Source organism: Martes martes, assembly GCF_963455335.1.
Source record: "Martes martes genome assembly, chromosome: 4".
In the NCBI taxonomy this organism is placed as follows: Eukaryota; Metazoa; Chordata; class Mammalia; order Carnivora; family Mustelidae; genus Martes; species Martes martes.
Window position 1 is genome coordinate 179,365,118 of NC_137891.1, and position 142,292 is coordinate 179,507,409.

Here is a 142,292-nt window from a genome sequence, read left to right on the forward strand (position 1 = left end):
GAGGTCTCAGACAACTTTCTCTCCTGTACGTATGTATCTGATCTTCTTCTTTCGTTCATACACTTAGATTGTAAGAGACATATGCAAAGCAAATCATGCTTCATTTAACTCCTTTCCATGGACAATGATCACTATGACTACCCGCATTTATTGATTTTGCCATTTCACAGATCACATCCTTTGGTAGCAGATTTTTTTTTTTTTTTTTTTTTTTTGCTTAATACAAGAGGTATTTGTCTCATGATCATAAAATCCCTTTACATGGCATCAAATGGAGGTACCTTCATTTTCCTATCCGTTCCCAAATGCTTTCACATTTTGATCGACCATGACTCTCATTTTTGGCTAGTATGAATCCCGAGTAAGCTTTTGTCTTTGAGTAAGACTACTTTCGTATTTATTTTCCTACAGGTAGAATTCCTGATACTTGGGCGCCTGGGTGGCTCAGTGGGTTAAGCCTCTGCCTTCGGCTCAGGTCATAATCCCAGGGTCCTGGGATCGAGCCCCTCATCCGGCTCTCTGCTCAGCGGGGAGTCTGCTTCCCTCCCCACCCTGCCTGCCTCTCTGCCTACTTGGGATCTCTGTCTGTCAAATAAATAAATAAATAAAATATTTTTTTTGAAATAAAATATTTTTTAAAAAAAAAAGAATTCCTAATACTTGAAACTGCTTTCTAGAGGACTGCGTGATCAAATCGCATCTGTATAAGCACTCACACAATCTGTATGAACAATCCCGTCTGTCTGAAGGATTTCATTGCTCGCCTCACTCACCTTCCTGACGATCTTTTAGGGGGATTTTTTTTCCTGCTGTTCTGATGGTGGTGTTTTGGGTTTATTTAGCTCCTCGTGGGGTTGATACACATTCCAGAATTTTGCCATCCAGTTGCTGATGTTGAGCAATTCTGATCAAGAGAGACGTTAGGGAAGGAATGAGCCAGAGCCCGGAGCCGGAGCCCTGCAGGCAGCCACAGATTTGCTGCTTTGCTTTTTTCCGGTTGGACCATGATTGTGTCTCTCTCCAGCGGAGACTTGGAGGTTGAACCTGGAGCTACATTAAAATAACATTGCTATATAAACTTGAACCTAGCACTGGTATAAAATAACACTGACACCTCACATTCTTCTCAGCCAGGCTTGGGTGACGATCGTCTCCGGAATTTGTTTGCTCAGTGGATTCACACCCAACCAGGAAGCCAAAAGGCGGGGCTGGGCGGCTCTGCGACAGAGGGCTTGGCAGGGCCTGATTGCTTGGTGGCCGACCCTACTGGTGCTCTGCTTTCTGGTGCTCCGGACCTCTGAGGCGTCCCCCTCCCTAAGGAGGGCTGCTCAGGCGTCCTCAGCTGTCACTCGAGGGCCCTGTGGCGTGCCTCTCGGTCCTATCGAGTCCAGAGCCCAGCAGCCACCATGGAGCAGGGTGAGGCAGGCGGTTGTCACATGCCCTCGTCCCCGTATTTTAGCACTTTCCACCTGTTTCTCATTGCTTGGGGCCTCAGAAGACTGCAACGTACTATTTGTACGCCATCTCTCCATTCAGTTTCTTGCACACTCACTGTGTGCCAGGCTCTCTTCCCAGGTCTTAAGGAATCCCAGCCTGGATTGTTCTGGGATGTTCTGATTGCCAGGATGCTATCCCAACACAGAGCTTCCTTAAGTACCTCAGTGCAAAGAATGTCACTGTCCTGCTCTCTGTGTCTCCAGCCACCAACACAGATGACAGGGGACTGAGCTCTGGGCAGACTCCGGGCTAAGCCACTGACACGCAGCACCTCATGGGATCCTTGGGGCAACGCCAGGAGGAAGGGAATTTGCAGGCAAGGAAATTGAGGCTCAAAGAACTTGAATGACTAGAACAAGATCACACACCTGGTAGTAAGAGAAGTCAGGATTTGAATCCAGATCGAAAGGATTGCAAAGCCTTAACCACCAGGCTTTACCGGCCAGTGGTGGGGAGGAACAAAAGCTCCCAGCCTCTCCCGTCTTCCGATCTACGTTTATTCACACACATCTGCTGAACACCCCTCTGTGCCAGGTGTTGGGCCTGGTATTAGGGACCTTGAAGGTAGAAGGGTCCTTGCCTTCAAGGAACACGAATAAAGAAGAGCTCACACACTCTCTCTCTTTCTCAGAATATGTATATTCTGGGACAAGGATTTGAGTGCAAGTCGTTGATCTGGGAGGAGCAGGATACACTGGGATGGAATGCGAAAGCGGACAGGGAAGGCGAGCCAGGGAAGGTGTGTTCGTGAGCTGCTTACCACCTAAGGGTGGTAGAGCTTAAGCCACTGGGGAGTGCTGGGAAGTGTGGAGCTCATGCCCCAAAGCTAGCCCACCCCAGCAGCAGGCAGCTGGGGCACTCATACACACATCCCATCACTTGCTGGGTGAGGGCTGCTCCTGGGGGCTTCAGTGCCCCAGCCTCTGGTCAGCAGGCTCTGATGGGCAGGGTGCTCGTGCTGGTGCTTGGAGGCCAGTTCTCCGTGAATTGAAGAGGGAGGGGATGGCGTGGGTGGGGAGGGCACTGATAGCATCTGTCACAGGAAGGCAGGGGCATTCCAACCCCTTCAAGGAGCAGGAGACAGCTGGGGACACATCCTCCCTGAAAAATGCACATGGAACATGTTGCATATAGTTTGATGGGTTCTTGGACCCCTGGAGCCCCCACGTGGAGACGTGATTTAAGACCTCTACCTCCTGTGTGACTCATCCTTCCTTTTTCCCCCATGCCCACTCACGTGCCCCCAGCAGGAGATAGTCAAGGCTTTCCAGACACAGCTGCCCTCCTCCCACATCACTCAGGGACTCTTCCGGAGGGAGGCGGCTCAGCGATGGCACTGTGGTTCTGGTCACCAGGGTGCAGGCGCCCTCTGCTTCTCTGACCTTTGGGATGTCAGGGCAGCTGGCTCCCTGGCAGGTGCCCCTGGGGGCCCCTCTTCAAGGGACGGCAAATCCTCTGCTAGTTGCCTGCTGGAGGCAGGGATCTGCTCTCTTTCCAGCCAGTGGGAGCTGCGTTTTTGAACTGGACCCACTCACGCAGGCATTCTGAGGCTGCCTTTCCGTCTGCGTGCATTTCTTCAAACTGTGTAACATACCATGCGTATGGAGGAGGGCAAACGCACAATCATTTTAAGGAATAATAAAGTGAACCCTGTGGAAACACCACTTAGGTTAAGAAATAGAAACTCCTCTGTACCTTGGAAGCTACTTGGGGACCCCTCCCTCACTACAGCCCCCTTCCAACCCTGAACTAACAATTAGACGAATTTTTCGGTCATCATCCCTTTGCTTTTCTTTACAGGTTGCACTGTATTGGTTAGTTCTGTCTGGTTGGCCTTGGTGTCAATGGAAGCAAGTGCCACTCCTCTGCGACTTGCTGCCTTCACTCAACATGACCTTGAGTGAATGACCTTGAGTGAAATGGCATCCACGTGGCCGTGTGAGCCCTAAATGGCTCTTCCTCATTGCTTTCCAATGTTCCGTCATATGGATGTCTGACCATTTAGCCATCCCACTGGTGATGGGCATCCTTTCCAGTCTGGGGATAATCCGACCATGGCTGCCATGAATATTTGTGTCTCTCGGGGCGCAGTGCGAGAGTTTCTGCAGGCATATACTCGGGAGTTGAATTTCTGGCAGAGGGCGGCATTTTTAATTCACTGGGTAGTAACCAACGGTTTCTTCCAAGTGGTTGTGCCAGTGTCATTCCCATCAGCAACTTGTGACTGTTTCACATCCTTGCTCATAGCCCCTCCTCTTTTAAAAGATATTGTTTATTCATTTGACAGAGAGAGACACAGCGAGAGAGGGAACACAAGCAGGGGGAGTGGGAGAGGGAGAAGCAGGCTTCCCGCCGAGCAGGGAGCCTGACGCGGGGTTCGATCCCAGGACCCCAGGATCATGACCCGAGCCGAAGGCAGACGCTCAACCGGCGGAGCCCCCCAGGCACCCCTCACAGTTCTTCTTTATAATGTTATTTATTTTGGTCTATCCGGTGAGCATGTGATAGTCTATCATTGCGGTTTGCTTCTGAGTTTCCCCCACTAAGAACGAGGCTGAATACCTTTGCATCTCTTCATTGGAGACCTGTGTTTTCTGTTTTGTGAAGGGCCTATCCGCCGCTTTATCCTTTTTTTTCTGTGGGATTGTTTCTCTTTTTCTTATTTTTGTTGGATGGTAGGACTTCTTCATATATTCTAGAACAAAATGATAAAGGAAAGGAATGATTAACAATATTAAAATGGAGAACTTCTATTTGTGAAAGACAGATTAAGCGAATAAAAAAATAAACCACAAACTGGGAGAAAGTAGATCCATAATGCAGGCAAATGGTGGCAGACCAGTATACGGGGTTTATAAGCAATCGCGGCCATGTGATAATAAGATGTCTGACCCTCTGATCTGGGTAGCTGGACTGTCTGTCCAACTGCACATGAATTACACATCGCCTTCATGACTACAGCTTTTTAACGAGTCTTAATACCTGGGAGAGCTCATTCTCTCATCTTGTCATCTTAATGACTCACTTAGCTATTGTTGGCTCTTTGCACTGTTACATAAATTTTAGAATCAGCCTTTAAGTTCTACACACACAACACACCCTGCAATAGTTTTGACTGGGTTGGCATTAACTTACAGATCTCGGGGAGGAGGAACCTTTTTTTAAAGATTTTATTTATTTATTTGAGAGACAGCGTGAATGCACCAGCAGGAGGAGTGACAGAGGGACAGGGAGAAGCAGGCTCCCTGCTTACCAAGGAGACCGAAGCAGGGCTTGATCCCAGGACCCCGGGATCATGACCTGAGCCGAAGGCAGGTGCTTAACCGACTGAACCACCCAGGCGCCCCAGTGTACCGTCTTTTCAATATGGAGCTTTCCATCCATGAGCATAGCATTTCTCTGCATTCGTTCAGACCTTCTCCCATGTTTATAGTTCGGTCCTGTAGCATATCCCATAGAGGTCTTTGCACATCTTTGGTTAGATCCGGTTTTTTGGGTTTTGTTTTATTTTTTACTTTTTTATTGCTATTATAACTGGCAACTTTAACTTTTTAAATTTTCTATTTGCCATTGGTATACACAAATGCAATTTATCTCTGTGTATTTGTTTTATAGCAACAGTCTGTCTAAACCCTCTTATCAGTTTTTATAGCCTATAGATTCTTTTGGATTTTCGGTGCATATAATCATTCCTTTCCAGTCCTTAAAACTTGCATTTCTTTCTTTCTTTTTTTTTTTTTAAGATATTTATTTATTTATTTATTTGACAGAGATCACGCGTAGGCAGAGAGGCAGGCAGAGAGAGAGAGAGAGAGAGAGAGAGAGGAGGAAGCAGGCTCCCTGCCAAGCAGAGAGCCCGATGTGGGGCTCGATCCCAGGACTCTGGGAGCATGACCTGAGCCAAAGGCAGAGGAGGCTTTAACCCACTGTGCCAACCAGGCACCTTTTTTTTTTTTTTAAACTTTCATTTCTTTCTCTTGCCTTACTGTACTGCATGAACTTTTGGTTCCAGGCTGAACAGAAGTGATGACAATAGTGTTCTTGTCTCGCGCTGATCCTCTGATCCTATGAGAGTAGTTTCAACACTCCCTCATTAAGTGTAATTGTTGATGTGGGTTTCCTGTGGAACAGTGGTTCTCGAAGTCCAGCCGCACTGGGGTTACCCAGAGGGCTCATTAAAACGCAGCCTGCTGCCCCCTCCACGCCCTGACCCCAGAGTTTCAGATTCAGCAGGTCTGGGAGAGGCCTGAGGCCTTCATTTTGGACCAGTTTCCTGGCTGCTGCTGCTCTGGGGACCACGCCGTGAGAAGCGCTGTTCTAGATGTTTATCAGGTTAAAGGAGTTCCTTCTGATGCTTTAATTTTATTTTAAAGTCATGGATGGAAATTTTGTCAACCGTTTTTTCCTGATTTATTGAGATCATTGTATAAATAGTTCCTGATTTATTAATATATTGAATTAATTTTCTTTTTAAAAAAGATTTTATTTATTTTTTTGACAGAGAGATAGAGAGTACCAGTAGGCAGAACAGCAGGCAGAGGGAGAAGGAGAAGCAGGTGCCCCAGGGAGCAGGGATCCTGACACGGGGCTCAATCCCAGGACCCTGGGATCATGACCTGAGCCGAAGGCAGCCGCTTAACCGACTGAGCCACCCAGGCTCCCCTGTTGAATTGATTTTCTAAGGTGAAACTTGGCATTCCTGGGATCCGTTTCATTTGATCCGATAGGGTATCCCTTTTGAATTTTGTTTGCTAATGTTTTGCTTATAATTTTTGTATCTATGAACGCGTGGCTCTGTCTACAGGTGTCCTTTCTCCTGCTGTCCTCGTCAAGTGCGGTATCGCGCTCAGATTAAGCGCGAAAATGCAGACGTTATTATTCTGCCCGGATCGTTGTATTTATGCCGTGCTGCCCTGTCCATCTGTCTCGCTTCACTACTAATCCTCAAGCTTCAAGAAGGTGGGGTCCACACCGGCTCCTTCAGGGTCTGCCACCACGCTGGACACGCAGCCGGGATGATCCTGTCCCTATAAAACAGGGGCGAGGATCAAGCAGCTGCTGTTGGGAGGATGAATAAGGCATGAATCGTGCAGGGGGTGGAGAATGGAAAGCAAAGAAATGAACATTTGCAGGGTGCTCTGGTTCTGCCAGGCACGGCTCTAGTCCTCAGACGATCTGGAAAGATTAGCGTTATGCTGACATCTTACTGATGAGAAATGGAGGTTTGGACTTAGGAGAGCTCTCATCAGGTTCGCTGCTGCAGGGGGTTGAGGGCATTGGCCACTTCACATCCTCTCATAAAGGCCTGCATGAGGGGGGAATCACTTGGCATGCTGCCTTCCTTGAGAAGGAGCTGGCTGGCTCTGCTTCCCTTCTTGCACAGGCTGCTGGGAAGCTCAGATCCTAACTCTGAGCTTAACCATGCACACAAGCTTGGTCTCCGTTGTCATATGTGTGTTTGTCCTTTCCATGGCCTTTATTTCTTAAAATCTTCCTGCTTTGGTGTCTCCATTTTTCTCTATTTTTTAACCATCAGTTTGCTGACTCCTTCCTTATAATAAATGGCCTCAAATCCCTTAAGGAGTAATTCCCGTCAAGGGAATAAAAACCGAAAAGGAAAAGAAGTAACAATCGCAAATGAGCAGTCCAGTACCCTCTTGGGTAGTGTCACTCACATAAAAACTCATTTGTGAATCACGCCCCGCCCAGCCCCGCTCAGGTCCCTGCTTGCCGGAGCCCTGGGAAGTCCCTGGGGCGGCTGTAATTTCTGCGATTGAGATGTTTCAGGTTAAGATAATTAACACTGAGATGCAGTTTCTCAGGAGGCTGAGACACGGACAGACCCAAGGAGAGTTCAAAAGCGAAACTACGGAGTGAACTTTAAAGCTGGTCTTAAACTCTTCAAAGACAGCATTGCTTCAGAGAGCCGGCTTAACGGTGGTTTCTTTTCATCTGCTGGAAATGACCACACACACACACACACACACACACACACACACACATCTGTTGAGCCCTCATACCAACACCACTCATCCTGGATTTTTCAAGTCTGCATTCCTTTCTAGGAACTCCAAGGATGACTCCTACCCTCTGATAGGCCATCAAAAACCATCTCAAATCCTCCCCACCAACATAGCAAGAAAATGCTGAGAAGCAGGAGGCCCTGGTTGCGTGCCCAGGCGGGGGTGGCGCACTTGGAGGAACAGGGAGCCAGCCCCCCAACCCCCGCCCCGACCTCATGAAAACTTGCCCACTGCTTATTCAGCCTCAAGTCATTCGGGCGGTGGCTGCTGGCATATCGCAGCGGGCAAAGGGGAGACACCACAGCCCACCTGCCTCCCCCGGTGGGCAGAGGGTGCTAGGATCTGCCGTGTTCATCAAAGCTTTGCTGTAGCCAGAATTCTTATGTGCCCAGCTTTAATCTTTAAAAAAAAAAAAAAAAGCTTATTATTAGAAAAAGGTTGGTAAAGGGACTCCTTAGGGACAGTGCAGAAAATTCAAGGCTTTAGAGCCAAAACCCAACTGTGTTTTAAGTTCTTCCAAGTTATGGGTCCCCATCACAGAGCTGCTGTTTACTGAGGGCTAGGCACGTTGCCAAGAACTTTAGACAATCTCTTATGTCACCCACACCACCAGCCTGAGGGAGAAGGACTGTCCCCATCTTACCAATGAGGAAAGTCAGGTTCAAAGAGGTTAAGTCACCTGCCCAAGGTCCCAGGAAGCACACCCTGGCAGCCTGCCTCCCCAGCCCCCACTCTTAGCTATACGACCACCACTGCTTCTTATTGCCTGGGGACGTAGTATGTGCTCAGTAAACACCTAACAGGTTCAAGGAAAGTGTCCATCCACGGAGCTCTCACCCCTGAGCGACGAGCAGGGAGAGGTTGGCAGGAACCCCTCGGCCCACTTCTGTGTTGGCACACCAGTTGCTTCAACAACGAGGGAACCAGGAAGGACAGAAAGGGGCACTGCCCCACACACCTTCGTCTGTCACCAGGTCCTCGGTGCGGGGCTTTTATCTGCTTGCACCAAAGAAAGCTTTGACTCACTGATCTCTGTCTGGGAAGCCGCCGACTGTGCTCTCCATCAGTGGGCGAGATCCGGAGCCATAGCACAGCTGGCCCCAGGGGGATGGGAGGAAGGGGCTTGATGCTCACTGCTGGGACCTGGGAGGTCTCTTCGGAGAAAGATTTTTCTCCCCGCCTACTCTCTTCCTCCTCTGGCTCTGAGGAGGCTAGCAAACAGCAAGGAATTCCTTTTTCCTCATCCGTCATGCAGTCATGACTTGGCAGGCAGCTGCCCCAGCAAGGACCGTGTCCCCAGAGTCCCTGGCACTCACATGCAGGCGCTACGTTTCCACGGTGATAGGGGTCCCTGATGTCATTTCTCCTGCCCCTCTCTTCTCTCTTCTGCTTGCTCAAGGCCAGTGTCCAGGGTGACCTTGGAAACCACAGGTACAAGACGGCAGAGCCTCCAGCAGCCTGGGTCCCTGAGTGCCTGTGTGCAGCAGAACTCCCCCCACTCCACCCCAACACACACCTGCACACCTTAGATGGTTGGCATGAGAAGAAATAAACAGGGGCTGTGTCTGAGCCCTTACACATGTTAGATCCCATGCATTGGGACAGCTGGCCTCCCTGAACAAATGCTTCCCCCGCAGACTGGTCCTTTCCCTTTCTTCTCCATGGCATCACCATTCCCCCAGTTAATGAGGCTAGAAACCTTCTAGATATATATTCTAGAGAGACTCATGAATGCGCACCCTGGAAGACGCCTGCAGGAGTGGTGGTAGCACCGTTGTTTATGGCAGCACAGCCCGGGAAGCATCCAACACCCACCGACAGAAAAACGTAAATTCCGTCCACGAAGTGGAATCCTACACAGCCACGGAAAGGAACGCACGCCGGGGACACACAGCCAGAGCCCATCTCGCCAACACGGTGTTGGATGAAAAGAACACGTCACGGAATAATGCCGGGGATATGGTCGTGTGCTATCAACTCGAGAAACAGGCGGCACTAACCGGGAGGCCGTCCAGAGACCCTGCTGTACGAGGTATGATTACAAGGAGGGGAAAGTGATGATAAACCCAAGTTTCAGGTTGGTGAGATGTCCTGGGTGCGGGAGAGGGGTGGGAAGGGTCACCCCACAGGACGGCAGGGGGTTTGGAATGCCCTCTTTTTAGAAAGCGGTGCTGACTACACAGGTTTTCACTTCGTAATCCATGCTTTAAATCCTACAGAGATTTAAAGACTCTGCTATACCTGCGGTCTACTGCGTCGTAGACCAGTAAGCAGGGAAACCTGGAAATCTGCAGTCACTCGTGACCTGCCTCCCTCTGTTCCCCGTGCTGTTCCCCACACTGTTCCCATCAGCAATCTTGTTCTTCTGGTTGCCACACAAATGGTGAACCCAGAGTAGGCTTTGCTCTCTCTAGCTGAGAACGTGCAGCCTTCCGACCTGTGTCTTTGCTCCCCACCACGTTTCTTACCCCAAAACCCATTCCCCATCTAGAACATTCTCTCCAAGAATGTAGACCAAATCACATCACACCCAGCTGAGAGAGCTCCCCCCACCCCACCTCAGAGCCACAGCCAAGCTCATCCCTGTGGCAGAGATGGGGCCCTGCCGTCTATCCCAGCACCCTCCCACGGTAGCTCGCTCCCTCCATTCCCACCTGGAGGCCTTGGGCCGGGTTCTAGAACACACACAGCTAGCTCCCGCTCAAGTGCCTTGTGGAAATCCCTCTGAGTCTGTTGGGATCGTTGCCATTCATTTTTGTTAAACGGCAGTATAATGGTCCAAGGTGTGAACCACACCAGAATTCAAAGACAGCCTCTTGGTAAATGTTCACGCTGGGTCTAGGTGTTGCCATGATGAACAGGAATTAGTCAGAATTTTAGCTCAGAACTAGGAGAACCATGAGAACCATCAGGGAAGCTTTACAGCATCCAGACAGCTGGGCCCAGGGAGCTGGCTGGGTGGGACGGGTGGGGGTGCCCAGACATCTGTATTTTCAATGACTCTCCCAGGGAATCTTGTGTGCACCCTAAAAACCACTGGCCTTGCAAGAAAACGCGCACGTAGCAGCAACTGTCTGGTTGTTGAAAATGCCCCCGCCGCCCGGATGGCGTGGGATCCCAGGGCCCCCCAAACTTGCGGATTCTCGGTGGCAGAGTGGAATGCCAGGTGGCGGGAGGGGCAGAGAGGCTCAGGAAGGTCATACGGCCAGGGTCGCTGACGCTCGACCCTGGCTGCATGTCAGAACCCCCCGGCAGCCCCATGCAACACCCCAATGTCCAGACAGACCCTCAAAGCACGGAGACTTCGCCCTGCTGGTTTCCAGCCTCCCGGGTGACTCTCAGGGGCAGGTGGGGTGAGAGCCACGGCAGTGGCTGCGTGAGAACCCAGGCTCTGGAGGTCACCTATTTGGGCTCAAACCTCGTCTTCCCCACTTAATGGCTCTGGGACCCAGGCAAGTTTCTTTATTTCCCTGTGCCTCGGTTTCCTTGATGATAAAGTGAGGGTAACCACAGTACTGGCCGTTAGCCCGCTGTCAAGGGCAAATGAGAGGAGGCGTGGCAGATGTCTGGTGTGTGCTGGCACGTGGCCCACACTCACCACCATCGGGCTGGGGGAGACGAGGCAGGACGCTGATTTGGTGGGGAACAGTGGCTCCCACTGACAGCCGAGTCGACCGGCTGGAGCCCCAGCTGCCCCAGCCTGACACTCTGCCCTCCAGGGCTGCAGGCAAAGGTGCAGGAGACCACAGAGTTTGCCGAGGGCCTGCCCAGGCCCTGCAGCTACTTATTCCTACTGGGAATGAAGCATGAGTCCGGCAGGCCTGGTGTCGCCCAGAGCTGCGGGTCTGCCTGGGAAAGACGGGCCCTCGCTCCCCGTCTGGGTCGGAGCCTCCTCCTGGGTCGGTCTCAGGCAGCGGAGACCAGCAGGATATCCTCTGAGAGTTGCCTGGACCGCCTTCCCTACCCTTCCTCCCACATCTGACCTCTGTGCCCGAGAGGGTCTCTGCCCCCCGGTAGAAGGCAGGAATGAGGGGCTCGCTACACAGCAGTGGCTGGAGGAGAGCCCGGGGAGGTTGTCCAACAACAGGCAACGTTTACTGAGCACACAGTACGTGCCAGGCCCTGCGCCACGGAGTGTCTCATGGAAGCCAGGCGTAAACTCGGTGAGGAAGGCACGATTTTGACGCCCATTTCGCAGAGGAGAGAAGAGACCCAGAGAGGTTCAGAGCAGAGAAGTACCAGCTCAGCATCCGATCGTCCGTCTCCGAGGCACGTGGCCCTCCCCCTGCACGGTGCTGCTTTCCCCGGGGGCTGTGGTGTGTGGACGCTCTGCTCCATTCTGCCCACCCCTAAGTCAGACCCTGTGGAAGGGCCCTGCTTCACGCACTCCTCACCATTTCCGGTGATCTACGTCTCTTTACTTGCTACCTCCCTAGAGAGAAAACAAGGTTAGAGATTTTGCCGGCAAACAGCAGATGCTCGTTGAATAGATTTTGAATGAATGAAGAATTCATAAGGTTGCTAGAAAAGCTTCCGCCGGGATATAAATAACAGGCCCCACCGAGCTGCCACCTTCAGCCTCCCCCGGACACCCATCCTAACCTTTCCAAGGTCAAGGCTGACCTCCGTCAGAGAAACCGTAGTGTGTTATGCGGGAGCGGGGCTTCCCCCACTAGAACACAGCCCTCATCCTGGTCTTCCTGGGGGTCTCCAGGGGGAGAACCAGCACCCGAGGGCCCTGGGACTCAGGTTTGATGACACAACCCCCAGTACCCTTAAGAGCCACCAGCCTGAACTCATGGGATCCCAGGTCTCAGCCTCGTGTCACCAGGGGTCCAGGACTAAATACCAGCCCTGGAGGGAGGGTCCACCGACGGTATCTTTCTCCTGATGACCCCGTTGATACTCGTCGAGGAGCTGAGCTGGATTTCAGAGGGGACATGTGTGCTCCAACTCGTGGAGACCAGAAAGCCCAGTCGGGGAGCCTGGCTGGCCATCGGAGGCAGAAGAATGCTCCCTCTGCCCCGCAAAGATGTCTGTATCCTAATCCCCAGAGCCTGTGACTATGTTCCCTCACGTGGACCAGGGGAATCAAGGTTGCAGGTGGAATTGAGGTTATGAATCAGCTGACCCGGAGACGGCCACTTAGCCTGGCTTCTCCAGGTGGGCCCAGCGTAATCACAAGGGTCCTTATAAGTGGGAGAGGCAGGCAGAGGAATCAGAGAAACAGCCGGAGAGCCCACATCACTGTCTCTGAAGAGGGAGGAAGAAGAGGTTACTGGCCAAGAAATGCGGGCAGCTTCTAGAAGCTGCAAAGGCAAGAGAACAGATTTTCCCCCAATGCCTTCAGAAGAAACAGCTCTTCTTCTTTTTTTTTTTTTTTTAAAGATTTTATTTATTTATCCGACAGACAGAGATCACAAGTAGGCAGAGAGGCAGGCAGAGAGAGAGGAGAAAGCAGGCTTCCCACGGAGCAGAGAGCCCGATGCGGGGCTCGATCCCAGGACCCTGAGATCATGACCTAAGCCGAAGGCAGAGGCTTAAACCACTGAGCCACCCAGGCGCCCCTCATCCCAGTTCTCTTGATTCCTCTCTTGATTCTTGGCTTCTAGAAAGTCACACCCCCCACTGCAAACCCTTTCAAAGAATAGGATTTAAAAAAAAAAAAAAAAGGATTTTCTCAGCATTGTTATTTGGACAACCTTCCCTTGGAGGTGGGCTTATTCTGGTAACATCTGGCCACATAGGGATACTGGGAGTCCGGTCCAGAGAAACTTTTTTTTTTTTAACTTTTGGCAAAGTTTATTCATTATTTTTTATTAACATATAATGTACTATTTGTTTCAGGGGTATAGGTCTGTGAATCATCAGTCTTACACAATTCACAGTGCTCACCATAGCACATACCCTCCCCAGTGTCCATCACCCAGCCACCCCATCCCTTCCCCACCCCTCCAGCAGCGCTCAGTTTGTTTTGGTCCAGATAATCTAAGTAAATCATGGTGAGGAAGGGACTTGGGGGAGAGGCTGTAGCACCTTCTCTAGCCACTGGGAAGAGACCCAGTCCTGGAGCCAGCCTGAGTGTGTTTCTGTTTTGCACCCTGGTAGGGGGTCAGACGGACACCAAGCAGGGGGCATCATTTCCTGAGGCTCTGAAGCAAAGCCCACCTGGCCTTTTCTGGGGCACCTGTGGCCTCCCATGGGCAGGAAGGAGGATGCTGAGACGCATACACAGTAGGGCCCCATGTTCCATGCACCCCGGCTTCCCCCATTGCCACACTCACGATGCAACCTTCCGGCCACAGCTCAGACCCTCCCCCTGCCATGCTCACTCCACCCTGGAGGCCTGGCCCTTGACGCCCAGGCTTGCATGCATGTGGCTAAATCACTGTAACTATCCGCAGTAGCCCTCACTCTTCCTGTGGTCAACGCGGAACCACCTCCCCATCTTACCAAAACATGGACCTGTCTCCCCCAATTCTTCACAGGCCAGGCAAGCCTATGCCTCAGCTGCAAATACCCTCTCCGTTCTATTACGTTCTAATCCCAAAAAAGGGCCAGAACTAGACCCAAACCATTCGTGTTGCTGTCGCTTTATTAGACAGTGAGGGAAACCCAGCTAGATCCATACAGAACACATGTGGAACTGGCACACATCTGGAGGAGCCCTCCCACCCCTCGCCCCCTCCCCTGGCCCTCAGAGCAGGTCATTCCCAGAGCTGGCCCACTGTGAGCTGTCTCAGTGGATCTGCCCATCTGGGCCCCCTCTCCTGAGGCACAGCAGGGCATGGAATGGTTGACCAGAGGGCAACACAAAGCCTAGTACTGATTCTCCCCTCCTGCAGAGAGCGGTCTGGGGCCAGGGAAGCATCTTATGCGTTATGAAGGACATCTCTCCCCCTTGCACCCATAGCCTTCTTAAAATCCAAGAATTTCCCACATAGTTTCATCTCCAGGAAATTCCTGGAGGTTTTTGGACAAAGCCAGATTTCTGAATGTCAGATGATGGGGCATTTATAAGGCCAAGGGCCAACAGTCATTCCTTCAACACACATCTAGAAAGGACCAACTGTGGGAAAGCTCCTGCTGGGCACTGGGTGGGGTAGAGAGTGCAGCATCTGTTCAGAAACTTGACAGATAGACTGATGATCCAACCTTGATCTACACAGACCCCACCTCCTTCCCTTTGTGGGAAGCTATGGGTAGACTCTCTTCTGGGTGGAGGGATCTGACTTTAAGGCTGTTGCCCTGCAGAGTGAGAGGCAATCGGACCCAAGCAGAATTGTGGGTCCTTCCTCCATTAGGACACACAGGACAAGATGGCAAATCAGACACATGGATATTTCTAGACCCCAAAGTAAATTTGAGCCCAAACAGAGGATTTGGGGATGGGGAGAAAGAAGCTTGGAGGAATCCCCATGGGTCATGTCGATCCTCATGAGAGGCCACAAGAACTGAGGGCTTTCTTCTTGGGAGGCCAACAAGAATCAAGTCTGAGAACCAAATGGGTTGCCAGTGGGGTGTGAACACTTCAAGGGAAAAGGCTTCTGAGAGAGACAGTCGCCCTCAGCGTGCTATCTGGAACACTGGGGTCTCTTGATGCTTATTGTTCAGGGCCACCTGATGTCCTGCCCCAGGGGCAGAGGATAGAGGTGCGGGGGACGGGCTCAGGGCACCATGTTCCACCACTTGAAGGAGAAGGGCTGCCGGCGCACGTTGGTGCCGCAGTGCACCTCCCCGTGCAGCATGTGGTACGGGGTGAAGTCGTCGATGAAGGTGCAGTGGAGGCCCAGCGGCTCCAGCAGGGCACGCACCTTCTCCTCCAGGCAGCAGCGGCCGTTGATGATGGGTCCGAAGGGCTTGGGGATGCCCAGGTGCTTGCCCAGCACCAGCATGTTCACCTGCAAAGGAGCGGGGTCCCAGCTCAGGGGTAGCACTTCGTCATCAGCTCCGCCTAGACACCTGCACCACACCTGGCAGGACCTGGCGTCTGCCTTCCGGGCAGCCCTGAGAAGAGCTCCTTATACTTGCACGCAGTGGGAGAGGCACCTGGGCTGCTGAGACTCTAGCCAGCTGTGCCATCCCACGGGAACAACCACAGAGCTCCCAGGGACAGCTCATTTCTCCAGGGACGTCCCTCCTTATGGGCGGACTATGGTGGCTGCCATGTTTGTGGGGCAGAATCGCAACTTCCTAGGTTGTAGCTGATTGGACCAGGGCAGACATCTGACCCAGGCTGGACCAATCAGATTCTCTCTCTCTCTCTCTCTGCGGTATTTGAAGTTGACAAAGTGGGTGGGTCCAGTGGGTCTTTGCCCGTGTCTGTGACTCTGTGTGGTGATGCTACACTAAACCTCCTGCTCCGGCTAAGGCTGGCTCGGGTGACCCTGTTTCCTGCAAAGGCTGGAGGCACTTACGTAAATGCAGATCCGCCTTTAACATGCAGGAAGGAAGGGGAATGATAAAAGGAGAGGAAACCGAGTTTTGCAAATGGAGAAATGGAGGAGGGCATAAGGTTAGCCAGAAAGGGGAAGGGAAATGGGGGATGAAGCAATGGTGGTGTGGACAGTCTCCCTGTAAGGCTCTGATGGTGGGCGAGTTGAGTTCCTCTGTGGGGTGGAGGTGAAGGGGGTCTGGAGGAGGGGAAAGGGGGGAAGGGGTGGAGAGTTGGGTCATCTATAGTCGTGCTACTCCAAGTGTGGTCCTCGGAGAGCAGCCTCAGCGCCCCCTGCTGAATCAGAACCCATGGGGTGGGGCCCCAGCAGTCCAGGTGTTCCAGAGGCAAAGCCCTCCAGCCTCAACCAAAGGTCATTTCCCCCAAGAAGCCTTCTTGGATCTCCAGGCCTACCTCTCAGGCTGGAATTGCTTTGTCCCACCTCTCAACTGGCATAGGACATTATACAAAAGATATCCTTGAGTGGGACACACCCTAAGGGAGGTGAGGAGAGTTTCCCAGCAGTAGATTAGACTGGAAACTCCCTGAAAGCAGGGAGCAACCTTAATCGTTTCTCTGACAGTGTATCCTAAATATATGGAGGATGGGGGAACAGCTAAGCACTGGGACAGAGGGGACACAGGGGGTGTCTGAGCTCCCAGCTGATACTGAGTGCTATGCACACGTGACCTCATGCGATCATTGCTTCCCTCCACGAATATCAAGTGGGTCCCTGGGTGAAGGGAAGGGCCGTTGCCTGATGGTCCTTGAGCAAGGGGCTTGGCCGGTGAGCCTTCTGTAGTGACCAGGACAGTCAGCCAACTGCTGGCCATCCTGGGACCCCTGACTCTCTCTGCCACCCCCACCAGCCACCACAATCCCACACATGGCAGCGACCAAACATCTTGCCCTTCTGGGGAGCAAAAGCTTGGAGCCTAACTTGATGAAACAGATTTAACTCACGAATGGTGGCCTCACCAAGTCAGGGAAGAAGGCTACCGCCTTTCTCCTTTCAGTCTTGAAGAGCTGGGGGATGTCGATGATGTCCCGCTCTGTCAGGCCCAGCTCCCGCTTCAGTACCTCCCGGTTCCAGTCGATGCAGCTCTAGGGGGGTGGGTAGAGTTGGAGAGACCTTGTCAGCAAATTTTGCGGGGACCCAAGAGGTCCTGTCTGGTTAAGGAGACAGGCTGCCCATATACCCGTGGGCTAAACTCTCCACACAAACCTTACCTCTGTGTCCCTTTGCCAAAATATACCTGTTTTGGGTCCCACTTCTCACAGTCCTATCCCACTAGCTGGGCTAGTTCCAGAGTGTTCCACAGCATTCTCTTTTTGTGAGTGTTCCAGAATGTTCCGTCTCTGGCCCTCTCCCTTCTTCAGATCCTTCAGTCTTATGGTTTAAGACACCATCTACACACAGACAACTCCCACATTTCTACTTCCTAACTGCGTAGAGAGCCCACCCTCTTTCCTGATCTCAGATTTGTACATGCAACCCACCATTGGGCACCTTCAGTGGATGGCTAATTGGCACATCAGACAAAACATGTCCAAAGACACACTCTTCATTTCTACACACGTCACTCCTACCCCCGCCAGTGTCCTTCAGCTCCATAAAGGCAGCCAGCTGCTTGAGCCGAAAGCCTTGCTATCCTATCCCTCCAGTGCCTCCTTCCCCTTACCTCACACCCATCTTCAGCAAGTGCCGTGGGCTCTACCTCTAAAATATACCCCCAGCCTGACCTCTTTCCACCACGTCCACTGCTCCCACCTGGTGGACAGCCATCCCCTACCCAGCCTGAACCAGTCACCCTGCTTCTTCCACTTCCCTGCCCTGTGGCAGCCCTCATTATGTTCCTCGTGGACCTCCAGCTGGGAGGTGGGGTAGACTTGACCAAGAGCCTCGCTGCCTGGCTCCAGCTCTGAAATCCCACGGCCACACCTCCCACCAGCTGTTAATGGCCAATGCTGAGTGCAACAAGGGTAATAAGGCAGACCCATGGCCATCTTTGGCTTGCAGACCCGCCCCCTGCCCCCAGCCCCACCTTGCTGAACCTGTCTGAGACTGCATGGCCCTACAGGATGCTTCCCGCAGCCTTCCTACCCCCTCACCCACAGAAGGTCTGGTCTCCCAGCTCCCTCCCGCTCCCTCCTTCCTCTTCCTAACAGCTTCCCTGATGGGGCATGAGCACCAGACTGGGGGAGTCTGGAGCCCTACCATCTAGCCCCTTCTCTTCTGGGCTTCAGTTTCCCTGGAGTGAAGGAAGGCGTGGGTTCAGGTGCCTTTAACTTTCACTCATCTCAAGCGTTTACACGCGCTGACTCCTTTAATCTTCTCCACTTTATAGACGGAGACACTGAGGCAGAGGGAGGCCAAGCCTCTCCCTCAAGGTCACATACCTAGTGGGTGGTAGGGCTGGGATTTGAACCCAGCTTACCGGGGCCCAGCACCCACAGGCTTAATCCCCTCACCTTAGCTGCAAGGTGTTGCCCCTCCTGATCAAGAACTTTCATTGGCTCCCCATGACAACCTGAGTTTACCCTTGACCTCCTAAGGCTCCACCGTGAAAATGCCTTCCCCTCAGGACAGGTTTCCTTGTCCTTGGTTCCCAGGCACCGTCCCTAACAGGATTCCTGCATGCTTAACTCTGTCTTGGCATTTCCTTCTTAGATGACAGCATGCTGGGTATTCTGTTTGCCCTTCTGGACCTTCGGTATGGCCTTCTCTGCTCTGTGGCTTGGGAGCCTAGTGCTTGGAATTGGGGGCTCCTGTGCCCCCTGGCTTCTGGCTAGATGCTGCCGATGGGGCACTGATAGGAGGCGGGGGGTGGGTAAAAGAATGCTGTTGGGGTATTTGTTCCTGAAGCTCCTTCACTGCCAAGTCACTGTGGGCTGGCCAGGAAAGTCACAGCTCCTGTCTCCAAGCCCTCCTTTCATGGTGACCTCTCCAGGTTCCAGCAGCATGTTCCCTCCCTAATGCCATCAGGTCTAGGGGTAGGGACAGCTCCCCTCTCTCTAACCTGGGGATATTACACAGTTTCCTATTGATTTCCTCAGATTCTGCCTGCACCTTTATAAATATTCCCTGATGATGGGGCACCTGGGTGGCTCAGTTGGTTGGGCAACTGCCTTCAGCTCAGGTCATGATCCTGGAGTCCTGGGATCGAGTTCCGCATCCACCTCCCTGATCAGCAGGGAGTCTGCTTCTCCCTCTAACCTTCTCCCTTCTCATGCTCGCTCTCTTTCTCTCAAATAAATAAAATCTTTAATGGGTCACCCGGGTGGCTCAGTGGATTAAGCCTCTGCCTTTGGCTTGGGTCATGATCTCGGGGTCCTGGGATCGAGCCCCGCATCAGGCTCTCTGCTCGGCGGGGGGCCTGCTTCCCCCGATCTCTCTCTCTCTCTGCCTACTTGTGATCTCTTTCTCTGTGTGTGTGTGTGTGTCAAATAAATAAATAAATATACCCTGATTAAACTATTTCAGTTTTCCAGCTTGAGGTCCCTCGTGTTTCTTGCTGGGGCCTAATGTCACTACCCCTACCCCCTGCTATGAAATATTGATATATTCTCAACACAGCCACAGAGCAATCCTTTCAAAGCATAAATCTGATCAGGGCCCTCCTCTGCCCAAATGCCCTAGTGGCCTCAAATGTCAACGCCCTTGCAATACCCTCCATTGTTTGGTGACCCAGGCTCCCCTCATCTCCCCAGAAACCCCTGGCTCATCCTCAAATATTCCATGCCCCTTCGTTCTACCTCAGGGCTATCATCTGTGCCCTTTCCTCTGCCTGGATGTGTGTCCTCCTCACATGCACACGACTTACCCCTCATTTCTCCTGGATAAGAGGAGGGGTTGGAGCCCCTCTGTCTGGGCCAGTTCCAGCCTGGGCTTTCACGGATCCTGAGCCTCAGACTCTGTCCCCTTTGCTGTCCCCAGCCATGCCCACCTTCTCCTCATAGCCCTGTACCTGCACGAACTTATTGAAGCTGATGAGGTTTGCATTGGAGAGGACCTGGTTGATGGAGACGTTGTTGACCGGCTCATCCCCTGAGAGGGAGAGAGAGATGTTAGAGGAGGAGCAGGAACAATGCCAGAGTTGAGGGTCACTGGCTCTGGGAGGCAGCCAGGCAGAGGTCATGTTCACAGCTACTGGTCTTGTGAGTCAGTAGCTCTCTGGCCTTTCTGGACATGGGGTAGACACCACCCAGCAGAGCTCGGCCTGGCCACTGCACAAGCCTGAGGGTGGGAGGGACGGACAGGTGGCTGAGTGCCACAGAACTTAGAGCTCTATTTGAGTTCGCCAGAAGTAGTGATGCCTTTCACCGGAAACGTCCGCCCCTTCTAGGGCACTGGGTGCTGATCCCTCTTCTTTCTTGCTGGTCGAGGTAGTGGGGCTGGGTCATCCACCTGTCCATCAGCCCTGAGGGACACCACTGGACCCTGTCCCTGCCCTCCACGAGGGGAACTCATGGCCAACAGTCTCCTTGGAGTCTCCCTGATGGGCTGGGCGGGGAAGGGGAGGTTAGTTAGGCTCACAATCCTCACAGCTGCCAGCGAGCTCTTACCAGGGCCCTGGATTCGGTTCTCCACATTCGACACCTCATTTAACTTCCCTGTAACCCCACAAGGTGTGCATTGTCACCTTTCTTTACAGATGGGCACCTTCAGGTCAGGGAAGCAAAAAGACTCACCCAGGAGCTTACAGCTAGGAAACAGGGAGCTTGTGATTCAAACCCCAGCCCAGTGCTCACAAAAGACAGCGAACCTTGACCAAGGGGAAAGACAGGGCCCCCTGGACCCATGCGCTTGTCTGCAGGCTCAGCATCACCCCCCCGCCCCAGCAGGGGTCCACCAGCTGGGGTCCAGTCCCAGCTCCATTGTGTGCTTGCTGAGCCCTTTGGGCCAGTGACTCCCTTGAATTCCCCGTGCTCTTGGGTCTGTAGGAGGAGGGGATAGTAAGTGGGGTCTGGCACACAGTGTGGCCAGTGAGATATGCTGGTCTCCTGGGGCACAGTGGCTTCATGTGGCCTCATGGCCATGAATTCCCACATTCTCCTTCCCAGCTGGATGGCTGGGAAACCCACTCAGCCTGTTCCTGGGTCTTGTTCACTGAGGACGTGGTCCTTCCAGGAAAGGTGATGATGGCCTTCCCTCCACCTGATCCGTAACATCTGGATTTGAGGCTTTTTCAGGTTTGCTCTGGACCCAAAGGCATTTAGCCATGATCCTTATGGGAACAAAGGGACTGGGAAGACTGTGTTTCTTCCACTTTACACCTGGGGTTCCAGAGTGGCCTTGGGAATGGGGTAAGGATCGTAAACGGGGAGAAAGTAACTGCAAAGTTCTACTGAGAGCTTCTGAATTCTCCACAATCTTTTCCCTTGGAGGTTTGGTCCAGGACATTATTTATCTACCATGAGGCCAAGAAAAGCTATAGTCCCCCCAGCCAAAGGTTTTTGCCCTGAGACCGCCAGGGTCCCTGTCGGAGAGGACCAGTCCTCTCCGATTCACACACTTTTGGTGCGGATGGGAATGAGCGATCCCAGCAAGTAGGTGCACTGCCCCCAGCCCCAGCCAGCAATGGCTCTCAGAATCCTTTCCAAGCAAAATGAGAATGTGGGACCCTTCGTTCAAAGAACAGGGAAAAAAAGTTTCAATAAACGTACAAAAATAATCGGGCTCTCTGCTCGGCGGGGAGCCTGCTTCCCCCTCTTTCTCTCTGCCTGCCTCTCTGCCTACTTGTGATCTCTCTCTCTCTCTCAAATAAATAAATTTTTTTAAAAAAGTACAAAAATAAAAGGCCTTTTCTTTCCTTCCTCCAGGGTCTCTCTCCCGCCCTGTCATGTTGGTTTTTTACTTGCTCTTTGATGTCATGCTCACTTGGTCACAGGACACCTGCTTGGTGAGCACAGACCCCCACAGTGCTGGGAGCCCCAGTTGAAACTTGGCGCGTGCGCACAGCCCACCGGCTGCCTGACATCCCAGCCCATGAGCCACAGGACCTAAATCAGGCCAGATGTCTCCCCTTCCCCCAGGCCCACCATCCTGAGCCATGATAAACAGGCAGACTCTGCACAGCGGTGTGCTAGCTCCCTGGCTCAGGTGTGGGCAAGAGGCTCACCCCTTGCAAGGTGCCCACCCCATGACCTGGGGCACTGCCGGTTCAGGACAGGGACAGTTAATGCCAGGACCCACCCCCCTACCCCTGGGGATGCCGAGGGGCCCATGCACCCAGGCCTCCCCAAGCCCAGGCTCTTGCTACAACAACTGCCACAGCGGGGAGGGGGTTGAGAAGGGGAGGCAGCGAGGGGAGGCCCCACCAGCTGGTTGACTGAGGCTTCAGGGATTCGGGGGGTACAGAAGGGATCTCACCCCTGGGAGGCAGCAAGAGGTTTCATTCACGAAGCCCCGATGGCTAAGAACTTCGAGACAGTGATGGCAGAGCACCAAACCTCCTAAGGTGAGGGCGTTGTCTGATGACACTGGTCCCAGGCCCATGTGGCTCGCCATGTCCCTGCTCCTAGCTGCAGGCAGCGGGGGCCAGTGGGGACAAGGCATACAGCAACAATGAGGCTCTTTGGGGGGACCACCCTGCTATATAGACTTGGCCATCTGTCACTCAAGCCATGACGTGTCCTGCTTTAGATAGGGGAGGGGGTGGGAAGCCTGGGATGAGGGACGCAGCATGGGTACCCACCAACAACCCCTTGGAACAGGAGGGCCCTGCCATGGCCCAACTTCTGCTTTTCCTGGAAGAGCTTGAAGCAGGCACTAGGGCTGGCCAGGAGCATCCGGAAGCCCTGTGTGGAGAGGGCAGAACCGCCTGAGTTCCCCGGCCTCAGCCTGGCCCCCTGGAGCTCATCCTCTGACCCAGACACCAGCGACAGGCGAGCTCACCACTGTCCTTACCTTCTCATCGGGGGCAGGGACGAAGCTCAGAAACTCATCCACGTGGCCCACGGCCAACCAGTCCACAAAGAGCTCCACGGGGGGCTGAACCCGCTGCGCATAGAGGAAGTCCCGCACCACCTGGGTGACCCGGCGGCCGCTGGACCTGGGGCCGGAGGGGTCAAAAACATTGCTTAGCTTTAAAATGTCTGTGCAGAAATGGAATGACAAAGTTTGAGTTTCTGCAATATCCAATGCTTTATAACAAAAAAACATGCACTGCATCCTTTAAATTCTTCTCAGGCTGAGCTCTTGAACAGGTGGGGGCTGGACAGCTCAACCCCATCCAGTCGGTGACCCCCAGGTCTTGCCATCCCAGCAAACGCTCAGAGCCACCCTCGGACCTATCCTCACTGGCTCCTAGAGACATTCTCCACCCTATTCCATCCCCTGCGGTCAGGCGGCTCTTCTGGGAGTTTAACTTGTGTCTCTCTTGCTGTGGCCTCACCTTCTGTTCATCAGTGGGGAGACAGGTGGACAAGATCACCCCAAGGAACACATAGCCCCAGCATTTTATGCTCGTGAACTTAGCCCCCATTCTTCTTTGGACTTCCACATAAGTATCTAACGGCACAGCCCAAATTTCCTTTCTTTTTTGTCTTTTTTTAAACAGGATCCACATCCTGTAGGAGCCCAAGGTAGGGCTTGAACTCAGGACCCTGATATTAAGACCTGAGCTGAGATCAAGAGTTGGACGTTTAACTGACTGAGGCACCCAGACACCTTGAACTTCCTCTTTCTGTGGGATCACATGTTGAGGGCAGTGAGTCCCCTCCAAAGCCTCTTGATTCACCTGTTATTTGACTGCGAGTTTGTCCTAACTGCTTTGTTGAATTTGGATGGCTCAATGGCCTGGTCTATTCCACGACAAAAAACCATCACCATATAATTCCTTTTCTTTTGCATCAGTATCTCTGTGTCACATGTTGAACAACAAATAGTCTATTATTCTGTGTGTGTGTGTGTGTGTCTGTGTGTTATGACATCTCATTTTTCATGTCCTATACCTTCCTTCTCCTGTTCTCAGGAAAATATCTGATGATAGTCATTTACATTATAGTATGAACAAGCTCTTGAAATGTAATTGCTCCAGGACTGTTGAGACTTGAAGCTTTTTCTTCTAGAACTATTAATTAATAGACCATTATTAGCAGTATCATTTCTTTTTGGAAACAGAAGACCTAAGTTTAGTCACAACTTTGGATTCTGTGTGACCTGTACCAGGTCACTTTACCCTTTCTGGGCTCACTTGTGAAATGAAAAGGCTGGACTGAATGATCTCTTAGGTCTCCGCTCACCGTGGCCTTCTCAAAATTCACCAAGGTCAATGGACAGTGTCCAGTCATCAGCCCACGGCCTCCCCTACCTCACCTAGAACTAGGAATCTATCACTCCTCATGGGTTCTCTCCCAGGAGTGGAATGATCCCTCACCACCTCCACCCCTGCCACCATCACCACCCTCCACCGAAGGAACACCCCTCCCTGCCCCTCTCTCACCCAGGCAGGTTGCCCCCGATGAGGATCCTCCCCAAGGGGTACTCTTTCCCATTGGCCACCACTGGGGGGCTGACCTCCAGGTTCCCGAAGGAGTCCAGGCCACTCACAGAGCTGTCTAGTGGTTCACGAGTCACATAGCCGAAATCTGGACCCTGGCAGAGGAAACTGAGTCAGGCTAGGGGTGGGGGTCACCAGAAAGAGCTTGAATCAACTTGCTGGGCTCTGAGCTCCTTCAGGATGGGGCAGGGGTGTCTGTCCATTCTTCGGATGGAAATACTGAGTCAAAGACAGGGATCTGACCTATTCAATATTTCACACATGCATAGGGGTTAAAGTTGTGAAACACACAGGCACACTGGGTCTGCTGCCACCTTAGAGCACGTGATCCCCGTGGTCACAGGGAGACTGTGGATGGGGCTGCAGTTGCCTATACTCCCCATTAGACATGGAGCCCAAGGCTATGGCCCCCACCCCTTTCCCTCTGAGCAGACTTCTGCCAAGTGCAGCCCAAGGGCAAGTACTTGGCTTTTCTAGAGCAGCCTGTTCCTGGGGGCCAAGGGGCTAGGGATAGAGCCTCAGTCTTTCAAGTCTGAAAAAGGGGAGAGCTCCCCAGGGCCATCTCTTAGAAGGAACTCAAACAACACTGAGGCCCAGGGGAGAGCTCCTACCACCTCTGTGATCCAGCAGGGGTTGGAAGGGCCTCATGCTCTCTCCAGCATCAAGGGAGTCTCCCCTCTCTCTTCTAGGAGGTCCTGGTCCCCAAAGACCATCTTCACAGTCGTTCTTATTACCAATATCAATCTCAGCTAACAGTGCTGTGTGCTCCCTCTGCTCAGGACAGAGAAGCCTCAGAAACATCTGTGAGGCCAGGGCTGTCACATCATTTTTGCTGATGAAGAAACCGAGGCTCAGAGAGGGGAAGTGACTCACACCAGGCCACACAGCATCTGAGTAACAGAGCCGGGTTGTTCTGCCTCCAAATCCTGTGTTCTGAACAGCGGCACTACCTCACCCCGCCCTCACCTAGGGCTGCCAAATTCAGTAAATAAAAAGTATAGGACGCCCAGTTACATTTGAATTTCGGATAAAGCACGAGTATATTTTTAGTATAACTATGTCCTGTGCAAGGTTGGGAACATACTTATACCAAAAGTTCCTCATCGCTGACCTGAAATTTGAATGTAACGAGGCATCTCCCATATTTTATCTGGTCACTCCTGTCCCTAAAGAACGTGGTCCCCAGTACCGCGCCCTAGACTCTACACCCCGGTGGGGCTTCGGGAAACGTTCCTCGGCCCTCCGAGCCAGGCTGTAGCCTGTGGCCCCCGACCACTCACCAGGATTCTTTTGTAAGGGAAGTCCTGCAGCTCCCCGTTCCTGGGGGAGTCAAAGACCACCGGGAAGGTCTTGTGCGGCGCCTGAACGTAGCCCAGCTCCATCTCGTCCTGCGAACGAGAGACACACCCTGTGGACAACGGAGCCTCATTTGGGACTGAGCGCTTTGGGGAGGACTGTTCTTGTGGGTTCTTGGTTTCAGGCCAGCTTTGCCCTTTGGGCTGAAGAAGACGGGGGTTCTTGACGCCTGCTGGCTGGAGGAGGGGCTGGAGGCTCAGAGACGGTGTGCTCTCACCTATGGTCACACAGCAAGACAGGCAGGGAATAACTAGAACGTGGATGTGACCCTGGGGGTGTCCCCATGCCGGATCAGGGAGAGTGGCCACAGAGAGGGGGTCGGGGTGGCCTGAGTTGGACAAACAAGTCTCTAGACATCAGCCGGCACCTCTGGCCTCTACACCTGGTCAAGGGCAGGGCTGAGGGGACCAAAGGAAGTATAGGTCTGCCTCCTTCTCAGATCTCTCAACATCTAGCCTAGCTTCATCCTGACCTCTCTGGTCCTGGAGGCAAAGATGGCCCAGCACCCCTACTACATTTTCAATTGCAGGGGCAGGGGGAGGGGGGTTGTTGCAATAGTTCACCACACTAGGGCTTCTCAGCCTTAGCATTCATGGCCCCTGGGGCCAGACAATTCTTTGCTGTGGGGCTACCCTGTGCATTCACTGTAGGACACATAGCAGCAGCCCCAAGCTCTACCCACTAGAAGCCAGTAGCATCGTCAGGGTGACAGCCATTTCTCCAGATACTGCTAAACGTCCCTTGGAGGACAAAGTCGCCTTCCGTGGGGAACCATAGGGCCAGGCTGCTGAGGGCAGGGATTGTGTCCCACACCTCCACTATCCCGTTCAGGGCCAGCCCGGTGCCTAGCCCAGATCCTGTGGGTGAATGCAGGTTCAATCCAGTGTCAGTGTGTGCCTGGGTTTCTAGAAAGTTCTAGGGAGAGGGAGGGAGCTCTAGGTCTAGAGTAAAAAAAAGGAGTGCCCTGGGGAGGCCAGTCACAGCCCCCAGGTCCTTCTAGATATCCACAAGCAACCCCACCCCCAGCCCCGCCCCCAGTTAGGATGGGCCAACCTCTCCCTCGACGATGCCAATGCGGTCCTGGCTGGACGCTGCCCGGCGGCCCAGGTACCTGGATCCAGCGGTCATTGCGGTTCTCGTTCTGCGGGCAGATGGTCAGCTTGCAGCCGGCCTTCCTGGCCAGCTCCGCCACCGCGTCCACAAAACACGTGTTGTTCCTCACACTGCAGACGAGCCCAGGCAGCACGGCTCAGGACCGAGCCAGGTGTGGAGACAAGAGGGGCCGCCAGCCTCCGAAGGACACCCACGCCCACCTCCCACACTCACCGGCACACGTACACCTCCAGGGGCGGCAGGGTGCTGGGCGTCATAATCCAGGGTGCCACGCGGAATACCACGGTGTCGGTGAAGATCGGGGACTCGGAGAAATCCTACAGCAGAAGACGGGCAGACGGGGAAGAGCACTGGCTTTGGAGTCCAGAGACCCAGCTGATGCCCCTGGCATCTCCTCATTTCTAGAGGGGCCGCAGCAGGGGCGGGGGAGGTCAAGAGGTCTGGGGTCCTCCGCGCCGGTGGTGCCCATCTCTCTCGGGGATGGAGCCCTCCTCTCTCACCCTCTCTGCCCCGGCCGGCCCTCACCTCGTTGGAGTCGTCCAGCAGGGTGACGTGGAAGGAGATGAGCCCCGTGAACCTGGCATCGGGGAACGAGAGGCCCTCCACAAAGAAGCGTTCCTCGTCCCCGTGGAAGTGGGGCACCTCGTAGGACACCTTGTCCTGGCCCAGCACATGCCTGTAGGCCTCGCACGAGTCTTCAGGACCTGGGAGGGGATGGGAGGGATGGCTGTGACCTCTAGGTAGGCCCACAGAGCACGACGGACGCAGGAGGAGCTGGGCCAACCTCACACGCCAGATAGCAGCCCCCATCTCTGCCCTCCCGTCAGCGAAGGAGAGAAGATGCTTGATCCCCAGTGTGGGCGAGGCCAGTGGAAAGGCCGTTCCTCTCTAAGACGTCTGTTCAGACCTTCTGGAGGACAGCCCGGCAGCATCTCGCAAAAAATAAAAAAATAAAAAAAAAAGTCTACTCCTAATGAGCAATCCCGCTTCTAGGTGTCTTTGCTACAGATACATGTACATGGGTATTCACGCTGTTTAGTCATTGAACAAGTATTTACTGAGAACCTACTGTGCACCTAGGAGGCCAGGTTCCAGGCTCAGGATACAGCCGTGAGCAAGATCCCTGCCCTCGAGGAACCTGTGCTGTGGTCAAATCAGAGCACCGCGAACCGCCGTGTGCTCAGGGCAGCGGGTGAGCCACAGCACGCCCGTGCTCCAGAATACCACGCAGCTGTGCAAAAGACCGAGGCAGAGCTGCGTTGGTTCAGAAAGGAATGTCCACCACACACACATGTGCACACACACGCATGCACGTTTGATGCCTACAGAGAAAAGTCAGGAAGAACACATAGCGAATCATTAACAGTGAACGCATTTTCAAAAGTCAGGTTTAGGGGTAGGGATGAGGAACTCTCATTTTTTACCTTATATACTTCTATCTTGTTTGGTCTTTTAAAATTTTTTGATTTTTTTTTTTGTTAAAGATTTATTTTAGAGAGAGTCCACGTGTGTGAGTGGGGGGAGGGGCAGAGAGCAGAGGGAGAGAGAGAATCGCAAGCAAGCTCCCCACCGAACGCGGAGCTGGACGTGGGGCTTGATCTCAGGACACTGAGGTCACAACTGGAGCCAAAACCAAGAGTCAGACGCCCACCCCACTGCACCACCCAGACACCCCTTTTTTGAGCTTTTTAAAAACGAGCATTTTATTACTTGTATGCATTTGTATCTTTAAAAGGGATTTTATGTCCTTGCTCAGACTGTGGCTCTGTAGAACAATTGTCATTGGTTTTGGGGGGAGATGCATGCTAAATTCTGCAGGAACAATAGCCATCGTGTCTGGGAGTGGCTTTACGATACAGATAAAGCAAGAGAAGCAAACAGCGGTAATTGTTGAATCTGAGTGACTAGTGTCCAGGGGATCATCGCTGTTCTCGCTACTTTTCTGTATGTTTGAAAATTTTGATAAGAATTTCTGAACATGCTTAAATTATATTTTTAAATATGTTTATTTAGGATTTTATTTATTTATTTGAGGGGGAGGGGCATAGGGAGAGGGAGAAGCAGACTCCCCGCTAAGCAGGGTGCCTGACTTGGGGCTTGATCCCAGGACCCTGAGATCATGACCTGAGCTAAGGGCAGGCGCTTAACTGACTGAGCCACCCAGGTGCCCCTGAATATATTTTAATTTATCCAATCAAACGACCCTGGGCCATGGCTGTGTGGGGACGCCAGCCCACCTGTTTCAGAGTTTCCCCACCTGACCATGTTTCCTTGCCCCCGAGGGCAGGCTGGAAGCCAGAGCAGAGCCTGCCCTCTGGTCCAAGGTGGGGAAACTGAGACCCCCCCCACCCAGGGCAGTGGGTACAGGGGGAGGGGATGGGCATGAACTCACCGCAGGCGTGGAAGACCCGTGCCCACTTGGCTTCATAGCTCGAAGTGTGGAGGATGAGTCTGTGGTCATCGAAGAGGGCGGCAGGGCCTTGGGTCCTCAGGACCATGACGGACATGTCTTCCAGGTCTGCAGAGCCAGACAGGGGTGGCAGCTCTGTGGGCCCCTGACACCCCATGTCTTCTCCTCCTGCCCACCACACACCCCCCTCCCCGGGGCAGAGGGCACCAAGCCCTGGGTCTCTGAGCCCCGACTCTGCCCAGCCTGTGAAAATGCTAGAAACCGTCAAGAACAAACCAGGAGGATGTCTGAAGCGTGTGCCACATGAATGCGTCCGACCCTCTCTGGACCTCCGCTCCCTCACCTGCCCGGAGCAACGGCAAGTACAGAGCGGCCCGCCCTGAGCCCGGGGACAGGTGAGAAGCGTGCGGTAGGTAGGCCACCTGGGTGGCGTGCAGCTGAGAGTCTGGTCTCAGTCCAAGCATCACTCTCTGTTGACACCAGGCAGGCTCCTCCCTCCCCGAGCCTCAGTGTTCCCCAGTCTGAAACGAGGGATACATGTGCCCACATTCCGGAGAAGTTGTGCCCGCCCAGGCATAAGGCACCTGTCCCGCTCCCCAGGCCACTATTGTGGTCTTCCTCTCGGGGCTGTTGTGCGCAGTGCGGGACTGACTTAGAACGTGGGGCATCCTGAGATGCAGGCCCGGGGTGCCTGGTGGGGAGGCTAGATTTGGGGTGCAGATAGGAAGCTTTGGATCCGCCACAGACAGGCTGGGAGGGGTTAGCTGCCAGCGTGAGGCAGGTTCTGAGTGACATCAAAGTGTGTCTGGGAGCTGGAACGCTGGCCCCCGGTGCTCCCTCCAGTGCGACCTGCGGGGTAGCTGAGCAGTGACCCGGGGCACCCCCTTACCTTGCAGGCAGCGCACCTGCTGGTCTTGGTTGTCCTGGTCATGACAGTTCAGATTGTCCCTGTCGCAGTTCACCAGCAGGATGGCTCCATACCCGCCGGGCCCCCAGACCCAATCCCGCTGCCAATGGCAAAGCGTAATTGGTGATGGGGCTCGGACCTGTCCTCTGCCCCCGCCCAGCAACCTGCTGGTCAGCCTCCTGACCCCCGTCTCCTCCTCTTTGCCTTCCCTGTGAGGACAGGTCCATGCTCACAGAAGCACTTCCTGCACCAGACACGGCCGTGGCTCCAGACTGCCCACACCAGCAAGTCCAAACTACGCAGAGGTCTTTCATGGCCAAATGCAGTGTGTCTTGGGCCAGTGTCTTATTTCTCAACAGACAACTTCCCGATTACAGATCTGTTCCCGGCTCCAAGCCTTGGCTCCCGCTGGTCCCTCCACCTGGAATCCCCTCCCTCTTGCATCGCTTTAGAGCCTAGCTCAAGTGGACTTCAAAGGAAGTCTTCCTTGTTCCTGAGGCCCACCTTGACCTTCTGCTAAGATCTCCCAATGCGTTGAGTGCCACAACAGTTCAGCCCAAAGTTCTTTACCAGCCTCATATTTGGCAGAGTTCCCCTTTCGCCTAGATCAGAAGGTTGGCATGCCAGGGCCGGGGGCCACCTCTGGCCCGCTGCCTGTTTTTGTAAATCAAGTTTTATTGGAATAGTCACATCCATTGAATTGACTACAGCTCTTTCACACTACAATGGCAGAACTGAAGAGTTGCAACAGAGACACTTTGCAATGCCTAAGATATTTACTATCTCACTTTTACAGAAAAAGTTTGCTGAGTCCTGGGCATGTATATGCTTGATAATTCTTGGTAATGATTTTTCTCCTGGTGAAAGAATTCCCCCAGCCATGCCTACTTCCCATTTGGCTCTCCCAACCTCGGCACCAGCTAGGAGGCAGGGGGATACCTGTAATGGCCTTGCCCCTCCTAACCCAGCCTAGGTCAATGCCAAACTCCATGCCCCTTTCTGGGTCCAGGTTGAGTCACCCTACCTTGTCCACAAAGCTCCTATTCTGCCTGCCCTCACAGTTCAGGTCACAATCCAGAGCGATGTCTGTAAGGGGAGGACAGAGAGTGAGTCACTATGGGGTTCCCAGGAGTCCGGCACAAGTCCAATAATGCATATTTCGCCTCTAACAATGCCTCCTGCAGACAGAGCATTTTCAGCTTTCTTGCTAAGTGCTTTGCAGGTGCTTGTACCCATGCAAACTCCCACCCACCATCCAGGAGCTCCCAATTCCACATCCTTGGCAATGCTAAGTATTAAGCATCTTTCTATTTAGGTTCTGGTCACTGGGACTTTCTCTTCTGTGAATTGTTTGTTCATAGTCTTTGCCTGTTCTGTTAGTGTATGTTTTTTTCCTATTGATTGGAGTTCTCCATAATCTATGTGTACCAAATCAGCTGTATGCATTGTAAATTGCTTCTCACAGTCCATATTCGGACTTTTTTTCCCTTTTTGTTTAAAGTAAGCTCTGTTCCCAAGGTGTGGCTTGAACTCACAACCCTGAGATCAAGATTCATGTGCTCTATGGACTGAGCCATCCAGGCAGCACCATAGTTTGACTTTTTGCTTATCTTCTATTGTGTAAAAGTTTTAAAATTTAGTACAGTCTAATTTACCATTGTCCTATCTTTAAGTTCACTGATCCTCTCTCCAGCTGTGTCAAGTCTACCAAGACAACCCACCAGGAGCCTTTTTAAAAAATCTGTTACCATGGGGCGCCTGGGTGGCTCAGTGGGTTAAAGCTGCTGCCTTCGGCTCAGGTCATGATCCCAGGGTCCTGGGATCAAGCCCCACATCGGGCTCTCTGCTCAGCAGGGAGTCTGCTCCCCACCCCCCGCCCCGCCTGCCTCTCTGCCCACTTGTGATCTCTGTCAAATAAATAAATAAAATCTTTTTTAAAAAACCATGATTTTTAGTTCCAGCATTTCCATTTGACACCTTATAGTTTTCATCTCTCTGTTGAAAGCCCCCATCTGTTCATTCATGTTATCTACCTTTTCCTTTATTATATTAATCAATCTGAGTTACTGTGCATGGAGTTTACATGTCAATTTGTGTTCAACTGGCACAAAAATCTTAAGGTGGAAAAGCAAGGTCCAGGCCTGGAGTATGTCTCCCTTTGCTTCCAAAAGGAGGGAGTGTACCGGTATGCCTGTGTCCACCTGCACAAGCACAGATCTCTAGAAGGATGCTGGGCTTGGGGAACTGGAAGCCTTAGGTTGGGAGAAAGGGAGGCTTACTTTTCCATATATATACTCTTTTATCCCCTTAGAATTTTTAAAATATACCCTTATTTGAATTTTTAAAATAAAATGAGTTGATGTTTGTAAAAAGACCCCTGTTCCTTGTCATTCCCAGCCACTCCCCACACTTGGCCCAGGCCCTTGTATGGGCCCCAGCTTACCAACACAGGTGAGGTAGAGCACTGCATAGGCCAGGGGCAGGGGCTCATGGCTGGAATGGTAGGAAATCTGAACCTGTAGAGAAATGGGCTTAGAGTCAAGCTGGCAGAAGCCAATATCTCCCGCCCCAAAGGACAGGTCTTGGGGGATCTGGCAGGACAGAGAGAGGGTCTCAGGAAGCTCTGTGCACTGAAGTTGAGTTTACCAACCCAGCTCTTCTGTTAGTCTCTGTGCCATTTATTTTTCCATGCCTTGTTTGGCCCATCTGTAAAATGGGACCATTTGTGAGGGATTCCCTGGAGACCTGGGCCCCAGTGCTGCCAATGACTACTGTGTGACTTGGACAAGCCCCTGCTCCCCTTTGGATCTCTGTTTTGCTGCTCATAAACTGAGGAGATCTCTGACTGGGTAGGGTTTGGGGACCCTTTCTTATCTGGGGGATTCAGACAGGTTTGGTCTTGAGCCCAGCACCTCTGGGTTCTTTGACCTTGGCTGAGGTCCCTCACCTTTCTGAGCTGTCTTTTTTCCTCATCTGCAGAACAGCAAGCATACGGGTCCCTGCCACCCACAGAGGATTATAGCGCCGCTTAGAAACAATGCACGTACCAGACTGACCCCATAGGAAGGGCCCCAGACATGCCTGCTACTGTTCATAGAGGGCAGGCAGCATCGTGTGAACTGCTCCAGAGCTCTGGGCTCCGATTCCGGATCCACCACTTGTGACTATCCTGAGAAGAGTCACTTGCCCTCTCCCGGCCTCAATGTCCCCTGCTGTAAAGTAGGGATAATAATAGTCCCTACCGCAGAGGGTTGATTGTAGGCTGTGACCATCAAAGAAGGAAGGTGGGTGACATGCTCGGCGCCGTGCTTGGCTACAGTATGCCCCGATAGCTGTTAAGGCTGGTCTGACAATGACTGATGAGAACACAGCTTCATGCCCACGTGTCAGAGCTCCTTCGATCCCTGCTTTCTGCTTGCACGGTCGCTCCTGATGGAGGCCCTCAGCTTTGTCAGAAGGCTCAGGATCTTACAGAGGCCATTCACCCCTCAGTGCTGGGAGTCCCTAAATCCGGCAATCACTGACCCCCAACTGTCAAGCCTGAGTGATGATGCTGGCCTCAGGCACACAGTTACCTGGATCCAGGGCAAAGATGGGGGAAGGGGAGGGGCAGGACACCCCGACCCTCCGCAGTTCCTTTGGTCTTTGGTATCCACATGGCCCCCAGCTTGGCAGGGCACCCAGGAGGGACCCCTCACCGGCTGGCTGGTCCTCTTGCCCTGCCCCGGGGACTCTGTCCTGAACCTCACCAACTCTGATACTCACTAGATCTGCTGACTTTGGGTAAGTGGTTTTGGTTTCCTTATCTGTAAAATGAGTTCATTTACCTGTCCGCCTGCATCACAGAGCTCCGTGGAGGGGCTCATCTCAGATACGTGGGTGGGAAAAGACAAGGGGATGATGAAGGGAACCTGCCCCCAAGAGTCAGGCAGTTCTGTGCAGAACACAGCTACTCTGAACCTTGGCAGCCCCACCGGTGGAATGGGGATCAGACCCTGCCTCTCGCAGCGGCTGTGAGGGCTGTGTGAGGTCATGGCTGTCCAGGGCGTGGCATATGGTCAGTGGTCCTTAAAAGGTCAGTTTTTTGCAACACCACCCCTGACGTGGAGGGGAAACCTGTCACCCCCGAGTAACAAGCTGCTTCCCATGACCCCTTTAAGGGGGCATCGCCTGGGCCAAGCTCCGGGGCCACCCCATTTCTTCCCTCTTTTAAATGCCCCCTTCCATGAGGCCAGAACACTGTCTACAGCTGGGGCTTTTTAAACTCACCCTTGGTGGCTGAATGAGGAGAGAGGAGAAGAAGGGAAGTTATGTGCCTGAGAAGGGAAGGGGGTCAGGGAGAGGGTGGATTAGGAGGTGAGGCACCTTGTAGAAGGGAGTCTCCCCTCTCACTGGTATCCCCCCATTTCTGCTTTCTCTCCTTCACTCAGGGTGGCAGAGATCTCCTAATCAACCCTCAACCTGTAGATGGGGAAACTGAGGCCTGACACAGAGAAACGGGGACACCTCCCTTCACCGGGGTCTTGGGAAACAAGAAAAGGAGCAAATGCTGACTCATGTTCCACCCTACACCAACACCAGGAGGAAAGGGGCTATGATCATCCCCATTTTACAGATGGGGAAAGCGAGGTCTAGAGGGCTGATGTGACTTGCCAGCAGACACACAGTTTATGTCTGTAAGCTGCAGGGCTGGCTAGTTCCAGGGGTAGGTACTTACCCATCACGCTACCCTGCCATCTGGGTAAGTAGAGGGTGCCGACCCTTGTGGAGCTAGATCACGGCCCCACCCCCTCCACCCCCCTAACCCCGGACCAGGGGACCTGCTCACATGACTGTCATTGAGGTCGTTGCTGGGTGAGTTCATGACCACGATGATCTCCAACCCCGTATCAAAGTGCCACCGCCTTGTGTCCGCGCGCTCCCGGCCCCTCTCCATACTAGGAGAGATGTAGATGTCCACGCCGGGGGTCCCATAGACCTCGAACATCTCTGTGCCCTCAGGTACTGACCTGGGAAGGACAAGAAACCATGGGAAGTGCTAGAGGGATGCCATACCTGTTCAGATGCTTGAGCTTTGGCTCAAACTCTTGATTCCTCCAGGAAGCCCTCCCTGACCACCCCAATCCTCTCAGATCCCCACAGCAAGCTCCTGGGAGTGAAGCCTGGACCCCACGCGAATGCATTCGCAATCTCACATTCCCAGGTTCTGTGTTCATTAACATTTCCCTTGTGAGTTATTTTAACTCCCAACAAAACCACAAGCTCTTTGAAAGTTAGGACCCAATTGAGTACTTTATAATCTCCTGGTGCCAAGCTGGGCACGAGGAGCTCAGGGGACACCAGCCAGCCAATGGACCCCAGTGCAATTCTAAGACCACGGCTTTAAGAGCAGTCTCCCCCTCAAGGTCCCAATGCATCCCTCTTTAGTGGGTGAGATGTCCTCTGGGTGTTCCCTAGGGAAGGGCAGTAAATCTTGTGGAGTGCCCACCATGTGCCAAGTGCCTTGTAGTCCCTAGCTCTTTTTATTCTTACAAGTCTGCAAAGTGAGTGGTACCATTTCCAATGCAAAGGTGAGAAACTGAGGCTCAGAGAGATCAAGTACCAAGCCCAAGATCACACAGCATTGAATGGCACAGCCAGGTTTGCCTTGCATCTCTGACACAGAGCCCCTGCTTCGCTGTGGTGCTGCAGTCTCACCTGGGAAACTGGGCCAGTTTCAGTCACACAACCAGTCATTATTTGTACGGTTAAAAAGTCTATGTCATTTGGCCCTGGGACTGCATGCCCCCCACCCCTCCTCCAGCTAGTCTGGAGTCCTGTTTGAAATCAGTCTGTTCACCCTCTGATTGTCTGTGGGGTACTCGGGGCGCCCACTGTGCCCAGAGGCATTGCCAGACCAAGGCAGATATACCCACTGCTCTCCCCACTGCCCCAGAACCTTCCATCCCACCAGGGAGTTAAAAACAGCCCTGCCCAGGGCAGCCAGATGGGGCTCATGGCCAGGAAGTCAGTGGTCAGTGGAATCCCATGTAGGGACAGGCCACTGTGAGCCAGAGGGACCAGAAGGCTTCCTGGAGGAAGCAGCATACACATGTGCCTGGGGGATAACAGGAGCTGACATTTGTCGAGCTCTGGCTATATGCTAGCCCGGTGCCAGGTTTTTAGGTCTATTACATCACGTAGTCCTTTCAATAAATCTAGGAGACGCGGACTACCATTGTCTCCCATTTTACAGATGGGGAAACTGAGGTTAAGTAAACCGTCCAAGGTCATGGAGCTAGTAAGTGGCAAGGCCCAAGCCTTCTGGTTCCTGAATCCATACTCTCACCCACCACCTCCCCAGGAGTAATCACGATACCTCTAGCCCCTGAGGCCCCCATCCTCTGCACACTCACCAGGGCAGCCTGGCTGAGCCCATCCAACCAGCATTCATTTCATCCTCACTGTGGCCCCGGGAGGAGGGATTATTACTTCCACTTAAACCTGGGGATACAGAGGCTCAGGACGAGCCAGAGACTTCCCCAAATTAGCGCAGCCGGTGATTCGACTCCAAGCCCTTCTCCTTTCCCTGTCCCACTGGGAGGAGAGCAGACCTCCTTCAGTACACCCTCTTCACTCCTCCACCAGTGGGATCCTGATACTTCTCAAAAGTCTTTTTTTAATAAATAAAAAAATAAGCCAAGCCCAAGGTCCACTTCATGAGGCGGGTCCCAGCCCAGTGCGTGGCCCTCCCTGGCGTCCTCATCAGTGGGGCGGGGCCAGCACACCTGCTTCTCCTCCCAAGGAGGGCTGCTAGATTTAGCAAACAAAAATAGAGAACACCCAGTTGGACCCGGATTTCAGGCAAACGGCGAATAGTTGTTTTAGTCTAAGGACGTCTAAAAAAATATTGTTTATCTGAATTTCAAAAATTTAACTAGGCATCCTGGATTTTATCTGGCAACCCTATTCCCAAAGCCTGTAATTTCCAGGGCTGGTGGTACCCTCTGTCCTGTTGTGCCCTGGGTGTGGGAGCCAGCCCCATCATGGGACATACAGAACCTGGACAGAGAAGCATGGGGGCACAGAGACAGAGAAAGACAGAGACAGAGAAAGACAAAGAGATGTAGAAAAAACTGGAGAGATGGAGAGCCAGAAAGACAGAGACACGTGGAGATAGACTGGGTATGAAGGGCCCCCCGCCCCACCCCAGGGGGCACCCTCAGACCCACTCTGGAGTCGCCTCCAGCTCCCCAGGAGGCTTATAAACTTTTCATGAAACTCCCCCCAACCCCAAGCTGCTGCTTGGACCCTGGGTGCCCATGAGCTCGAGGTGAACAACTTGATGATCCTTCTGGTATGGGACCCCACCCAGCTCCCCCGCCCCAGCCCCTGGGTTTGGGGTACCTCCCTGTATGAGGCACCAGGGATCCGATGAAGATCCTGCCAGGCCTGGGGGGAAGATGCTGAGAGCCCAGTGGTGCCAGGACCAGAGTCAAGAGTCGGATTCTAGACTGGGCTGGGTCGCACATAAGCCAGGTGACCCTGAGAAATTACCCAGCCTCCCTACAAAGTGGAATGATGACACCCATTTGGTCAACCTCACGGGCAATTGCAAGGCTCAGATGAGATAATGGGAAAGGCTTGGAAAACCGCCCATCCGAGATGGGGGAAGGGTGATATTCAAGTAAATTAAGAAACGGGAAATGAGGGGCGCCTGGGTGGCTCAGTGGTTTAAAGCCTCTGCCTTCGGCTCAGGTCATGATCCCAGGGTTCTGGGATTGAGCCCCGCATCGGGCTCTCTGCTCCGCGGGGAGCCTGCTTCCCTTCCTCTCTCTCTGCCTGCCTCTCTGCCTGCTTGTGATCTCTGTCTGTCAAATAAATAAATAAAATCTTTAAAAAAAAAAAAAGAAACGGGAAATGAGCAGACACAGGCAGGTTGAGAGGGTGGACTGGGGGTGGGGGCGCTGGGGGCAGCTTCCTGGAGAGAGGCAGGGGAACCAAGGACAAGGAGGAGAAACATCTGAGGGGAAGGCATTTTCACAGTGAAGCCTTAGGAGGTCAAGGGTAAACTCAGGCTGTCATGGGGAGCCAGAAAAAGTTCTTGATCAGGAGGGACAACACCTTGGAGCTGAGGTGAGGGGGTTAAGCCTGTGGGTGTGGGCAAGCTGGGTCCAAATCCCAGCCCCACCACCCACTAGGTATGTGACCTTGAGGGAGACGCTTGGCCTCCCTCTGCCTCAGTGTCTCCGTCTATAAAGTGGAGATTAAAGGAGTCAGTGCATGTAAACTCTTGAGACGAGTGAAAGTTAAAGGAACCCATGCCTTCCTTCACTCCAGGGAAACTGAGGCCCAGAAGAGAAGGGACTAGAAGGTAGGAGTCCAGACTCCCCCAGTCCAGTGCTCACGCCCCATCAGGGAAGCTATTAAGAAGATCGAAAGGGTGGCTTCTGGGAGAAGAGCCTGCATCAGGTACAGGAGGGTCTGGATTTCCCATCTTGTGGAGGGCAGGGGAAGAAGCCAGAGGCTCAGCAGGACAAAATTTCCTCCAGCCTGTCCACCCCGAGCTGCCAGCACGCTGCTCTAGACTGTACCCCAGGCCCAGTCCAGATTTCCCTCACTGAGGCTATCCACACACGGTACAGGCTGAGGCCCTTCCCCGCCCTGAGCAGCTCTGGCCAGCCCAGGGGCCCACCTGCTCTGGAGGCCCTACCAGCCCAGTTGATGAAGGGGGAGGGGAAGCACGCTACTGTGACCAACAGATCTGTTTTGTCAGAGACCGTGTGTGTCCTGCAGTGTAGGACTTCCAGTGCTAAGACCTAGAAGGTCTTGGGCAAACCAGGACAGCTAGTCACCATCACGGTGGCCAACCTCAGACCTATCTGTTGAAAATGCAGAGTCCAGACCCAGCTGTGCTGTTGGCAGGGTCCCCAGAACCTGTCCTTCAAGCCACACTGATGCCCAGTGACGTCTGAGAACCGTGGCTGAGCGTGGGCTGTCTCCCTGGGCAGCATGGGAAGGACTCGGGGTGAGCCCACCTTGTCCTAGGAGTCAAGACAAGTCAGGTCTTCCTTTTTGCTCTATGTCACCCCTCAATGGTAAGGACAATGATGGTGACAATGGTGACAAAGGTATCCCCACAGCCACACACTGTCGGTCCTGTTATCCCCACTGTACAGATGAGGGGACAAGACCAGAGACGACAGGTGACTTGCCCAGAGTTGCACAGCTGGTCGGTGATGGGGCTGGGACTCAACCAGTTCTGACCCCCATTCCTCTGCAAACCCAAACCCATCCTCCCCTTTCATGGGCTCAGGGTCTTGGCCTCTGGGAAAATGAAACCAGACATTTCAGAGCCAAAAAACTGATGGGAAAGGTCTCTGTGGCTGAAACAGACAGGTTGACGAGATGACCGCCATGGTCCCCACTGACGTGGCCCACGAGGGCAGAGAAGTTCAAGGCCCAGACAGCTCGGGCTCTGGGTGGCAGTACTCGTGGCCCCTCCCTGTTCAGCCAGGTTCCCAGGTCCCAAGTCCTCTGGCCTCACCATCACCAGGGTCAGAAGACCACGGTCCCTCCTTAGTCTCACATTCTTCTCCTGAGAAAATGTACCCCTGAGAAATCGTGGCCCCATGAACCCTTTTCCTAAAGCCCTGGTCACTGGGAGATTTGGCGATGCACCAGCCTCCCAGGGCCCCGCTCTGCCCAGGCAGATCATCGCTCTCACACAGCACGAGCTGGGGGAAGCAAATGGAGAGCCACTTTGTCAAACCAGGGAGGGGGCTCAGACACCTCCATGAGCAAAACGTGCAACCCAGTGTTCAATGTCAGCCTCATCAGGGCCCATGAGGGGAAACTGAGCCCCAGGAAGGCACAGAAAGTGGCTCAAGATGAGGTAGCAAAGGGTGACTGAGCTAGGATTAAAATGCAGGAATCCTGGCCCCCAGGTGCCCTCTGCCTTTTCTCTCCATTGATCTGTCTCTGCTGAGCAGGAGGGGACAGGAGTTGTTAGCTTGTCTAACTAGGGCAGTGGTTTTCAACCCTGGCTACACATTTATCCCCAGGGAGGTTCAGCACACCCGTGTATCTCCCTTCCTTCCCTTTCCCCCTAGAAATCTCTGCTCAGGAAACCAAAACCCCTTTACCAAGTCAGGGTCATCTCCCACTCAACGGAAGGCAAGAAGACAGGGTTCAGTCCATTGCCACAGAGAGTACCCCAATGGTCTTGCCTGCGCTCATCCTTCAAGGCTCTGGTTGGGGCCCTTCCTCCAGAAAACCTGCTCTCACTGCTGGGCTTATGTTCCTTTCTCTTCTCCCATCACCTCCTCCTTCCAGTAGGGTTCAGAGTTTGTACCCATCTTGTGGATGGCAGGTGTGGAGACACTTGAGGCTGTCCAAAGGGCTGGGACAGAGCCTTAAAATGATGATGAAGGGGGGGGGAAGAGGGGGAGGAGGAGGAGGAGAAGAAGTCGAGGAAGGAGAAAAAGAAAGAGGAGGAGGGGGGAAGAGGGAGGGGGAGGAGGAGGAGGGGAAGGTGGTGGTAATGGAGGAGGTGGTGGCAGTCAGCATAATAGACTGCCCACCGCTGGCCCGGCATCACCTATGTGCTCCACACGCACAGTCTCATTCAGTCCTCCCCAGAGTCCTCTGAAGTGAAGGTCCACAACAGGGCCACCACTCCTCACAGGCTGTGTGACATGGGGCAAGTTACTCAACCTCTCTGTGGCTCTGTTTCCTCATCTATAGAACAGGGATGATGACAGTCCCCCCTCATGGAATTGTGAGAACTCGTTACCAAACACCAAGCACTTCGGGCAGCACCTGGTACGGAGTCGTCTCTAAGTATCATCGCTGATAGGACCGTGTCCACCCTACAGGTGAAGAAACAGACTCCAAGAAGTTAAGTGACTTTCCCGAAGTCAGACGGCTGCTAAGTCATCACAGAGCCAGGACGGAGCCAGCACACCCACTGTCCTTTCCCTCATTGGCCCGCCGTGTGAGCACCAGGATTGCGGCGACTTCTCCAAGCTGGGAGGGACCATAGAGCTGACCCGGTCCCTCTCCCCTAGCAAGACAGGAATCCTTCCACCAAGCGTGAGGTGGTCCAGCCTCTGATAGGACTCTGAAGGGACAGGATTTTCAGAGAGCAGGGACCACGCCTCCTTGTTCACCGCTGTGCCCCCGTGCCCAGCCCACGCTAGACCCCAAAGAAATACTTGATGAATGTGTGAATGAATGGACCAGCAGCTCTCCCCCTCCCCCAAGATGGTCTGGTCATAGCGGTCCAAGAATCCTTCATCTGAGGGTGCCTGAGGCTCTGCCCTGCACCCTGTGGCTGACCCCCCAGTCTCCTCTGAGAACCCCAACACGGCCCATCCATTCTCATACCCGCAAGACACTGCTGCCTTTGCCTCTGGTGGCCCCAATTCATCCTCCATCGTCTAAGGAAGTTCCACAGGGGAGGAGCTGGCCCTGAGCCTCCCGGGCAGGTCAAACTGGAGGCACATCTGCCCGACGGGCATGAGGCAGCCAACGCAGGTGAGTCACGGCCATGGGCACGCAGTGCTACAGGAGGGGGTGGCGCCAGACACCTTCCTCCCTTGTCACTCCTCTTGGTACCGCCTCTGTGGCTGTCCCCTCCTCCAAATCCTCTTCCTACTTCTCACTGCCCACCCACCATCAGCCAGGCTTTAGCTCCCCATGCCTAGCTCGGCTAGGTCTGCTCCAGACTTGGTTCCCCCCCATGACCAGCCCCTCACCCCTTCTCATCTAACCCTCTGGGGCCAACCCCATCTCTGCTTCCAACTAAGTTCGCTCCAATTTTTAAAGTCTTAGTCTGGGTTACTGGCTCTCAATGGGGTGTGATTTCCCCCACCCCTTATGGGGCACAACTGGCAATGTCTGGAGACATTTTTGGCTGTCACTAGTGGGGGTGTGCCATGGGCATTTGGTCCGTAGAAGTCGAGGGCACTGCTCAGCATCTCCCAGTGCATAGGACACCCTCTGCACCTGGGAATTACTGCGTCAGTACTGCCAAGGTTTCAAAACCTGGTCTGAGGAGAGGGTACAAGACCAGTGACAAGGGAATGGTGACACAGTTCTGCCTTCTCTCCTCCCTGTCCCCTTACTACCTGCATCTTCAGCTCAGCCTTGGAGCTGGGACCCCTGGAGTCTCCCCAAAAAGCTACGTAGCCAGCTTCCCAGTGGTTCCCAGAGCCCAGTTCCTAAAACCCTGCCCAAACTCTCCTTTTCTTCCTGGGAAGGAGAGAAGGTGGGGCCTTACCTCCAGCCACTGGCTTTAAGGACACGGCCCTGGCACACAATAGGGCCATATCAGGTGGGCTCTGAATGGCTGGAGGAAACCAGATCCTTCCTCTTCAAGGGGCACACAGCTAAAATCACAAGACACTTGACCATGAATGGGTATGAATCTTGGCACTGACACTTAGTGACTGTGTGACCTGAGCAAATGGCTTGCCCTCTCTGTGTCAGTTTCCTCATCCAACAAATGAGATGAAGCTGACAACAACCTTAGTTCATAGGTTGTTGTGAGATTAAACTGAAGCGTTTAAGTTCAAGGATTAAATTCAAGGAGATTGCCATGCTTCGAACAGTGTCTGGCACACAGGAAGTGCTACATAAGCATAAATGATTTCTAAAGAAATGACTGATGCTCTTTGCAGAGCTCATAAGCTGGGGACCACGGCTGGGATACACACCTCTTCCTATTCTTGTGTACCCAGCCTGCAGGGTCCTCCTCTATGCCCAAACCCCCATGACACCAGCACCCTCCAAGGCCCTGGACCAGAGCTCAACCACTGCAAGTCCCCTGACTTGGGGGAGGGCAGTGGAGCCAGGCCTGCGCCCCGAGAAAGCCCTGCACAGCTTGCGGGAAGAGACCAAGGGGTTCAGCACCAATGGCCCGCAGACCCCCAGGCCTCTGGCTCTTACCCATAAATGTCCACGAGGGTCTCCACGCCAGCCACACACACGGCGCTGGTGGGATGCTCCAGGGACACACGCACGATTCTCTGCAGTGACATGCTGGCCTTGGGACTGGGCCTGGGCCACCAAACCCAACACTGCTCCGCAGATCCCTTGACGTGTGGTTTAAAGGACACCGGCCCCGCCTCTTCAGCCCGGGGTGCTAGCTCATTGGCTCCAGTCCTGGAAGCCCAGCCCCTTCCCAGAGTCGGGAGCTCAGAATTGGCCGGAAGGAACCCGTCATTTGCATATGAACCTGTTCCTCCGCCCCTAGCATGGAGGGAGTCAGTTTCTCCCTCGAAGGGAGCAAGTCCCCACAGGCATCTGGCTGGGCCACCAGGACTTTGAGAGGTGGAGGAGGCAACGATGTGGGTTATTGACCTGGGCGCCTCCTTCCCTTTCCACACTCCTCCTCACCCCCTTTCCTGCATTTTCAGAGATGATCTGGTTTGGTGGGGAGCTTCTCTACCCTGCTGGAGATGCTAGTGAAAATGGAGATTCCCAGGCCCCGCCTCCAGTCTGAGGCGCCGGGAAGGGGGTGCCGCCTGGCATGTGGATTTTTAAAAAATAAGCACCCCAGAGCATTTTGAGAAACTTTGAGGAACAGCAGCCCTTTTCCTAAGAGCATGGAGCGTAGAAGCAGGACTGGATTCAGCCCTCAACCACATCCTGGCTGCGCGGAGTGGGCGAGTCACTTCATTGCTGTGTCCCTCACGTGTCGCTTCTGAAAATGCTGTTGCAAGGCTTCCATGGGACGACGTGGGCAGAGTTGTAGTGTGGAGCTCGGCATTATTTTATTACTGGCGTTGTCATTATTTTCACATGCCCAAGGCCTGTGGAAGGGGCGGGTGGTGCGAGTTAAACCCTTTCCGGCTAGAAAGAGCTTAGAACATCAGGGTAGGAAGGCTCACTTGTCAGGTGGGGAAACTGAGGCCAGAGGGGGTATTCAGCCACCTGAAGCAGCAAGGGCTCTGGGGAGAGGGGTCTTGGGTTCAGATCCCAACTCCGCCATGCACCAGCTACATGATCTTGGGTGGTTATGTTCCCTCTCTCTGAGCCTTGGTTTCCTCACCTGTGGAAAATGTGGCTCATCACCACCCGGGCAGAGATAATGGCGGGGACACACCCTACCCAACCAGGCTCTAAAGATGCTGGATAGATGAAGTTTCCTCCCTTCTCTCTAGCGATGCTGCCAGTCTGAGGCAAGGGAGGGACTGGGACCTGCTCCCCAGAGTTCCCAGTGGGTGAACTCCCAGCAGTTCAAGGATCTCGGCAGGTCTCCAAGGCTGGTGCCCTTCTCTCCCAGAGTCTGGGAAGGATGTTCTCAAGGAGAGCCGCTGGGCTGATAGATTCAATGACAGCTTTACTTTTTTTTTGGCTGGAAAATGGTGTGATGGCTGACTCAGCTCTGGGTAAGAGTCAGGACTCAGAAGGAAGTCCAAATATTCTCCCCACCTGCTTACGAACACAGCAGGGGAATCGGTGCAGAAAGTGAGGGCTTCCCTTGGGCACCGGCCCACTGTGCTGGGGCAGGACCAGCTTCTGACTTAGAGCCCTGTAATCTCCCTTTGGAAGTAGAGCCAGGCCTTCGCCTCTACCCAGTTGATACCAGCTTATAGAAATACATCTGCGGTTCGTTCAGACTAAAGTGTCAATGACTGATGGGCAGCAACGTGTTGCCTTTTAGCCCGCAACAAAAGAGAGAATAAAGTGAGTGAGTGAGTGAGTGAGTGTCAAAGGGGGCCACCCGAGGCAGCAGCCTGTGTATAGGGTGAGAGGGGTGATATTTTCAGGCTCCTGAAACCGGAACACTGAGGCTGGGTAACCCAGTCGCTTTAGAGGCAGGAATGAAAGGGGATCACAGCAGCCTTTGGCCCTGGGCAACAGTCCCACTGAAGAGTCTCCTGCCTCTGCCAGTAGGGCCCAGCCCACCTGCATCTGAGAGATGGAAGAGAGAGATAGCCCAGGGAAGGAAGAGTTAGGACCCACCTCTCCTCTGATACCCATCTCAGCAGGGCAGTTGGCCTCAGAGCCGTGGGCCTGTGCCAGCCATCCCGCTGAATCAGCCTGCCTGCCTGCCCGCCTGGCACCGGCCCTGGGGGCTCTCCCAGCCAGGCAGGAGCTGCCCACGGGCCCGCAGTTGAGCCAAGGAGCTGGGGCATGGTGGGTGGAGCTGGAAGGAAGGTTCTCCCCGCCTCCTTCCCTCCTCCCTGCAGCCCAACAAATAGAAACTAAGGAGGCAGCCACTTGAAGAAATGCATATTGACATTTTTATTAATCACGTAGGAGATGATTGGTCACCCGGAACATCCTCAGTGGGGGGTCATCAGGGCCCTCGGACAACTCTAGCATTAATTCCAGAGCTTCCCACACTCAGGGTAGCTTGAGAAGGCCTGCTCCCCACCTCCCGATCCCTCCGTAATGCCCATTCCCCTCCACCCACAGCCTTTCCCGGGGGAATCTCAGCCCTGGCTGCACGCCCTTGGCCCCCAAAGAGTTTTCCTTCTCTCCTTGGCTCAGTCTAGGCTGCGTCATGGTTATGAGCAGAAAGTGCAAAGGTTCGACCAGGGGCTTCCAAATGGGGTCCCCAGAATCTTCTGGAAGGGGAGAACCCAGGTACACCACCCCTGCCATCTTAAACCAGAGCAGTTCTGTTTCATCCGCTTCATACATCCGGTTTCTATGGAAATTTCTGGTTGCTAAGTGTTCTATGGCTCACAGAGTTAAACAGTGGCCGGCTGGCCTGGTCTTGGTCTTACCGGGGGCCACTGAAAACCCCGCTGGTGGAGGCCCGGGGCTGAGAGCCCCTGGCAATGGCGGGGAGAGGACAGGCTGGCTTCCTTGTGCCTGCGCCTGCCTGGGGCAGGGGCCACCGCTTGCCCGGCACTGGCCAAGCCTGCCTGCCTGCCTGTGCACGTCCCGGTGACCTCACCGGGGACCGGCCTCTTAACCAACCCCCACCCCCGTGGCAGTTCTCTTGCCCTCTTTGGGGGGGGATGGGGGCGGATATAGGCCTGCTATGGGGTTGACTCCACAGCGGAAACCCAGGCTACGTGCAGGGTCTCCGAGCTGCCGAGAGAGACGGGGCGAGCCCTCCCTCCCACTGCCTGTAGGACCAAGGGGAATAATTAAAGACAATTAAAGGAAATTAAACCCCACCTTCAGAGATAACCTAATGGCCCCCCACCCTCTCTTAACATCTGGGCCCCTGTCCCCTGTGACATCTGGAACGGTCAGCCCCCCCTTTTGCATCCAGAGTCCAAAATCTGAAGTGGGGACCAGGCCCCCGTCGGCCTCCTCTGCCACCCTGGCCTCCTGCCAGCTTGCCTCTGTGTGTCCCCCTGAGGCCTCTCTCCAGCCTCACAGCGTTTGGGGGCCGGAAGCAGCCAGCACTCATAATTAAAGGCTTTCTAACCAGGTAACAAGCACCCTTCTAAGGACGGAGTCAGGTATTAAAGGGGTTTTGTTGCCTTTTCTTTTTTAAACAGGCCCTCAGATGCCCGGTTTTCCTGTCCTTATTTGTCTCTATAAACATGGCTGAGAGGTCCCAGGAGGTCCCAGGACAGCTGGTAGAGAAAAGACGGTGCCTCACCTCCCTGCTCCTGCTTGTACAAGAACCACGGATGCCTGCGGCCCAGGCCCCCACCCCAGAGCCCAGGCCCTCTGGGACCCCTTCCTGGTGCCGACACGGGAGGAACAACAGAACAGAGGGGGAGCTACTTAGAGTGACCAGGCACAGCCGGCTGTGAACACGTTAAGGCCGTTGCTCTTTTCCAGAACCTCTAGGAGTGGCACATCAGGAAGGGGGAGGGAGGAATGAGAACAGTCCTCCCTGGGCCGGGGAGGCCCCTCCAGAGGTGGGGTGTGTGTGTGGTGTCCACTGTCGTATCCCCGTATCCCCGGGCCCGCAGTGGCCAGCACGTTTGCAGGCACTCGGGAAGAAGCACCAGGGGCTCCCCTCAGAGGCCGGAGGCCGGGTGGAGGGTCTTCACCGTCACCCTGGCGTGGCTCCCTGGCAGGTGGGCAGAGGGGATGGCGGGCAGAGGCGGGCTCAGGGCACCATGTGCCACCACTTGAAGGAGAAGGGCTGCCGGCGCACGTTGGTGCCACAGTGGATCTCCCCGAGCAGCTCGTGGTAGGACAGATAGTCGTCGATGAAGGTGCAGTGCAGGCCCAGCGGCTCGAGCAGGGCGCGCACCTTCTCCTCCAGGCAGCAGCGGCCGTTGATGATGGGTCCGAAGGGCTTGGGGATGCCCAGGTGCTTGCCTAAGACCACCATGTTGACCTGCAGAAGAGAGAAGGCGAGGGAAGCCTTGCTACCAGGGGACGCCCCCCAACACGGGACCCCGTCCCCAGGTCCATCCCATCCTCATCCCACTAGGACAGGCACTTACTCAAAAACTAGGGTCAATGGAAAGAAGAAACGGATTCGTGGTTGGAAGAGAAGATTAATACCAAGTAGGGCTGCCAAGAACATACATGGTGCCTTTATAGGAATGACAGTATTTCTCCAATACTTCCTCTCAAAATATTGTCAGATTCTAACAGTTTAGTTAGAGCAAGCCTTCACCATCATCGGCCAGAAACTTTGTACAACAAATATCTACAAGCTCCACGGTCTGAATGTCCTTCTGGTGTGGTGTCCTTGTGCAGTGCACAGCTTGCTCAACTCTCCCTGGAAGCCCTGATAAGGGTTATGGTTTATTGAACATCCCCTGTGTGCCAGATACAGCATCACTAAACCTCACAGCCTCCCTCTGAGTCAGTGGCTGGGGAAGGTTAAGTAACATAATCCAGGCTACACAATCAGAGAATGGAGAGATGAGGGCGCCTGGGGAGCTCTGCCGGTTAAGGGTCTGCCTCCGGCTCTGGTCATGATCCCAGGGTCACGGGATTGAGTCCCGCATTGGGCTCCCTGCTCCTCGGGGAGCCTGCTTCTCCCTCTGCCTTTCTCTGTCTCTTATGAATAAATTTTTAAAAACCTCTAAAAAAAAGAGAACAGAGACTGAAATTTGATGTGGATGTAACTCACGCCCAAACCCATGCTCTTTATCTTCTGCCAGAGTTGGTAGCACTGTGGCTGGCTGGGGGGCTGAAGAGTCCGGGCAAGGGGCTAGGAGCTCCTGGGGGCTTCTCAGTCTCCAGAGGCACTTCCGCTTCCCTGGCTGAGGGCCCTAACCCTGGGGAAGGGAAGCTTCCCTAGGACAGGGTATGGAAAGGTCTCGGAGAAAACCTTGGCCCCATACTGATGGCCAGAGGAGCTGTCCTTGGTGTTCCAAGAGGACTCTTCGGGGACCTGCTGTCTGGAGGCTGGTGCTGGGTCATCTCAGCACCAGCCTGATGCTGATGGACCACCCGGACTCCGCGCTCTCACATTTTCTCTGCCATGGCCCCTTGGCCTCAAGACTACCCTGCAGGGCCATCCACAGCTGGGAACAGTATGAAGCTGGAGGGTCCTCTGGGGTCCATCCCATGGCCTTGGCCCTGAGCTACCCCACTGCCCACAAACGGGCCAGAATGTGCCAGGTGGAAGTGGGGCAAGTAAAGGGACAAAGGGCCTGGAGAGGTGATGAGAATTCAGGAGACTGAAGGCTCCTCGCTTACTGGGTGACCTTAGGCAAGTCAACCACTCGGCTCGGGGGGCCCGTTTCCCCATCCGACACATGAGGGGGTTCAGTGCACATTCCCCATGGGGCTCCTCCAGTGAGGACATACTGGGATCGTTTAGCAGGGTCTGGACCAAAGTTTAGGGATTCTCACAGAGGGGTGTGTGTTGGGGTGGGGGCTCCCGAAAGAGGGCTGGCCAAGGTCATGGGCTGTGTCCCAGGCTCTCCCCCAACCTTCAGCCAGAAGCAGAACCTGGGTGCCCCTTAGTGTCTCCCTGACCAATATGGCAGTCACATGCGGCCACAAGCAGCTGTTGGAAATTAAGTAAAAGTATAAATTTCATTCCTCAGCCACACTAGCCACATTTTAAGTGCTCAGTGGCTTGGTGGCTCCCACGTTGTGTTGTGTAGACACAGAACATTTCCATTACCTGAGAAAGTTCTAACACACAACACTGCCTTAGTTCTCTACCAGGGTGATTTTGCCCCCAGGACATTCCGGTTGTCACAGCAAGGGGAGGGCTACTTACTGGCATCTTGTGGGCAGGGGACAGGGATGCTGCAGCCATCCCATGAGGCACAGAACAGCCCCCACAACAAAGAATTCGGGCCCAAACATCAGGAGAGCCAAGGTCATGAAGCCCTGCCTTAGAGGTCTCTGCCAGGACCTCACGGTGAGGATGTAGGAGTGAGAGCACATCCTGGCAAGGAAGCCCCGCCCCACACACGTGCCTCCAGGCAGGCCCTCGGGATTCACTCCCACCCCTTGGCTTGTCCAGTGACAGGGACTAGAGCGAAAGGCCCCCCGGGCTGAAGAAGGAGGGTCTCCTGTCCTGGGGAGCCCAAGCCGCCAACACCCTGACTTCCTTTCCCAAGGTGTTAATGGGTTAGCCAGTGCTGTGCTGATAGCATCACCGGGCCCCTCCCAGAGGCCACACCGGTGAGATCACACCTGGGCATCTGCTTGTCAGCTGCTGACTTAATGACAGCGGGGAGGCAGCCACCTTGGGCCCGCCTGCTCGCCTGGGGAGCTGCGCTGGGGAGCAGCCTGTAGGGGGCCACGGTGCAGGGCAGAGCCAGCAGCTGAGGCCCAGGAAAGGACGCCCGAAACACTGGAACCAAAAGATGCTTCCTTTTTCCACTTGGGAGAAAAAAAACGCCCTTAGCTCAGGGCTGGCCCAGGCACGGAAGGAGGTTCAGCGGCACCCCAGCCCGCATCCACGAGATGCCCATAGCTCCCCCATCCACGTAGCAATGAGAAAATGACCTTGAGGAGCAAAATCGCCCTGGTTGACAACACCGATGGAGATGGTTTGCACAAAAAGCAAACACACGCGGGAGAGGTCCGCAAGCCGCCCACCCGCCCCAGTCTCTACCCAGCTGCCCCCGGATGACAGGCAGCAGCGGCCGTTGATGATGGGAAGTGCTTCTCCTCTGGAACCCCAAATGACACCCCTCTGGACCCTGCCGGGCCCCAGCGAAAGGAAATGACCACCTTCTGCGCTCTCTCACCATGTCAGGGAAGAAGGCTTCTGCATAGGAGCCCTTCAGGGAGAAGAGCTGGGGGATGTCGACGATGTCCCGCTCAGTCAGGCCCAGCTCCCGCTTCAGCACCTCTCGGTTCCAGTCGATGCATTTCTGGGGGCAGGGGGAGAGGCAGCGGGCACCCAGGGAGCCAGAGAGGCTCTAACACTTGCTGAATGCCAACTGCGTGTCAGGTCCAGCGCACAGCGCTGGGCACCCCTGCACTCCTCTAATCCTCCCAACAGCTGTGCGCCCCTGCCACTCCCAGATGGAGAAACTGAGGCTCCAGGGACCTGCCCAAGGGCACAGAGCTAGGACGCAGCGGAGCTGGGATTTGGACCCCGGCAGCTTTGGTTCCAAAAGTGCCTGCCGCTACACCACACTGCCCCAGCTGCAGCGTGAGCCGTACCCCTGTGCATCTCAGCAGTGAGGGAGAGAGTGCCAGGCTCCACTCAGGAGAAGGGAAGGGCCTCCTCCATTTACTGAGCACAGCTGCCACGAGGTCCTGCACCTTGCACTCGGCTGGCATTAGCCCCGCCCCTCCCAGAGACCTCCTCCCGCCCTCACCCATTGTCCCCTCACCCCCACGGGGCCCCCTTTCTCCACATCTCTCTCCTCTCACTCCGCTCCCACTCCCGGAACCTGGAATCTCATTTCCTCAGAGCAGAGCTAGTTCTCCGTCATCAGACTGGAAGCTCCCTGAGGGACTGCTGTGTCTCCTCCATCAGACCCTGGGTTCCCCACTGCAGAGGTCCTACCTTACCCACAGGTTTTGGCAGCCCCCAGGACTATTAGAGGCTCCGGGGTGAGCCCCTAATCCCCACCCCAGCAATTCCTGGGGCTGCTTCTCCTGGGAGCTGGGGGACCCCCCAAGAACCCTCACCTGTACATAGAGACTGTCGCTCCTAAGACGACGGTCAGCCAGCATCTCATTAATGCTTCTATTCACCTGGTGACTTAACCCTGAGAGAAAGAAGGCAGGACGGGGGCTCAGGGCAGACTGCCCAGGGCCAACTCGGGCCTGGGGCTGTAGAATCCAGGCCAGGATTTTTCTCCTACCTCAGGGCCAGGGGGTGAAGCTAGGACAGAGAATGTCAGACCCTGGAGACCCTGTAGGGCCCAGGCTCTGGCTGCAAGTGCATCCCGGGGATGGAGCACAGGCTCCTGGGGAAGAGACTCCCGGCTCAGTGCTGTGTCATTAAGGTGCAGCTACCATTACTGAACCCCCACCATGCTCTGGCACGCTACTAAATTTATGATTAATCTTTAAAACAATGCTAGAGGGGTTAATTATCACCCCCAACTCAGAGCAGAGGAAACTGAGGCACTGAGCGGTTTGGAACGCAATCTTGATCTCCCAGCCCAGGATTTGAACCCAGGTCCTGCAGCTCTGCCACACCCCTTCCAGTTCTCCTTTTCTCGGGTGGGAACGCTGAGATCCATGGTGGGAAGGGGGAGGTGCTCAAGGGGGCCAGCCAGGTCCTTGGACAGTCTGTCAACTCCCAGAGGCAGGTCTGCAGAGCAGCCCTGGCCAGGCACCTGGCTTCTCCCCCACTCCCTCACTTTTGAGCCCTGAGCCCCGCCTCATCCTGGGGATAGCCCTGGGCCAGGCACTCCTCCCTGAGCCTCCCAGGAAAGGGATAAGGGAGAGGATGCAAGATCAGCAGGGGGCACATTGTTTCCGGTGGCTTTCCTCTCCTGGGGAGTGGCCAGGAGCCACCCACTCTTACTGCGGACGTCACCCCCTGTGTGTGCCTGAGACAGTTCACTGGCCTCTTGGCTTCCCTGCCTCGATCCAATAAAGGGAGAGCTGACAGCCTTGCTCCTGGGGAAGGGTGTCAGAAGAATTGGTGATGTCCAGCTCCAAGCAGAGGGATCGAAGCAAGGCAAAGGCATAGCCACAAAAGGCTTCCCCGGTGCCCAGGGCTGGCAGTAAGAGGGCAGGATCCCCGCGGGGGGACTGGGTCATTGGCACTCACCATCAAACTGGGCGGCCTCCCCGTACCCCTCCTCTTTCTTCTCTTGGAACAGTCTGAGGCAAGCGCTGGGGCTCGCCAGGAGCAGCCGGAAACCCTAGCACAGAAGGAGGAAGAATGTCTCAGTGGGTCCTAGGGTCCCCCTAGGTGCAGGAGACCCCAAACTCAGGAAGGGCTGAATTCAGAGACCAGACCATGCAGGGCTGCCACCTACCAGCCACAAAGAACTCTCTGCAAGTTCCCTAATCCTCAAGCTGGTTCACACCCCCAAGCCTTTGTCCAAGACATTCTCTGCCTGGATGCCCTTGTCAACCAGGGAACTCAGCCACTGGCCACTGGTCAGCCTCCCCTCCCAAGCCGCTCGTTCTCTGAGCAAGGGGCCCTCTCTGCAAGGCGGTGGAGCTGAGTGGTTAAGAGGCTGGTCCTGAGTCCTCTGTCTGGGTTTGAATCTTACCCTACCAGTAATTGCCTTTCTGAACCTCAGTTTTCCCATCCATAAAATGGGGACAATGATAATACTACCCACCTTATGGAATTGCTGGAAGATTAGATGACTTAAAACACACGCACACCATAGGTGCTCACTAAATGTTACCAGTTATCATTATCAGTGTCATCCCTGGGTCTAGGCTGAGAGGTTTGGATCAGAGCAAATACCCAACAAGTGTGAGAATGAGTGTATGAGTGGTGGAGCCAACCAGCACCCTCCTGATCTGAGCTTGAGCTCCTCCAGGAAGCCCCCCAGATGAACACCATCTTGTTCCCAAGGTGCCCTGACTCTGAGCTCCCTGTGGACATAGGCGGTGAGCTGGTTCCAGGCAGCTTTGCCCTATCCTTTCCCATCAGGTTGGGGAGGGGTAGGGGTGGCTCAGGCAGGAGGAGAGGGGACGTACCTTTCGGTCAGAGGTGGGCACAAAGCTCAGGAACTCATCCACGTGGCCCACGGAGAGCCAATCAGAGTAGAGCTCCACGGGCGCCTGTACCTGCTGGGCCTGCAGGAATTCCCGGACCACCTTGGCCATCCGCCTCCCACCAGACCTGGCCCGGGAGGGAAAGAGCAGGGTCATTTCATGCCTACTGTCTGCTGGCTCCCTGCAGGCACTCTCTGAGCCTCCCACCCTTGTCCAGGACTCATGATGTCCCTCTGAACGGGTCTCCTTTCGTCCCCACTTCCTGGCCCTGGCTCCCAGAGGCTCCCCAGAACTCACTGTCCATCCTGACGATCATCCCAGAGACTCCAGCCCTCCCATACACAAAGCATCCTCCCCAAGGCCAGGAAGGCCCTGCCAGCCCCTCCCCACTAAAAAGAGTCAAACAAGAGAGCTCCACTTGCCAAAGGGAACTAAAGACCCTGACCTCACATCCCACGACTCAGAGAGGTTGACTCTTTACCTAAGGTGCCCAGCCTCAGGTTCCAAAGATGACCAGGAGCTGGCCAGCCCCTCCCTAGGCCCAGTGTATCCCAAAGCATGGGGTCTGAACTATCTGGGAGTCAGACTCTGGTGGGGGCAGCTGCTTGTCTCAACAGAGGGTTCCTGGGCCCCGACCTCCTCCACATCTCAGAGTCTTGGAGAACGTGGCGCATCCAAGGATGTGGGATCTGCATTCCAACAAGCCCCTCGGCTGATTCACGCGCCGGAGAACTACTGCCCTGGTCACCCTGTGCTCAACACGGACTGTCTAGCAGTTCCTGAAATGAGCTCTGGGCAGTTTCACACTACCCTTTACTAGCAGAGGGAGGGGCTGAGGTGGCCCAAGCCAGGGAGCACATCTTGGGAGCTGGAGAGGCTGTGGGAGGAGACATTACCAAAAGCTGCCTGGGCCTGGGGGGATTTCCACACTGCCTCCAGCACGGCCATGTCCCCATTTCACAGATGGGGCAGCTGAGGCCTAGCAAGGTCAAAGGGAGGACTTGTCCAAAGTCAGAGCCATGTCTGATATACTCTGGGCTCTCTCCACCTTTCCCTAGCACGGGTAACCATGTGCAAACACATGCATAGAGAGAGACTTCTTTTTTTAATATGTTATACAAAAAAAGGATCACATTTCTTGACTTTGCTTGCCTGGCTTAAGGACCTATCATGGACAAGCTCCCCAGCCTACATCGAATCTGGTGCTTCTACCTTAAGCAGAACACAATCCAGCCCTTCCCTCCTCCTCTTCTGCCACCATCTGGCCCGCACCCCTCCCTCATCTAAATAATTCTCGGGGCAGGGGCTCCTGGGCCACTCAGTGGGTTAAACCTCTGCCTTCAGCTCAGGTCATGAACCAGGAGTCCTGGGATGGGGGGAGCACCCCCCCCCACTCAGTGGGAGGTCTGCTTCTCACTTTGCCCCTCCCCCCACTCTCTCTCTCAAATAAATAAAATCTCTAAAAAGAAAGAGAGAGAGAGAGAGGAAGTAAGGGAGGGCAGAAAGAAGAAAGGAAGAAAGAGAGAAAGAATTCTAGTAGCTTGCTTCTTTCCCTGGTCTCTCTGCTTTCACCCTTGCTCCCTTGCAGTCTAACCAGACGGAGGCTTTTAAATATGTCAGATCACCTCCCTCCTCCAGACAAAATCCTCCCACCACCCCTGTCTCCCTCGTTGTACATGCAAAGTCCTCATGATGACCTGCACAGCCCCTACCAATCCCGACAACTTCCCGCCTTCCACTCTCCTCTTCATCTGCTCAGTTCTGGCCACGCTGGCCTCCTGCTGCCCCTGGAACATACCAGGTACAGGTACATTCCTGTCTCAGGACCTTTGCACATGCCGTTCTCTGTACCAGGAATTACCGCCCACCTCCCCTCTCCCCATGGCTCGCTTCCATCTTCAGATTTAACTCAAATGTCATCTTCTTTCTCTATGAGGACTTTGAAAATGACAAGTCCCTCAATCCCCTTCCAGATTTATTTTTCTTTGGCACTATTTGGTGTACTTTCTATCTCATGTATTGCCTGGCATCCCACCAGAACATAGGCTCCAGGAGGGCTGGGATTTTGTCCACATTCACTTCTGGGGTCCTAGCACCTCTTATGTACTAGATGCTCAAAAACTAAAAACTGTTTGTAAATGATATGCTTTTGAACAACTGTGTAATAGTCCATGGTCTCTATCACTCAAATATGTCATAGACTCGACAAGCAGTGACAAATGACAACACTGATTTGATCTGGGGGATAGGATTGTGGAAAATATTTTTCTTGTATTTCTGTTATTTTAAGATAGTGCTGGTGATTTAAAAGACTTCCTAAACACAGTCAGATAATGGAGAAGAGCGAGACTCTGGAACCTGCTCCTGAGCAGAAAGTGGCAAGAATGAGGAACATGAGGTTGAAGCAAGGGCCCCGTCAGCCCAAGCCAGCCTGGGAAGCATCAGACCTGCTCTGCATGTCACATCAAGGCCACCACCAGGGGGCAGAATTGCTCAAAGATGATTTTAAATACGCGGTGCAGAGGTGGAGAAACGAGAATGGATAGGACACTTACTGAGCACCTAGTGTGTGCCTGCTTGAGGCTCCTAGTACTAAGTATCTTGTGTTTTTTTAAAAAAGATTTTATTTATTTGACAGAGATCGCAAGTAGGCAGAGAGGCAGGCAGAGAGAGAGGAAGGGAAGCAGGGTCCCTGCCGAGCAGAGAGCCCGATGTGGGGCTCGATCCCAGGACCCCGGGACCACGACCTGAGCCGAAGGCAGAGGCTTTAACCCACTGAGCCACCCAGACGCCCCCTACATATCTTGCTTAATGTCCATGATTCCCCTATGCTGTACGTACAAATAACGCGCAGTCATGATCTGAACTCTGCCTGGCTAAGCTCTCTGACCTCATCCCCGATGGAGCCCCTCCTTGCTCACTCAGCTCCAGCTCATGGGTCTCCTTGCTGCTCCTCTAATGTCTCCGACACACTCCTGCCTCAGGGCCTTTGTACTGACCATTTCCACTCCCTCACACGTTTTCCTCCCAAATACCCACATCTCTCCTCCAGGGCTTTGTTTCTCCCCAGGGTGTACTTTACCTAACACTCTCCCTGCTAGAATGAATGTAGGTTGTCTGTTTGTTCACTGCTGAGGTCCAAAAGAAGCCAAGACAGGAACACAGGACAGCAGCCTGAGTGTTACATTTTAGTCTGGGGCCCGAGGAGGAGATCTGAAATTCTATCCATACTGCTAACTTACTGTGTAATCCGAGGCAGTAGGTGTCCCTCTCTGAGTCTCAGGGACCCCTTCTGTTTACCAAGGAGCTTGTTTCTGGTTATCTACACAATGGTCAGTGGACTGGGTCTCAGCTGCACTGGGGATCCTCACCTTCCTATCTCCAGTCCTTGCTCGGAGCCTGGGAGCTTCCAAAACATTTCTTTTATTCAGGGCCACAGGCCTGGCAAATGGGAAGTTTCAATAAATATTTATGGAATCAGTAAACGAATGCATGAATGAGTGCATTCTGTTCCCCTTTCTGAGCTCGGCTTCATCATCTGTGAAATGGGGATAATAATCATCCCAACCTCATAGGGCTGTTCTAAGAATTAAATGAGGTAATGGGTAAATCATTATGTTCATGGCACATGGTAGTTGATTAATAACTTTTGTCCAATGAGTTCCAACCTGCTTCATAGCAGACCCACTGCTGGGGACCCAGCTAAACAATACTGAAACATCCAGAAGACAGTTAACGTGAATTCTTTATCCCCACTAGTGCTGATGGTATAGTTAGCACAGAGATTTTTAATAGACCCATTTCACAGACAGGGAACTAAGGCATGGAGTAGAAAATAATTTGTTCATTTCCTAATGTATCTGTTGCACACTGATAAATCCCTGGTATCAGCCATGCCTGGCACATAGTAGGCATGAAATAAATAGCTTCAAATGAGTTAACTGGGCACCTACTATACGTCAGGCACTACAGTAAGTGCTGCTTAGGTGGTATACCCCAAAATGTGTGACTACTATGTGGCAGAGGTAGGACTCGAACCCAAGCCCATCTGCGCTCCAAAGCCTGTGCTCCTTCCTCCTGGATCCCTCCCTGAAGCCCCGGAGGACTACCTGGAGGCTTCATGGTCCTTCCGCCTCCAGGGCTGTGGGCGGGATCAGGTCCCAGAGTAGTGTCTGAGCATGAGTCACCAGCAAGGTGAGCACTCCTCCCTCCAGCCAACCTCAGCCCCGGGCACCCAGCTTGGGCACCCGGCTACGTGCTTGGGGTTAGTGCCAGGAAACCTCGCCTCACCAGATCCATAGCCCTGAGACTGCCAGGGTCACCACCTGAGGCTGGGTGACCTTCCTGTAACTGCCTGGCTGCTCTAGGTGTCAGTCAGGCCTTGGGGTTTTCACCGGGTTTCCAGGCCACCCACATACACAAAGGAGAAGGTGGCCTCTGGTGCCCATGGTGGGCTTAATGTCCAGGCAGGAAGCCAAGGACCACGCCAGGATCCCTGGACAGTGCACCCCATTCTTCAGTCAGCAGGATTTAGCAGACACTGTCACCTGTCTCAGCACTAACCCCTATAAACCTTATTTCCCACCTGATGACAGCTGTCCAGGGTGGGACCCACCAGGTCACCTCTGCCACCCTGGTGTCCCGGCCAGCCACTCGTTCATCGGTAACCACCTTGTTGACCCCTGGGCCCTTTAAGCTGTTGCTAGAACAATAGCCATTTTGACTTTCTGGGAGAGGTCACCAGGTCCATCTCCCGCCTCTGGGCCAGACGGCGCATCACCTCCCCGACAATTTCCGTGTTTCAAAAGAAGCTGGAAATCTGGCAGCTCCCCCTATATACGAGTTGGTGACTAATGAAGCTCATGAAATACTCAACAGGCCCAAAGACCGTGGATCGCTAGTTTGTGAGTTTTCTCCAACGAGAAATGAGCTTTTAAATAGAAGATTCTAGGATTCCGGATCTTTGACTCCAGGACCGCATGCAGGAATAAAGACCACTTCTCAGACTGGGGACCCATCTTTGGGGTGAGGGAGCTGGAGCGTGCGTGCTGTGGGGGTCCCCACACTCTCCTGCCTCCCGCCCAGCCTCTCACTTGGGGAAGCTGCTGCCGATGAGGATCCGGCCCAGGGGATACTCCTTGCCGCCCACTGTCACGGGGGGGCTGACGTCCAGGTTGCCGAAGGAGTCAAGGCTGGAGGCACCAGCGAACAGGATCTCCCGGGTTACATATCCGAAGTCAGGACCCTAGGGGAGGACCAGCAAGTCCCCCCACCCCAGAAGGAGGGGTTAGTTAGGACAGGAAGTGACAACTCTTGGGTGGGGGGGTGGGGGGGTGCGATTAAAGTCCAAGTCTGCAACAGGACAATAATGAGAAAAATCCCCAAATGTTGGGAAATCGGGCAATACCCTTCTGAAGAATCCTTAGGTCAAAGAAGAAATCCAAGTGGAAACTAGACAATATTTTGAAGTGTAAGGTAATAAGCACGCAGCCCACCAGAACTTGGGTGCTCGTGAGGCTGCAGCTAGGAGCAGCTGTAGCTCCGAACACACATTTCAGGAAGAGAGAGGGTTGGAAAATCTTGCTTCCATTTCTAGCTAGGAAAAGAACAGCAAATTAGATGCAGAGCAAGTGGAAGGGAGGACAGAGTAAAGACGGGGGCAGAGATGAGTGGGGAACGCCCCAGCAGGGTCGGGCCCGGGCTTGGGGTCAGGCCCTTGGTTGATGCAGAACTCACCCTGTGGAGCTCACTGTGGCCTGTGCTGGGACCAGGCCCCGGCCCCGGGCCCGGGCCCCTGCCCCAGCCCCTCCAGGCTGCGGTAAACACCCTGCTCCACGTGACCATGGACTTCCCCCTTTCCAGCCCCCACGTGGACAGAGGGACGGTCCCTGCGCGGGGGTGTGGGAGCCGGGAAACAGGCAGAGATGGTGAGCTGTAGGCCTCAGGCCCACCTCCAAAGGCAGTTGAGCCTAGTGGTAGGGCTGTGGAGACAGTCCCTCTGGGTTGGCCTCTTGGTGCCACTCGCTGCATGGCCTAGGGTAAGTTACTTAACCTCTCTGGACCTCTGGAAAGAGGGACTGAACACAGAACTGTGGATTTGGGGAGTGACCCTGTAACCCAAGGGCCGGGTGCCTGGACGGTTGCTGGGGCTGTTCTCGTCCCCATCCTGGGCACGAGAGGCAGCATGGGGCCTTGCCTGCAGCAGGGGTTCAGAAAACATTTGTTACCTTAAAAGAGGCCCCACCTCGTAAAAGAGTCATGAGAGCTCGCTAACGCTGCGCTCCCGCACAAGGCCGTTTGGTCTCCCCAGGGCTGGCCCCACTGTTGACTCCCATCCACATGGGGGAGAAGGGCTCCCCAGGAGGACTTTACTGGCCTGCCCTTCCCAGAACACGGGGGGTGGGGGGATTTGCATGCTGTTTGCAGGTCATTTGCATGTTCTGGCCCAATCTCCACCCCCCACTGACTCCCCATTTCTCCACCATTTGTCCCCCTAAAGGACAAGGACCAGGACCAGCAAAGTCCTATAGGAGGAGCCCCCCAAGGGACCTCCACTCGGCCCTTTGCCACATACCAGGATCCGCTTATAGGGGAAATGCTTCAGACCTCTGTTTCGGGGAGAGTCAAAGACCACCGGGAAGGACTTGTGAGGGGCCTCGGTGTAGCCAAACTCCATCTCATCCTGGCAGGGGAGAAGAAGAGATCCTGGTGGTGTCCAGGTATGATCTTCTGAGCGGGGTGATCCCCTCAGACCTGGGCCAAGGCGGGGCCACAGATGCTTCCTAAGACCTGGGGGTGCCTGGGTCAGGGGTACAGGTGAGGCCTCTGGGAGGCCACTGGGAGAGGACTCTGTCTGGGACCCGAGCACATGGGGGAAACAGGAGAGACTGGGGAGCTGGGACAGCGGGAATGTGTTCCCCTAAGCTGCCCGCGCCTCGCTCTCCATCCCGACCAAGTCCTGACTTTTCTCGGGACACCAAGGCTGCTTAGGAACCTGTGCGGGCCCCACTTCCCAAAGTTGGGGTAAAGGATGGGGACCCAGGCGTCCCGGGCCACCCCTCCCCCCCGGCTCCTGCGCCCACCTGGATCCAGCGGTCATTTCGATTTTCAATCTGAGGACAGATGATCAGCTTGCAGTTGGTTTTCAACGCTAGGTCCGACATGTCTTCCAGAAATTTCTTATTTGGGCCGTGAGAGTCCACCACACTGCAAAACAAAGGGAGAGAGGAACGTAATAGTGACCTCTGACTGGGGCCTTGGTCCCGTCTGCACTAGGCCTTATGTGGCCGCCAGGTAGAGGGGTTCAAACACTGCCCTAGAGAAGACAGAGACAGATAATGTCCCCGGATCATAGGGGACATTATCTGTCCCTGCAAGGGAGGGAACCCAGAGGCAGGGCACCAAGGCTAGCAGGGGCAGCCGTGGAGAAGGAGGCCTGGGGACTAGGGGAAGGTGGCAGTGAGGGACAGGCAGCCCCAACTGCTCCTGCTCCTCCGGCCCACACAAAGGCGTCAGGGTGGGGTTAGTGAGCAAACGGAAAGAAAGACTTCCCTTCCGAACAAGTGCAGAGCAAACCCATTTCTCCACACCTTCCCAGCCTTTTAACTTAGGCTCCAAGTCCGCCGCGGGTCTGTCCGCTGCTTTGATCTCTGACACACGGGCCTGGAGTGGCCTTGCCAATCAAGGCTCCCCTGTCCATCACGGCGCCTGCCAAGGATTCTGGGAGACGGCAGAAGGACTAGGGTCCCGGGCTGGGCTGGGGCTCACAGCTGGTGCCAGAGGCTGGGCTCCCGTGTTCTGGGCAGGCCCAGCAGCATGTCCACGCCAGAGCGAGGCTAGGTCTCCTGCGACCACCAGCTGCCTAAACAGAGCCTAGCCTTGCTGTCCAGACTGGATCCGAGCTGTCCCACCAGCAGGACACGGGAGAGGCAGGGACACCCACACGGGAGCCAGTGACCTCAGCCGGGGCCTTAGCTGCTCAAGACAAGATGGGGCTGACCGACCCAAGCCAGCCTGGTGCTCTCCCCTGCCCAGCCTGCGCCCATGGGTGACCTTAAGGCATCTGTCCACTGAGCGAGGGCCCAACGCTGGACCCAGCATTCCGTCCCTATCTCTACCAGTCCAGAGACGGTGGGGTTCCTGCAGGGGGAGTGAGGCCTCACCTGCACGCATACAGCTCCAGGGGGGGCTGGGTGTTGGGGGTCATGATCCAGGGGGCCATGCGGAAGGCCACGGTGTCTGTGAAGAGGGGCACCTCAGGCAGGGTCTGGGGGTGGAAATGAGGACTAAATGGGTCCTGCAGGAAGCCCCATCGGGCCTCAAGGCCCCCATAGCCCCCCAGCCTGCCCAGCCCCGGAGATTCCCAACGGGTTCCCCCACACCCTCAGCCGCCACACCAGCCCCCAACACTGTACATACCCCCGTGTCCACCAGGCTGACACTAAGGGAGACCAGCCCCAAGAAATCAGCATCAGGGAAGGTGAGTCCCTCCACAAAGAAGCTGATTTTCCGCTCTCCCTGCTGCCGCTCGACTTTGTAGGACAGGCGCTGAGGTCCCAACACCTGCTTGTAGTTCTCGAGGGAATGCCCGCCTAGGGGAAACTAGAGTCAGGGGCCAGTGCTGGGACGAAAGACGGGAGGGAAGAAACCTGAGGCCAGGGATCCGGGGCAGAGCCACCTTCATGTTAGATCTCCTGGGACTCCCCTCGAGCCCTGCCACATGCAAGCTGTGTGACCCTGGCTCAGTGACTCAGCCTCTCTGAGCCTCAATTCCTCATCTGTAAAACTGGGCCAACGGTATCTCATAAGGTCAGTGTAAAGCTTTAACTCAGATCAGAAGATAAAAGCCGCCGGCATAAAAGGTGAAAAATACCCAAACGTCCATCGACGAATGGATAAACAAACAGTAGTGCGCCCATATAATGGAACCTTTTTCACCCATCAGAAGGAATGAGGGGCTGATGCGTGCTACAGTGTACACGAACCCTGCAAATAGTATGCGAGCTGAAAGAAGCCGGACGCAGAAGGCCACATATTGCATGACCCTATTTGCAGGGAAGTATCCGAACCAGGTAAATCCATAGGGACAGAAAGCCGGAAAGCAGATTATGGGTTGCCTATGGGGCGTGGCCGCTGACGAGTACGAGGCTTTATGTGGGGGTGAGGAAACGGTCTTGCTACTAGATAGAGGTGGTGGTCACACAGCATCAAGGACCTACTAAGTGCCAGGAAGCTGTCCACTTTCAAATGGTTAATTTCCTATTACGTGAATTTCACCTCGATTTCTTTTTTTGAAAGCGCCTGGCCTGTAGTGGTTCAGCGCTGACCCCTTCCATCCTCCCCTGAGGCTTGTCTTGGAAAGGTCACCCCGGCCAGCTCTTATTCACAGTGGGGAAAGGTTATCTGTTCACTTATTGAGATTTTGTTTATGTTCTGGTGTCCCAGTAAGCATTTCCAAGAAGGGCCCTCAGCCTAAACTTTGACCATGGGTGCACGAGGAGGAAAGTTCTGGCTCCTGCCAGGCTCAGGTGGTCAGGACAAGTTCTGGGTCAGTCTGAACAGAAGGATGTAAGGGGGGAAGAAACAAAGGAGCAGGAGAAGCCTCTTGCTACTTATAAAAATGAGTAAAGGCAGCTCAGGGTTAAGGATGGGTATTTTTTTTTTAAGCCACAGATTTTGATTAATAAAAATCTCTGGCAGAACAGCCAGGTTCCAAGGGCGAGCCTGGTTCTCAGCTTTGCTAGTTCCCGCTCCCACCTCACCCAGCCTGCACAGAGCTGGTGGTGTTTCAAGAGCTCGGCCCGTGCTGCCTGACCAGGGAGTGGGGTGGGCGGTGGAAAGAGGAGGGGTTTGGGCAGTTGAGAGACCTGGGTCCGAATGCCTGCTCCCCCTGCCCCAACCTGGTCATATGACTTAGAGACCCTGGATTCCTGCCCCTGAGCCTCAGTGGCCTCCTCTATAAAATGGGACTCATTTTCGAACCCCCTTCTTAGGTAATGTGCTGTGAGCTGCTGGGGTGGCTGTAGGTCAGAGGTAGAGGAAGGTATAGAAGATGCTGCAGGGGACGGGAGATGTGTATAAGAGAAGAGTTTGGGAAGCAGAGTACAAGCAGAACAGGGAGGAAAACAACCCCAGCAGGCCACTCACCCCTAGCACAGAAGACCCCCACTCGTTTGGAATCCGAGAAGGGCACATTCAGGACCAGCTTGTGGTTGTCGAAGAGCCTGTCTGGGCCATCACAGCTCAGCACCATGGGGGACATGTCCTGTAGGTCTGGAGAGAATGGCGCCCTTGAGACAACTCTCCCTGCACCCCACCGACAGGCTACCCTCCTCCCACCTCCCCCAGCCTGTACTGCCCCACGCCACTGCCCTGGACGTCCCCACACACCCTTCTATCACACACCGTCCAGTGATGCCAGCTGGCTGTTGGTAAGGTCAGGCCCTCTGGATGTGATACTGTCCCGGTCACAGTTCACCAGCAGGACAGCCCCATAGCCCTCGGGGCCCCAGCGCCAGGTTTTCTGTGGCAAAACAAGAAGCTTTGGGGTGAGTGGGACCCAGAGAGCCTGGGGAAGGGGCTCTGGAGTTGGCTAGGGTTGTTTTGTTAACATGGAGACTTTGGTTTTCTGGGTTTACTTCAGGGTATAAAGAAGAATCATAGATTTGGGGACTGGAGTTCCAGGTCTCTAGACCCAGAGCCACCCCCACACCTGTGCAGTGAACAACCTATGCAACCATACAAGGTGGCCCCACCCAGCCATGGCACTGGAGGAGGAAGGGTAGTGTCACTCCCTCAGGAGGAAGGCTGTTTCAGAAACGACCTTCACCAGCCCACTGAGCTTTGGCCCTGCATGGGGGACAGAGGCTGCCTCTCTCCCAGCTCTCCGGGTCCTGGCATCTACCCTCAGTCCTACAGGTCCTGCAAGGAGGTCCAAGCTAAGGTGGGAAAGATGGCTGGAACCCTGCCACAGATCGCAGCTCTCCCTTATACACCTTCACTTAATCCCTACCAGACCCTGCAAGGCAGGGCTCACTTTCCTCATTTCAAAGAAGAGGAAAGGAAGGCTTTGGAAAATGGAAAGGAAGGCTCTGGAAAGGAAGGCCTCAGTCCCCTAGCTGGGGTTCAACTAGTTGGGAGACCTGGGGGACTCCACAGGGCCACTGCTAGCCTATATGACACACCTGTCCACCTTTCCTGGTAAATGCTGCCCTATGGCAGGGCGCAAGACATGACTAGTATCATAGCCGCCCCCCCTCCCCCCGCTCACCACCTTAGCCAAGCAACCTTGTGCAGTGAACAACCTGTACAGCCATCCATGGCTTCCCTAACCCCCTCTTGTCCTCAAAGCTTGTTCTTGGGGCCCATGCTTTCTCTCCAGGACCTCTCCCTACAAATTACAACTTCTACCCCCTCCAGGATGGTTTCCAGATACTTCCATCTGGAATGCCCATAATGCCTTGGGACCCCCCCACCCTCCTCCTCACTCCTCAGGATCCAGCTGAGGCTGTCCACCCAGCTTCCTCTATCAGAAGCCTTGCCTTCTCCCAGCCTTCAGTCAGTCCCTCAGCAACCTTTTATGAAGCACTTATCATGTTTCAGGTTCAAATACAGCCAAGGAAAGAGAGATGGATCAAGCAAAAGAACAAATTCCAATCCCTAAGTGGCACAAGACAGACTCAGAGAGGGCTCACACAGGAGTCACGCAGCACAGTGATCACACGGTGCAAGTTACGCCCACCTGGGCCAACTTGGCAGCCTCCAGATGGGTTCCCTACATGGTCGGATCCCACAGACCCTGGGATCCATCACCCCTGGTTTTGCCTGTCAACTCTGCCAGCCCAGGGTAGCCAGGAGAGCGTCACCTTGTCGCCGTGGCTCCTCTTCACCTTGCCCGTGCGATGCGTGTCAACATCGAGGGAGATGTCTGTAAAGGAGTGGAGAGGGGCACCAGAGGCTCACACATCCCGCCTCCAATGAGGTCCCCCCCATCTCCCCTGGCCAACGAGGTCCAGGCCGAGGCAACCTTTGCCCATGAGACCCAGGAAGACCTGTTCTGGGGACCACACCAAGCACCCAAGAGGCCACGTGGCCACCCCCTGTGGTTCTGGATGTTGGAGGGACCCGGTCTCCGACTCTTGAATTCATTGCCCGTCTATGCATGCTGAATTGCTCGCTCTTGGTGGCCCTGCCTCTGGCCATTGGGAACGAGGCCTGAGGCTGTCGGTGCTGGATCCACAGTTCTCAGGACCAGAGGCCAGGGCTCTGGCGGAAGGCGGCTCTCGGCTCCCTGAGGTTTAGCGAGGAATCCTGGAGTTCCAATGGTGTGACAGGTGGCCTCCGGAGGAAGGAGGCCTAGGGTGGGTCTAGCTGTGGGCCATGGACAGTTTCTAGATTCTGGTGGCCCTGAGTACTGCTGAGTCTCCATCCCCGAGTGAACTAAAGGTCTCTGAAGAAGCTCCTGGAGGTCGAGGGAGAGGGCCTGGGGCTGGGCCTCAGGGGGCAACTAACACCCTCCAGAGGGCAACACGGAGGGGCGGGGGGACATCCCGGGAGCCAGGAGCCGGTACTTACCGACGCCGGTGAGATACAGCACGCTGTGGCCCAGGGCCCCACCCTCATGCTGCCCGAAATAGGACACCTTCACCTGCGGGGACATCGTCAGCCCTAAGTGAGTACAGCCACCCTTCAGAGACGGCAGGGGCAGGGGGCGTGGTGGGGGGACACCTTAACAGTCCCGCTTCAAGGCAGGGGAGGCCTGGGCATCCCTAGAGGCTCCCCACTGCTGAAGGTCCAAGATTCCCGGGCTCCTGACTTGGGCTCAGATCTGCCTTGCCCAGCTCGAGAGGCTGTGGATGCCTCCCGGGCTCCAGGGCTGGGTTGAGGAGCAAGGAGGCCTGAGGAGGGTGGGGCGGGTCCCAGGGGGAGCCGCTGGGCCCTCAGGAATCCATGGAGATGTCAGAGAGGAAGAATGAGGGGAGGGACGGCGGGCGCCATCGACATGAGCCAGCTACTCAGCCCATGTGTCTTCTGTTCCTTCATCTGTAAAATGGGAGCAATGGCCACACGCTCCTGCACCCCCGCTCCCCAAAAGAGCCAGTGGCCACAGAGCTTTTCCCGTGGTCCAGATCCCATGCCAAGGGCTCTACCCAGGTCATCTCAGTGAGCTCCCAAGATGGCCCCAGGAGACTGGACCCGTTCCTAACGAGGCCACTCCCAGCCCTCCCTGCAGGCATGGGGCTTGTAAGCAGAGCGGGTAGGATTTGAGCCCATGGCAGGCTCCAGGACTCCTGCTCTCAACAGCTACAACGGTCTCTGCCTTTAGGGGAGAAAGGGCCATGGCAGTGAACCAGTGGGCCACTGTGTGTGTGGAGGGTTCCTGGGGGTGAGTGATGAGGGAGCTGTCCATGAAAGCAAAGCCTTTCCCCTTCCTTGGATATGGGGACAGGGGCACATCTGGGTGGGCACCTGTGTCTCCACACACATGTGTATGCGTGTGCCCGGGCTGTCGCTCGAGTCCTCCCTGCTACAGGGCGTATTTTGGGGTCTGTGTGTAGGGTGAACACAGGGATTCATGTGAGGGTGCCTGTGAATTGGAGGGGGCGAGTAGGCAGACTGTTCTTATGGGCGTATCCATTCGTGTGTGTATGGGTGAGGCTGCCATGGGAGAGGGGGGACATGCATGTCCGGGGTGTCTGTGGCATCGAGATGTGCTGCATGGAGGCAGATGTCTGAGCCCCATGGGGTTTGGTGGAGTAAGGGTGATGTGTGAATGGGGTTATGCTTGGGTGGGGGTTGGGGAACATGGCTCCTGTATGGAGATGTGGCCTCTTACCTTGAGATCATTTAAGTCCTTACTGGCTGCGTCCACGGATATGGTCACCTCCACACTGACGTCCAGGGGCCAGCGGGACTTGCCTGTGGGCCCCGTCACCCGAGCTGGGTCGTAGACCACGAAGACCTCCACTCCGGGGCTCCCAGAGACGCCGAAGGTCTCCGCCCCCTTGGGCACATCACTGACAGAAAGGAGAAAGGTGAGTCTCCGGGGGGCTCAGGAGAGACCACAGCAGGGTGGCAGGCTCGGGTCGCCAAGCTATATAAACAGCGCCCCCTAACAGCTGGACTGGGGAGTGGCAGGGGACTGCCACTGGCCAGGAGACCAGCCCGACTGGGCACCAGGCAGCCTGGGCTCCAACCCAGCTCTCCACTGATTCCCATGTGACCCACCCTGGGCACCTCATCTTGTCCTCTGGCCTCAGTCTCCCCATCTGTAACATGGGGCTTTGCTCTAGTGGCAGGGCCCCTTTGGCGGACCTCCTGTGGAACCCAGGACCCAAGACAGACACAAGGGAGCAGGGCATGGGCCCAAACCATGGCATTTAACACACCCTGCCTCTAAGAGCGATCCCCGAGGTTCCAGAGAGCAGAGACAGCAAACCCCGGCACAACCTCCCACCCCACCCCAAAGCTTCCCGTGCTGATACTTCCAAATTCTCCAACCCAAGAGGAAACCCACTGGGTATTCTGCCTCTCACCACGCCCCCCCACTACCTGATGGTGGGGCAGCCTCCTCACTGGCCTCCCTGGACCCACTTGTGCCCCCCTCCAGTCTCTTCCGCACACGGCACACTTAGGCAGATTGTGTCATTCCTTTGCCCCAAAGCAGTGGTTCCTGTCACACTCAGTAACAGGTAAAGTCCTCACAGTGGCTTACAAGGCCCCCAGTAATCTGACCCCTGCCACCTCCCTGACCTCTCCTCCCCACGATGCTCCCCTGGCCCACTCTACTCCTGCCACACTGAGCTTCGGGCTGTTCTATGAAGCTGCCAATCGGTCCTAGCTCAGGGCCTTTGTACTGGCTGTTCCTTCTGTATAGAAGCTCTTCCCCCAGGTGTCCACAAGGCTCACTCCCCTACCCTCTTTAAGGCTCTGCTTAAATGTCACCTTCTCTCTCTCTCTCTTTTTAAGTACGGGCTTTTCTCCCCTCCAGTATTTTTTTAAAATTTTATTTATTTGACAGAGAGACAGGGAGAGAGGGAACACGAGCAGAGGGAGTAGGAGAGGGAGAAGCAGGCTCCCGCCGAGCATGGACCCCAATGTGGGGTTTGATTCCAGGACCCTGGGATCATGACCTGAACCAAAGGCAGATCCTTAACGACTGAGTCATCCAGCTGTCCCTCTCAGTGAGCCCCCCATCACTCCATTTAATGCTTCACCTTGCCCCCCACCTCTCCCCCTCTTCTCTATCTCTCTCACTCTGCTATGACCCTAGGCTTGGCAGGTGGAGCTCATACCCTAGAGGGGTATGTCGGACCACAGCACTACCTGTCAGTGCTTCTCCCTCCCCTGCATGTCAGGGCTCTCCCCTGTCCTTCCCCGGGACGGAGCCATCAGCCTCAAGGCTGCCACTTAAGGTCACGTCCACTCACTAGACATCTACCTGACTGCAAAGATCCAGAGCCAGAGGGGTCCTTTAATGTATCCTCCTGCCTCTATCCTTTCCCGGACCCCTGAGAACCCACCCAGATAGTAAACCCTCTGGAGAAACCAGACCCCCCTCTCCACCGGGATTACCGGTGCCCTCAAACTGCCTCCCATGACAATGGTGACAGCGATCATGGTTACAACAACCCCAAGTCCTACTCAGCGCTTGGCCCTCTGATGCTCAGCAAGGTAGTTTTCGCTCTTCTCACTCTACAGATGCAGCTGGGGTGGAGAAGGGCCCTGGGGCCCTGCAGGCTGCTGGCAAGGCCCACCCTCGCCAGCCCACACTCGTGGCCCCGTGGTACCTTCAGGAAACCCCATCCTGCATGCCCTTTGTCCTTTTCTAATCATTTACCATAGAAACCCAAGTACCCCAGACACTTGTCCTCTAATCTGACCCCATATCCCATCCACCCCACTCCCGGGCAATCCCACACACCATCACCTGCACGGTGGCCTCAGCCACATCCCGGAGTGTGTCCTTGACCTCCATACTGCCACAGAAACCTGTTTCCCACAGCAGGAAGGAGACCCCCTGCAGCCCTCTCAATGGTGTCCACTCCCCCCTCACTTCCCCTACCCCCGGGCCCAGAGGTGGGCAGGAGTCCCCCTCCTCCTGGTCACTGCCACATCACTGTCACTCTGCCTTCATTCCTGGAGGGGGCCGGCTCCTGCCACCAACGCCAGCGCTGCAGCCCCATGGGTGATGGGGCAGCCCCTCAGGCCTCAGCATCGGGCCTCCCCTCCCAAAGATCCTGGCCTCCACCCAGCCTCAGCCACCCGCCCCCAGGGCAGACCCCAGACTTTGTCATTACCAAGAACTACACCCCCCACACACTCCCCTATCAGCAGCCCAGCGATACCACCTGCCAACCTGCCGGCTCAGTCCTCTAACATGCCAACCCCACTGCGCCCCCAGCTCCACCGGGACCGGCAACCCCTGAGGTAGAGACATCTTTATCCCCTCTCTGCAGCCCCGGCCTTCCTGGTCTCTCTTCCCTTCACAGGCTCAGAGTCCCTAGCCCGCCTCGAGGTCACTCCCTAGCGCCTCTCCACTCCTCTGCACACCTTCCCCTCCATCAGACCCTCTAAGCACCGCCCCAGCCTCCAGGAAGCCCCTCCCTCCCCACTCTGCAGTGCACCTCCCCGCCCCCCCCCCCCCAGCTGACGGTGTCCCACCCAGATTCATTGCCACTGCCCACAGCCTGACAACATTTCTAGGGGCCGGAGGGCCCAGGAGGAAGGGGATAGGGTATCCGGCCCATTGTGGCTCCCTCTCCTGGGCACTGGGGGCAGGTCTTTGGTCTAAGCAAGGGCCCCAACTCGGAGCCCTGGGTCCAGGCTTTGGCGTCTGGGCTGTGCATTCTGACATCCAAGAGGAACTGGTGTGCAGCATCAGAATGAACCAGGGACAAGACTGGGCAGCCCTGAATTTCTGCCTCTGTTTCTTGCCTATGACCCATCTGCCTGAGGTAGAGAGGTGGTGGGAGGTGACAGCTCAGACACCCACACCTTCGTCTCTTCCGCTCCTTTCCTTTACAGGAAAATACCCTCAGGAGTTGGCGTGCTGGCTGCCCAGTCCTGTCTCCCTGTTGTCCCTGCAACCTGTCACCAGTCAGGCTCTCCTCCCCGCCATGCCATTGAAATTGCTTCGGTGCCAAATCCAGAGAGAGATCCCTTCTCTTCTTCCTCTAGAGAGCCGTCAGGGGCATCTGACCCAGATGATCGGCTGTCCTCCCTAAAACACTTTCCACTTGACTTCTGGGGCACACGGCTCTCCTCTCCTCCACCTGACTTCTCCTTCGCTGCTCTGTCCTCCTAACTGCAGCGTACCCCAGGCAGCAGCAGGCTGCCCCCCAAACCACCAGCAGCTCTGGGCAGAGCACATAGTTAAGTTGATGATGAATTTTACTGATACAAAGGCTGTGCAGCACTCAGCATACTAACAATAGTATACTGTATGTTACTCTTCTTTATAAAATTACTCGGAAATCCCATAAATCCCTTCAATTCTTACAGAATGCCTCTCAAAACCACAGCCAAACCATGCTGGCCATTCAACCATAACTCTGCAAATGCAGTTGCCTCCCAATCTGCTCTTTCTTTCCCCAATAAATTTGTTGTCATGAAATTTGATACGTGACATAAACGCGGATGGATATTTTCATTTGTGTTAAAGAATAAAATGAAAGCGAAGCCGTGGAGATAAACCTCACTCCATCGGTGAGATGAACAACCAATTTGCTGAGCCAGTGAATGCCGGACAAACACCTCCCTCCTTCTTGTGCTAATCACAATGTAACACGCTTTTAAATTTAATCTGCATTAATCTCCTTTTCTTCATCAGTAAAACTGTAAGTGGAGGTCTGATTTGTAGACTTTGCCAATTTCCATGGCCCAGAGACTTCCACCATGGCCAATATCAAGTTACCAATGCAACATCCTTGAACTCAAGAGTTGCAAAGAAATGCACAGTGGCATCCCCTACATAACTATTTCTATCAGACAGAGGTAAATGATCATAGAGCATAGATCTTGGTAGAGTATAACAAAATATTAAGGAAGTGGAGATAATTTTGATTACCATCTTTGTTTTAAATATAACTTATTTACTTGTAAGCATATAGAATTTAATTTTAAATACTGTCATGGCGGGATACCTGGGTGACACTGTCAGCTGAGCGACCAACTCTTGGTTTTGGTTCAGATCATGATCTCAAGATCGTGAGATTGAGCCCTCCATAGGGCTCCACACTCAGTGTGGAGTCTGCATGAGACTCTCTCCCCCTTTCCCCCGTCCCCTTACATGTGTGCACACATGTGCGTGCTCTCTCTCTCTCTCTCTCTTCTCTCTTTCTTTCAAAAATAAATGAATATTTTTTAAAGATTTTATTTATTTATTTGACAGATAGAGATCACAAGTAGGCAGAGAGGCCGGCAGAAAGAGAGAGAGAGGAGGAAGCAGGCTCCCTGCTAAGCAGAGAGCCCGATGTGGGGCTCAATCCCAGGACCCTGGGATCATGACCTGAGCCGAAGGCAGAGGCTTTAACCCACTGAGCCACCCAGGGGCCCCAATGAATGAATATTTTTAAAATTAAAAAAATAAATAAATACTATTATGGCTGTGTTTGCCAATAGGCTCATAAACTTCCTAAAAAATGGACAATCAGGTCCTCTTGGGGAAGGTCCCTCCTGTACTGCTAAAAATGGGTACTATTCCCCTCTCTCCCAGGCTTCTCCAGAGGAATTCACAGCCTTTAACCAGGTGACTGTACACTAGGGAAAAGGAAATGATCAGACTTTTCCAGCTTTATTGGACACTGGCTCTGAACTGAGGCTAATTCCAGGAGATGCACATGTCATGGCTACCTGCCAGTCAGAGTACAGGTTTTCAGTGGTCAGGTGGCCAATGGGTTTTGCTCAGGTCTAGCTCCCATTCTGTGATTTTTACCCCCTCCATTCCAGAATGCATAGTTGGAATAGAACTCAGCAACCGGCAGGGTGACCTCATAGGCACTCCTGTGAGGATGTCCCAGCTGGCTCCAGCCCACCCGGCTCCAGGGCTTAGTGATCAGTCCTATTGTCTGGTGACATTCACCACCTTGATGATCTCCACCTGCCATGATGATATGCATAGAACCCCTACTTTTCATCTCCAGACCCTTACAGCTAATTGCTTTTTGAACATCTCCCATGGATGTCTAACAGGCACTTTAAATGTAACATGTCCATATAGAATCGTAAAGGAAACAATCCAATAAGAAGATATAACAATTGTAAATATTTATGCACCCAGCATGGGAGCACCCAAATACATAAAGCAGCTAATAACAAACATAAAGGAAGTAATTGATAGTAATACAATGATTGTAGGGAACTTTAACATCGCACTTATAGCAATGGATAGATCATCCAAACAGAAAATCAACAAGGAAACAGTGGCTTTGAATGACACACTGGACCAGATAGAAATAACAGATATATTCAACATTCCACCCTAAGCAGACTATATGTTCTTTTCAAGTGCACACAGAACATTCTCCAGAATAGATCACATATTAGGCCACAAAACAAGTCTCAACAAATTCAAAAATACTGAAGTCATACCATGCATCTTTTCTGACTATAACACTATGAAATTAGAATTCAACCACGAGAAAAAATCTGGAAAGTATACAAATACATGGAAGTTAAATAACATGCCACTCTAAACAATGAATGTTTCAATTAATGAAACAAGAAATCAAAGAGGAAATTTAAAAGTACATGGAGACAAATGAAAATGAAATGGTCCAAAATCTTTGGGATGCAGCAAAAGCTATTCTAAGAGGGCAGTTTATGCCAATACAGTCCTAGCACAAGAAGAAAGAAAATCTCAAACAACCTAATCTTACACCTAAAGGGGCTAGAAAAAGAACAACAAACAAAACTCAAAACCAGTATAAGGAAGGAAATGATAAAGATCAGAGCAGAAATAAATGAAATAAAAACAAACAAACAACCAAACAAAAAAACAAATAGAACAGATCAATGAAACCAGGAGCTGGTTCTTTAAAAAGATCAACAAGGGGTGCCTGAGTGGCTCAGTGGGTTAAGTCTCTGTCTTCAGCTCAGGTCATGATCTCAGAGTCCTGGGATCGAGCCCCACGTCAGGCTCTCTGCTGAGCAGAGAGCCTGCTTCCCTTCCTCTCTGCCTACTTGTGATCTCTGTCTGTCAATTAAATAAATAAAATCTTTTAAAAAAATAAAAATAAAAAAATAAAAAGATCAACAAAATTGATATACCTCTAACCAGACTCTGAGAGAGAGAGAGAGAGAGAGAGGGGATGCAAATAAACAAAATCAGAAATGAAAGAGGAGAAATAACAACGGACCCAACAGAAATACAAAGGATTGTAAGAGAATAATAATGAAAAATCACATGCCAACAAATTGGACAGCCTAGAAGAAATGGATAAATTCCTAGAAACATATACCTACCAAAGCTGAATCAGAGAGAAATAGAAAACTTGAACAGACTGATTACCAGCAATAAAATTGAATCAGTAATCAAAAAACTCCCAACAAAGAAAAGTCCAGGACCAGATGGCTTCACAGGTGAATTCTACCAAATGTTTAAAGAAGAGTTAATACCTATTCTTCTCAAACTATTCCAAAAAACAGAAGAGGAAAGCTTCCAAATTCATTCTATGAGGCCAGCATGACCATGATATCAAAACCAGATAAAGACACTAGAGAGAGAGAGAGAGAGAGAGAGAGAGAGAACTACAGGCCAATAGCTCTCATAAACACGGATACAAAAATCCTCAACAAAATATTAGCAAACTGAATCTAACAATCTATTTAAAAAAATCATGCACTGTGATCAAGTGGCATTTATTCCTGGGATACAAGGGTGGTTTAATATTCACAAATCAATCATCATGATATATCACATCAACAAGAGGAAGGATAAAACCATATGATCATTTCAGTAGATGCAGGAAAAGCGTTCAACAAAGTACAACATCCCTTTATGATAAAAATCCTCAACAAAGTAGGTTCAGAGGAACACACTTCAACATAATAAAGGCCTTAAATAAAAACAACACATCATATTCAATGGTAAAAAACTGAGAGCTCTTCCCCTAAGATCAGGAACAAGATACAGATGTCCACTTTCGTGATTTTATTCAACATAGTCCTGGAAGTCACAGCCACAGCAATCAGACAAGAAAAAGAAGTAAAAGGCATCCAAATTGGTAAAGAAGAAATAAAACTCTCCCTGTTTGCAGATGACACGATACTATATATAGAAAACCCTAAAGAAACTACTAGAACTGATAAGTGAATTCAGTATCACAGGAAATGAACTGTATCCCAGGATACAAAATCAATGTACAGAAATCTGTTGCAGTTCTATACACTAAAAATGAAGTAGCAGTAAGAAAATAATCCCATTTACAATTGCACCATAAATAATAAAATATCTAGGAATAAACTTAACCAAGGAGGTGAAAGACTTGTATGCTAAAAACTATAAAACATGAAAGAAATCGAAAATGACACAAACAGATAGAAAGATGTTCCATGCTCATGGATTAGAAGAACAAATACTGTTAAAATGTTCATACTACCCAAAGCAGTCTACAGATTTAATGCAAACTCTAACAAATACCAACAGCATTTTTCACAGAATTATAACAAAGAATCCTAAAATTTGTATGGATACAACAGACCCTGAAAAGCCAAAGCAATCTTGAAAAAGAAGGACAAAACTGGAGATATCGCAATTTCAGATGTCAGGATATGCTACCAACCTATAGTAATCAAAACAGTACGCTCCTGGCACAAAAATAGATACATAGACCAATGGAAAAGAGTAGAGAACACAGGAATAAACCCACAATTATATGGTCAATTAATCTCCAACAAAGGAAGCAAGAATATCCATTGCGAAAAAGACAGTGTCTTCAACAAATGGTATTGGGAAAACGGGATAGCTACATGCTAAAGAATGAAACCGGACTACTTGTACCATATACAAGAATAAACTCAAAATGAATTAAGGACCTAAATGTGAGACCTGAAACCATAAAAAGGTCTCACATTTAGGTCCTTAATTCATTTTGAGAGTATAGGCAGTAATCTCTCTGACATCCGCCGTGGCAACATTTTTCTAGATATGTCTCTTGAGGCAAGGGAAACAGAAGCAAAAGTGAATTATGGGGACTACATCAAAATAGAAAGCATCTGCACAGTGAAGGAACCAATCAACAGAACTAAAAGGCAACCTACGGGATGGGAGAAGATATTTGCAAGTGACATGTCCAATAAAGGGTTAATATCCAAACTATATAAAGAACGGATACAACTCAAACCCCACAAAAAACAAATTTTAAAAATGGGAAGAAGACATGAACAGACATTTCTCCAAAGAAGACATCCAGATGGCCAACAGACACATGAAAAGGTGCTCAACATCAGAACCACAATGAGACATCACCTCACCCCTGTCAGAATGGCTAAAACCAAAAACCCAAGAAACAACAAGTGTCGGCGAGGATGTGGAGAAAAAGGAATCTTCACACACTGTTGGTGGGAATTGCCTGTCCTCCCTGTTTCTCCCTCTAGAATGGAGCCACTCTGGAAAACAGTACAGAGGGTCCTCAAAAAATTAACTGTAGAACTACCCTATGATCCAATAATTCCCCTACTGAGTGTTTACCCGAGCCACACAAAAACACTAATTTAAAAAGATATATGCATCCCTAAGTTTACTGCTGCTTACCGACAACAGCCAAATTATGGAAGCAGCCCAAGTGTCCATTGATAGATAAATGGATAAAAAAGATGTGTGTTTTATATATAAATATAAATATTTTATATATATAAATATAAATATTTTATATACATAAATATATATATTTTATATACATGTGTGTATATATATATATACACACACACTAATGAGTACACTTCCATGATGAGCACTGGTTAATGTATAGAATTGTTGAATCACTATATTGTGTACCTGAAACCAGTGTAACACTGTACGTTAACTATGCTGGAATAATTTTTTTAAAAGAAGTTCGACTCTAAAAACAATAATGTAAATAAATATATAAATAAATAAATAAATTTACAGTGTCCAAAATCAAACTCCTACCTCCCCACCCCTGCCCCGTCCAGACCTGCCCAAGAACTTCCCCTGCCTCTCCATCCTTGGGTTCACCCTGGGGTCCCCTCCCTCCCTTGCACCCAGCGGCCCAGCAAACCCTAAGGACTCCACCTTCATGTCATGCCTGGGGCAGACACTCTCACCTTGCCAATAGCTAACACCCCAGAGCAGATCACCAATCACTTTCACATGAATTTTTACAAAAAGCTGGTCTCCTGCCTCCTCTCCTGTTGCCCTCAGTCTGTTCTGGATCTATCTGCAAAAGCGTCCTCTTTATTTAAAACAAACAAACAAAAAAAACCCTCTGGTGTCCCTCCTGCATGTAACCCTTCCACAGAGTCAAACTGGCTTCCTGACCAGGTGGCTTCCCTTTCCCCCTTTTCCCAGATTCAGCTCCTTGCTCTCCCTCTAGCACGCTCATCTCACTCCTACCTCAGGCCCTTTGCACCTGCAGTTCTTGCTCAGGATGGTCAGCTCACAGATATCTGCTGGGTCCTCACCCCTCATTTCCTTCTCAGAAAGTTCTTCCCTGCCCAGTTTAGGACAGTGTGATAGGAAGACACCATGAACACCACACTCTCTAACACCGTGAGCCAGCTTCATTTCCCCCTGACATATTCTGCTTATTTTGACATATTTGCTTATTGCCTGTCCCCCCTGTTTCTCCCTCTAGAATGCAGGCACTTTTTCCACTTTACTCTCTCTAAACCTACTGTCACCTGAGCGCCCAGCTCAGTGTCTAGCACGGACCAGGAGCACAGTAAACCTTTGTGTTATGGATGAGGACAGGGAAACCCAGAAACCCAGGACTGCCCAGCTGGCATGTGGCCCTGCTGGACTTGAATCCAACCTGCCGGGTCCCAGAGTCTTTCCCCACACATCCCAAAAGCAAGCAGGCATGAGCCCCAGCTGGTGGCAGAAAGGTTCCCAGCTCCTGGGAGACACATGCCCCGCCCAGCCAGGGACTGCCATCGCCAGACATAGCCCTGTCAAGGGGAGTGGGGTTCTATGGAGCCGATCCCCAGCTTTGGGCAAAATTTCCAAGTCATAGCCCTGGCATGCAACTCCCTATTTGGGGTAAGAAATAACAGTAACAGTAATAACAACGACGGTGGTAAAAGAAGAGGGGGAAAGAGCGGGAACAGAGGCTCTGGGGCTGTCCAGCCCTTCCAAGCCCAGCCTGCTTCTTGCCCCCCACCTTACTCAGCCGCTGCTGCCTCTGGGGTGCTGGGAGTCCGCTCTCGGCTTCTTTCTACCTGGCAGGTGCCAGGACAGTCCCTCCAAGGCCAAGCCTCAAGGAGAGGTGATGACGTGCAGGAGGACCACGATGGGCCGGGCTGACCCCCAGGGCCGCCGCCTCCACCCTCTGCCGGTCTCACCTGCCCTCTGGCCCCCACTGCCTCCCCTGTTCCATCACCCCCATCTAGGTGGTTTCCCTCGGGCTGCCTCTCGGGGTGGAAAAGGTGCAAAAGAGCCGAGGCTCTCCCAAGCAGGAGCTTTGCAGACCGGGAGGGAAAGGTAGGGGGCCGTTGCTTCCCGCCGGTGCCCACGTTTGGCAGGTTATGCCCAAGAGGCCCTCACTATCTCAGAGCCTCATTCGCTTGGCGTCCTCCCCTGGACCATGCCCAGGCCTCGAAGAGGGGGTCCACCCTGCTTTTCCTCATCTCTCAGGCTCCCGGGTCTGTGGCTGGGGCCGTGGATGAAGGGCTGCTCTTGGGGGGTGTAACCAGCAGGGGTAGGAGGTTGAGGGCGGCTCGGTAGAAGCCTCTAGGTGACATCTGCCGGCCGGCTGCCCTACAGCAGAGTCTCACAGAGCAGCCCCCAGACCCAACCCAGACTCACAGGCAGATGAAATAACGGTCTTGAAAGCACCCGTCAGACGAGAGGGTGTAAGTCATTACCACACGTGTCAGCATTGTGTCTTTATCATCATGTTCACGCTGACGGCGATGAGCTGGGGCCCTTCTCCCACCTCTGCAGGGGTGCGGGGTGAGGAAGGGGTTGGGCGAGGAGAAATCTGTATTCTTGAAGACCCACTCCAGATACCATCTCTGTGGAGGGAAGTGTGGGTTCTGTGCAGAGTGTGGGCCCAAACCCGGTCGCTGACCTGCTCTGAGCCTCTGTTTCCCTCCTCTGTGAAATGGGTACAATCCAAAGAGCTACTTCCTAGGGCTGTGGGGGGGATTCCAGCAGATGATGCATTTAAAGTGCTTGGCATACAGTAGGTGCTTAAAAGGCATTAGGTGCCACTGCCACCATTACTATCACTCAGCCCAGAGCCCCCCAAATAGCCCAGCCCAGGAGGGCCAGCTCCCTGTGTCCTTTCCCCTGTGTTCCCATAGCATGGGTTCAGACCTTCCCTGGGGCCCTGTCACAGTCCATCTGTGTCCCCCAGAGCCGCAGACTGCCTGACCCGTGTTCATCCCTGCACCCCAAAGCTGGTATGCACCAGGTTCAGAAAGAGGCTGCGAGGAGAAGAGAGTCAATTCTTAGAAAACCTCACAGGAGGTTTTCCCCAATGGTGAGATGGGGAATTTCAAGTCAACAGGTAGTTCCCAGCCACCTGATGAAGCAGAAGGACAGCGTGTTCCGCAGGTAATAGTGGGGAGGAGGACGCTGGGGTGGCTTTTCCCAGCACCTACCATGTGCCAGGCACCTGCTCAGGTTTTGACACCCATGATGTCATCTGCACTCACAACTACCCTCCCAGGTATGTGTTGCTGTCCTCATCTAGCCCATGAAGAAATCTCAGAGAGGTTAAGTAACCTTCCTAGGGTCACACAGCTGGCAAAGGGAGGAGGGAGCAGCAGGTTTATCTCCCATCAAAGGCTGTGCTGATTGACATGAAAATGATCATGTGTTCCCTGAGCATGCCCCCAGGGGGACTGGAAGGGTGAGTTAGTTGGGGAAGACGTAGGAAGGAAAAAGGAAATTGAAACTTTGCAACACAAGCTCCTCAACACGATTCCTTGGGATTGGGGGTGGGGGGTTGGTGTGGAACCCAAGGCCGTGTGTGGGGCAACGAGTCAGGAAAGCCATGCCCCCTCTTCCCCACACAACCACGTGAATTTTGCAGGAGTGGGGCTGGTGCAGGCCAAGAGGACAGCGCCCATGACCTCCTGGCTCCTGCTTCCCCCAAAACAATAAGTCTGTGGAGTATCTGCAGGCCCTGGGTCAGAGAAAGGTCTCAGAGATCATCTTGGCCTGCCTCCTGCCCATCGCAGGGCTCTGTGTTTGAACTCTTCCTGGGCCAGACAGCTCACGACCACACATCCCTTTGTGCTTTGACAGCTCAGGTAATTAGAAAGCTTTTCCTTTTGCTCGGCTGCACCTTCCCAGAAGCTTCCTCCTACTGGGGTTCAGCAGGCCACACCTTACCTCAACTACTCAGAAACTTACCACTGGTCTCTAAGGAGAGGAGAAACACAACAGTCTTGGAGAAGTCCCTCCCGTGCCCTTCATCATACCTGCTGCTTGGATGTCACCAGCCCCCCAGAGGATAGAGTTGAGGGGTTTGGGGTCCCTCTTCCCAGCCTAGGGCCTGGGCAGGGAGGGCAGAATGGTGCTGACCTAGCCTCCAGCTGGGTCGTGGGGATGGGGGCATGGTGGCAAAGGACAAGTGTGCTCTGGAGGGCTGCCCAGGGCACCGTGCTGGGGAGAGGCAAAGGCAGGAGAATAATGCCGAATTGGATGGAAAGGCTGAGGAGCGAGCCAGTGGGCAGCTCTTGAGCAAACGGGGCCAGCCAAGCCTACAGCCGCCCTCACACCTGCCCAAACACCTGCCCCCTGGGTGCCCCCAAGGTGCCACCTTCCAGATGCTCTGGACTTGAAGTTTTCTGGACCGAAGCCACAAGAAATGACATAGCGCCAGCCAGCAGGACCCAGCAAGTCCTCTCTGGTACAGCCAGCCCCGTGGATGCTTCTGCTGGGTGCCAAGACCTACCATAGCCGACGGTCCCAGAGAGCTGGGCAGCCTCCTCCAGGCTCCAGTCCTAAAGGAGAGCAGCTGCCCAGGGGCCCAGGGAGCTCCCAGTTAGTGCTGCTGGCTGCCCTACCTCAACACGCATTCCCTGGGGACCTGCTGGGCATCAGGCACCACGCCAGGCACGGGGAGGGCACGGGTGAGTCACCCCGGCCTGCCCTCATGGGTCCCCACGGGGCAGGTACACCATGGTCTGCACCGCACTGGTATTCCATTCTAATACCATCCCCTTGACCTCTGCCTGCTGAGTGGGGAAGTCAGGATTCCTCTCCCCATTATAGAAGATGGACTGAAATTCAAAGGGAGATCACACACAGGGACACAGTGGCAGAGCCAGGATTTGACCCCACTTGGGACAGACTCCAAAGTTCAGCCTCTACCTTGATCTCACGCCTCCCCTTGAACTGACAAGCAACACAGAAGATTCCCAGACCTTGAGGTGTTTGGGGGTTGAACTCATGGCATTTGGGATCAGGTAGACCTGAGCTCAAATCTCAGCTCCTGTGTGACTTGGGGCAAGCCTTCGACCTCTCTGTGTCTCCATGTCTTTGTCTGCAAAATGGGGATCATAGCTGTCCACACCTCGTGGGGTTGTTGGGACACTTCATTGAGGTAAGGCCGTGAGCCCTTGCTACAGTGCCACCCACTGTCATTATGGTCACAAAGGACATGGGGAGAGGGCAGATCCTGGAGAGAAGGCTGGGAGATAAGAGGATCCACGTACCTCCCTTCACTACCCGACTTGACCAAAAATGTGGGTGGTTAACATCCACAACCTGAAGTTCCTTTTGCTCCCAGACGAAGACCGAAGTCCCTCACCGACGGGTACGGACTGTATCACCTCCCAGTGCCAAGCCCAGCAGGGACCTGGACACAAGGTAGGTTTCAGGAGGATCTGTTAAATGCCCTCCATGGGGCAAGGGCCCCAGAAGGTTCCCCCAGCTTCCCCACCCCAGTGTGGCTTTCTCCTCGGACCTCCCCGGGCGCTGGCTGTGTCTGGCCCCTTGCAGACCCCACGTCACAGGCAGACACTTTCTCCTAAATCTAGAAGGGTGCAGGGTGCGGCTGTGTTCTCTCTTTCCTTCCTTCCCAGTGATAACAATCATGGGTAGCTTATGCTCTGTCATTGCTCAGGGAGGGGCACACCCAGGGCCTGGAAGGAGGGCCCAGGCAGGGGAGGCCTCCTTTCAAGCGGACCCCTGCCTTCCTGGGAGTGAGGGCTGGAGAGGAGAGGACAGGGCTCTCCGCCGCTGGCGCCCCCCAGCAGAGCCACATGGGGGCTGGGGACCAGAATCTACCCCCCCCCCGCCCCCGGAGAGAAGCCAAGAGCTATGGATGGGAAGTCACGGGTGAGTCACTTCTTCCCTCTCACCCACGGGCTCCCCGACTGCAGAAAGCAAAGCATGCCTGTGCGTACACATTTCATGCAAGATGAAATTCCTCATCTGTAAAATGGGGGCCAAAGCCGCAGGTAGGAACAACAAGCAACATCATCCCCGTCATGCAGGGGCAGAACAGGCGCAGCCAGGCTAAGCGATGGGCCCAAGGTCACACAGCCTGCAAGTACACGCCTGACCCCCGGCCAGAGGTCATGACTCCGAAGTCAGTGCACTGGCTCTCCGGCGGCCCCAGCCCCACCACGAGGGACCCAGTGAGGATGGTGGCCAGCCTTCCATCCCAGGTGAGGAACCTGGGCCCGGCAACCTCGGCTCGGCCCGGCTCAGACCACATAGCTGTACCCACGGCAGGGCCGACTGTGGAGTTTTCAACCCTGCCTTAGCCCACCTCTCCCAGCACGGTGCCCGTGACCCAGGTAGGGGTAGGCAGGGTCATAAACGTGACTGGAGCACTTTAAGGGCTTCAAGTGGCCTTGGGCTCCAATGCAGGGTGACTGGCTTCTCCGGGGCATTTGGAGGGCCAAACACAGCTCTGCGCCTCCTGTGACGGCAGGGCCCTGACAAGAGCCAGTACGTCCCAGCTCCCTCGGCCCTGGCCCCCGAGAGCCAGGAGCCCACACACACAGGTGTCTCGATGGCACCTGTCCGGGCCCACAGCTGAGGCCCACGTCCCAGGCTCCCCCGGTAGCTGACGACCTCAGCTGGTTGGGGATTTGCCAGCTAGCCCCACATACCACCCACAACATCTTCGAGCCTCAGGACCCCTTGGCAGAGCTAAACAGCCGCTTAGCAGCCCCCGAGAAGGGAGTGGAACCTTCTCTGGACGGAGCAAAGATGAGGACATGTGACAAGGAGAGCATTTTGGGGTTGGGAGGAATCTGCCTCTCCTGGGAGCGACCCTCCCATTCCAGGCGTCTCAAGTGTTCTCTCGGGGTCCCTAGAGGGTGGGCCCACCGAGCGAGGAAGGGCAGGGACTGGGGGGAGACGGGACTGCTGGGGGTTGGCAGTGATGGGAGCTGGAAGGGAAACCAAACTGGAAATGATGGGAGGGGCAGGGAGGGGAGGACAGAGAGACCGACGGGGAGGGGCCCGTGGTCTTAAATGGCAGGTGGCCAGGGGAACCAGGGAGGAAGGGACACCTGTAGGATTAAACAGTGGCTGACCTCAGAGGTCCGCCCCGACGCCAACATTTTCTCTCCCAAGAACATACAGCGCACGTTCCATGTCCGGACCCCGCGGAGGGCGGGGAGGACCCCGGGCCCAGAGTCTCCAGGCACCTCACGTTCAATCTGCAACATTACTTCTAACGAAGGAATGCGGTGCGGCCCAGGATGGAGCCAGGAAGAGAGACGGTCCTCACCCGGCTTTCAAACCCTGGTCCAGCCCGGCTCTCGGAGTCCGTCCGTCATTACGAATTAGTGTCTGCAGCAATCCGGTAATTACCCGGTGAGCCGCACAATTATACCTCACTGTACTTCTGCGCACGTTAAAAGCATCAATTTATTCAATGTAAACATTAAGAATATATATACCACAGGTTTTATAACTCTGTTTTGGCATTTTCATTTTTTAAAATACACAGAACCCCAGGAAAAAGCAGCCGCCTGGGGCCTCTCTCCAGCTCCTCGGAGAGGCCGCCGGAGTCCCTCTTCCCTGGGCGCCTCGAATGTTACCCGTCTGGCCTGAAGAGTCTATTTTGCTACGCTTTTGTAGGGCTGAGGGAGGCTTTGGAGAGATCCCGGAGGATGTCTCTTCCCCCTCCCCCCCCTGGCTAGCTTCTCCCGGCCAGAGAGTAAACATTCATTACAGCCTCCAGCCTGGGGCTCTCATTCTGGCCTCTGGGCGGACAAGGAGGGCCAGACCGCACCACGGATAGACTCCCCACACTCCCCACCCTCCCCTCTTTTTTGGCATGCGTCCTCTGGGGGCCACCTCCAAGCGAGGACAGGGACAACCAGGGTAATCTGACCAGACTCGGGGGGGTCAGGGTTGGGGGTGGGGAGCAAGTCTGCTGGGGTGATGGTTCAGGGTGGGGAGCTAGTCCTTCGGTGGGGGGGTTCTATAGCACATCCTGAGTCAGGGGATTTCTAAGGGTTCCTTGGGCTGGGGCACACAGTTACCCCAAACACAAATATTTCTCTACAAGGTCCACACAGCACCTGGGGGAATTCATCACCCCACATGTCCACCCTCATTGGCTCTCCTGGGGGGCTTAGCCTCCTGGGGGTGGGGGGGCTTTCCCCTTCAATCAGCAAGGCTAAGTAGAAACCCGCTGCTTGGCCTCAGCTGGAGCAGGACACCTGGCAATGGGCGTGGAGGAGCCCCAAGTTCATCATCCTAGCCAGCCCGGGCCCTGGGTGAACTTCAGGTTCCTCTTCAAGCCTTCCCAGGCTGATAATGCCATGCCCGCTTCTCTACCTATCTCAGACCAGACGTCGGGGCGGGGGGGGGGGCGGTTTCTTCCTTTCCTTTTAAACCAACTTGCTACAAATAAACTTCCATTTTCTAGCTTAGAGACCCTCAGTATTTTACACCCCTGGTCAAGACCAACGCCCAGGATGAAGGCTCCCTAAGGGCTGTTGGGTGGGGGTCTCTCAAAATGCCCACTCGGGGGGCACCTGGGTGGCTCAGTCGGTGAAGTGCTCGACTCTTCATCTCGGCTCAGGTCTTGATCTCACGGTCATGGGTCCGAGCCCCACATTCAAAATAAAATACTTGAAAGTGCTCACTTCAGGGCCCCAAAGGAGTGCCCCCCTCCTCCCAGAGTCAACCGGAGCGCAGCAGCTGTGGCCAACCCAGGCAGCTTCCTTGTGCTCCGCCACTAGGCCAGGGCCCGAATCTGAGGGTGCTGGGGTGCTGGGTGATCCCAAAGGGGAACCGCCCTCCGTTCCCACCCCACTCACAGTCTAATCCGTCCTCTGTTCCTCCCACCCTCTGAGACGTGATGGGAGGAACAGGGACCGGAGGAGCGGTGAGCACCCCCTCCAGCTTCCAGGGGCCCTAAACACGCAGTATCTCGTTTATTCCCCCTCCCACCCCATTGTCAGATGAGAACACCAGGGCCCAGAGAAGGACAGCGGCTTGCCCAGGGTCACACAGCCACAAATGGAGCTAGGATGAGAAGCCGAGTCTGTCCAGAATCGGGGCCCTTGACCTCCACGCTGAACTCAAGATGGGACTCAGCTCACTCTGTTGAGGCTTAGATAAGGAATGAGGCCCAGCAAGGGCCGGTGACTTGGCTGACGCCAGACAGCAAGTCAGCTGCTGAGATCAGACTAGAACCCATGTCTCCTGGCTCCCAGGAAAATGCTTCCGGCCTTAGTCAGCAGCACCGTGTAGGGCCCAAGTTTCTGAAATGACCTTCCGGAAACAACCACCCCCCAGGATGAGAGCAGAGGTCTGGAATCCGGACAGCGGGGGGCCTGCTAGCAGCCCCTTCCCTGCCCTTGGTGTTAGAGCTGGGTGGCCAGATAAAGTCGGATGTCCAGCTAAACTTGAATTTCAGCTAAGCAGCAGTTTTTAAAAACATAAGTAGGTCCCATAGGATATACTAAAAACAATTATTTTGTTTACCTAAAATGCATACTTAACTGGGCGTCCTATTTTCCCATTTGCTAAGCCGGGGAAATGCTACGTTAAAAGGACGGGAATCTCGGCTACCCACCCAGATCCGAGAGAACCAGCCCCATGCCAGGACTCCCAACAGGACTCAGAGCCAAGGTCTGGCCTCCAAGCGTCCTGGCTCCCCCTCCTCAGCCCTGTCACCGGGGTCCCAGGCCACTCTGAGCAGGGTTCGGAGGGTTTCTGGGACAGGGGCTCACCGGAGGCCACACGGGAAGGCAGACCCAGTATGCACAACCAGACTGGGACAGCACAGGAACTGAGACCCAGGAGGCAGTGGGAGCTCAGATCCCACCTTGGGACAGACTCCCCAGCCCCCGCCTCCTCTGAGAGGGGGTCCCCCACCCTGAGCCCTTTATCTGCAGGGGCTCCAGCCCCCTCTTATCCAGCAGGAATGGAGTTCCTAAATAGTTCCAGACAGAATGGAGTCCATAGATGGTATCAGAGCTGGAAAGGCCCCCCGAGACCCCCAAGTCCCTCTCCCTCCATGGCCAGGTGAGGAAACTGAAGCCAGACCAGGTCCCTGGGCCCCCATCTGGGCAGAGCCAGGACAGGTCAGAGACTTGGGCCAACAGGAGAAGCAGATTCTCCTGGGGCCCCTCAGATGTCACCAAGGCCCCCATCACCGCCGGCACCGTCATCATTGCGGCAAACACAAGCCCGGGTCTTGTTCTAGGTTCTTGTTCTTTATTAACTCCTTGAATCATCCCTCTGACACTCCCTCCTGATCCCAATCACCCTGGCCGGCCTCCAAGGATCAAGCCGCCACACACCCCACACCTCCACCTCAGACAGAAGGGCTGTTGGCAAGAAAGAGGGAGAAATTCAGGGTGGCCCAGTCCTGCTCCCCGTCTTGAGTACCAGTTCATTCTGGTGCCGCACACCAGCGCCTCTCTGATGTCAGAACACAGAGCCCGGGGCTCAGAGCTAGAACCCCGATCCAGGGACTTGAGGCCAAAGACCCGACCCCAGGTGCCCAGGAAAGACGGAGCCCCAAGACGGGCCTGATACGCTAGCTCCTCCCTGATACCCAGGCTCTCCATCCAGGCCACCTGCTCCACACTCTGAACAACCGCCTACCAGCACCCTCTAGCATGCTCGATGTGTCCAGCGGGCACCCACCCCATGGCCTCGGGGTCCTCCGGTGCAGTCCAGCCCTCTGCACCCAGACGGGTACCTCTCCGTTCTCACCTGTGAACGTCCACAGATGTCTCAACTCCCACCACACACACGGCATAGGTGGGCTTCTTGAGGGACAGCCTCACAGATCTCTGCGGGGCCATCCCGTGCCCCGGGCTCCCGGGCTCTGCTCTTCCTATCTCCCGGGCTCCTGTCCTGGGCACCAAGTCGCCAGAAAGGAGCCTGCGTTCTGATGGGTCGGTGCTTTCCTCCTCCCTTTTAATTTCACCCTGTGACCTGATTAGCTGCCTAAACCGAGTCCCCACCTCCTGGCTCCCCGCCCAGCCCTCTCACTCAGGCCTGCCAACCCAGGAGGCCAGGGAGGAGGCACCCCAGGTCTCTCAGAGAGATGGGAAATGGAGGCTTCCGTTGGGGGCCCCGATGGAGCAGGGCTCAGCTGCCCCCAGGAGCTCCCCGTGGGCCCTATCTCTCCTTCCCTAGCTTTGACTCCAGCCTCAGACCTGGGCGCTTGAACCCTCACAGTCACAACGTCAGCACTTTCTGAGGGCTGATGACATGCCGGGAGCAGATCCCGATCTCACACATCCAAAACATGGGGCAGTCAGACCTCCGGGGTTCAAATACCGGCTTGGCCTCTTACAACCTATGACCTTGGGCAGACGCTCCACCCTTCTGTGGCTTCCTCTCCCAGGCGTGAGATGGCAACTGCGCCTGCTCCATCGGACGGATGTGGGGATACATGAGCTACGCGTGCGAGGGTTAGCACAGGGCCTGATCCCCAGCATTCGCTGAAAGAAACGCTCACACCTCTTCCTGGTATCCTCGTTTTACAGGGAGGAGAGGACCCACTGTCAGTGGGAGGACAGCCACGGCTGACACCCAGGTCCTCCTGACTCACCAAACCATCCCCAGAAGCTCAGGCTAGAGCCTTGTACCCCAACTCCAGAGACGGCCAGCCAGTGGGGAGGGCACCTCACAAGGCGCTCAGAGCAAGGGGCTGGGGAGGCCTGATTCATCCCTCAAAATCCCGTCTTTGCAGCCCCGCCTGTTCTGGGGGTGCTCGTGGAACCCCGGTCGCTCACTTGACAAGCGTTTGCGGAGCACTTACTCCGTGGTGGGCACTCCTGTAGGCGATGGGGACGCAGCCAAGAATCAAAGAGACCACAGTCCTGATCCGATAGCACTGATACTGCGGGAGCCCCCACAAGAGCTGAGACGATGGTGGCTTGGTCCTAGGGGCAGCCGTGACCGCGGGGAGGAGCAGTTCCGTTCTGAATGTCTCCTGAGGACAGGGCTGGGAAGGGATGCGGGCAGGTTGGGTGTGGGTGCGAGAGAAAGAGGGGAGTCAGAGATGACGGGAGTGCTTGGGCCGCAGCAGCTGGAAGGACAGAGCTGTCATCAGAGAGACGGGGAAAGCTAGGGGTGGGCAGGGGGGCCGGGGGCTCCCATTTAGGAAGTGTCTATAAGGCCCGCGAAGACAGTAACACTTTACGGGTGCCATGTTCCCATCAGACTGGGCAAAGAGGAGGAGGAGGAGGGGAGTTCCCTTGAGAGGCACTGGACACCCCTTCGGCCACGGGGTCCTCTTGCTCCCAGGCAGCCACTGCACCGGGCAGAATAAGGACGCACAACCAGGACTGCCGCCGTCCACAGGTCTGGGGTGGGAGGATGCCAAAGAGAGAGGGGAGACAGAGCAGCACCCTCACCTGGGGAACTGCCAGTCTGAACAGGCAGGAGGGGGACACAGTCCCTGCTCCGGGAACCCCCTGTCCGAGGAGGAAGACGGGAAACATAAAAATCGTATAAGCATTTATGTGGTTACTTTTCACTTTCAAGATCTTCCTGAAACGTCTTTCTTAGGCCAACACATCCGACGGTGAGTGTTCCCCATCTACAAAGTTCTTTATACCCAATGGCACCGACGCAAAGTCTAGGTTTACCCCCATGGACACAGAGCCTAGCAACACAACACCCAAGGGGTTTCTACCCCCACCAAGGAGAACCTGAGCCATTTTGTTCATACGTAATGTAAAGTGGAGTGGAAAAAGCGGGCTCTCAGAGAGCACATGGGAATATTCCCATTAAAGGAAGATGGATGGGGGCTCACTGGGTTAAAGCCTCCGCCTTCGGCTCAGGTCATGGTCCCAGGGTCCTGGGATCGAGCCCCGCATCGGGCTCTCTGCTCAGCAAGGAGCCTGCTTCCCTTCCTCTCTCTCTGCCCACCTCTCGGCCTACTTGTGATCTCTGCCTGTCAAATAAATAAATAAAATCTTTTTTAAAAAAAAAAAGGAAGATGGATGGATGGATGGATGGACGGACGGACGGACAGGAAAGAGGGAGGAGGGGAAGAAGGCAGGTTGGTGCATGAAGAGTTGTCTGCAAAAATGAGGGTGACGACGGTGACAAGGGTGACGAGATGCTAGCAGACACCTGTTGGCCACTGACCATGTGCTGGGCGCTGTTCTCAACCCCTTCCGTGTCATCACCCACCTAATCCTCACCACAATATTAGGTGGCAGGTAACAGCTAAGCCGGGAACCCAAGTTCAAACAGACCACAGCCTGGGTATACAGGACGTGCCTTTTGCGGGTTGTGGGTGGGGCAGGGGCCTCGGGCAGGTCACAGCAGCTTAAGGGAAATGTTCTCAGGGCCAGAGGAAAGAGGGAGGGAGTAGCGGAGAGTAGGCACAGAGACTGAGAGGAACATCCGTGCATCCCCATTTCACAGAGAAAGTGAGGCATGGAGAAGCTAAGGGACCCTCTCAAGATCTGACCCTGGCAAGTGGTCGAGGCAGGATTTGAACCCAGGCCATCGGACCCTGGATTGGCTCTTAATTGTTGATTGGATCCCTGGGAGATAGAATGTCAGGGTTCTTGTGTTTTGTTTCATTTTGTTTCACTTTACCTTCTTCCTTATGCTTTTGCATATTGTTTGAAAATTTCAGAAGCGGATGTTTTTACTATTAGAGAAAAAATGAAGTCTGTCTCTAAAGAAAAATGAGGAGACTGGCCCCCCAGGTGGCTCAGTCGGTTAAGCCTCTGCCTTCAGCTCAGATCATGATCCCAGGTCCTGGGATGGAGTCCCACGTCGGGCTCCCTGCTCGGCTGGGAGTCTGTTTCTCCCTCTCCGTCTCTGTGTGCCTGCGTGCTCGCTCTCTCTTAAATAAATAAATCTTGAAAAGAAGAAAAGAAGGAACAAAGAAAGAAAAAATAAAAGTTTCCTGCTTTTGGCTTCCCTGCCCCCTCCTTCTCTCCTCTGGCTCTAAGAACATGTCCCTTCAGACACCATGACCTGCCCAGGTTCCTGCCCTGCCCACAACCCACAAAAGGCACATGCTGCACACCCATGCTGTCATCTATTTGAACTTGGAATATCAGGCTTGATTGATCAAATTTGGGAGGAGCAGGGGTAGGGGAGCTGAATGACATCACTGCCCCCCTCCCCTCTGGCAAGGAGAACCTTCAGCTGGGAGCACGTGCCTGGGTTAGCCTCGAACACAGCCCCTCGCAGGGGAGAGGCCTGCCAGCTGCTGGGTGACCGTGGGACCCTCGCATGACTCCAGGATGCCCCCGGAACAGCCCGGAGGCACGGCAGCAGGGAGGATATCCGGTGCTGGTGCGACCATGTCCGGGGACTTACTTTCCCCATTCTTCAACGGTCCTTTTGAGCTCCTGCCATGCACCAAACATTATTCTTGGTGCTGGTGATACAGTGGTGAATAAGACCAAGTCCCTGCCCTCATGGGACATACAGAACAGCAAGAGAGTCAGCGAATACACAGCAGGACAGACACTGGGGCGTCAGGAGGTGCTGAGACCCAGTGAAGCAGGTTAGAGGGGCAGAGGGGTGGGGTGCCGTTTGCGTCGACTGATCGGGGAAGGCTCACTGGGGAAATGATGTTGGAGCACAGCTCTGAAGGGCAGACCTCAGGGACCTGGGATCCCGTTAACCCAGGAGCCCCCACGTCCCGTTTCCCCATTCACAAGACAGGGCTCTGGAGCCAGCGCCGAGCATCCAGACCGAGATGCCTTCAGAGGCTGGGCGGATAATAAATGTGGGAAGCCGCCAGCTGTAGCACACAGGGAGGGGTACCAACTGTGGCAAAGGGAGTAACACAGGTAACACAGTTGCTTTGCCTAATGCATTAAAATTCAATATTTCTTAAAAACAGAACACTGTAGGTCAAGCCCGTAGTGTCAGCAGATCTGGCCCTCGGGCCACTGTTTGAGACCCCAACTCGGACTATTTAAAAACTGGTGGATAAGGGCAGGGGAAGGAATCGCTCCGGTTGGGGAAGTCATTTGATGCCGAGGAGGGTGAACTACCTGGCCCAGGGAAGCCTTGGTTGGCATGATCAGGCAAGGAATCTGCCTGCCTCCGGCCTTGCGAGCCATCAGAATGGGTTCTGGGCTGTTCTGTGATTGCGGACACCAGCTGTGGGCTCCTCTCCTCGGGGGGAGGGGTCCTCTTCAGCCCCCACGTGCCGCCTGTGCCTGAGCTTATGTAGGATGGCCATGGGGGGGGGGTGCGCAGCAGAGCCCAGCTCTCTGGAGCCCCACAGGTGGCCTTTCTCCGCTCCCAGCGCCCGCCGAGCACCACAGGCTCAGTTCCTCCTGCCTCCCATGATCCTCCCACTTCCAGCTGGAAAAGCCCCTAGAGTCCCTTAATTTTCCAGTCGGGTAAACCAAGGCTCCGAGAAGAGCTTTGACATACACAAGACAAGGCGGCAGAGTCACGGGAAGCCAAGTCCAGGTCCCAGGTTCTTAGTCATTCACTGAAGAAGACGTGCCCTGGGTGTTCTGTGTATAGGTGCTGCTCTGATCATCGGAGGGCTCACCACCCGTCGGGCCCTCACAGCTCCTTACACTGACTCACTCCTCTGGGATCTCCCAGGGCAGGATCCTGGACCCCCTGTGGGCCTCGGGGGCTCTGACTCAACTATCGCGAGAAGGCAGGGGACCCACTGATTCCGGCAGGGCCAGAGGGCCTGTGGCCAGCGGCTCTAATAGCAGGAAGTGGCGAGGGCCATGAGTCACCCAACTCAGAGCCTGAAAGCCAGACCCAGGTCTCTGTTGGGCACCGCGGACCTTCAGAGATCACTGGCTCCCTCCCCGGCTCTGGAACATCCCAGGCTCCACGTGGCGTTAACAGCATCACGTGCGGGGCTGGGCTGGGCACTAGGGGCTCGTGGTCAGGTGCAGCCAGCCCCACCCCCACAAGTGGCCGATTCAGCAGCCTCCCAGGCGCATCACCTCCTTCCCTGCCCCCCACTGGCTGTCTGCCCTCCCCCTCCCTGCCTCTCTCAGCAGATGGTGCCGCCTCCACCCCAGGTACCAAGCACAGACCAAGGCAACCCCTTCAGTTGTCCCCTCCCTCATCTCCAGCATCTAAACAGTCACCCCACCTGACTCATCAGCTCTACCTCCCAAACCTCTCCGGCCCCATCCCTTCCCCTCTACCCTCACCCCTACCGCACCCGCACCCTTGTCCCTGCCAGGGCCTGAGCCGCTCCCCCGCTCTCCCCATCCCCAGGCTCACCTCATTCCGCACAGCAGGCAGTGGGGACCTGTCTGAAACACACATCCCATCTGCCAACCCCCCACCCCATAAGACTGCTCCGGCATCCTGCGGCCCCTGAGGGCAGCTGGATGGGGAAATGTCTAGATCCTGGAGCCCTACTATTTGTGGTTCCAGTCTGGGCTCAGCCGTTTCTCAGATTTCGCAGCACTGGCCAAATGATTTAACTTTTTTGAGACTTAGTCTCCTAATTTGTAAAGTCTGGAATAATGTGGGAGTTCAAAATGATGTCTGTAAAGTGCCTGGGATATAGGCAATCCTCGAGAAATAGAAACCTCGCCTGACACTCAAGGCCCCCCAGACCAGGCCCCTGACAACCCCTTCTTCACTCAGTGCCTGACACCTGTTCTGATCATATTTCTCTAGCTGCTCCCCCTCACTGCCTCCCAGGAATTTGCTCCCTGACCTGTGGGTTCTCCATAAAGCTCTACCCATCACCTGCTTTCCTGCCTTCCCCTCCCCCACTTCCACCTCCCTTCCTCCAGTGCCCACTTCACGCAAGACTCAACATTTCCCTTTCTTTCATAGATTTTTATTCCACATCCTAATAGAAAGAATTTGAGACAGCTTACAAAATACACCCTGGGTAAAATCATTTTTCAAATGAGAAAATTAGGTCAAAGAGTGGGAAAAGAAAATAAAAGACAGGGATGGACATCTGTCTGGTTGGTAGATCAAGCAGTGAGTTCCCTGGTGGCCCATGAGAAAAGAGAAATAGAATCAATTTCATGAACCATGGTGCCCACAAGATACAACCAAACCAGTTGAAGAAGAGAAGCCCTACTCTTCTGGGCCCTGAAAACCTAGGAACATTCTCCTCCTCCCATCCCCAAAACAGGGCATGTGTGGGATTTTGAACTAAGTGACCCACAGCATTCTTATGGTTGGGTCTGAGTTGATTCACGGGTCTATTTCGGGGTGCGGTGTCTCTAGAAAAATGTGCTTGGTATCCTTCAGACTTTCCTCAATGAACAGTCTTCCTTTTATCCAAGCCTTTGATTAAATGGGGAGTAGCAGGGAATTTGGGGTTTCCCCCCTGATGACAGCCCTTCCTCACAGCTGCTACAGTAGAAATCCAGTATCTTCCAGTGCCAGCCAACCCGATTGCACTTGCGGTCCCGCCGTGAGAATCAGAGTCTAGCACCTTCTATCGACTCACACAGAGCTGGGGAATCGTACCCGGAAAGGGGGTGAGGGACGGTACCTCTGCCGGGCATCTCCCAACACTTCACGTCTCAGCAAGCACTCCCCGAAAACTTGGTCCACCTGCCTCATCAAACACATAGAGACAGAGAGGCCCAAAGAGGGAGAGCAACTTGCCTCAAAATACACAGCCTCCTAGAGGCAATGTGAAGTAGAAGACAGGGAATCGGCCCCAGAGCAAGAAACCTGGATTCTCGGGCCACCTGATAGGGGTCCTTGAAAAACTCCTCTTTCCTGTAGGGCAGCCCTGTCCACTAGGGACCTTCCACCTGGATCTGGCCTGTCCGGCTGGCCTGTGAAACATCATCTCCCCAGGCCCCCAGGGGAGAAACCACTGGACAGAAGAGCCCGGCATCGTTCCCCACATCACTCAGGCGCATTTATGCCACCAAGATTTCCTGGGCGCCTCCACCACGGGCCAGGCCATGAGCAGAGGACAAGACCTGGCCGCAGCCTGCCTTCTAGGAGCCGCCCGGCTAATGGGGACTGTGGGCGTGTGAATGGGTAGCGATGATGAGGTTTCCCAAGAGCCCCAACAGGGAACCATGCAGAGGTCCGGGGACGCGTGTGTGGAGAGAAAGTAAGATAGTGATGGCAGCCAGAGGTCACTGAGCCCTTCAGGGCACCAGCTCGGTGCATCAGGCCTCTCGGGCACCATCGTGCTTTCTCGGAGTGGAGCGAGATGGCAGACTGCTGTGGCCTCCGCTTGGCAGAGGAGGACATGTTGTCTGAGGTCTCCTGCCAGTGAGGTTGGAAACAGGGTCATGGCCCCATCCGTGGGACTCTGAGCTTGTTCTACCATATGCTACCGTCCTTGGTGCCACAGGCCTCGCCCCTCTTGCTGCATTACTCACACACACACACACCGACCTTCTGCCCTCGGGAGGCAACATTGTCCTGTGTCTGGCACAGAGACCAGATGGCAGGATTCAAGAGACATCCCATCCTCCACACCTCACACCAGTAAGACCATCTGGGTCCCAGCCACCCAACTCTGTCTCTCTGGCTCCTTCAAAGCCTGGAGGCTGCCACGACACGAGCCCCAGCCATCGGGCCCCTGCTGGCCGTGGCCTGGCCTGAGTCCTGGGCTTGGCGGGGAGCCCAGGGGCAGACACCCCCCTCAGAGAGGGCCCTGATGGCTGGGGCGGTGGGGGGCACATACTCTCCTAAAATGTCAGGGAAAGAGGAGGCTTTCGAGATAAGCTGGGTGTTCAGGGGCTTACACTGAAAACAGACCAAAGAGTAGACACTCAGGCCCATGCAGAGTAGGAGCCCAAAGCCCCTGCTCAACCTCCCCCCTCCAGCAGTTCCCATAGCCCTTGATCGGGAGCCTGGGGTTCTCCAGATCCTCCCAGAAGGCCATGGGCCTGGTTTGTCACCACTAATAAGCCCAGAGAAGGCCAGCAATTTGCCCAAGACACACAGACTGTTCTGTTTCCTCCAGACAGGGAAGGAAAAAGGAGCAGTAGGAGTATTGGCAGGGGGTCAGCAGTGGACAGAGCATGGGTCCGGGGGAAGGTCCAGCCCTGGCCCACCACTCATTGGCTGGGTGACCATGGCCAGCCCTATTCCTCACTTCTGTCCCTTTGTTCTCTGGGTTGGACTTTCTTTGTCTCCAATTCTCTCTGTTTCTTCTCATCTCTGTGCATCTCACTGTCCCCTCTCCCCCCACTTCCCTCTGGAGGAGCATTTGGGGTGTCAGGGGGTCAGCTTTGGCCTCAACATGTCCCCTATGACACTTCCCAGGTGGTGGCTGTGCTTGTCCTCACTCCGCAGATGAAGACGCTGAGGTGCTGCTTATAAAGCATTCGGCATGGCCAGGTCCCTGGTAGGCACTCGGTGCATACCAGTCCCTCTCCTAGACCCCCACAGTCCACTACCTCCAGGAAGCCGTGTCACACGCCTGCCTCTGGCTTCCATGGAATGTTCTGTTCTCTCAGTAGCAACCCCCCTCCCCGGGCCAAGGCTCTGTCCCAGGAAACCACCTGTTTTAACCCCATTTCCCCCATCACACTGGCAAGACTGCATATTTCAGAGGGACAGAAACAGGGAGTGGCCAAGCCTTCAGCTCTGGGAGATCAGGAAGCTGGCTTGAATGAAAAAAAAAAAAAATTGAGACTCACGGTGGTACAGGAATTCTCAGCCACCGACCCACAGCCAGTCAGCAGCCCGAGGTTGTCTAGGCAGGGGTTCCAGCCACCCGGTGACAGAGCCCCCTGGGCTCCATCACGCCCCAACTGTGGCCCTCGGGGAGCACAGTGCAGTCTGGGAGCCGAGCTCCAGCTTTCTCCCCACCCCAGCCTGGCCCTGTGACTCTGTGAAGCCAGAAGGCCCTCTAGAGAGAGGTGGGGGGAGAGGGGACAGAGAGATGCACAGAGACAGGAAGAAATGGAGACAGACAGAGACAAAGAAAATTCAACCCAGAGAACAAAGGGACAGAAGTGAGGAAGAGAGGCACAGAGAGCAGTAGAGACAGAGAAAGACAAACCAAAAGACAGAAAAACCCCAGTCCTCTCAACCTCCCGGCTTCCCCAGGGCCTCCCTTTCCCCAAACTCCTGCTCCCACCCTCGGACATGGAGGGATCACCTACTTTGCACCTGCCCTGGGTGCTGGGGACACACCCCCTGATACACCTCCCACGTGGTGGCTGTGTGTATCCCCACTGTGCAGATGAGGAAACTGAGGCTAGGAGCCATCAGGTTACTCAACCAACCAAACTGGATCCACCACCGCAAGGGTGCAGCAGGAAAGCCAAGGGACAGGGAGACTGAGGCCCAGAGAGGGCAAGTGACTGGCTCTGGCTCACGCAGCAGCCAGCCACAGAGCCACAGCTAGAAGCCAGGTCCTCTGACACTTGGCCTGTTGTGAAGAAAACAAAGTTAATCATATTAAGTCTTTGGCAAGCAGGTTCCAGGTCTTACCAGATGGCCTGTAGCCAACACCCTAAAAGCTGTCAACACCCCCCGCATTTCCTTCTTGCTTTCCTCTTGCTATCTTTTCTGGGAAGGGCAGTCCGGGAACCTCCGAAGCTTGTCCTCTCTCCTAGGAACCAGGCCTCCACCGGGGCATCTCCACCTCCCCATTCTCTGCCTTCCAGCCTGGACTCCCCGGCAGAACTAAGGCACAAGAGACGGGCGGGCTGTGCCTATACCCTAACTTCACTGACCTTAGCTAAGTCTGAGCTCAGGCTCCCCGCCGTGTCCTGACGGGTCCAGCCATAACACACAAAACCAGGGCAGAAACCAGGGAAGAGGTCAATAGGCAAGCCCACATTTACGCACTGGGACATGTGGAGTCAAGGAAATTTCTAGAAGCGGTGCTCACTGCAAAGAATGTAAAGAGCCACCCCAGAAAACAAACAGGGAAACCTTTCTGTTCACCCCACCCGAGTTCTGAAGAAATTCTCCTTGATTCAACATTTCCAAAGAAAACCACGTTAGTGTGGCAAGAGGAACCGGCTTCTCACCAACTGCTCATTCTTCGTGTCAGGGCAGGGGCACGTCCCAGGCGCCGGCACCAGCATGGCCTGGCCGGCCCACCCTGAGGCTCCCGGAATGACCAGTGACTGCATGAATTACGTTTCCAGAGAGCGGATATCTGTATGTCTGACAAAGGACTCACGTCCGGCATGTATGAAAAATGCCCATAAATCAGCCTGAAAAAGAGAAACCACCAGCCCCGTGTGGTAAGTCGAGCAGGACACAAATTTCACGTGCCACCCACGCTAAGCAGGTGACTTCCAGGAGAGTCTGTGGTCGCTGCTGGCTTCCCTGGCTGGGACCCCTGCGCCCCTCCGAGGCAGGCATCCACCTGTGCCTTACTCAGGGCTTAATCTTGGAAAGTCTCCCATGCAGAGGGGCAGGGCTGCGGGCTGGGGACCCGGGAGAGAGGAGGAGGAAGGATGAGGCTGGGAGCAAAGGTGAGAGGCACAGGTAGTCTTCCCAGACCAGCCCCACACGCTCGCCCCTGACTTATCCAGGCTCAGTGCTAACCGTAGAGGGGTGTGGGGAGGGGGGCTCTGTTCACCCCCAGATTAGAGGGGAGGTTCCCCAAGAGCACAGCTGCAAGATGCAGGCCGGTAGAGTGGAGCCAGGAGTCAGGAGCCCCGCCATCTGGTACAAACACGCCGCATGCCGACTGGCCTGTGGGGGCTGGGGGGCTTTGGGCACCGGCTCCGTGACCTTGGTCTTCACATCTTCACATCTGAGAGGACTGGGTGGCTGACCTTCAGAGTGCTGCTAGGGCCGACAGCCAGCCCTCTAGCTGCCCCTCTCCGCCCGCTCCCCAACAGCACCCCAGAGCCCCCAGCCCCAGTGACACCCCCAGGGGAACCACAGTGAGGTCAGTAGGCTTTGGCCAAGTCTGAGAGCCAGCCAGCCCCAACATGGTCTGGAAGGACCCAGCCCGACCCTGGTCCTCTGTCCTGGGAGTGCCCAGTGCCAGTGTGGCCTGGCAGGGTGGGCAGCTCGCCCCGAACCCCTGCATATCCCCACAGGCCAGCACATACCCTGCAGCCACCTACGACACAGTCCTCCCGGGTGCTGGCTGTGAAGGAGAAAGGCAGGGAACAGGGGGAGCCCCCAGTCTGAAGGGGGAGACACAGATCCCGCTCTGTGGGATCCCCAGACTGAGTGTAGAAACAAACTGCCTGTCCCTCGGGAATTTTCTCTTTGATAGAGGAGGCACAGCCCTACCCCTGAGAAGCTTCCAATCTGACCACACAGATCAGCTAGTGTGATGGAGGAGGCACAGCCCCTACCCCTGAGAAGCTTCCAATCTGACCACACGGATCAGCTAGTGTGATGGGGGAGGCACAGCCCCCCAACCTCTGAGAAGCTTCCAATCTGATGGGGGAGGCACAGCCTCTGACCACACAGATCAGCTAGTCTGATGGGGGAAACACAGCTCCTACCTTACAGGAGCTAAGGATTACACAAAGCCCCTCTCGCCCTCTTTATCAAAACTTCTGGTCTAATGGGGGAAGCAGAGTTCTGTCCTAGAGGAATCTATAGTTTAATGGAGGAGCCTAGGGAAACTCTGTTTCTGTCTGTGGAAGAGACCAGCTCTATCGCGAAAGTCACTCTTAAATTCCGCATCCACTCACTACTGGCAAAAAGCTTTCCTGTAATGTCTTCCCTGAGCATCATCACCATCCAGAAGCAAGGCCTGCCCAGGACCGGCCTCCCTGTTGGACAAGTGAAAAAACAGGCCCAGAAGGAAAAGTGGCAGGGCCAAGGCCACACAGGGAGGCAGGACTAGAGCCCCAGTTTATCTCCAAAGGGAAGAAGGGAGGGAGGAGGCAGGAAAGAGTGAAGGGCGACTAAGGGAGCTGGTTTCCCAGACACTTGGCCCAGAAGGCCAGGCAGAACCGGTGCCCCTGTGACGGGCTGACTCAGGGTCGCCCAGAGCTAGCCTTTCTCAATCCTGTTTGGGAAACAGTTCTATTTGAGAGAGGCCTGCTGTCCCGCCAGGCATTTACGAGCCTGGTTTATGGGTCTGCCCCAGGGAGCCCGGGGCGTAGCTTCTGTGGAAGCCAAGGCTGGGCAGGAGCTAGAAATCTCCAATGGCCAGAGCCAGAGGGAGCCTGGGGCTGAGTCGGAAGGAACAGTGAGGACCCCAGGAAGGGCAATGACTTGCCCAAGGTCACAAAGGACCTCGGTAGCACAGCTTGGCCCCTTTGTCTGGGACTCTCCCAGCAATGGGGCCAAGCAGAGCCACTCTGTACCTCAACCTGTCCTTGTGGGAACCCAGGTTTCAGAAAGATCTGTATTAGGGGTATTTTGGGGATTTGCCTTAGGGTTGAACTCCCTTCCCCACTCCTAGCTCTGTACGCCACCAGAGCATCCCCCGAGGCTGCCAGCCAGGTCCTGGCCATGGTAGGGATCTGCTAAGACAGGGGTGGGGAGGTGGGAGGGGGGAGATGGGGGAGGGCCTGGAGGCTCACGTCACCCCTCCCTCCTGCCCCTCGCCATCCGCCAGCGGGATGCCCTGGCGGAGGAGAAAACCAGGGGAAGGAGAGAAACATACTATTTACTGAGCGCCTCCTGCGTGCCAGCCCAGCGAGAGCCCTGGAACATGAGCTCATCACGAACACTGTGGAACCAGGCACCTTTATGAGAGGAAATGGGGGTTCAAAGATGTTGAGACATTTTGCCCAAGGTCACGCAGCAGTTACGGGGGGAGCCGGAATGCCAGCCTGGCTGTCTGCCTCTGAAGCCCACGCTTTGTGCCTCCTTTGTACCCGCAGCCTCCGGAAGGGTCCCAGGGGCTGCCTGGCTCCTTTGGGGAGTGCTCAGAGCATGTGGCCTTCACAGGATGGGTGTCCTGTCTCTGCTGCTCAGACCTGGCCTTGCTGCCTCCCTCCTCCACCGTAGCCTTGGCGCGGGGCTTCCGGGGCTCCCTGCAGGAAACAACGGGGCAGGCATACCGACATCTGACCTCGGGGTATGTTCGACCCCGTGGGGATCCCCAGGCCAGTGCAAGGCAGCACGGGGTGGGGCAGTTGAAGAGGGTTCATGGGCCACACCCATGTTTGTACAGTTCCAAGGCTGGGATGGGAGTCCATAGGCTGAGGTTCTAGGTGAACTCTGCCATGGCCCACTGTGTGACCTTGGGTGTGTTGCTGGCCCTCTCTGAGCCTCCATTTCCAGAAGCTGGTCACTAACATTCTGTGATGCCTGAGTCTACACAAGCCTGGTGAGGTTCAAAGTTTCAGAGTGGACCACTGCCCTGAAATGGTCGTGATGAGCTCATGTTCCAGGGCTCTCGCTGGGCTAGCACCCAGGAGGTGCCCAGTAAATAGTATGCTTCTCTCCTTCCCCTGGTTTTCTCCCCCCCACCCAGGAGTTTCTGCTGGCAGACGGTGAGGGGCAGAAGGGAGGGGTGATGTGAGCCTCCCTGCCCTTCCCCACCCGCCCTCCCCCAGACTGGGCAGATCCCTACCATGGCCAGGACCTGGGTGGAGGCCTCAGGGAATGTTCTGGGAGTGTACAGAGCCAGGAAAGGAAGCTGGGCCACCAGTGAGAGGGAGCTCCTAGGCTACCACTCCCTGGCAGGACCCTACCCCAATGAGCCCTCGCTAGCTGCACCATCAGCGACTCTCCCAGAGTGGAGGGTGTCTTGGCCCGGGCTCAGGTGCAGAAAGACGCAGCAGGAGTCCATTTCTTATCACAGCTCCTCAGAGTGCTGGAGGCCGGCTTTGCGGAGGGGATGCTGTACATCTCTGCCCACCTCTGCACTCAGCAATGTCGCACTGTAGCTTGAACCTGGTCATGGTGGGAAAAGTCACACCACGGAAACTGGCAAACGCTACCAACAGAGGGGTTTTGTGCATGTGCATGTGTGGGTTATTGGTTTGGGATGCCAACTGTAAAGCATTTACCAGCACACCGCGGGTTGGATGGATAAGTTATATTTTTCTAGAAACGTGTCCGGCACATCTGAGTGTTCACACTTGTTGCGCATATGTTTTTCTTTTCGTCTAAATTTGATTTCAGCACCTAAAAAAAGATAAGATGAAGTGGGCTTCGTCAAAATTTAAAAATTTGTGCTTCAAAGACAAAATCCAGAAAGTGAAAGACATTTGAGAGAATGGGGAAATATTCGCAAACTGCACTCTGACAAGGGTCTACTATCCAGAATATATCAAGAATTCTTACAATTCAATAGCAAAACGACAACCCAGTTACAAAATGGACCAAGGTGTTTGTTTATCGGTTTGTTTGTTTTTGAGAGAGAGTGAGACATGCAGATGGGGCAGAGGGAGAGGAAGAGAGAGAATCTCAAGCACGCTCCGTGCCCAGCGCAAAGCCCCACTCAGGGCTCCATCTCATGACCCCGCAATCATGACCTGAGCCAAAATCCAGAGCAGGACACTTAACGGACTCCACCACCAGGTGTCCCGGGATTTACATAGACATAGACATTTCTCCAAAGAAGACATCTAGACGGCCAACAGACACATGGAAAGATGCTCAGTATTGGGAGTCAGGAGAGAAATGTAAATCAGAACCACACTGAGAGACCACCTCATACCCACTAGGATGGCTACTATCAAAAAAACAGATAATGACAAGTGTTGGTGAAGATGTGGAGAAACTGGAGTGCTTGTCCAGCTGTGGAGTGGGGGGAGGGTACGGCTGCTCTGGGAATCAGCGGGCAGCCATATGGTAATCTGACGGTTTGCTACCGTCCAAGGAAGGGGCTCCTGCCCTGGGGGCTTCCATCAGACAGAAAGCAGGTACCCCCTGAAGGCCCGAGCTCCTGCATGTTTGCCAGTGGGACCATGAAGCTCCCCGAGGGGCAGGACTGCCTCCTCCAAAAGACTGTGATGTGGGTGACCTTCTAGGGGTCCTTCCAAGGCCAGTAGATCTGAGGTGGTATGTGTCCCCTCCAGGAACTGGGTGGCTTTCTTGAACCACCTAGTCTACATCATCAGACCCTCTCGTGCCTCTCTCATTAAGTTCCTTTATTTATGTGTTTCTCTTTTCACCCCACTGAATCTTGCCAAAAGTTTATGAATTTAATTAATCTTTTCCAAGAACCAAATTCTGATTTTTTTAATCCTAATTTTTTCATCAATTCCCCCACATTTCTACTCATCATTCCTTTCTTTGGGTTAATCTTGTTATTTTCCTGAATTTTTAATTCAGGTGCCTAACTGATTAATTTTCTGCCTTTCTTATTTTCCACCATAAACATTTCAGACTCTGCATTTTGGTTTTGGGTTGTTTTTTTTTTAAGATTTTATTTATTTATTTACGGGGCGTCTGGGTGGCTCAGTGGGTTAAAGCCTCTGCCTTCGGCTCAGGTCATGATCCCAGGGTCCTGGGATTGAACCCCGCATCGGGCTCTCTGCTCAGTGGGGAGCCTGCTTCCTCCTCTTTCTCTCTGCCTGCCTCTCTGCCTACTTGTGATCTCTGTCTGTCAAATAAATAAAAATCTTTAAATTAAAAAAAAAAGATTTTATTTATTTATTTGACAGAGAGACCCAGAGCATAAGAAGGGGGAGAATGGCAGGAGAGGGAGAAGCAAGTTCACCACGGAGCAGAGAACCTGAGGTGGGGTTGATCCCAAACCCCTCGGATCATGACCTGAGCCAAAGGCAGACACTTCTAAAAACCACTGTAGCTGAGCCCACTGGTTTCCAGATGTTGTCTTTCAACTATTTTTCTATTCACAATTTCTGTTCATAATTTAACTGACAAGTTAGTTACAAGGCCATTTTAAAACATTTCTCAACAAGGGGCATCTGGGTGGCTCAGTCAGCTAGGCGTCTGACTCTTGGTTTTGGCTCAGGTCGTGGTCTCATGGGTCATGGGATTGAGCCCCAAATCGGGCTCCACACTCGGTGGGAAGTCTGCTTGAAGATTCTCTCTCTCTCTTCCTCTCCCCAGCTTCTCAAAAATCAATAAATAAATATTTTTTTTAATTCCACATGAATAGGTTTTTCTTACTATCTGTACTGAGTTTTAAGTTCATTGCACAAGAGTCAGATGTGGTCTGAAGGATGCAATTTATTTCCATTTTGTTGAGACTTGCTTTCTGGACAGGACTCGCATGGTCAGTTTTCACTTATGTTCCCTGTGCTCGAGAAGAATGTGTGTCCACCTATGATCAATGCAAAGTGCTTGTGTCTGTTGAGTGGGTGGGGTCTGCTATTTGTCCTTCTCAAACCTTCTATCAACTACGGATTTTCTTGTCTGCTTCATCAGTTAGTGAGATGGGTTAAAATCCACCCCTCATCCAGTGCTCAGTGCTCAGTCCACTTTGCCTTCATAGATTTTTGTGATTCTTGTATTTTTTGTATTTTATATGTGTAATAGTTTTATTGTCCTCTATTTTTAGGTGTCATTCGGGCTTCATAAAATGAATTGCGAAATGACCTCCTCACTCATGTTTTCTGGAAGAGATTGTGCAGGACTGGTGATAATTCTCTCAAAGCATGGTAGGGTTCTCCAGCAAAAACATCTGGGCTATATTTCTTTTTTAGGAGTTGTTACTTATTTATGGGTTCTAAGTTTTACTTATTTAAGTAATCTCTGCACCAACGTGGGTCTCAAATCCAGGACCCTGAGATCAAGAGCTGCATGCCTTTCGGGAATTTTTAAATTATGGATTCAATTCCTTTAAGAGGTACAGGGCCAAATTACCTATTTCATACTGGTGAATCCTGGTTGTTTGTGTTTTCTGAGAAAGGAGCCTGTTTCAACTAAGTTGTCAGACTTACGTGCGTAGTTTGTGTTATTCCCTTCTTAATCTTTTGATAGCCCCAGGGTCTGTATGGATATCCCCGGCTTCATTCCTGACATTGACAACCCGTGCCTTCTGTCTTTTTTGTCAGTCTCACTAGACACTTGTCCATTTTATTGATCTTCTCAAAGAACCAGCTTTTTGTTTCATTGATCTTCTCTATTGTTCTGTTTTGGACTGCATTGATTTTTGCTGTTAGCTTGATTACTTTCTTCCCTCTGCTTCCTTTGGGTTTCTTTCACTCTTCTAGCTTCTCACAGTGGGAGTTTGGCATATGGCTCGAGACTTCCACATCACCTTTCCACATCAGCATTTAGTGTAGATTTCTCTCTCGGCACAGCTTCCTCTGTGCCGCACACATTTTGATAGGATGTATTCCGATTTTCATTCAGTTCAATTTTTTTTTTTTTTACTTCTCTTGAGACTTCCTCTTTGACCCATGGATCATTGACAAGCATATTTTTTTTAGTTGCCAGGAATTTGAAATTATTCAGATTTATTTTAATTCCATTGTGGCCAGAAAGCACACTATATACGATTTCCATTCCTGTAAATTTTGCTGTTGCGATGATACTGGAGACAGTTCTTTCTGGGGCATGTGGCTGGAGCACAGCGGTTCACTGTCTAAGACAGCCTTTGTTGCTCGGCTATCTCATTGGTCAGAGAAAGCAGACTTTTGTGGAGCCTCTTTTTTCTCTTTATTTATTTATTTATTTATTTATTTATTTATTTATTTTTTGGTCATCTCTGCCTGTTGATGTTTCTGGGTTCCTACTTTCTTTGGTATCAGTCCAGGATATACAAAAGAAATGCAAGAAGAAAAGCCAAGAAGTTCACTTTATATATTTTGAACTCATATCATTAGATCATACAAGTTCAGAATTATTCTGGCTTTCCAATGTACCTAACCTTTTATTTTTAAGTTTTATTTATTTATTTGGCAGAGAGGGAGAGATCACAAGTAGGCAGAGCAGCAGGCAGACAGAGGGGGAAACAGGCTCCCTGCTGAGCAGAGAGCCCGATGCGGGGCTCGATCCCAGGGCCCTGAGATCATGACCTGAGCCAAAGGCAGAGGCCTAACCCACTGAGCCACCCAGGTGCCCCTGTACTGAACCTTTTAACATTAAGTGGCAATCTCCTTAATTATATATATATTTATTTATAATTATTCTATTTTATTATAAACAATAACATTATTGTTTCCTAATAATGTTTTCACCATAATTTTCTCTCTCTCTCTCTTTTTTTTTTAATGTAAGCGCCATGCCCAGGGTAGAGCCCAATGCGGGGCTTGAACTCATAGCCCTGAGATCAAGACCTGAGCTGAGTTCAAAAGTCAGGTGTGTAACTGAATAAGTCGCCCGGGCGCTCCTCTAATAATGCTTTATCCGTGATATTAAAGCCATACCAGTTTCCTTTAGGATGGCATTTCTTTTCATCTGTCTTTTTCCCATTCTACTCTTCAAACTTCCTGTGATTTAATATTTGGGGAGTTTCTTTAGTATGAAATTGTACTTCTTCATCTACACGGACTATCGATGCCTTTAAAGTAGATAATTTAGTCCATTTCCAATTATCGTCATTGTTGACTCATCGCTTTTGGACATTTGAATATTTGGGTCTCTGCTCTGTGCCAGGCACTGTTCTAGACGCTGAGACATGGCAGTGAGCTGAAGAGCCACCACCCAAGCCCTGGAGGTCGAGTCTGGTTGGGGGACACCGACAATGAACACATGACTAACGCAGATACTGTCCATGGATGAGAATTCCAAACAGCTTCTGTAGCTACTCTCCCCTCAAGGCGGTGGAGTGTAATTGCAGGCTGCGTGTAACTTTCTTCCAACGCACAGAGCGTGGAGAGGGGGAAGAAAGAGTGACTGCACCCTGCTGTATATATTTTCTAGGGCTGCCATAGAGAAGTCCACAAACTGAGTGGCTCCAACAGCAGAAATGGACTGTCTCAAGTCAATTTCTGGAGGCTATAAGTCCGAGATGGATGTATCCGTGGGGCTGGTTCCTTCTGACCACTGTGAGGAAAATACCTTTTTTTTTTTCAAATATTTTATTTATTTATTTGACAGAGATAGAGAGCACAAGTAGGCAGAGCGGCAGGCAGAGGGAGAGGGAGAAGCAAGCTCCCTGCTTAGCAGAGAGCCCGATGTGGGGCTCGATCCCAGGACCCTGGGATCATGACCTGAGCCGAAGGCAGCCACTTAACCAACTGAGACACCCAGGTGCCCCAGGAAAATACCTTTTCCTGGCCACTTTTGGGACTCTTAAATGGCCGCCTCCTCACTCATGTTGCATTCTCCCCGCATGTCTGCCTCCAGATCACCCCTTTTATTATGAGGACACCTGTCATATTGGGTTCAGGCCCACCTGACAATTTCATTTTGGGCTTGCTTCCCTCTGGAAGGGTGCTATCTCCAGATGGGGTCAGATTCCGAGGTGCTGGGGGTTCGGACGTGAGTGCGTGGATTTAGGGAATGGGGGTACAGCTCAACCCATAACAAGTGGAGGACACGGACCAACATGCCCTGAGCCGGGTGATCAAGGTTAATGCCAACAGTGGTAAGACATGCTGCTCAACGCCACAGAGCAGGGCAAGGCTGCTGGTTTTTTGTTTTTGTTTTTTTAAGAGAGGGACAGAAGGGGGGGGCAGGAGGAGAGGGAGAGAGCAAATCTTACACAGGCTCCACCCCCAGTGCAGAGCCCAATGGGGTACTCAATCTCACGACCCTGAGATCATGCCCTGAGCCACAATCAAGGGTCAGACGCTCAACTGACTGAGCCACCCAGACGCCCCAAGCCCACTGTTTTGTACAGGGGCCAGCAAGCCTCTCCAGCAGAGTCACACTTGAGCAGGGACCTGAGGAAGCAAGGGAATGAGCAGTGGGGATATCAGGGTGGGGGGATCTCAGTGCTGGGAAAGGGAACAGAATGCGCAAAGCCCCAAGACACATCCAAGGACCTGCTGGGAGGCCAGCGTGGCCGGGGGTGGAGGGAAAAGGACATGGCATTAGGAGATGAGGTCAGAAAGGTGGAAGGTAGACTCGTGTTGACCTTGAAGACAGAAGGGAGGGCCTCACGTCTGCACGAGTTGAGGAATCATGTGAAGGGTTTAAGCAGAAGAGACATGAACTTGACCTGGGTTTTCACAGAATCCCTCTGGCCGCCTTGCTGACCGCCGCTAACAGGAGGCTATGGTGAAGCAGAGACGTGGGTCAGAGACAGCGATAATAACCCTAACGAGAAAGCATCGGCGGAGCAGGGGGAAAGTCCTCAGACTGAAACTGTGTTTTGGAGGCAGATCTGACAATGTTCACGGATGGATCAAACGTGGGGTGTGAGAGAAAGATGGGAGCCAAAGGCTACTCCATGTTTGGGGGTGGGCCCCCTGAAGCCTGGGGCTGCCACCCACTGAAAGGGGGACCCTGGGCGAGGGGTAGGCTTGTAGGGCTGGAAATCAGGAGGTTGGTTTGTGGGTGTTGAGACTGAGCTGCCATTAGGCCTCCTTGAGCCTATGCATTGGCGGGGGGTGGGGGGGGGCAGAGGTCCCTCTAGGGTTCAGAGGTAAGGCTGGGCTAGAGGTGTGACGGCAGGAATCGTGGGGCTGTTTCGAAGCCGAGACCCTGGATGAGTGTTCCTGGGAGTGTAGACAGCAGAGAGATGAGGCCCTGGGGCCGTGCCTGCCATCCTCCAACAACCAGAGGTTGGGGAGAACCAAGGAGCCTGAGAAGGAACACCCAGGGAGGTGGGAAGAAAACCCAGCAGGAGTGGGTGTGTCCGGAAGAGAGTGTCTCGAGAAGGGGCATGATCCGTTGTGTGACTTGTTGCAAGGGAGTCTAAGAAGAGGACGACAGACGGCCCCCAGCCAGGCCTCCCGCTTTTCCCATGTCACGGCACACACAGAAAACACCAATGTTGGTGTGGCCCCTGGGAAACACACAAGGCTGCTCAGGGACGAATGTGACAGACTGGGGATCTCCGGCCACCCTGGACCCTGCCCACGAGCTGAGTGAATCCACAGCTGGCCATCCAGGACCCTCCCTCCACGGCACCCCAGTCGGAAGCTCTCAACCACTGGGCTCCGCCATAGGGAGGTTTTGGTCTCCTGGGCCAGAGCTGGGACAGGGGGCCACGGGGACAAGTGCCTCACTGTAGTGTGTTGGGAGAGAAGAGGGGTGAGATGTGGAGACGGTGTGTCCAGCCTCCCCTGTGGGGGCCTCTTGCTGAAGTGGGAGCAGAGAATCAGGCAGGGGATAGAAGCACCCGGATTTACTTCTGCCATCCTGCTTTGTACCATCTATCATCTTGATTTTTTTAAGATCTTTCTTTTTTCTCCTTTTTTTTTTTTGAACTGAGTTTTCTCATTCTATCCAAACCCCTCCCTTTAAATGCTATCGCCTCTGTTTCTCTTCTTTCAGTAGCTTCCCTGAAGCAAGCACCAGCAAACGTGTCCTACAAAGTGCCCAGTGGTAAATATTTTAGGCTTCGAGGACCACAGTCTGGATAGCAACTGCTCAGCTCTACCACGGTTGGTAGCATGAAAACAGCCATAAACAATACCTAAAGGAATGCGCATGGCTGTGTTCCAATAAAACTTTATGCATAAAAAGAGGCAATGGGCCTAATTGGGCCCAAGGGCCACAGTCTGCAGACCTCTGTCCGAAAGTGTACGTACGTAAGTCACTACAGCTACTTTCCTCCAAAACAGGACAGCCACCTTGGAAAACTCTAAATCTAAATCCTGTCACCCCCTCGTGACTTAACATGCTGCTGTTGTCTGGTATTTTCACTCTATTTTTTTAAGCCCTCAAAAAAGACATTATTACAGCTAATTATAGATTTGGTGTTTAATTACATTTAGCCACATGTCTGGCGTGTTTATTACTCACAATTCCATCTGTGGCTCAGACTTCCTTCTAAGATCATGTTCTTTCTTTTTGAAGCACATCCTTGACGATCTCCTCTAAATGTGTCTCATCTGGGACCACACTCTCAGCTTTTCCGGATCTGAAACTGCCTTGATCCCCTCTCGTTCCACAAAGATAGCTTCTTGAAGCATTCAGGGCTAGTCAAGGGCTGTCCCCCACCCCCACCCCCCACTCCCCCCACCCCCCAGGGCCTTTCCTGTGGGTGTGGCCTCTGGCTTCCACTGTCTCTGATCAAAGGTCCCCTATCAACCCTGTCACTGTCCCTCTGCTCCTACCGGGCTCTTAGGGTCTTCCCTTTATCCTCGGTATTCCGAAATCTCAATGTAATTGTCTAGTTGTGTATTTTTTTTTAAGATTTTATTCATTTATTTGACAGAGAGAGAGATCACAAGCAGGCAGAGAGAGAGAAGGGGAAGCAGGCTCCCCCGAGGAGTAGAGAGCCCGATGCGGGGCTCAATCCCAGGACCCTGAGATCATGACCTGAGCCCAAGGCAGCGGCTTAACCCAATGAGCCACCCAGGTGCCCCTAGTTGTGTATTTCTTTTTATTTTTCATGCTGGGGTTTCTGAATGTGAGGATTCATCTGTCCTTAGTTTTGGAAAATTCTCAGCCTTCTGCCCTTTGAAAAGCATTGCTCCTTTATTTCCCTGATGTCCCTTTCGAGAAAGCTGAGTGAATTTGGTTTAGAGGCTTTCATGCCATCCTTTACATTTCTTCCTTCTTCTGTGCTGGGATCTGGGTCTTTATCCACCAACCTCCTGGTTTGTCAATTCTCTTCTCAGCTCTCTCTTCAGTGTTTCATCTACTACTCAATCTATCTGTTGTATTTTCTATTTCAATTTTATATACTCATCTCTAGAAGCTCAAATTGAGTCTTTGTCAAACTGCCTATTGGTTTTTTAGTTTAATTTTTTTTTTTTGAGAGAGAGAGAGTGGGTGTGCATGTGAGCGGGGGGCGGGGGGGGTGCGAGGGGTGGAGGCGGGGGAGAGGGAGAGAATCTCCAGCAGGTTCCACGCCCAGCACAGAGCCGGACTCGGGACTCAATCCCAGGACCCTGAGATCATGACCTGAGCGGAAATCAAGAGTCGGATGCTCCACTGACTGAGCTACCCAGGTGCCCCAATTTATTGCTTTTTTAAAATTAACTTTACTGAAGTATAATTTCCCCAGGTGCAGTTATGTCGTATAATTTGCACCCAGTAAAAGCCTCTATTTGAAGTGTACCGTTTGATGAGTTTTGACACTCACGGAACCACCTCCGCAATCAGGATGGAGAACATTTCCACCGTCCAAAAAAAGGAGCCTCGTGTCCTTTTGCCCCCTTTACTCTCGGCCCCAAGCACCCGCTGATCTGCATTCTGTCACTAGAAATTAGCTTTTGCCTTTTTGAAAACCTCATAAAAATGAAATCATACAGTGTGTCATATCTAGCTTTCTCTCTCTCCACATGGTGCTTCTGAGATGAATTCAGAGAGTCGGAAGTATCTGTAGTTTATTTCCTGTTATTGCTAGATACCATTCCACTATATCCCATAATTTGTTTCTCTGTCCACCTATTGGTGGACATTTGTGTTGTTCAGTCCGGGGCTCTCAGAAATTCTTATGAGCATTCATGCACAAATCTTTCCCGGGACATATTGGTTTGCATTCCTCTTTGGCAAATACTTAGGTGTGGAGATGCTGGTTCATCTGCTAAGCATCTGTTTAATTTTAAAAGATACCGTGCCTGGTCCTTCTTGATAGTCTCTCATTCCTTGTTCCTACTTTCAATACTTTCTTTCATTTGTTTAAATGATTGTGCACCTTTATTTCCTAAGGTGAATGCTCTCATTGCCGTACCTGAGGGTTTGCAGATCTGGTCCTCCTGCTTCTTGTTTCTATTAAAACTTGTTCATGGAATTTTGGTTTGTGTGTGTTTTTAATATTTTTCACTGCAAGCTCATGACCATTAGGACTCTGTGGGACTTTTATAAGGCTTTTAAGGCTCTGATTGATGTTTTCCCCCAAAAGGATTTTAGTTTTTTTGTTTTGGGGGTTTGTTCGTTTGTTTGTTTGTTTGTTTGTTTGCTGGAGACCTGGGAGTATTACTCATCAGGATCTACTTTAAATTCTCAGCTGGAGGTTTCTGAACCAAGCAAGAAGTAGGAATTTGGATTCTAGTCTCTCCCAAGGACTGGCTCAGGAAAGCGGTTATCCCCCCCCCCGCATCCTAAGTCAAAGCCAAGACCAACATTTTTCTTGTATGCCCTTTTGGAAGACAGATACTTTGCAAGTTTACCCTTTCACTGAAGACCTTGTCTGCAGAGGATCCCAGATCCCCCTTTCTACCTGGTCAGGTCTTGGGCTATATGTCCTGTCTCATGTGCATCTATTAAAACCAAAGTTCCAGGGGCGCCTGGGGGACTCCGTTGGTTAAGCGTCTGACTCTTGATTTCGGCTCAGGTCATGATCTCAGGGTCATGGGATCGAGCCCCACTCACACTCCATGCTCAGTACAAAGTCTCCCTGTCCCTCTCCCTCTGCTCCTCCCCTGACTCACACATGCTTGCTCCCTCACTCTCTCAAATAAATAAATAAAATCATTAAAATGTAAATAAGAAAAGCAAAGCTGCACATTGTTGGTCACGGAGGGGGTTGCAAAGTAGCACAGGCACTTAGGGAAAACAGTTTGGCAGGGCAGTCTCATGAAGTCTAGCGCATATGTGCCATACAACCCCATGAACTCACTCCTAGCCATCCACCCGGATGAAAAGAAAATGTACATTCACACTGTGCCCTGTGCATGAATGTGCATAACAGCTTTACTCGTAATCACTACAAACCACAAACAAGCCCGATGTCCCTCAACAAGCAAATGGATAAGGAAAATGTGGTACGCCCATACAATGACATAAAGTACACGCGTACCCGACCACAATCACTCTCGGATGCTTTTTGCTAAAAAAGAGCCAGCCATGAAAGGGAACATACCATAGGATTCCATTCCTACAACATCCCACAAAAGGCAAAACCATAGGGACAGAAATCAGATCACTGTTTGCCAAGGGCCGGAGACGAGAAAACAGGCTGACTACAGAGGGACACAGGGAGATTTAAGAGGAGAAGACACATGTGCATCTTAACCATGGTGGTGGGATCGCAACTACGGTTGACCCTTGAAGGACACAGTCTGAACTGTGCGGGTCCACTTATACTTCGCTTTCTTTTTGATAAATACACAACAGAAGGGCAAACGCATTTCCTCCTCCATACAACTATCACAGCATTTTTGTTTCTCTAGCTTACTTTCCTGTAGGAATGCAGGACACAGTCCATAGAACAGACAAGATGCTTGTTGACTGACTGTTGTGTTATCAGTTTTGGTCAACAGTAGGCTGTTAGTAATTAAGTTTGGGCAGTCAAGAGTGATGGGGGGATTTTCAACAGCGTGACGGAGGAGGGGTGGTTGGCGTCGCAAAGCCCCATGTCATTCAAGGGTCAACTGCCTTTTGCATTTGTCAAAATTAAAAAACCTTCGCACTAAAAGGGGCGAACTGCACTCTTTGTACATTTCGCTTCCACTGAAAAACTGACAAAGCTCTAGTTCACAGGCATCTTTCAGGGGAGGCTGCCAGGGTGGGACTCACTTTCCTCTATTGATTTGTGTCCACATCCTTTCTTTATCTTGAATTTTTTTTAATTTTTAATTTTTTAATTTTTTTAACTTTTTCACTCATTTATTTGACACAGAGAGAGATGACAAGCAGGCAGAGAGGCAGGCTGAGAAAGAGGGGGAAGCAGGCTCCCCGCTGAGCAGAGAGCCCAATGCGGGGCTCGATCCCAGGACCCTGAGATCATGACCTGAGCCGAAGACAGAGGCTTAACCCACTGAGCCACCCAGGCACACCCATCTTGAATTTTTTTAAACTTATTTTCGGCTCTTGAATAGCTTCTTTATGTTCTTGCCAGCTCCGTCGTGCATTTGAAGCGTTCTTTCAGATCTTTGGTCCAGAGCTCCAGCCTCACGATGCGGATACCCTCTTCATTCTTAAAAGGGCTCCCCGTCCAACTGCGCAGGGCTGAACTGGCTGGAAGCAGGAGCCTCCTCCCAAGCAGCCCTGGAGAGGAGCTCCCCTGGGGCATTCTGGGGCTTCCGGGACCTGCACGGTCACGTAAATTTTTCATAATGACAGTAATGGCTGTAATTAACTGACATCAAAACGTGATGCACGGTAGGTGGCTGGCCCGGCTCATAGCCAGGGAGGCAGTGCTGTCTGACTCATGCCACGGGGCAGGGGAGTCAGCAGAGGCAGGCCAGAGAGGCCAGTGGCCCCACCAGGCTCCAGAGAGTCCCAGAATGCACCGACGTACCCTGGTGCAGGCGGGAGGCAGGGTCCAGAACTCAGAGCACGGGCCTGACTCGGTCCTAGTCAGCATCCGGAGGGTCCTGGGGCTTGAACTCACCACCCCTGAGATCAAGAGTTACATGCTCTACCCACTGATTGAGCCAGGCGCCCCTCTGTGGCCGCTGTTAGAGCAGAGTGCTCCCCAGGGCCAGATGTGGAGCCTCACCTGCATTACTGCACTGGCGCCTTCTGCGTCTGTTTCGATAGCTCCTGTCTCGCCGGGCGGCCGCGAGGATTCAGTTAGCCACCAGGTGCAAAGCATTTATGATGGGAGCTGCCACTCCACGAATGCTGGCCACGGCTATCACCGCTCCCATTACACAGAGCGGGCAACTGAGGCCCCGTGTTTTTAAGGGACTTGCCCAAGGCCACACAGCTACTAGTTTGTGGAGCTGGGTATGCCTACGTCTCACAGGACACCCCCTTGGAGCAAGGTCATAGCTTAGACAGAAGTTTCCAAGCCTCGAGTGGGGCTAGCTTTAAAATATTCCAAGGAGAGCATGCCTGGGTGGCACAGTCGGACTCTTGGTTTCAGCTCAGGTCGTGGGATTGAGCCCCAGTTGGGCTCCGTGCTTGGTGCCATCTGCTTGTCCCTCTCCCTCTGTCCCTCCTGCTCGTGCTCTCTCAATCTAAAATAATTAATCTTAAAAAAAAATAAATTCTAAGGAGGGAAAAATGGTCCCCTGAGCCCTCTCCACCCAGCCCTTACCCGGTCTCCCGGCCACTTAACACACTTCCTGAACACCTACTGTGGGGCCAGTTCAGAACTGGCCACTGGGATAAAAGACGGCCAGGTCCCAGCAGTGCCTCGGGGGTTGTGTGTGGGGGAGGCACACGGGCCACCACCGGAAGAGGACAGAGGACGGCGATGGTGGGGATGGCAGTGACAATGGGGATGGTAGGTTCCAATTTGTTAAGGGCTCACTAGGTGCCCCGCACCCTGCTGACCACTTGAGGAGCATTAACTCACTAATCCTCCTAACAGCCCTATGAGGCAACAGTAATTATTTTAATCATGGGTAACATTTACTACTTACTAAATGCCAGGCACTGTTCTAAATGCTTTACAAGTGTTAACCCATTCGAGGCGGGTGTTATTATTGCCCCTATTTTACTGGGGAGGACACTGAGGCACTGAGACATTTAATAACTTGCCCAGGGTCACGCGGCCACTAATTGGCAGCGCAAAATGCATTTGTCATGATGAATGCAGGCAGGGGGTGCTGTGGGGCACAGAGGAGAAAGGAGTCCCTCCCTCCTGGGCAGATCGAGGAAGACTTCACAGAGGAGGTGGCTTTGAAGTCAGTCTTAAAGGGATTAGGAGGGGTTTGCCAGGTGGGCGTGGGGGAAAGGGCATTCCAGGCCAAGGACAGTAGGGCAAAGGCCTCAGAAGCCCGGGCGTGGTTTAGAGAATGGGCGTGGTTCAGAGGGACCGGAGGGTTGGGCGGGGCTGCTCAGGTAGGAGAGATGGGGAGATGCCAGGTCACCAAGGGCCCCAGGTGGCTAGGCTGAGGGGCTTGGACTGACCCTGAAGACATGGGAGGCTGCAACCCCCTTGTCTCTCCCCTGAACTGCTAAAGCTAACTCTTAACCCTGTGAGGTATGAAAGAGAAAAACTTTCTTTAAAGAGACCCACTCAGCAGCATCCTTTCAGAAGCCTGTGGGCCCTGCCTCCCCCATCCCATTCTCATTGCACCCCAAAAGTGTCCTTGGCAGCCCTCAGGCCACACATCCCACCAGCATGACTCCTGCACCTTGTTCCCCAGCCCAAATGCCCTCCACTCTCCCATCCACCTGTCCACAGCCTGTTTTCTCCCTGCAGCTTTGCTCAGGGACCCCTTCTCCAGAAAGCCCTCCAGGATCACTCCAACCTAGGTTGCTCTACACCTTTGATGCCAAGATGCTCATCCCCTGGGACCCACATCATAGCTGAAATTATGGACTCCCAGCTTGCTTCTGACCCGTCCTGACTCTTCAGCAAGAATACAAGATCCTTAAGAGCCAAGACCATATGCTGTAATTAAGCGTATGAAGTAGGTTCTGTTTCTGGAACGCTGTGTGCGGCACCCGGCAGCACGACCACCTCAGGCTGGGCTCTGTGCTCACTCAGTCCTCAGTGCCAGCTTGCAGCTTGAGGACAGAGCCTCACACAGGAGAGGGGATTTCTCCATGGCCGCCCCATTAGGATTTGACCCAAGTGTATCTGACTCCTAACTCCCTATAAGCAGCTGCCTCCCACATCTCACCCAGATCACACCCTCCCAGCTGGAAGCACGCGGCAGGTGCACAGTAGAGAGTCAGAGGCTGATCCCAAGGCTGGTCCAACCTCAGGAGTCACCCTCTGTGCGGGGTCCTGCCTCAGCTCTGTTCTCTCAGATGAGGTCCTCCTGAAGGGTCTCTGGCTGCCCTCCCGGTCACTGCCCAACGACAACACTGAGGTCTGTGTGGCCCACAAATCCCCAGGAGTTGGAGGCTGAGACTCTGGACTGAGTGGTTCTGAGCTCTTCTATCAGCTACTGGCCTAGACTCACTCTAAAGGCAGGAATCTCAATGGAGATCTAAGAGAAATTGACAGGGTATCAGGTGCAAGTCCCTATCCCTTTGTCCTGCCAAATTATAGCCCAATAATAGTCTTGGTCAGCACGTACTGGGCACTTCCTATGAGCTGGTGCTGTGTGGAGCCCCCCACAGGCATTTCTCATTTCTCCTCCCAGATACCCAAAGGCAGTCCCATAACCACCCCCACTGCACAGATGACGAAACTTTCATGCATTTACTCCGCCATCCAGTCACTGGATTTATCTGGGAAAAAAAAAAATTATTGAACACCTACTGCATGCCAGGGCTGGAGTCCAGAACCAGGGTAGGAAAACGCTCAACGTATACACAGTCCCAGCTCTAGAGCGCACACCGTCTGAGGGGTGCCTGGCTTTGGGTACCGGCACAAACCCCCCCGGGAGGGGGAATGTGAAGGCCTCACTGACTGTGAGTGTGGGGAAGGGAAAGAGAGCAGCCCATCGAGAACAGAGCGTGTGGAATGGCTGTGAGCCCTGTGATCATTTCTCCTGCCAGGTGACACTGGGGACGCCACCCCCCCTCCATGGGAGCCCCGTGGGCAGCTGGACATGCACCCCGGGAGTTGCTCACACAGAGAGACCACTAAGTGTGGCTGAGAGCCCTCCATCCCCTACACCCTGCCAAGGGCGGACAGGGGCGGGGAAAGGAGGTGACAGAGCAGAGAGGACGACGGGGAACCTGCCACATCAGCCAACCCAGGCAGGGAGCCGGTTATAAAGGCCAAGCCACTGGGCAGCTCAGGCCTTCCTTGGAAGGGGCTCTGTGGAGGGCATGGAGAGTTGAGATGGTGTGAGAAATGGAGCTGGCCAGGATGGGAACCAGCGGGGGAGGCGTCTTCAGCGCCATGGTCCCAAGACAGAGGTGCCTGAGCCATGGAAGATAGGGAAACTGAGGCCCTGAGGGGAAAGAAGTGGCCCAGGGCCACTCAGCACTGGGGTGGGGACCGGGGACGGGTGGGGGCAGGGGGTGGGCAGCCCAGGGGGATGGCGGAGCCCGGCCTACACACAACCTGACACAGGGCCGCTCCCAAATCAGCACATTCCACCCCAGGTCATGTGGCTTCTTCATGAGGCCCCATCATGCCCTCATGACTGGCGCCCAGCTGCTGGGCAGTTACTCACGGGCTTGTTACAGAGGCCCGAACGCACGGGGGATGGGCAAGACAGGAGAAACTGGCCTTGGCCTTGGCATCGAGCCAGCTTCCTGCTCCAGCTTCTCCCCTTCCTTGGCCCCTTTCCACCACTGTTCCTTCTTCCCTGCGGAGAGCAAGGGCTGGGCCTGAGCCTCCCTCATTAGGCTGGGGTCTCCTCTCAGGCAGGGCCTGTGTCTCTTCTGCCCCACCAGGAACTCCCCCAGGACCTCCCCTCTCAGACTAGCGGTTCTGCCCGGAGAGAAGCCAAGCCTGCCCATCAAAGTAGGGGCTTCTCCAGGGTGTCCCTGGGAACTCCCTGGACCCTTGTAGACTTATCCTGTCTATCTGGGGTCTGTTTGAGGGCAGTCTCTTCAGGGCCTCATCCTGACAAAGGTCTCACGGAGAGGGACAACCTTCCAAACTCACACTGACCGGGGTTGGTGACCCACATTGCCACCTCCCTGCCCTCGGACCGAGGTAATTTACTTAACCTTCCCGTACCTCTGTTGTCTCATTTAGAAAACAGACAGGAACAGCCGCCTGCCTTGTGGGGTGGGTGAGAAGTACATGACAAGATGCCTGTCGAGTGCTTAACACAGGCTGGGCAGGGTGAGGGCTGCACAAATGCGCGCCATCGTCATCATAGAATCCCATCAAGAATCATGGGGGACGAGCACAGCTCCACCGTGCCCAGCGCACTTCCGTTCGCAAAGCATCTCCGTCCTTGGAGGCATGGGAGGGAGCCTTGAAGGAGCCCCTGGGGTGACAGGCAGAGGCTCCTTCCCTGGAGTCACCGAGCCTGTCCTCCTGGCTCTGGCCTTGTCATCCTGACCCACCACTTAACAGGTGTCAGCACTGCGTCTGAGTACTCACAAGCTGGGTTCCTGGAGCAGGTTGCTTGACCTCTCTGAGCCTGTTTGCTCTTCTGCAAAATGGGAATCATCGTGGTACCTCTCTCCCAGGCTCATCGCGAAGAGTAAATGACATCATGCAGGCAGAGAATATAAACGCTGTCTGGCAGAGCCGGTCCTATCCATTTAAGCGTTCGCCAAGGTTATCGTTTACCGAGCAACTACTGTGTGCTGGGCAGTTGCACTTATAAAATATCACGGCAGTATTGTTCCAAGTTTACAGATCCAGGGAACTGACCTAGAGTCCCTCCCAGGGAAGCAGAGTGTGGGGTGGATATTTGCACACCGGGAGTTAACTGAGGGGTGCTCTCAGGACTCATACCTGTGGGGTGGCAGTGGGGGGAAGAGAGCCAGCTTGGGTGGAAAGAGAAGCTGGGCTGGAGAGCATCCCCAACAGAGACCTCAGCCAAGCCCACCGGAGGCTCTGCAGCTGGAATGTCCTTCAGAGATGTCCTCCCCTGAGGCGAGGGGTGGGCTCTGTACCCCCACACTGGCTTCACTGTATGTGGGCTGACCCAGGAAAGGGCATGGCCTTGGGCAAGGCAGCGCCCTCTGGCTAAGGGCAATTTCTGGAGAGGGACTCTCTGGAGAGCCCGGTGTTCCTTGCCGCTGGGGCACGTGTGTTTTAGGATTTGGTTTTGTTTCGCAGGAAGGGGGAGCATCTGGACCTCCCCTACGGGGAGTTTAAGTGACTTGTCCTAAGTTTCCCAGCCAGAAAGTGGCAAAGTTAAACCCAGGATTTAAACCTAGATCAGACCCTCATTCTTCCTTCTCCATCACACTGCCTCCCATCAGACAGGGAAGGAAGAAACAAGTAAAAATGGAATCAGCAGTACGGGGCAGGATGATTTCCCTAACTATGGAACAGAACAAGGAACATGGAAAGCCATCCATGCAGCAGACTGCTAGATGTCCCTCCCCCAGATCCACTCTCTCCTTTGAAGAGTGGACCCATGGCTGGGGAGGAAAGACTCCATTTCCCAGCATCCCCTGCAGCCTCCATGACCACGTGACCAGGGTAAGTCCAAGTCATGTGGCAGGAAGCTGTGAGTGCGACTTCTGGTTGGTACCCTTAAAAAAGGAAGAAAGAATGAATCTGTCCTCCCTTTCCTTCTGCTTTCCTACCAGATAGAATGAATATGTGATATGGAAAGCCATATCAGATCATAAGGTGATCAATCCTCAAGTATTGAGAAGGGCAGACCAACGAGTCAGAAGGAACCTGGGACCTAAAATACCAGTCAGCTCCTATATCCGTTCTAGCCTGTGCATGTCCTGCCCCATTGAAGAAACCTATAGCAACCTTGGATGTCTGTCCTTTGAATCTTTTTCCTGCCTGTATCAATGTGGTCAGGAACACTCAAGCATGTGGGTTTGAATATGCAACAAGTGTGGATTTCCCTTCTGCATCTAGTTTATGTCTCAGGCTCCTAGTTCCCTGCTGGGAGAAGCCTAAACCAGCCGATGGGTAACCTTGGTCATTTCAGATCAATTTCAACCAATTAAGATTTATCTGCTTTGAGCAAATCAGGGTGAGTTCCATCAATTTGGCGTTCCTCCTCCCTATTCCTCACTCCTTCCTCTTTCCTCAATAGCATTTAAATTCATAACTTACATCTAACATTATAGGGGCGTTGGGGTGGCTCAGTCAGTTGAGTATCTGCCTTCATCTCAGGTCATGATCCTGGGGTCCTGGGATCGAGCCCAATGTGAGGCTCCATGTTCAGTGGGGAATCTGCCTCTCCCTCTGCCCCAGAGCTTTTGCTCTCTCTTATGCTCTCTCTCACTCTCAAATAAGTAAAATCATTTTAAAAAATAACTTAAATATAGCATTATAATATTGCTGACTAGAGCTGAGGCCATCCAGCACTTGGGTAGAATCAGAGGTGGACATCCTGCCATGTGGTTCCTGACCATCCTGATAAGTCCACATCCCCACTTGGCCTCTAGGTGTGAGGTCTCAGCTGTCCTTGCCCAGGGTCACCCTGTCATGACCCCACAGTGCCACTGTACACCTTCCTTAGAAGTGACAACTGCTCTGCACCCCCCCCCGGAGGTCAGAGAACTCAGGGTGCCATCTGGAAGCCCTTCCCTGATCACCGTTTTCCAGCTCATGTCTACCTGTTCTCGGATCTCCAAACTTCTGTAGTCTCCGTGCCCTCCGAGCCCCTGCCAAGCTGGCGGAGGGGCTGCAAACTGTCACCTTCCCTCTGAGTCTCTCTGCCTCTTACAGTTTGAGGGCAAAGGGCCCCATAGAATGCAGGAAGGTTGAGGAGTTGGAAGGAAGTACGTTGCAGGACAAGCTCTCTCTCAAAGAGTCCGCCAACCCCTCACACACACTCCTGCTGGCACAGAGGACACAATCGTGGGAAAACCTGTTCCCTGCCAAGTCTGAGTTGAAAAGTGATTCCGAAAAGTTGGCCTCTGAATATGAAGATGCTTAAAGAACATCTTAACCAATTCACTTCTATTTCATTTATATTTTCTTTGAAATGTATCCACAAGAACGACTTACGATAAAGAATATTGTCCAAAAGAGCTCTTCTGGTAAGAATAAAATATAACCTCGGTGTAAGGGAGCACTGGGTCCTGGTTGGTCACCTCCTTTCTTTATTTATGGGACATAAAATACTGGTGTTGGGCAATCGATGGAAGTCTTAGCTTTGATGAGCTTTGGTGGCTCCCAATATTGTCCCCATTTTGCAGATGAAAGCAGGCCAAGAGAGGTGAAGACAGGGGCACACAGCTAATAAAGTGGAGAGCTTGTCTGCATCCTTATGGGGCATCCTTCCCTTTCCCCAGCCAATTTTGGCCTCGTGGTCTTGTGTGGTGTTCACAAACATCTCCTAAGGAAGACAAGGACCGAGGCGAGGATTGCTCCCGTTTTACAGTTAAGGAAACTGAGGCCGACTAGGGAAAGGTAACTTGGCCTTAGTGACCCAGATAGGGACAAGTGGAACAAGGTCTCCTCTGGGGAGGCCGCAACCCCACCCAGTGATACTTCCGACATTCACAGAACCCCTGGCATGCACACACACACAACGCACACCCGAATGACCTGCACACATATGTACATACTAAGCAGAGCTGGCCTGACCTCCTCCCAGTGGCTTCATCCCAGAACACAAAAATCATTACCCAGTGCTGGCACTCGGCCTCTCTCCCCAGGCAGCAGTGCACGGCCGCCGGAGGGGAAAGTGGAACCTCAAAGCTGTGATTAACTCTCCAGCCCAATTACCAGTGGTAATTTGAGGAGGGCCTGGACGCTCCTGGAACCAGGCTGAGCAACATCAAACGTGGCTCCTAAGTGCACCAGAAGGAAGTCTGGCCCATTAACCAGAAAGTAGCTACTGTGGGGAGGGCAAGGCCCCGGGTCATACTGGAGAGGGCTGGAGGCTCCATGTTCAAGTCCCAGCTCTACCATTCTGTGGCCTTGGGAAAGTCCCTACACACCCGAGGTTGGTTGGGGAGTTGGGGAGTCCCCCTCTGACATCAGCATCTTTAAATAATAGTGACAACAACTTCTTATCCTTGGAAAATTCTGGGCCCTTTGGGTTAGGAACCACATCTGGCTTGCCCATCATTAGATCCCCAACAAGGCACCTGGCACATACAGGTGCTTAATAAATGATTGTTCAGGGATTGGATGGCCACCCCTTTTCTAGTTATACACTTTTACAAAGCGCCTCTCACTTAATTTCATGATGCTGAGATTACTATCCCCATTTTATGGATGAGGAAACTGAGGCTCACCGAGGCTGGGACAAAGTACGAGCTTGTGACATTAATTTCCACGAGCTAATTCTCCCGGGCTCTATCCTATTTGACCATCATTTTCTCTTCTCCTCAATTTCTTTCTGATTTTCACCAAACCAACCCAACCCACACACACAGAAGAGTCACAGTATCCAGGAGCACCTGGGTGGCTGAGTCAATTAAGCATCTGACTCTTGATTTCAGCTCAGGTCACGATCTCAAGGTTGTGAGATCAAGCCTCATGTTGGGCTCCATGCTGAGCGTGGAGCCTGCTTAAGATTCTCTCCCTCTCCCTCTGCTTCTCTCTCCTTCTCTCTCTCTCTTTCCCCCACCTCACCCCCCAAAAAGAGTCATGGTATCCATAGGTACAAATGTGCCCATTACTGTGAAAGAGCAAAGGGGATGTGTCCTCACAAAGAGGACATGATAATGATTGGAAGGACCATACCATAGACTCCCCAACATCCATTCCCCCTTCCTAATGGAACCCCAAATTTGCCAATCTGGTGCTTTAAGAGAAACTGACCTCATCTTCAGTTTCAGAGGCTGGTGTCCAAGTCAATCAACATGTCCCATCCTTCTGCCCATAGTTATTGACTGAGAGATACACAGATGACCCCAGACAGGCCAACTGAGACCAACAAACCCATTCCAGAACTTTTTTCTGCTACCATGGAACTTTCTCTTTACTACTAAATTTGAATCTAGAGACATAGAGTCCCAGAAACTTCTTGAGCCATCTTAGGAACACAAGGGGAGAATCCAACTGAGGATAGAGCCACAGAACTGAGCATGTATGTGCTGCTGGATCAAGCTATACCTGAAGGTTATCCTATTGGTTTTTTAGTATCATGAGCCAATAAAATTCCCTTTATTGCTGAAAAATATCCTAACAAATATAAACAGTTTTAGGAATAGCCCCACAATAAATACACTGACTATTCTTATAGGGCTTTTATGACCCCTACTTATTATTAAGGTAGATGGTAGGAGAGTGGGAAACGGGACATGGCCTCTCATCTTCCAGCTCCATCCATATTGCCACTTATCTCCACAGTTCTTGCTAAATGAAACCTCATGGTTATACTCCGAGATGCAAATTCTAGGGTGAAGTCCTAGAGGCCGCTGGAGAAGCATGGAGGCAAAGCTAGGGCACCCACAATGGAGCCTGGCTCTTCTAGGGCAGCTGTGACACTGGGGGGTCCAATTCCTCCATCCTACCTTTGACATTTCCATCCTCCAACTAATGGTATCTAGTGAGCGCCAGCTACTGAGACATCTTCGTTTATAAAGTCATTTGTTAATTTAGAAGTCTCCTGAAACCTTTGGGTCAACCTTCATCCAGTCAATAGAAGTTAGAACCACAGCAGCAGGGGCACCCAGTAGGAGAGGTCACCAGGATTTGGGGCTTGGGGTTTTGGGGTTCAAGTCCTAGCTCTGCCACTCCTGGGCTGTGTGGCTTTGGACAGATCCCTTAACTCCTCTGTTCTGGGCAAAATAATGCTCCCCCCCAACCAGGTCCACATCCTAATCCCTGGAACTCCTGAAAATGGCAGAAGGGACTTCGCCATTGAAGTAGATATGCTTCAAGTTAAGGATTTTAAGATAAGGAAATAATCCTGGATTAGCCACATGGGCAAATCTAATCACAGGAACCCTTAGGAGAGGACAGAACCTCTCCTAGCATGCGACACTGCTGACTCTGGACCTGGAGGAAGGAGTCTGTGCACCAATGAATGGAAACTGGAAAAACCAGAGAAATGATTCTTTTTTAGAACATCAGGAATGCGCCCCTGTTGACACAGACCTTAGCCCAGTGAGACTCACGTCAGCATTCTGACCTCCAGAACCATAAAGTAACAAACGTGTATGGCTCAGCCACCAACTTCTTGGCAATTTGTCAGAGCAGCCACAGGAAACAACCACAGACGTTGAGCCTCAGTTTCCCCATTTGGGAAATCGGTGACAGCACCAATCTCCCCGGAATCCTGGGAGAACTCGAGGTTGAAATCCCAGCCCTAAAATCACAAAGTCCAGGGTTCGAAGCCAGACTTACATGGGGTCTCCCTCCTCTTCAGTAGGCAGGGGAAGGGGCTCACCCCCTGCTGGGAAGACTGTCTCCCCACCTGAGTGAGGCTTGTTGGCCCAACACTACCCCAAGCTTTCCTTTGGACCTTTGATCTTCAGCCACCTGCCGGGTCAGGCCAAAGCAGAAAGGATTAAGGGAGAGTCCTGGGAGGGGCTGGAAGAAACAGGGGCAGGGCCTAGGTCCTGGCCCAGGAGCTGGGTGAAGCTGGGGTGTTGGGGGAGGGAGACCAGCACTTGGAGGCTCAGCTTCTGATCTTGGGACTCCCAGAAAGGCAGTAAGCCTCACTCTCTCCGTCTGGAAAATGGGGAAGAAGTGTTCTAGAAATAGCTAGCTCCCATTCCTATGCATCCTCTTTTTCTCTCCCCATCCCCTCTCTCTCCTTCCTTCCCTCTTTCCTTCCACCAGGCTCCTTCCACCCCACGCCAAGGCTACTAGTCTCTCCAGGGAGACAGCAAAGGAGAACCGAGGATCCCACTTCAATCCAGACCCAGATCAGACTCCCCTCTCCCCAGTTCTTTCCCTGCTCTTTGTCCCCAGAGCCTTAATAGAGAGGAGGCATCGTCACACAGCAGGGGAGAGACAAAGCCAAATCCCAGGTCAGCCACCTGCCCCTGGTGGGAACTTGAATCCATGAGTTCGTCTCCCTGAACCTTCACTTCCTCATGGGGAAAAGGGGCATAATAAGAGCGCCTGCCCCACTCAGAGCTGTTTACTGAGCGCTAGGTAAATAACCATGTAGGGTATACAGCAAGTACTCAATAGAGGCTATCATTAAATTCCCTTTAAGCCCCCTTCCCCCCACCACACGCACACAGAGCAACAAGGGCAAGTCAGCCCAGACCGGACAGCTGCTTATTAATGACCTGCCATGTATAAAGCCCTAAGGGTGGTAGAAATTGGAGGACACATGTCCTTTCCCTGCTGGGGGACGTGGACAGAGGGAGACAGGGGTCTCTGCAAGGAGGGAAGGGAGTCCCAGCCTAGAGGGGCAGGCGCTGCGGCTGGGAGCTGCTTTCCAGGAAAGGAGAGCAGGCGGCAGCTGGGGCTGGAGAGGCAGTGAAGGCTGGGTGTGAGAGCTCCTTATGCTGGACGGTCCTGGATGGAGCCTTTCTCTGCACCAGCCGCTGTTCTGTTGTGGGGTGGCTTTTAGGGGGGTTCATTTTTCAGTTGTTTGATCCTCAGGACAACTCTCTAAAAGCACACAGTACACATTATTATCCTCTACATTTACAGAGGAGGAAACTGGGCCCAGAGTAACTTGCCCAAACTTAGCAGGTGGTAGGAGGCAGACCGGGTCTGTGCACAGGTCTTGGCTCTCAGAGTTCCCTGTTGGGGTTACTCCCCACAGCACCCTGGAATCTCCTGCAATCTTGTTAAAATGCAGGCTGGGGGCGCCTGGAGGGCTCAGTATGTTGAGCCTCTGATTCTTGATTTCAGCTCAGGTCCTGGGGTCAAGAATCTGTCTCCCTGGGGCTCCTCACTCGACTTGGAGTCGGCTTGAGATCCTCTCCCTCTGCCTCCGCCCCGCACTCACTCTTTCTCTCTTTCAAATAAATTTTTTTTTTTTTTTTTTTTTTAACGCAATCTGGCTCAGCAGGTCTGGCTGCAGGTCCAGCGGCTGCGTCTCTATCAGGCTCGCAGGAAATGCGGTGCTGCTGGTCCACAGACCACACCAGCAGTTTCTACGCTCTATGTGCCTCTTAATAAGTGCTCCGTGTTGTTTTTAATAATAATGAGTTTAACCACGGTCCCGTAAGGAAACTGGAGCTCGGAGAGCTTAACTTGTCAAGGTCACGGATCAGGCAAAAGGCAAGGGTGGCATCTGAACCCAGGACCCACAACAGCATCAGTACACCTGGCTGCCACGAAACCCAAGGAAGCCTGGGACCACCGAAAAGGGGGGCTCCCTTTGGGGGCACCAAGACTTCACTTTGGGAAGCACAGATGTCCTCGAGCAGCAAACCTGGGCGGGACTGGGGGGTCTGAACTGAGGGACAACCGCTCGCCCCAAAAGACGGCGGCAGATCCCGGGGAGAGGTGGGGGCCAGGGCTCGCCCAAAGGCCTGGCGGAGGGCCGCCATCAGCCAATGGGCTCCGGCTTTTCTCCGGAACCACGGCGGCGGGATGAGAAGGAGCCCGTGATTGGAGGAGGGCGGGTGTCCCCGGGAGCCCCGGCGCCTAGGGCGGGGCTCGAGCTGCGAATGAGCAGCTTAGTCACCAAAGAGCTGGCCGTCCGCGGTAATCCCGGGCTAAAGCCTCGCTAAGCCCTGGTTGCGGGCTCGCTCCCTGGCGGGCAGGGCGGTCACAGGTCACGGCCTGGCCAGCCGGGAGCGCCTCTCTCGCCCCGTGCACGCCGCGGGGTTCGCCCTTTCTCACCTCCAGACCCCCAACAGCAACACCCAACACCCCCCCTCCCCGCCCCACACCGCAGGCTACAGCAGGGTGAGACTCCACAGTTCCACTGGTCACGCCCATATCCCCATGTCATAGATGGGTAAACTGAGGCCCGGAGGAAGGAACCTGGCTGGGGCCGGGAGAGCTGGACTTCCCTGGTCACCGAATGTCATCACCTGTTCCTGTCTACACTAAACTGGGGCCCGAGCACATAGTAGGTGCTGAGTGAACCTGGGGTCTTTGAGGCCATTCCAGAACGCCACACTGAACTGCTGAAAGAGACAAGACTTAGTGGGAGAAGTGGAGGGACGGCATATTCTGGAAGGGGTGGAAGACCAGTAAATGTGCCTCCGTTTTATATGAATATTTGCTAGAAATAGGGACACTGGTGTCTTTGGAACCTGAATTTGCTGAGTTTTCTTTCATTTTTTTTTCTTCCACTTTGTAAAATGCAGACTCCTCTTTTCAGTGTCAAGCCCCTGGCTGGCAATGTGCTTGTATATTTCATTCAAACCTTTGAGCAGGAGATTACATTATTCTTCTTTTACAAATGAGGAAACTGAATGGAACCAGAGAGTTAGGTCACTTTCCCAAGGCCACACAGCTAGAAAGAAATTGAGCTGATTTCTGAGCCCATGTCTGTGTTTGGGTTTGTTTGTTTTTGTTTTTTTGTGTTTTTTTTTTTTCCTGCTGAACTGGAATAAAATCTGTTGCAGGCATTCAGACTTGAGGGTCTATGATTCTACTGTTATACTTAATATTTTTGAATTGATCTTTTTGAAGAGGGCAAAATCAGTTCTCCTGCAGCCTGGTCAGCCCATGGCTGCCAGGAGAAGGCACTCCAGTTCCTCCTCTGGGGGTTGTCCCTTTGCAGAAAAACTCCCAGGGAACGTGCAAGATCCATGCACCAAACGGCCACTTGTCCAGTTTTAATAGAACACAAAATTGAGGCTCGAGGTCTGGCTTATTGTCTCACACAAGCCAGTTTCACAGACTTTTCTTGATACGATGTGACAGATGTCGTTCTGGGACTGGAAACAGAACAACAAACAAGATACTGCCACTCTCTGTTCCTCAGTCTCCCCCTCTATAAAAGGCATTTGACTAGGTCAGAGATAGCAAGAAATATAGCCTACAGACCCCTTCTCTGCCTTCCAGCATCCATAGCAGACATTGCTAATCGATGCCAGCACACTTTCCTGCTGAAACACATCTCAGCCTCAAATATGCAGCTCACAGAAGCCAACAAGCACCAAGGACAGAGGTCCCAGGGAGGATGAAATACTTTGCCCTCCCTGGACTAAGGTAGCTCAGACTCTCCCCACCTCTGCCTTTCAGAGGGGGTATCTCCCAGTACCCCACCCCCCGCCGCCCAGAGTCCCCATTCCTGTGGTTTCTTTGCTCCCGGAAAGGATTCTCCCCTAGCAGAGGTGAGACTGCTGGGCCAAGCAAGAGAGCCATGGGGCAGGTTCTCCTTCTGCCTCTTTCCCTGTTGTGCAGAGAAGGGAGATTTGACAAGCCCCCTAAAGACTGGCTTCCCCAAGCAGTGCCTCCTAAAAGACTGCTTCCCAGCTGTCTGCAGGGAGGCTGGCCACTCCTGTAGTCACACGTCAGCCACCTCCCCACCAAGGCCACCTTGGCTCAGGCCAAAGTCGGGAAAGGCAAGAAGTAGAGGAAGTGTTGGGTCAGCCAGAAGGGAATCCCACAGATGTCAGTGTCCTCATCTCTGTTGTGTTGTTGTGAGCCTTCCAGCCTCTCCGCACCTGCACGTCCCTCCCTCTGACTGCCCTGCCCACTGTCTGTCTGACAAACTTCTATTTATCCCTTGCCCCTTTCAGATGTCCTTTCCTTTGGAAGCCTTTCTTGCCCTCCCTCTAGCCAGCCACCCACTTCATGGGTAAGCTGTCTATGGCTTTACACACACACACACACACACACACACACGCATGCACACATCATTTCCCGTAGCCACTGGACTGATTCTCCCACTTGTCTCTCTCCCTATATGGACAGTAAAGCTCCTCAAATGTCGATGATGTCTTATTCTACAGGGCTATGGCCGAGAGAGGGAACTCACTCAATATTTGTGGACCTGTTGACCCAACACCAAATCCTTCTACCTGAAAAGTTTAAAACACCCCCAAACTGATGAGCCAGGAGCAAACATCATTATCCCCAATTTGTGAGTGACTCAGCTCAGGCAAAGAGACCTGCCAAAAAGTCACCTGCTCGTGCCACTAGCTAAGTCAGGGCAAGGACCTGGGAGTCCAAGCTCCTCAGCATTCCGAGGAAGGGAAGTCGTCCCTCCCTTTGATTCTGCATATGAGTTGGCAAACTTTAAGTGTCCATTAGTGGGGTTTTTTTTCTTTTCTCTGTATATTCTGAGGCTGGAGCGGTTCATCCAAGTAGTTCTAGCTCATGCTGCCACAGTGAAAACTTTGCACCATTTTCAGCAAACACCTTCTAAGAAATCAAAAGACGGAGTGCTAATATCCTTAATAAACAAAGAGCTCTTACAAACAAATAATAACTCAGTAGAAAATGGTAAAAATCATGAAGAGGTGAACCACTTAATTTCAAATCAATTCAACAATTATTCATTGAGCAACTACTTTATGTCAGGAACTGTAGTAGGCATTGGAGGTACAGGGTGAATGACACAAGGTCACCCACTCTTGGAATGATCTAGTGAGGGAAGAACAACAAGAATATACCACTCCTAGAAGGTGGGAGGGACAGTAAAGTATCCTCCAAACTGAGAAGGCACTTTGAGACCAGAAAACAGCAGGTGACCCCATACAATTTACACAGAGTTTTATTCCGTGTAACTTACTAACGGGGGCATCTGGCAAAGGACGGTCCATGGCACCTGCCTAGTTATTCTCCACAAAGTCCAAAACTTAGTCCACAGATTTTATAGAGCGAGGGGCCACTTAGAAGGGCACTGCAGTGAGACCAAAGGATCCGGACACGCCTCAAAGGGTTTTGTCTTGAACACTGGGAAGATGGTGGTACTTTCTCTTAGAAGGGAAAAAAATGGCAGAAGGCAAGAGCAGAAGCTGGTTCAGACAGAAGTTTGTTTCTTTGAAGATTTTATTTTTCTAAGTAATCTCTATACCCAATGTGGGGCTCAAACCCACCACCCCGAGATCAAGAGTCACACTCTCTACCATCTACCAACTGAGCCAGCTGGGCACCCGGCAAGTTTTTTGTTTTTGTTTTTTTGTCTTGTTTTGTTTTGTTTTTAGAGAGAGCACAAGAGTGAGCAGGGGAGGGGGCAGAGGGAGAGAGAATCCCAAGTAGACTCCCCACTGAGCACAGAGCGAGACACAACCCTACAACCCTGAGACCATGACCTAAGCCAAAATCAAAAGTCAGGCGCTTAACCGACTGAGCCACCCAGGTGCCCCAAAGTCATGAGTTCTTTGACCAAGTTGGGCTGGAGTGCCCACTGGCCATCTGGGACAGATATCAATCAGGCAGGCAGATGGTCACGACTGGGGCTCAGGGAAGCAGTTAGGGTGAGAGGAGCTACCTTTGGGAGGCACCGGTGTCTGGCTAGGATGTATGCCATGGGAATGGAGGAGGTCCCCAAAAGAGAATGTAACGTCCCCTCTCTTTTGATGGATCTTACTCCTGTTATCTCTGCCCACTCCTGTCTCAAAACAGGATGCAGATGTCCCCATGAGCAAACACAAGGAGTGTCACCCTCCTACCTCCCCTCTAGCTCCCACCCCATTTCTCCACTCTCCTTTCTAGCAATATTCCCGAAAGTGTGGGGACAGTCTGTCTCTCCAAAACATCACCTCCCATTCCCCCTCCACCCACTGTGATTAGGCTTCCATCCCAACATGTCACTGAGACTGTGCCCTCCAGGCCACCAACCCCAGGGGCCACTCCTCTGTCCTCATCTTATTGGCCCTCTCAGCAGCCTTGGACATACCTGGCCTCCCTAATTCCAAAAGCACTTTGTTTCCCCGGTTTCCTCAACATCATGCTCTCTCGGCTTCCTCCAACTTCTCTGCTCCTCCTCCAAAGGGGCCCAGGGTCTGGTCACAGACCCCCTTTGCTTCCCTACTTACACAGAAGGAAAATGGGCAGCACGCAAAGAAAAAAACACGTCAGCCCCAAGCATAAGGGGTGCCCAATGAAGCAAATGAGATACATTTTCAATCTATACAATGGCAGAGATTCAAAAGATTACTAATGCTCAATGTTAGCATGGGTATGGGGGGACCACTGGTGAGAAAGATAAAGGGTATGGCCTTTTTTTTGGAAGGGAACTTCTTAATATCTATCATTATATAGATAAAATGGAATAGAACGATCAACCCTATACTTTGTCTGCAGCTTTTCTCGTTGACATAATTTCTGATTTACAGAAAAACTGTAAAAATAATACAAAGAATTCCCAGATGCCCGTCATCTAGATCAATTAGGTTCCCCAAATATTAACATCTTACTACATTAATGTTCTCCCTTTCTCTCTATATTTTATATGTTTTATATATATATAAAACATGTTTTATATATTTAATATCTATATTTTTAGATATGTTTTATATATTTAATATCTATATTTTTCTATATTTAATATATTTTTCCCCAAACTACAGGCATGATGACCTTTTGCCATAAATATATATTTGTTTATGTGTTTCCCACAAGTGTAGAATTCTCTTATAACCACAGTATAATTATCAAAATCAGGAAGCTAACATGATGCAATGCTATTACCTAATCCATGGTCCTTACGCGGATTTTACCAACTGTCAAAATAATGTCCGTTTCAGCAAAACAAAATCCAAGATCATCTGTTGCATCCGGTCATCATGTCTCTTTAGTCCCCTTTCATCTGAAACAGCTCCTCGGACTTGCTTTGCATTTCATGACAATGACATTCTTGAAGGTTTTGCAGAAGCTGTCCCTCCATTTTATCTGATGTTTCCTCATCATTAGACTCAGGTGACGCACTTTGGCATAAATTTTTGTGCTTCTCTTCCCTCTGCCTAAAGCTGGTTTCCTGGCTTTTCAGTGGCCTTCTGCCTGCTCCTCCTCTGAGTCTCACGTCAAACATCGCCTCCTCTGAGAAGCCTTCCCTGACCACCCTAGTAAATAGGTCTCTTCTGCTTTCTCCATGACAACATCATGCTTACTTCCTTTACAGCACTTCTAATACCCTGTAATTATTTATACATTTGTTTGGTTGCTTGTCATTCTCCTCTTTGTAAAAGTAAGCTCAGCCTGAGCCATGACCTTGCCTGACCTGACCTTTGCTTTCATTCCAGAGTAGACCAACACTGCCTGGAATACAGTAGCTGTTCAACAAATATTTGTTGTGCCAATAATGATTGTGCATAAAAGCAATTTGAAGAATAAGATACATATTAGTATGATCCCATTTTTGTTGGAAAAAATTTCATACAATATGGTTACATACATTAGGAATGTTCTAGAAAGATTCACATGGAATGGCTTAAAGTGGTTACCTCTGGGAAGAAGGATTGTGAGGGAGGGCAAGCTTTCACTTTTTTTCACTTTGTATAGTTTAGTATGTTTTTTTTTTTTTTACAACAAACATGCATTGTCTATGCAATAATAATTTTTTAAAGTAAAATGACTTACTCCCTCTGGGAAGTGTTCCCAAACCACTTCTCCCTCCTCTGCCCCCTCCCTTGGAACAGGTCATGCCCGTGCTGGGCAGAATGCGGGCGTCCTCAAGGTCAGGGGCTTCCAACCCTCTCTTCTGTGCTCTCTCCTGCCCACAGGTGCTGGAGCTGAATAAGCAAGTGGTTAAATGGGCAGGATTCTGGATCCAGGACCAACATGCCAGACCCATTCCTTAGAACATTCTAGACTGCTCCCATCTCCAGAGTGCACACACCATCCCCCTGCCAGAAACACCCTTCTCTATCCTCTGCCTGACAAACTCCTGCTTGCCCTTTAGGACCCAGTTCAAACACCACCTCCTCCGGGAAGCCTTCCCTCATTCCCACTTGAACGCAGGCACTTCCTGCTTCAGCAGGTGCTGGGTTGAAACCTGTATTAGGGTTCCCATTTGGAGTTCCCTGAGGCCAGAACCTGCTCCTAAGTATTCCCAAATCCCAGGGTCCAGCACAAAGTAGGGGTCTCAGGTCGTCTACCAGCATCCATGAAACGGTAACAGGTGGCCTGTTAGCTTAAAGGGAGGGTAAGATCTCAGACCTTTCACAGGGTCCAGAGTGCCCTGCACAGAGCAGGTGCACCGCCAGGGTCAGTGCAGCGCCCAGCAGGGAGCAGATACTCCATCAATTAGCTGGATCCTGAAAGGCAGGGGGAGTGAAAGTTACCCTAGAAAGCAGACTTGAACTGCCCCTATAGCTCCAGAGCAAGAGGAAGTTCCCTTGTGGAAAAAGCCTCTTCCCTCCTCCCGTCCCCAGGGAGATCTGCACCCACCCATGTCACTCTTAGGACAGGAAGTTGGCCACAAGCCCTACGCATCTCTGTGCCTTCTTGCTGGTTCTGCCAAAGCGGCCGCGTCCTGACTGCTCCTCACCCAGGCCATGTCTCAGGCTCGTGTTTGCAGCAAGCAACTGGAGGGATGAGGGGATAACACCACTCCCCCCACACCAGGACAAAGCCGGCTTCCTTGTGCTTGCCGTAAAAGCAGCAGATCCCCCAAACTCAGTGTTTCTCTGCCGATGCAATGCCCCCCTTCCTTTGAGCCCTTTCTCCAGCCCTCCTACCCAGAGATTCCCCCAACCTGCTCCTGCTACCACCCATCTCTCCTCCTCCCTTCAACCAGCAACCATGGGGAAGGAACCAACAGAATCATTTCCTGTTCTGATCATGCTCTCCAAGTAACCTAGCCCTGGAGAAACTAACACATTAAAGGCATGCCAGTAATTTACTCTCTTGTTCTCCAATGTATCAAAAATGCCACTAATGGTCCCCCAGACACCTTTCAGTAGGTACAGGGAAATGAACACAGCTTTAAGTAGCACTAAACTTCCCTGAAGCAAGTAATTCCTTTTAGGGTCCTCTTTGTTCCTTCTGGTCACCTCAAGGAGAGAGTCTCAGCTGGGCACTACTCTTGCCTTTAACACTTGCCAGTCTCCTTCTCAGGCAAGAAGAGATCAGGTTTCAGGCTCTCCAAAGCTATGCCAAGCTAATGTCTCCGGCTTGACCTTAAAAAAAAATGATTTTGCTTTCCTTAGATGTATTTTATAGGAATCACCAAGGAGGTAACTGGGATTGGAACCAAGAGACCCAAAGTTACCACAGTGGTGAAGGACACCTGCCCCAATATCCAAGAGCATCATGATGGAGGGGCTCCTCTCTGGGACACAGCCTTGAAACCCTGTCCTGTACCCGATCCCCTGAGTTTCTCCACCAGACACCTGACCTGGGCCACAGTATCCTAACCAGATGTTCAGGCCACCAAGCGTCTCTCTCCTCCAAGAGAGATCTCTCAGGCAAAGGGGCGCCCAAGCAGCCTGAATCCTTCCCCACCCGAGGAGGCAGAATGACGGACTCAGAGCAAACACATCAAAAGTCAACCCACCACATTATCAATTCTCCAAGGAAGCCATTGGCCAAATTATCGCAAAACCTGATGTTTCAGACCAGAGGCTGACCGACTACAACTCATGAATCAAATCTGCCCCCCCCAGGCAGATGTGCCTACAGCCCACGAGCGAAGAATGATTTTAACATTTTTTAACATTGATTTGGGGAGGGGGGTTAAATCAAAAGGAGAATATTCCATGACACGTGGAAACTAAATAAAATTCTGTTTCCATGTTCATAGATAAAGTTCCAGTGGAACACGACCGTGCCTGCTCCCTACTCGCTGTCCAGGGTCCCCTCACCCCACAACCACTGAGCTCAGTAGTTACAGACAAACTCGCCACTCTCCTCACTGTGCATGGCCGCACAGAGCATGACAAATCACAGTGACACAGCTAAGGTGACAGCATGCAGATCACTATATATATATTTTTTTTTTACCAGTGCATTCCAATCATGTCAAAACATGCAAAAACATGGACTTTGAATGTTGTAATTTTTTTTATTGTGGTAAAATGTACCCCACATAAATTCAACCATCTTAACCCTTTTCAAAGTGTATGGTTCAGTGGCCCTAAGTGTGTTCACACAGTAGAGCGACCACCTCTGTCTCTAAAACTTTCCGTCTTGCCAAACGGAACCTCTGCACCCATTAAACACTAAGCCCCCAAGCCTTCCTCCCCGAACCCCTGGCCACCACCATTCTGCTTTCTGTCTCTATGGATTTGACTACTCTAGGAACCTCGTAGAAGTGGAATCATATGGCATTTGTCTTTCTGTGACTGGCTTACTTCACTTAGATGACTGTCCTCAAGGTCCATCCATGTTGCAGCAGATAGTGGAATTCCCTTCCTTTTCAAGGCTGAATAATACTCCCTTGTATGTCTATACTACAATATGCTTATCCCTCCATCTGTTGATGGTCAGACGTCACACTTTTAAGGCACAGGGGAGCATGTGTATTATTTTCTTAGTGAATTTAATGGCAAAGCGTTGTACTTATGCAAGGGCACTGTATCTGTGCTAAAAGAAAACAATATATATCTTGGTCCAAAGCACCTAAACTATTTCCCAGCTGGCCATCTATGAAAAGGGCTGGGCCACCCCCATTTGGGATTTACCCTGGCTTCCCAGCAGCCACGGGGCTGGACTGCAAATCGGACTTCATAGCATGCTATGTCGTCGTGCCAATGTCAAATACAAGCTCAAATGCTCAACCCTTATCTGCAACTTCCTGTGGCCATCCCACGAAGGCACTTGACCCTTTCTTCCTAATGGTGCCACCATCAGCCCTGCACCTGGCCCAGAACCACCCCAGCCCCCCACCCCCCAAGATGGCCATGTCCTTTCTCACCCAAACATTCATTCTGTAAATATTTCCTGGTTCCTCTTCTATACCCAACCCTTGGAAACTTGACACTCAAGGAGGGGGTTGATGCTTATGCACCAGCCTTGTCCCTGCCTTCCCCACCTACATGCTTAGCACCTTCCTGAAATTAATCATAGAATCTGCAAATCACGGGATCTGAGACTCAAAGGGCTCTGATTCAGCAGGTGTGAATTCTAGAACCTCCGACCTTGTAAGCTCTTGCTTTCGTAGAAGCTTAGATGGAAGAAACGCATGACCTTAGACCATTAAAACATCAGGATTAGGGAATCTTAGGATGCTACTTGTTCAAAGTAACAAACACAAAACCTGTAGACTCATTTAGCCTAAGTATGTGAGAACTGCAGACTTTTAGGGCAGTGAAATAGCAGAGTGTTCTGGGTGGAAGGGACCTCCTAGGTGGTCAGGACCCACTTCTTACCTTGGCCATGAATCCCTTCCCAACCCCAGCAACCTTCCTCCTTCTGCCTGATCTCGGTCCCAGGGTCTCACTGTCCAGCCACGCTGTGAGCCCCCACAACCCACCCTGCTTACCACTCTCTCCCCCATTTGCTCTCTGAAAACACCCAGAGCTGCTCATGTCTTCAAGCCTTGCTCACATGGTCTCCTCCACCTGGCTCATCTTCTCCTCTCTTCTCATCTCCCTACCCCTGCCTGTGGACAGGCCAGCCCCGGATCAAGAGCCTCCCCAAACATCACCTCCACCAGGATGTGTCCCTTCATTCCCCTGAGCAGAGGTCACAACCCTCAGGTTCACCTCAAGCCTGAAAGTCACTTTAATTCTGAAAGCCTCAGTCTCAACATCAGCAAAATAGAATAGAATAAAAGTTCTCCCTCTGGAAGCGTTGTTATGGGAACAAATTAAGAGAACACTTAGCCCAGGGCCCCACGCATGACATTAGTTGGTGATCTCGGGGGCGGGGGGTGGGGGTGGGGGACACTCAGGCTCCAGAGCCCCACTGAGCACGGCAGGCACATGGCCTCTGTGGGCAAACGCAGAACCAGTTGAACGCGGCTGTTGAACCTGAGCCCAGGAAGAAAGGGAGTGTGCGCCTGGCAGGGAGGTGCCCATCCGGGAAGACTCCCTGAGAGAAGATGGTCTGCCTTTGCCTGAAAGCATTTGGATGATGATGAAGGACAAGGGTCAAGTGTGGTGTGGGTGAGGCCAGCCCATGATTTCACCCCAGCACTGGAGTGAGTGACAGGTCAGAGGGAGGGGCTGGGGTAGGAATGGGGGAGTCAATCATCAAGCCGGATGAGATTATAACTGAGAAGTCACCCCAGGAACAAGAAACAGTGCATTTGCAAGACAGGAAACAACGTGTGTTGGAGAGGATGTGGAGAAAGGGGAACCCTCTTACACTGTTGGTGGGAATGCAAACTGGTGCAGCCACTTTGGAGAACAGTGTGGAGATTCCTCAGGAAATTAAAAATAGATCTTCCCTATGACCCTGCAATTGCACTGCTGGGTATTTACCCCAAAGATACAGATGTAGTGAAAAGAAGGGCCATCTGTACCCCAATGTTTATAGCAGCAATGGCCACGGTCGCCAAACTGTGGAAAGAACCAAGATGCCCTTCAATGGATGAATGGATAAGGAAGATGTGGTCCATATACACTATGGAGTATTATGCCTCCATCAGAAAGGACGAATACCCAACTTTTGTAGCAACATGGACAGGACTGGAAGAGATTATGTTGAGTGAAATAAGTCAAATAGAGAAAGTCAAGTATCATATGGTTTCACTTATTGGTGGAGCATAACAAATAATATAGAGGACAAGGGTAGATGGAGAGGAGAAGGGAGTTGAGGGAAATTGGAAGGGGAAGTGAACCATGAGAGACTATGGACTCTGAAAAACAACCTGAGGGTTTTGAAGGGGCGGGGTGGGAGGGTGGGGGAACCAGGTGGTGGGTATTAGGGAGGGCACAGATTGCATGGAGCACTGGGTGTGGTGAAAAAGCAATGAATACTGTTACGCTGAAAAAAAAAAAAATACAGATTTACTGAAAAAAAAAAAAAAAGAAATGCATTAAAACTAGGAACCCTCAAGCCTAAAGCGCAGCGCATTTAAATTTCTACAGCTGGTCTACATCTTTAGGAATCCTCTTGCACTGCAGCTTCTGGTAGGGAGTATAGGCAGGGGTGGGAGATCAGTGTGTCAGATCAGGTGACTAAGAAGAGTGGAAGGGTTTTGGCCACTTCACAGAATTTGCTTATGCACTTTTTAATCTTTGTTCCTAATTTCTTTTCCCCACTTAAAAATTTTTTAAAAAGTATACAGAGTAAAAAAAAATGAAAGTACTCCTCTGCTTCCAGTTTAAAAGTTCAAGATGAAAAATAAATAAATAAATAAATAAATAAATAAAAGTTGGAGATGAAAAAAAAAAAAAAAAGAAACAGTGCATTTATTGAGCACTTGCTGTGTGCCTGGTGCCCTGCTGAGCACTTACCCTGAGCTGGTTTGGTCCTCATCAAGGCCCAGCAGTGACATTTAAGAGAGGAACCAGGTGGGCCTAGGTCCGAATCCCGGCTGTGCTGTTCCATGGCAGTGTGATCTTGGGCAGGAATTGTCCCCTCTCTGAGTCTCCTTTCCTCATCTGTAACACAGGGAGGATAATATCAGGCTATACTAAACACATCTGTCAGCATTTGACTGTTTCTGACCTGTAAAAATTGCAATTTCTCATGCTTTGACCTAAAATCTATCCTGGCAGCTTACTGAGAAGATCAAATTAACCTCTCTAATCTCCTGGCCCGGTGTCTGGCACATAGTAAGTGTTAGCTCCTCCTGTTTAATTGTCCTCTTTGTCCTCGTGTAACAGGCAAAAACACTGAAGCTCAGAGAGGTTAAGTAACTTGTCCACGGCCATCCAGCCCGCAGGCAGCCGCGGAAGATTCAAAAACAGAAGGAAGGGCAGCGCCCTGGGCTTCCCCTCTCCGGAACCGAGGCTCCTCTCAGATGGGAGAGACAGGGAGCCACGCCTCCGTGTGGGGCCCTCAAGCCTTCCTTCTCCATCTGACAGCCAGATCCTGGGTGCTGGGGCCCACGTCACCCCAGCTCCATGAACCAGCTCCAGGATCCGCCAACCCCCTCGCACTCCCTCCCTGCAGGGGCCTGACTCACACCCCGCGGACAACAGCAGCGCCAGCAGCCTGGGGCGGGGGGCAGGGGGGGAAGCTGGGAGAACTCTGGGTGTGGGGTTGGGAGCAGGAGATCCCAGCAGGCGGCGGAGGGATGCGGGGTGCAAGGCTCGCAGCCAAACCCGCTACCAGCTTTCCCACAGACTCACCTTCCTTTCCCGCCACAGAGAACTGGACTGCTGTGCGCGCGGGATGGGAGGGGTGGCATATGGGAAGAGTTGAGTGTGCGCGCGTGCACCTGGGGGAGGTACCCCCGCGGGAGGATGAGCGCATGCGTGAGCCCGCGTGCACGAGAAGGGCGATGGAGGCACATGTTCCGCAGGTATGTCTGCGGGTAGTTGCGGAGGCCTGGAGCGCGCAGGCGCACAACAGGCCAGTTAGTAGAGCATCTGGAACTCAGCTCTGAGAGCAGAAAGCCTGGATGGAACCCTGCTCGGCTCCTTGCTGGCCGTGTGAGCTTGGACAAGTTACGGCAAACTAAACCCGGGGCGGGGGGTGGGGGTGGGGTGGGGGGGGGGTGCTGTAGCTGGCCTGTGCTGAGGGTGGACCAGACACGCAGGGAGGAAGGAAAGGAGCTTGGTTAATCAGCACCGTGTTCTGATGGATCCATGGCGACAAGCAGTCCAGCTAATCATTTATCCAGTAAAGAATGGGAGTTTGGAAACCAAAGGCCAGGGGACATCTAGGAGCCTTAACTAAGTCATGTGGATAAGGGGAGTTATGTAGAAGGGTTAACCTTCACTGTTGTCAGGCTCACAGGGCTCAAATGAATTCACCACTGTCATCACTGAAGCTCTGTGCCTCAGTTTCCCCTTCAGGAACGTGAGGGTAATGGTAGTCCCCACCTCCTAAGCTTAGTGAGAGCACTCAGTGCCTGGCATGAAGCAGGGCTCGATGCTTAATTTTGTTGCTGTGTCGGGACTCTGCTCGTACCATTCGGTAAATGGTTACTGAGACTTCTGACCCCTATGCCAGGCGCCAGGCACAGAGATGAATTAGAGGTCCCTGAACACCAGGGGCTCACTGCCAGGGATGGGGCAGACTTCCCAGCCCCTCACTGCCCCTCAGGGTGAGGCATGCCTTCCAAGAGGGGGCTGGGTCCCAGGAAGCCTTCTGGGGAGCTGACCCTTACAGGGTCCATGGGATCAAAGCAGGATAAGCTTATGTGCTTGTTTGAGTGCACACATGTGCAGGTCTGGGCCCAAGTGGGAGGGTCGACTCATCTTGGCTCTTGCAGTCTGGCTCATGGGGGCAGAGGCTGAGGCTTTGACCCCTCCCTGGCTGGAGTGAGGGTGGCTCCATGCAGCGCAGCACCACATGGGGACCCCAGGACCCCTCCTTGGAGCCGCAAGGGCCTGTAAGGGCAGAAAGGTCCCCACCAGGCCCAGCAGAGCACATTCCTGCAGGCCACACGTGGGACCCTTGTTCTCTCTCAGGCACACATAGCAGGCACTGGGAAGGTAACAGGTGGGACTAGTGAGTGGCTTCACTGTGGGTGACCATCTACTGGCCTCGGATTGGTGAAGCAGGTACGACACCAGGGCTCAGAATCACCTCAGAGGCCCCTGGGCCAGGCTTTCAACCATGGGGAACAGCAGGAAACGCTGACACCCCCAGCTCCACATTCCATCACAAGACACTGGAACAACATACTTAAAAGATTTGCCTAGGATTGGACACCTGGGTGGCTCAGATGGTTAAGCATCTGCCTTTGGCTCAGGTCGTGATCCTGGGGTCCTGGGATGGAGTCCCCCATTGGGCTCCTTGCTCAGCAGGGAGCCCGCTTCTCTCTCTGCCTCTGCCCCTCCCCCCGATTATGCTCTCTCTCTGTCTCTGTCTCTCTCTCTGACAAATAAATAAATAAACTCTTTTTTAAAAATTGTCTAGGATGAACCCAGCTGGGCCCAGGTGGCCCCAGGAAGAAAACCTGGTGTTGAACTCAGGCTGGAGGCTCGATCTGATTGCTCAAGAGATCACCAAGGGCAACCTCCCAAAAAAGGGGGTGGTGTGAGTCAGGTCCTGTGCTGGGCACCAGGAGTACAGCAGGGAGCAAGACAGAGAGATTGAACCTTCACAGGCTTACAGTTTTAGCTGGGGAGAGGGTATAGGACTGGCGATTATCAACACAGTTACGTAGGGGGGGCTTGCTAGATGAACTACAGGGTGCCCAGGTGAATTTGAATTTCAGATAAACAACAAATAGTTTGCAATGCCTCATGCAATGTTTGGAACCTGGGATCATTATCCATTGTTCATCTGAAATTCAAATTTAACTGGGTGGCTTGTGTTTTTATTTGCTTGCACAAGATATCTTCAGCCAGGGACGAATCATCTGAGGAAAATAAGAAAGGGTGATCGGCACCATAGACCGTGATGGGGGCTGGGGGGTTTTGGCCAGAGAGGCTGAGACCAGAATGAAGAGGAAGCCCCACCCCAGGCTCCTCCTCTGCCCCCCAACCCGACCCACACCCCGTTTCTTCAGCTGCATGCAAGTTTTTTAAGCTCCAGCTTAAGAATTGAGTTGTCAGGGCGCCTGGGTGGCTCAGTGGGTTAAAGCCTCTGCCTTTGGCTCAGGTCATGATCTCAGGGTCCTGGGATCGAGCCCCACATTGGGCTCTTTGCTCAGCAGGGAGCCTGCTTCCTCCTCTCTCTCTGCCTGCCTCTCTGCCTGCTTGTGATCTCTGTCTGTCAAATAAATAAATAAAATATTTTTAAAAAAAAAAGAATTGAGTTGTCAATTCTCAAGTTGTCACTATAAATGCCTTAGAATTGTCCCTAGGAACCAAACAAAGTCAGAAAGATTCAGTTGGGTGTCATTTAAGTATCTGTAACAGGGTGGCTCCAAAAGGAAGTCCTTGAACAGGGTTCAGAGATTCAAGCAGTAAATCCAGTTGAACCAAAACCCAAACCCAAACACTTAACCTCAAATATGACTTGAGAAACAGGGAATCCACAGGTGGAACCCGTAGGAGCCAAGCTACAGAACCACTCCCTTCCAGGAGATGGGAAATCTTGTCCAAGTGACATACATAGGACTCATGTCCCATCAAGGTCATGGGCAAAAATCTGCATCGAAGCCTGCGGTTTCTGTAGCTATTAGGAAATCTTAGAGGAGATAACCCCAAAATGGCTTGGGAAGTTAACCTCAACATTTGCTTGGAGTGGCAAAATCGTAGCCTTCGTGAACCACTTTTCTTAAGCTTGATAAGAATTGAGTACAAAGGTATTTAAGAGGGGTGCCTGGGTGGCTCAGTGGGTTAAAGCCTCTGCCTTCCGCTCTGGTCGTGATCCCCAGGGTCCTGGGATCGAGCCCCGCATCAGGCCCCGCATCAGGCTCTCTGCTCAGCGGGGAGCCTGCTTCCCTTCCTCTCTCTTTGCCTGCCTGTCTGCCTACCTGTGATCTCTGTCTGATAAATAAATAAAATAAAATTTTTAAAAAAGTATTTAGGAGAATCAAACATATAGCAGTTACACAGTGACGTCAAGAAATAATGGGTGGGTGCGTGTTTAGAATTTTGAGTATCATATTTAAAAGAATATTCTCCATGGGTGTAACAGATTAGTCTTCTGGTTCTAATTGAAAATGCACAAATGAATCATTGATTGATTTAGACTTACGATTTTTTAATTGAAATCTATCCAAGTTTGTCAACAGCATCAGAGTAGTTCTGAGAATTCAAATTCACCATATTTATTAACATAAATTATTAGATTTCTAAGAACTATTTAAGTGCTTGAGAAAGTTTTGTTTGTCATTAAGGCAAGTGAAGTATTTTAAACATAAATTGAATATATTAAATTTATACATTCCGTTAAAGTGTTTACACATGTTTAACCAAGATCGTAAACATTCATCACTTTTAAATGATCGTCTTAAAAACTTATTTTTAAAGTTGCTCTATTCATGAGGGATTTTTATTCTGAACTCAAACGCTGAAATGCAGTTATTGAATTTATAACTGTAAGAAATTGTTAATTTTGGAAAACCAAAGGAGACCGAATGATCTTCTCTAGGCAGAAAAGCCACCTCAAGGGTACCAAGAACTCACAGTGACACTCAGGTAGCATTAGCTGTGGAAATGACAATCAGGTCACCCACTCCCCCTTCCCCGGTGACTTTGGTGTCCGCCAACCACACAGGGGACCTAGCATCCGGGGGCAAGGTCCTGGTCTCTGGACCTCTCCTGTCACTTGACTTCAGCCCTCATGGCTAGTGGCTGTTTCCAGAACTTACCCACCAATTTCTGAGCACTATGTGCCAAGGGCTTTAATATGCTTTATTTCATTTCATCCTTGTAACAATCATCTGGAGAAGACACTTTCATCGCGTACATTTCACGAATGGGAGAATAGAAAGAGAAAGACACAGGGAGATAAACGTGGCGCGTGGGTTTAAATCCAGGCTGCTGGCTGTGTGTTGTTAGGTCTCAAGCCCTCCCCTAAAGAACCCGTGGAATTCACTCACTCAGAGCAGAGAGGAGGGGGCCCTT

General features: G+C 52.9%; 2 protein-coding genes across 2 annotated transcripts; both read right to left on the reverse strand.

The window, feature by feature from the left end:
• Positions 1–12,911: 12,911 nt before the first annotated feature.
• PADI3 (peptidyl arginine deiminase 3) lies at positions 12,912–43,303 on the reverse strand. The gene is made up of 16 exons (XM_080800736.1): positions 43,175–43,303; positions 35,073–35,253; positions 32,688–32,760; positions 31,269–31,330; positions 30,227–30,344; positions 29,320–29,445; positions 27,453–27,631; positions 27,141–27,244; positions 26,926–27,037; positions 25,739–25,846; positions 24,402–24,553; positions 22,865–23,009; positions 22,653–22,755; positions 19,923–20,002; positions 16,933–17,058; positions 12,912–15,421 (listed from the first exon to the last, which is right to left on the reverse strand). The coding sequence occupies exons 1-16, from the start codon at positions 43,264–43,266 to the stop codon at positions 15,188–15,190; spliced, it is 1,995 nt and encodes a 664-aa protein (XP_080656862.1). The 5' UTR covers positions 43,267–43,303; the 3' UTR covers positions 12,912–15,187.
• Positions 43,304–45,456: 2,153 nt separating this feature from the next.
• On the reverse strand, positions 45,457–86,650 carry PADI1 (peptidyl arginine deiminase 1; the record flags this gene model as incomplete). Its single annotated transcript, XM_080801317.1, has 16 exons — positions 45,457–47,492; positions 50,326–50,451; positions 51,221–51,300; positions 52,317–52,410; positions 53,207–53,351; positions 58,318–58,469; positions 59,799–59,906; positions 60,307–60,430; positions 61,387–61,490; positions 61,643–61,815; positions 63,371–63,496; positions 63,629–63,746; positions 65,089–65,150; positions 65,798–65,870; positions 67,059–67,239; positions 86,559–86,650. 16 exons carry the CDS (start codon positions 86,648–86,650, stop codon positions 47,259–47,261), a joined length of 1,992 nt encoding a protein of 663 aa, XP_080657443.1. The 3' UTR covers positions 45,457–47,258.
• Between the last annotated feature and the right edge of the window lie 55,642 nt (positions 86,651–142,292).

Bases quoted from the DNA above. Each gene is read 5' to 3' on its own strand.
- PADI3 (XM_080800736.1), bottom strand. From the start codon at position 43,266: ATGTCACTGCAGAGAATCGTGCGTGTGTCCCTGGAGCATCCCACCAGC. The intron at 30,345-31,268 runs GTAGGGTGACTC...TGCCATTGGCAG, and splicing joins ATAGGAGCTTTGTGGACAAG to CGGGATTGGGTCTGGGGGCC. The intron at 27,632-29,319 runs GTGAGTTCATGC...ATCCCCTCCCAG, and splicing joins ACGGGTCTTCCACGCCTGCG to GTCCTGAAGACTCGTGCGAG.